This window comes from Pseudopipra pipra, chromosome 5 (genome assembly GCF_036250125.1).
Source record: "Pseudopipra pipra isolate bDixPip1 chromosome 5, bDixPip1.hap1, whole genome shotgun sequence".
NCBI classification, from domain to species: Eukaryota; Metazoa; Chordata; class Aves; order Passeriformes; family Pipridae; genus Pseudopipra; species Pseudopipra pipra.
Genome location: NC_087553.1, coordinates 59985028 through 60106923, shown reverse-complemented (window position 1 = coordinate 60106923; position 121896 = coordinate 59985028). Strand labels below are relative to the sequence as shown.

Genomic DNA, 121896 nt, shown 5'->3' with positions numbered 1-121896 from the left:
TGAGAAGCTGTTGGCCCAGCTTCATGCTGTTCCTGCCATGGCTCAGTGCGAGACAAACACAGCCAGGGGGCTTAGTGATTTCCTTGTGGTGCTAGCCCTACGCAGTAAGCAGGTGAAGCTCCTGAAGTCTAAGACTGTTCTCAAGCTCCTGCCCATACCCACATTCTCCAGACAGTAGAGAGACAACCTCTTCCAGGACAGGTGTGGGAATGGAAAAAAACTTCTGTTAGCAGCTGCAACTGATGCCAGGTGCCTGCAAAAGCTGTTTGCAAAACTTGCACACTCTATTTCTTCTTTTTTTCCCCCACAGATGGTTTTATCTTGATCTCTATTGGATTTTGAAACAAGTCCTGAGTTTTTCCTTTCAGTAGAAAGGCTTTCTGTGGGGAAGGCAAGGCAGCTGTGCCGGCTGAGTGGGTAAGAGCAGAGCCACAGGCATGATCTTCTCAAGAGGCTCTCCACTTGCCCAAGAGGGCATGACTCGAGTCCCTGACATCCTGTTTTCAGATAAATCCTGCTGAGAGGTGACTCAGGCAGAGTTTCTGCCTTAAAACATGCAAAGATCATAAATGGAAGCCTGGAAGGGCTGTAGCTCTGGAAGGGCTTTTGGCTGGGCTATGTCCCTGTGAGCGTCGGGTCTGTGGAAACAACATATCTGTGCAAGCTTCTAGCATGCTGAGCTGGATCAGATGCTGTTCAGCATCTCTCAGCCTGGCAGCTTACCATGGCAAACAGTTAATAGCCTACATATGACAGCTGGTGGGAGGGTCAGGAATGTGACATCCTGGGGGATGCACAGCCACCAGACACTGCTGGGTGGGCCCTTTGCGGATCTGTATTTCCCCTCTGCCACATCTTATCTACTATAGCCTTACCTAACTTCAGATATTGGTCTTCAAGGAAGGTTTTCAGGCCCCTTCCATTGTAAAATGAGGGAAGTGTTCACTCCCGGGGTATAGGTCACTTCATCCCAGTGCAGGTCAGCTGGCTTGCAGAAAGGAAATTGCTCTTAACTCCAGTGAGGAGAGATGCCAGCACATCAGATACCAGTCATCCAGGCAGAGCTGAGTAAAGCAAAATGATGTTACTTCATCTATGCTGGGTTTTTGGAACTGCCAGCATGTGTGGGGACTACAACTCCCCCCTCAACTCCACCATAAACGGTTACCTCCTCCATTGTGGTGGCACAATGATTTGAGGCCTTTTCACCTGTACTTTGTGATGGTGGAGCTTTGAGATGGACAAAAGTCTCATTTCTTCAACTTTAATCTTCTCTGGAGATAGGAGCTCAGAGAGAGAGGAAATGGTACCTCTTTGCCTGTTAGGGAAGAGCTAGCCAGAGCTACCTGCAGTGAGAAGCAGAAGAAAGAGGAAACATTTCAGAAAGGATTTTGAGCCTGACATAGACCCAAATGAGGCCAGTGCTTGTCTGTAGAAGCTGAAAAACTGTGGGATATAGGTAGGACCTAAGAAGATATTGGAACTGTTGTTTTATGCTGACTGAACAGACTGCAACAAGGAATGCCATGCCTGTGTCTGGAAGCAATTACAGACACAGATAGAACAAAATAGAGGCTGTCACCCAGGTCTTCTCTGGAAACTTCCATGGCATGCTGGGATTGTCAGTGTTAAATCAGAGAGGACTATCTGTAAAGGCTAAGCTAGACATGGCCAGGCTTAGACCCACAGTCCCTCTAGCTTTCTTGGTGAACAGAAACAGCCATCACCTCCTGCCTGCTGGGTCCTCCCTGAAGCCTGCTGCTGTGGCAGGCTGCAAAATATGGGAGTAGAAGTCTTGGACAACATCCTATAGGGCTAGTTTTGCCTAGAAAACTGCCATTTTCTATGCCAAGTAAACCAAAGCATTGGGCATAAATGTTCCACTATCCAAAGTCATCTACAAATGGCTGCACATGGTGGTGTCACAGCCTCTCACCATGAGCTCGGTGCACATGTCCAGTGGTGCACTGCTGGGACCTGCTGAAGACTGAGCAGATTGCAAAGTGTTGATGAGGGGCAGGGCAGGGCAGGGACAGGCCCTCGCCTGCTGCTGCCCTGGTGCCTGGCAGGGTCCCTTGGCGCTCCTCCTCACTGGTCCTTGCCATCCTGCCAGCCTGTCATGTGCCTGTGAGCAGTCTCCCTGGAAGAAAATCTGTTTTCTTTGCTGTCGAGACCTGCTGTCATTTGAATTATTTTAGCACTGCCGGAATAAAAATAAAATAATTGGGATGGAAGACTTAATCTTTTCAGTTATATTTCAGCCCTGACACAAGTTGGCTGAGTTTCAGTGAACTGATTTATACCAAATACTGCTCTGCCATATCCACAGTTTATCTACAAGAATGAAAATAACTGTCAGCAAGCAGGTTTAAGCTCATACAGGAGCTGCTGGAAGGAGCTCTGTGTGTGTTGCCCTTCAGGGTCAGGGTTTTGGACTGGATTGCAGGAGAGTGTGTTTGCTGTGTCCAAGGCCTCTCTTCCTGTGGTTGTCTCAGTGACTCAGCTTGTCAGTACGTCACAGGCGCTGTTTCAGCTCAGGGTTCAAAACCCAGATTATATCACATCCATTTCTGCAAGGACAAGGTGGTACCATCTTCAGTTGTGTGACTCAGCACCCTGGTGGAAGTACCTTATCTGGCTGACTTGAAGGAGAGAACTAAATCTCAAATGATGATGAAAAAAGACTTTCTCCACCTCGTTAAAAAGAATTTAAATTCTTAACAAACTCTCAGTTAATTATAACCTGAGAATCCAAGTAGCATCTCTCACTGGAGCTTACTGAGTACAGCAACTGAGCCTCTAGCAAGGCACATAGTATATAACACATACTATGGTTTAGACTGTGCATGTCCACATCTTAAATCTTGATTGTGAGGGCTCAGTGGCAGAGCCAGGGAGATGCCAGCACAGGAGAATGGCAGCCCTGCACAGTGAAACACAACCTGACATGTGCTGTGCCATGAAATCCCACAAATGATCAGAGATGTGAGCTCAGCCACGTCTTCCAATAAATCTTTTATAGTACTCAGTCAAACCTTATACCTGGCTGACTCTAGGGGACTGAGAAGACTGATATGGCTGCTACCTCTTCTGGGTCATCATCTGACAAGTGCAGGTAAGTGACATAACCAAGAAATGGAGACAACACTATTTTGAGGGCTTGAAACAGTTTCACTGCTGAACTGCCTTCAAGGACAGGCAAAAGACCTTCTATGAAGATTGATAACAACAACAACAGATGCTACTATTGCTAGTGCTTGGATTGTCAGACCCAGCTTAGAAGAGCTATTTTGAAACTAGAATGAGAAGCAGAGGTTGGATTTCCACCTATGTGCAGTCACTTAACTGTGTTAAAGAGATGTGTGAGAGATTTAAATAATAGTACTGCTGTGTCTAATTTCTGAGGAGTCCTCACCCTTGGCCCTGTCCTAAGCAGACCCCTTGTCCAAAAGTCCAGAAATATTAGAAAGTGAAAATGCACTTGATGTCCAGGTGAGCTTGGAGGATATGGCATTCACTGGGGAATGGATTCCTGCTCCAAGTTACATACACTTTTTCATTAATCATTTAGGTTATAAAAGCAAACACTTTCTAGGGTACTGATCTGTCATCCTTTGCTTCAGAAATGCTTGCTTCTTCCTTCATGTATTTTCCCTGATTTCTTTTTTCCTATAGCAGCCCAGCCTCAGCAGCAGGGGTAGGAAGGCATGCCCCAGGTTAGGAATAGGAGTAATGGCAGGGCGAGGGGTCATGTGCTAGGAAGTAGTTTGCTGCAGCCAGCATTTCCTCTGCTTCTCTGAACAGGTAAGTGTCTTGTTTAAAGTCTCCTTTCCCACTCATCCAAACAGATGGAGGAAAGAAATCAGGGTACTTTTTTTTATTTTTTTTTTTCCTGAGCTGTAGCATTAAGCCAGCAAGCAGCGGCTCCATGCTCTTGCATTTCCTAAGACAGCTTGATAGAGACAGACTGGAAAAATATCAGGGTTAAGTATCAGTACAAAGTTGTTAAGCCCTGTATAGGCACAGATTCTTTGGCATCTTTGTGCCCAGAAGCAAAGCTGTCAATATGTAGGTTGCCTTTACATTTTTCCAAGTCACTTTCAGAGCTGTTGCCTGCTTTTGCCTTGACAGGTGTGTAGCTGGGTGTCAAAGTTATCCACAGCCAGGTTAAGCCCTGAAGAAAACCTGAAGAATGCGATCCAAATGGTAAATTAGCAAAACAAAACAAATCAAACAAACAAAACCCACCACCACCAAAACCAAAACCAAACAAACAAAAAAAAAGAAGAAAAACTTCCAAAATTTGAGTATTCCTTTCTGAACACTCTGAACTGTTCATTCATGCGAATAGGGCACTTAGGGCATGATTTCTGTTCTACCTTCAATCTCAGGGAGGCTCCTTGCCTGGAGCAGCAGATATGGGCTGTTTCTGAGGATGCTGTAAGCCCCACAGCAGCTGGCAGGGCAGGGTAAGACTTCTTCCTGCTGTTCCTTTGTGTTTAGTATAACTTTCCTATAAGGCAGAGAGCTACTGTTGCTTGCAAACTTGCATCTATTTAGTCTTTTTTTATTAAAATTCTTCTTGACATCTATGTATTTCTAATCCCCTTAAAATATGGCTGACCTTTTGGTTGCTGTGATACCTACCCTTTGGCACGGAGGACCTCCTGCTCATCCTTCACGGCACACAGCTGTTTGCATCGGGCTCTCTGCTGCTGCTGCTCTGTGGTGTTCAGTGTCCTGCCCTAGTAATGCAGGGTATCACAAGTGGTGATTACCTGATTAGCTTATGCTGGGGAAGATGCTGGCTCTGAAGGGGAGATGGGTGAATGCAATGTCCCGTGATTCCTAAGAGCTCTATATTTTCCATTTAAAGATACTTAAATGCCAGAAAGAGCATTACAGGCATATGTTCAGGGAATTGACAGAATCAGGGGTTTGTAAAAACTTTGTCCCCTTGTATTTAAAACCTGAGAAGAGGCGTGATGAGAAGAGGCGCGAGATGCCTGCTGCTGAGCTATAAAGGCTTCTTTGTGCTGAATCATCTGGCCTAAAAAGAGCTCTGGCTCTCTCCTGCTAAGTGGCCAGTGGTGCTGGTGGACCCCACAGAAACAGCTTTTGTTAGCCAATATTAGCTGCAGGGAGAGGTGTCTCAGTCCTTTCGCTATAATAGGCTGCAAAAGGCACTAAGGAATGAATCTGAATTTTCTTCTTTTGCTCTACCACAGAGTTTTCCACTTAAAGCTGCAGTTGTTTGGCTCTAGACCTGGGACAGAGTGCAAGTCGGTATGGGAGCAGCATGGACTTAATGTGAGTACATGTGGATGTGGCATTGCAGGGTGTTGTGGAATAGAGGGGAGGATGCTGCATCTCTGAAGTCTATACTCAGATATAACTTTTTATTACCTTGATGACAGGATAAATTAGCTGTGGGATAAATGTTCATCCCAAAAAAGTAACCTCCCAACAAAAGCAGCCATCTTCCTCTCAACATGCTCAGGCAGTCCTTGCTGTCATAGGCTTCCCACTTTGCTAGAACTTAGTCATGCCTCAGAAAGCTTTATGCAAGGGCAGGGTTTTATTGGGATGGACCAGTTCAATAGCCTGTTTCTATCAGTGCCTGTAAGACCAGGCTTCCTGTGAGCCCCTGAATACTGCAGCACTCCAAAGAAACAAAAAGCCTAGGAAAAAAAGATGGTAAATTGCAGTACCCTCACATTTCCTTCACTTTAATGAAATTCAATGTGGTGCACTTACATTTGCTCCTTTGTTGTTTTTTCCAGGCAGTCTCAGGCAAAGATTGGAGACTGAGTGCTTATATCAACAGCACTCGTGGCTCTCCCATCTGAAGCTGTATTTTTCAGAGGCAGGCCTGGTATTCACCAGGATGTATCCTACCCTATAGGGCAGGTTAGGTCAGAAATATCTCCTAGTTTATTTAAAAAATTGTGCTGGACATTTTTCTGAGTCTTGGTAAATACGGATGTACTTTGTATAAAGAATGTTTTCCACACCTGCTCAGGAGGAGGTTCTATGGCCCTTAAATGGGAGCGGTGCCCAGAAGATGAGAGACTTCCTGCCCTAACACTGGATGTACCCGAAGGATTGATGAGCAGCCACAATGTAGCAAACTCAATGCAAGTCCCTCTAGGAGAGTGACTTTGTCCCCTCATAGGCAGGTGACTTCACTTTAAACCAGGACTGATTTGACTCAATCACGCTCATATTATCATACCTGCATACTCACGAGATGGATGTATCCAAGCTGCCTGACCGACACGCACCAAGATGTGTGTGTCCATCTTTGCAATGCCTCTGAGGATGAGGGACAGTGCCCTCATGCCCGCATCAAATTTCCTGTGTTTTTCTTAGATTGGTGACCTGTACTAGCACTGGATGTGCCGTTTGTACCCTTTAGCTTCTGGTAGAAGCTCAGGGGCCATGCCAAGCTCTGCTCCAGGGGTGGTCAGGACATGGAGCTATCTGCATGGATGCCTGTCACCAGAGCAGAAGGGTGCACAGCCGCATACTGTCCATCCTGCTCCATCTCTGGGAGTTACCAGGATTTACTCCCAGCCCTTCATTTCCTGTCTCCAGAGCATGCTCTGTGTGTGCTGGCATCTTGGTGAGCTTCTCATCGAGGTCCTATCAGCATCTGTCACTCCTGTAGCATCCACTTACAGTCTCCTGCCTTTGGTTCCTTCTGGTGCCTCACATGCAGCCATTGCCATTCCTTCCCCACTCCTACCAATCTTCCCATTGCTATTACTATTAGGATATTCTTCTGTCATTAGAAGACAGATAAATCTGTAAGAATCTTTTTTCTGAATGAATTGCTGTAACAGATTTTTTTTTTTTTGGTGGGGGAATTTGCATTATGGACATTAAAATGCAGAAAATTGTGTACTTTTTTTTTTAAATCAACTGCTTCAAGGGAGAAAATAAGAAATGTTTCCATTATATGAGAAAACAGAAGCTCCATTCCTCATTCTCACACCATCTCTGTTTATTAACCCTAACTATTTTAGAAATAAAACATTTCTATATCTTTCATGTAAGCCAGGCTAACAGCATCCACATAACCATCAATGCAAGTGCAGAAGCCACATAGAAAAGGGAGGTAAAAAGCTTTTTTTTATGCTTTATTCTAAGTTCCAGAGGCCTAAGAAAACTGCCTGAAACTCTTCACAGTTCATGCATAGCACAAGGTAGACTGCATTTGAGTGTATGCAGACAACCTGGACCAGCCCCTTGGTGCATCCAACCCAAAATCTTGTTTCCAGTAGTGGCCATGACAGAATAGGCAAGAAAGACTGTAGGAATAAGACAGACACATACAGTAACTTCCTCTTTGTATTCTCTCAGTCTATAATAATTTTCAGCGTAGATTATATGTGTTTAGCAAGTCTTAAAGGATTTTTCTCCCAGTAGCTTGTCCTTGAACCAAATTCTAGCATCTCCAACATCCATTGGCAAAAGCTCAATAGTGGACCTCTTGTTGCCCGAAGGGTTGCTCCTCTTATTTTAAACCTCATCCTCATAGTTTCTTCTGATGTTCCTGAGTTCTCCCAATATCCAGAAGAAGCATGACCATAGGTTATGCTCTACCTTTTGTAACCTGGTTTGGGTCTTCCTGAGACCCAGGAGTCAGTTCTGTTATGAAAGTGCATTGTGGGTGTCTGCAAAGGGATATCAAAATGAAAATCAGTATTAGAGGCAGCATAATTTATTTCTTTGGAAATAAATACTTCAGATGATTTAGTTACAAGGTTTTTTTTCTCCAAATACTGATTTTCCCAATTATGTTAAGCTTGTGAGTCTGTCTTTAGAAAGACTACAAATATTTTTAGCTCTAATTTCTATCATATGGCATATCTCAAGTCTTAGCTTGTTTCTCCAGCAAACAATGTCTAGCACAGCATATTCACTTCCCACTCCACTGAGTGCATTATGATGCTGATGTCCAGCAGGTGAGTGTTTCACTGGAACGTATTTAGCAATCATTCTTTAAAGGGAAGGTATTTTTCATCCTGGATTTTTCAGACACTACATCTTATTCCATGTTTGTTGCCTATAAACTTCTCATAGCCCAAGGAAAGATGTTTCTAGGGGAGCAAATGTTGATTCGGATGAACAGAAATTCTGAATGTGCATAAAACACTTCTCCAACCACAGTGTTCAGTCTGTGCAAGTCAAAACTGTTCTCACCCAGGGGTTAAGTGATGGGTGCCAGGGAGAGAACTCCCCAAGCACACAAGGAGTGTGGCAAGGACAGGTTGCAGGCTCAGCTCTGTCTGGGGCAAGCTCACTGGAAGGGCTTGAGAAAAAAAGATGTTTATGTTGCACCTGTGTTTGGGGTGAGTGATGCCCCATGAGGACTCACAGTGGCAGCCTGTGACATCCTTTCAGTGCAGGGCTCCTCTGGTTTTTCACTGGCCCTCTGCCAGGACCAGCTGGGCTCCATTTCTGTTGGAAGGGTGGTTGCTGTCACTCTGGGTCTGAAGGAAATACCATGGAGAAGGAGAAATGCAGGACCTGGGAGGACCTTGGTAATAAGGTAGCAAAGGTAATAAGGAAGCAAAGACACCCTGACAGCTGGGTCTCATTGATTTCCAACAGGTTGGCATTTATATTTTATTAATACATTTAACAGAAAACAGGTAATTAGCACTAAGATAGGTCATAAACCAGCAGCAATATAACATGGATCATACTTGATGTAACACTTACTGTCAGAAAAACTGTACATAAGCCCACAAGACACGATGCATGAAGTAAGCATGAAAGATTGCTCCCCAGGTACTGGTCCCAGGGAGCTCTCAAAACTCTGTCAGCAAATAATTTCTATGATTCAGTTCACATTCTTCCTTTCCCTGTAAACAATTTGATCTGGATGTAAACCGTCAGGAAATGCTATGATGGGACAAATGCTCAGGGCTGCTCAGAGGCCATGCCAAGCTCTGCTCCAGGGGTGGTCAGGACATGGAGCTATCTGCATGGATGCCTGTCACCAGAGCAGAAGGGTGCACAGCCACACAGCTCTGCTGGGCAGGGCTCTGTAGTGTCCCTCCCTAGGACACACAGTGGTGTCCAGGACAAGCACTTTCCTCCACACTTGTTTTTATGCTTGTTTTCACCATGCTTGAATAAAAACCTGTCTGTCCTGAGCAGGAGCAAACCTCCATGCAGGTGGCCACTCAATTCCTCTGTAGGTTGAGCTGTGCTGTGAAGGGCAGGTGGACTTTAAGCCCTTCTAGCAAAGCAGGGTGGAAAATCAGATGTAGATCTATAGCAGCTTGTTTTATTTCTTTTGTACACAAAAATAAATAACTCAGTGCTGTGATGTCCTTGGGGTTAATATGAGGTTAATAGCAAGGTTGTATTACATTTTTCATCTTCCTTTCCAACTTTCAATCTGTAGTTGATTTACTTTTTTAACTCACAAAACACAGGAGTGGCCTAGAGACACTCCTGGGACTGCAGTAGGAATCAGATAGGGACAGTGGGGCTTGGTATATTATCTCCAGTTTTAAACGATTTTATGAATTCCAGATCTGGAAATATGTATTATTTTAAAAGCATGGATTCTGGAGTGTAGAACCCCTCTTCTGCAGCCAATCTCCTTATCAGGGAACTGTGAAGTATGTCACACCTCAGATTACTTAGTGGACAATTGATCCTTGAACTTTTAGACCACCTTCTGTTGCCTCTAATATTAAGGCTCAGTCCAAGCTCATCACATTCAAAATAATTCCTGTTAAACTGCTGTGAGTGTGCTCCCGTACAGCAGCAGGCAGCTGTGGGAAGGGCAGGCTGCCTTGCAGGTTTGCCTGAACAAGGAGCCTCCAACTGCTACAGCTGGGTGGCTGCATGGGAGCAGAGTCCCCTTCCCAACCTGCTCCCTTTCACTTGTGAAACACTTGAGTCCTCTGGGATCTGCAGAAACGGGATGTACCTGATTTCCAGCATTGGGACTGCAAGAGAAACTGCTCGTGGGACACTGCAAGGGTAACACCCATAGTGGCATATTTAAAAGCCTCATCTTTGCTGCTAACTCAACCACTGCAGGAGACTCAGATTTCCTTTCTTCATTTTTCCTTGACACTAGGGCCATTAACTTCCCAACTGCTTTCTGTGTCAGTCCTAGTTTATACCAGCCTTGCCTTTCCTGGATAATCCCTTCCTTTCACTGGCACAAGTGTCTGTACAACACTGACAGAACAGAGCAGCCACCAGAACTGGGTTAAAACGAAGCTTTCAAGCTTTAACATGGATCAGTTCCTCAATCCTGTGCTTCACATTGTCAGGGGTGAGTAAAAAAAATACAAAGGGAGACTAAAGAGCAAATGATGTGTGCAAGGACAACCTAAACTATAAATGGATGGATGTGATCAGTCTCAGTCACTCAGCTTTAGACAATATAAAAATCCTCTTTAAGTCTTCAGGTATTTTTGTAGCCTTAAATCACTGTCTCTCTTCTCTCTGAAACAAGTTCCAAAAATGGAGAGTGGCAACAGTGGCAGAAGCAAATGGGACCAGTACTGTGAGTACGTATATGGGGTGAGCAGCTCTTGCCCAAAAGACCAGCCTCATTCCTGGCTCCCTGAGCCAGGGACCCTGGAGGACTGACATGTCATTTTATTTTCCTGATTTCTTGCAGCTTGTGGAGACTGAAGCAGGACTCTGCTCTGCTCAAAAGAGTGAGGGTTTAGAGGCTGTGCCAAGTAATCCTAGGAGATGTGTGTCCTGGCTCGCACACATTGCTTGGACTGGAGTAAGTTTATTCCACTTTGAATTTCTACCTTCAAGATGACTCCCCAGGGGGATAAATTCTGACCTGCAGCTCATAGGGACAGAAGAAGAAAGCTCCAGCAATGTCAACCAGCCCTTCACTCCCTATATTCCCCTTATGCATCATCCACCGTCTGGTTTTCTGATGGCCAAGGATGGTGGCTTTAGGCTCACTGCAGGTACATTTTAATCTTTGGCATCTGATTTTGACTCTTTGATTGGAAAATAAAAGTAAGTAGTAAGCTGTCACCTCCAAAGTGTCCTGGCCAAGTGGCCCAGGTTACCAATACTGCTAAGTACAGGTGCTGCTGCTGGGAGCAGCTCCTTGTGGGTCCTGGCAGCCAGCTAACCAGGTGCTGTTCTTTCTGAGAGGTATCACCAGACATTCCTGCTGGCATTAGGCTATGAAACACAGCTGTGTGTTATCACTGAGCAGAGTGCGGTAGGAAAGTCCCTTTCCAGGTGTGGGGTGTTCAAACCAGTGCAGGGGGCTGGGAGCAGCCCATAAACAACTTGACCTTCACTCCTGCACAGAGATCACACATCCAGGCTGCTCTTGGGTTTCTGAGGTGCTCCTGGTTGAGCAGGTCTATGCAGTCCTCTCCTCAGACCAATTGAAAAATGACTGCAATGTTATTATAAAACCAAGGAATAACTGAATCTTCTGGAGAGGCAGAGTCCTACAGCTCCAAAAGCAATCTAAATTTTTTAAAGGTTCCAATCACTCTCAAAGCATAAAGAAACATGATAGAGATAAATGCAGGGGAAAGTTAGAGATGTACTGCAAGGCTGTTATTTTGGAGTATGAATTTACTTTTCGATTAAAAACAAGGTCTTGGAGTTTAGGAAGAATCTGCACTTAGTTCTGGATCCTGTGCCTTTGCTGCTCCTTTTATTTACAGAATAAGTTGCAGAAAACTGTTGTTATTTTAGACATGCATATTTTTTATCTGAGCATTACTGCCTACCAGAGACTTTGATTTTTTTTTTAATGTTGGCTAATTTTGTGTTTTGAGTAGGAAGTTTCAACTTCACACCAGTGCTACACATGCTCTTCTGCTATCCAGCAGTCTGGGCAAGATAAACCTGTAACCAAGATATGCCTCCACTAATCTCTATGGCTTTTAACAAGATTCTATTATTGCTCACCTTACTGTGGATTTTGAGAAGATGTGGGGAGTAATCTTTAAAATATCTGGGATGCAGGAAAGTGTCCCTATACATCCACCCAGCCCCAGTTTTTGGTTTTGCTTTCTAACTGCTGAACAAAGCAGGGAAGGCAGAGCCAGGTGAGCTGCCTGCAGTGATCTATGCAGGGAGCCAGCCTCTTTCCCCCCCAAAATGCATTACCCACCTCTGCTCCCATACCAGATGCCTTCCCAAATCCTCAGTCCCCTCCCAACGCTTCTCTAATGTTTGTCCCGGACCAGCCTAGAGCTCACAGGAGAGGGGACACTCATGGGCCCCACCCCTTCTCACCCACACTTACGGTGGGAGTGCCCAGGCAGCGTCAAGGCAGGAAAAGTCTGTAAAAAGCAGCAGAATTAGCAAAGTCTTGCACATCAAAGCAAGTCCTAAAGCAGGCAAAGCAGCAGCCAGGAAAGGTGGTGACCCAGTCCCAACATCTCGCCTTGTCCATCTCTCCACCTTGGCACAAGCTGGAGGCAGTGCCAGCACCCTCAGCCTGCTCCATGGCTCATCCATCGGGAGCAATGAGGAGGATTAGCACTTGGTATCAACTTGGGCATCTGCCTGCCTGCCAGGTTTGCTCTTTAAAACAGGCTGTCAAGCACAGATAGCTGTTGAATCAATGTGTGCCTGGTAGCTGTCGCTTCTGCCAGCACAGGGTGGGCTGAGCCACTGCACATCAGGAGGGATCCAGGCTATGAGAGAGAGGATGCCAGTGCTGACTCCTCAGTGCCCATATCAGATGACTGTGAGAAAGCAGTCAAACAGGAAGACTTCAGGGATGGTGTCTGCCACTGCCAGTCTCCCCTGCCAGTGCCAAACATGCGTGTTTGCTAAGCACAGAGGAGACTGGATACAGTATGGTTGGTCAGTTCTTTGAATGAGATGTGAAAGCAAGAGCCTCCTCCATGAGCCTTGACAAATCCTTTCCACGTCCTGAACAGACTATGAAAACCAGCTGACATCCAGATCACTGTCTCCTCTTCCACTGGGCAGCTTTTCATGCCCATCCCAAGGCTGCAAATTGCTGTGGATAATAGCTGTGACATTTATCCAGACCATGGCTGCTTACCCGTGCTTGCATGGAGGGCCTGGTGTTTGATGGTCCCATTGCAGAGGTGATGTCTGGCTACTTGGAGCTCGTGTACTTGGTGACAGCCTTGGTGCCTTCAGAGACAGCATGCTTGGCCAGCTCTCCTGGGAGCAGCAGGCGCACGGCTGTCTGGATCTCCCGGGAGGTGATGGTAGAGCGCTTGTTGTAATGGGCCAGGCGGGAGGCTTCTCCAGCAATGCGCTCAAAGATGTCATTGACGAAGGAGTTCATGATGCCCATGGCCTTGGAGGAGATGCCAGTGTCAGGATGAACCTGCTTCAGCACTTTGTAGACATAGATGGAGTAGCTCTCTTTCCTGCTTTTGTGCCGCTTCTTATCGCCCTTCTTCTGGGTCTTTGTCACAGCTTTCTTGGAGCCCTTTTTGGGGGCTGAGGTTGACTTGGCTGGCTCTGGCATCCTGAGAAATCTTTCGCTGGGTGTCGGAGCTGCTTGGAGAAAACATGAAAAAAAATGGAATTCTTTTTTGATCTTCTACAGAATAATTGTATTGAAAGATGAGAGAGTCTGAGTCAGAGACAAGGAATAGCTCTGAATCTGAGACAAATACCCCATGATCCTGTGCAAGCACTTTTGAACTGCCAGCAAGAACTGCTCTGGTTTGTGTATGGCTTTCTGTTGTTCTCTGTTTAAATCCCTATAACACTGGCCTTGTCAATATTGCTGAACACAGGTCTAGTTGGTGTCTACTTAGTAAATATGAGATGGAGGGTGAACATCTTTCTGAGAAAAATATTGTAGTTCCAAAGAAAACACTGACTGCAGTATGGATTAAATTAAATCTTCCTGGAAGACTGTTCCAAGGTATCAGTGAAGCCACCTTTATATGAAACTGGTCAAAATAATTTTATGTGGTTATTACAATCTCTAATAAAACCTTTTCTCTTTGCATGTAGGTAGAAGTTTATTTTGAGGGTACTTGCATTTCTGTGGCTGTTGTTTGACACCATGTATTCCAGTGGAACACAAAATTAATACACTTTTAAGCTAGCTAGCTGAGCTATAGAAATCTCTCATTATTCATATTAGCTAGCAAAAAATATCAGAGAGTAGAAAAGCTTAGAGGTGGTGTCAGGAATCACCTGGAAAAAAACCAGAAATGTGGATAGTAGTCAAACATCAAAGTGATTTGGGGCTACATGTTGATAGAAAGAATTGTTTTCTGCTATTTGGTTCTTTCTGCTTTTGAGTGAGCAGGTCTTCACTGGACAATTAACACCAAACGTGCCTGATCCTCCCTCTGAGTTTTTCTTCATTAGGCCACAACCTGCAGAGCCATGATCTGCAGCTGACTGCTTTCATCCAGAAGTGCAGTAACAAAAAGGCAGTATGTAAACCATCAAAAAACTGTGTGCCTCCACTACACTGGCAAATTTACATGTGCTTTACTACGTGGGTCAAGGGAATAACCGTGTTCCAACCTGGTAAGCTTCCAGCATCACCCCAGGGCTTGGGTTTTACTGCTCTGTGTCCCCTTTGAAGATGACCTAGGAATTTTAGTCTGCTGGCCAAGAGAGACTAGTAGAGAAAAAAGAGTTTCAGAGCTGATGGCATACAGGAAAATGGATAGAAGCAAACAGGAGAGAGAAAGCTGGGATGTAACATATGGTCTGCATACTCAGGAGTATCAGAGAGGGACCTAAATGGTGCCTGTGCCAAAGCAACGGCTGCATGCTCAGCCCTGCCTCTCCTTCTTGGGAAGGAGTGAGACACCTGGTTTCTCCATTGTTGCCTGCATTTGCATTTAAAACTAGATGCAGCAGCACTGTTGCAACCAATCTATGCAAAGTTCCTGGTTGCTCCCTGTGGGAGCAGACATCTTTGATACCAAGGCTGGATTCATGTGCCCACATCTCAGTGGATACCAGCTCCTGCTTCCAAATCATGCAAGAAACTTCCGTGGCTCCAAATCAGTATGTGAGATGATGCCTCCTGCACTGCTGGCTGCTCCGTGCCAAGAGGCACCAGTGCTGGGCTCTGGCAGCCTCATGGTCTGGCAGGCACTGGGCAAGGGGCAATGCTGAGCACTTGAAGTGGGGGTACACTCAGCTGCAAGGGCAGATTGGCATTGCTCGGGATGCCAGGGAGCAGGGAGGCAAGGCCTTCACCACAGCCCTCCAAAACACCCTCCTGTCTAGAAGCCAAAGCTGGCATCAGTGTCCTTAGCGCAGAGTTTCTGCTCCAGCAAAGCAGTTTCTTCTCCAAAGACATGATTTTCATGGGCAAAGTGTTTCACCATGCCACCTCATCCCCTTTCTTAAATTCCCCATGCATTCTTCTCAGTGGTGGCATTTGGAAGGGCTAGTGCTGGACTGCCCCAAAAGTTCTGGACAGCCTTCAAAACTCTGACACCTGCCCCCTTAAACATCACATTTTCTTCCTCTGGCAACATCACAAATTTTCTTCCTTTTTTCCTCTATTTGGGAAGCCCTACTGAGAAAAGAAATCCCCTACTGCTCTGTTTGTAGACTTGAAAATATGTCTTTTCAACGGAAAGGCATTTTTCCAAGAGAAGGGATAACTGTGCACATGCTTCTTTTTCTTTTATGCTCATTTCCTGACAAAAACACCACAACTGAAAAATGCAAACAACTACTTCTTAGGCTTTTTAAAAAGTATGTCCTTCTAAAATATGCATTAATTCTTAAGTGCACTTGTACTGCAGCTTTTAAAAAATGAATATAGTGCCCAACAGTCACCAGAGTGATTTCATATGACTCCAGGAAAGGTCACACCTACAGGACATCTCTGTCCATTTGACTGGCTAACACCCACCCTTGGGCAGCACAGCCAGGATCTTACTCTTCTCCCATGTGCGGCCACAGTGATGCTGAAGTTCAGAAATTAGCACAAAAGCTCTGATTTCCTTGCTTCTCTCTCCCCATTTCTTTGCAGCTGACTGTTTAACAGGTAAATAACACCCGCTTTGAAAACAGATTGTATTCCTTTTGATTTATTTGGGCAGTGTCTACCACAAAGGGCCTGAGTGCACTTACCAGGTAATAAATAAATAATGTTACAAATGATCAATGGTGTCACCAACCCTTCCGTCAACAGTGTAACGCAACCCAGAGGCAGGTGCTGCTCTGGTATGAAGACAGAAGTAGTGGAATTATTCCCTAAGTGTCCATGTGGAGAGTTTGTTGAGGAAAACACTACGTGATCTTTAAAAAAAATGGTTTCTTTCTATGAAAATAGTTGCATCTCTTTCTTTTCCCTTAAAAAAAAAATAAAAAAATAAAAAAAAACAAAAAACAACAAAACCAAAGAAAGAGAGAGGGAGAGAGAAAGAATCTGGAGTTGTTAGGTTTTGTGTTAGGAAGTGCTGCCATCATGATTGACTTCTCTACTGTGAGGCTGACCAAGCACTGGCACAGGTTGCTCAGAGAGGTTGCAGGATATCAATCTTTGGAGATACTCAAAATCCAACTGGATGTGGCTCTGAGCAACTCACAGTCACTAACCCTGCTCTGAGCATGGACTGTACAAGATGTTTGCCTGAGGCACCCCTAACCTCATAATTTCTGTGACTTGGAGACTGAAGATGGGCAGAACACGTTTTATGGGCTGTGTTCTCTTGATGGGCATTTCTTATGGGATACTGCAGCCAGAGACTTCCATAAGGATGCCTAAGGAGGGGAGGCAATGCTCATTTCCAGGTCCAAGCCACTGAGGTCCCTGGGACACAGGGTATGGTCATGCAAGAGAAGGCACTCTGAAGCATCATGGTGACATTTGGAAGGTTTCAGGTTTTTGAGGAAAATCTTTGGGCACATTTTTACTTTATGGCTTTGTATGCTCTGAGTCAATCAGTTATCAGTGCTGGCATTTTTTTCTTTCCTCAGAAAACCAACAACAAAACCAGTGACAGCAATTTTTCCAGCCAGTTCCAAGCAGCAGCCTGACTGCTGCCAGAAACCAGAGCAGTATGGAGTGACACATACATCTTCCTTTGTGTTGACACCCCTTTCTTCAGCATCGTTAAAAGGAAAACGAACAGAAAAACACATTCAAAGATACAAATCACCACAGTCTCAGATCTGAAATGGAAAGGAGCCCTGCTGAGAAATCCCATGCTGTCTCTGTTTTCCTCAGGCCTGATATATAGTTGGAGAGAGACAGGCAGGGAAGCTCCTGCAGAATTTTTGTTCATTTTTTGCCTTGCTGCTGAGTCTGTAGGACCAATGCCAAGCTGGTGACAGAGGTGTGCATGGCTGACTATTAGCCTTCTGGACCTGTCCTCATGCAGGGGTAGAAAAAGTACTTGGATTTTCTTTCTTTCTTTGTCCTTTTGAAAGCTGTCCTTGCTGTGATGAGCTCTGGGGCATCCACTGTAAATTCCCATGCCCACCAGGCTGTTCCCTTACTGTAATTTCCTAATCAACCATAAAAGATACATTTCTAAAATGAACACTTTGTTATTTTGTTTTGGTGGAAAATTAAACATTTGTAGGAAAATCTCAAGCTCTCATCTTTTGGGCATCTGATGTTCTGGTTTTTGCTAATCTTCTGATGTTCTATTTTAATCTTTGCTAGAGTAAATGAGAGCCAGTGGGCACCTGTCCCTTCAGTAGAAATGTCCAGTTCATTCTGTTCAATTATTATCCCTTTCCTTAGTTTCTCCTATTGTATAAAAGAAAGAATACTTGGCTTTATTCCTACATGCCAAGAAATGTAGTGAAATTGGCTGATGCTTTTTTTTTTTAATTTCTCTGAAACACAAAGAAGGGCAACTAATTAGGAAATGTTTCCACCAAAAGGAAAAGGCTTTCCAACAGATTCATCTGCTCTGAAATGCTCATAAGATCTGGTAAATACAGTTTACAAATTACAAATGACTGTTATTGGAACAGCATATTTCTGCAAACTGCAAATCCCCTCCCTCATATAATGTGTAGCCATCTACCTGGAAGTTATTAAACAAGAATTTGCTCATCTGACAGGTATAATTATATAGTAATAGTTGAGAAAATAAGCAATATTTCGTGATTATTTGGTACCAAGCTCTGCCTTAGGTACTGAAGCAGATCAGAAGCGTGATGAGTCGCCATGAGAATTTGGGGATGATGCCTCATGTGCAAAAACTGATAGTCATATTTTGGACTGGAAAGAATTTTTCTCTTGCTATGTTGTCTAGCATGTGATCATGAGGTAATATTTGCTTTGAAGGAAAGAAGAGGAGAATTTCCTAGAATAAGGTAAACTGCTCTGAAATGCCCAATTCCAATGATGGAGGGGCACAGATGACAGTTTTGGGATCCTAGGTCTCCTTCCAGGTAATCCAGTACCAATAATAAGGCCCCATCCCCACTTCCACATGCTCTGCTACATTGTATATGATATGAATGATAAAGTTATCATTTAAATGGCTAACTTTTAACCTGGAATACACACATGCAGTGTTCTAGTGAAGCGATTCCTGCTTGCGTATAAGACCACGACAAGAGGTTAAAACTGAAGATGTCCCTTACTCCTTTACATAGAAAGAAATGCTACAAATTCAGTCCCTGACATAGACACACTATGTCCAAAGAAATCTTTAAATTTCTTTAGAACAAATACAAGCAGAAAAGAGCAGTGCCATACACTGGTGTCCTAACTCTTCGACTGATCCTTATCTTGCTTGCGTTAACCCATTGCCTGGGAGTTCAGTACAGGGTACTCCCTACAATAATATTTTCCCTTCTTTTCTATAATTCTCATTTATTATTTTTAGAAAACATATTTTTAAACACCAGAAAGAGCTGTCATTTCTTGTGCTACTTCTGCCCAAGTTGTAAGTACTTCTCAGGGCTTGGGGGTATCAATCAGAGATGCTTATGTACAAAGTAAGGAGCAGGACCCTAGATTTGAGCTCTCTGCAGAGAAGATACACTGAATTCTTAAGGAAAATAAAATCTTACCCATGAGTGAAGCAGAGCAACAGAGAGACAATGTTGCAAGAAGAATGACTGTCAGAAGGCTAAATATTCAGTCCTTAGGCTGATTAAAAGAGTGTCTGAAGTCAATGGGGATTTAACCTGGGTCTGAAACCACAAATACGATGTTTAGAGATGCTTAGCACCAACAGCCGACATTGATTTCCATTGGAATCTAGGAGGCTCAGTACTTTATAAAAATCAGACTTCATGTTTTATCAAGGTTTTGTTACTGTTAACAAGTACTTAAAAAAGCTTTATTATCTGCTCTTTATAAGAGCACTCATTATCTACCTGATTTGGGATATCTCTGATCTACACACTTGACCAACAGCATCTAATAAATGCAAAATTATATTTTCTTTAGATCAATACCTGTTAAATGTTTATGAGAGTTCACCCAGTTCATCTGCTACAATTACACTCCAGGCAACCTACACACAGAGTGCCAGGGTTTCAGAGAAACCTGTAGGAGCTGGACTTTGATGATCCTTGTGGGTCCCTTCCTACTCAGAATATTCTGTGATTCTGTATTATCACAAACATCCTCAGAAAGTCTTCAGCACTAATACAGTGCAACAGAGAACACAACCAGGCTCACTTCCTTCCTAGGGTTTTATCAGTAAGTCAGAACCTTATACAACATAAACTTCAGCACAAGCTTCCTCTTCAAGTTTCAGAGTCATCAGGATTTGCTGCTCCTGCCACAAATTCTTTTCTGAAGCAAAAGGCTTCTGTTCCATTCCTATCCCACTTCAACTCAGCTGGACCCACAGGGGATCAACCTGTCACAACTCTGTGTCTGGGCGTGGGGTTTAGCTCCTGTCCCTAGACTAACTCAGCAAAGTCACTCGGAAGGCAGGGAGAGGTCAGAGCCTGCTGACCATGTACAGGCAGCTGAGCTACAACCGATCTGGACCAATCCTGCTGGGCAGAAGCAGCAAGACATCACAGCAGCTCCACTACTCAGAAGCATCACAAGCTCTACGTAACTTCTTGGTGGTTTGCAAAGTAAAGACAATTGGAGATGGGTGGGAGAACAAAAATCATAGGTGACTAACAAAAGAAAGGTGCTTTACTTATTCCATTACACCCTATGCTATTGAAAATAAAAAGTGCAGATTTCAAATAAATTGCTCTGTGCCATATAAGAAATGAAAATCACTTGATCTTTAACCACATCATTTCAATTCCTCTGGAAAAGCAGAAGAGCACAAAATCACTTAGTCTGCTATATCTAAAGAACTCCTTCTAAAATGGAACCATGGTCTCTAAACTACTAATGATAATAAGCCTAAAGAACTGCTATGGCCTTTAAGCAAACTATTTTTATGCATTTTATGAAGTAATGGAGAATTATCAAAATTCTAGACCATCTTCATCAGTGCTGAAAAAGGCATCCACTAAAAATGTGCTAATTCAGCCATTCAGGCAAAAATATGAGAGAAGCTACAGCCCAGCACCTGCAGGCCGTAAGGGGAGAGTGGGTGGGAGAGGGAGAAGAAGCTGCCCCAGATGATAGCTGCTTCCAAGTTAAAGTAGGAGTTGTGTTGAAACCAATGCAGACATGTGTGGCACCTCTTCCTCCCACACACCTCATATCCAGGTTTTAATAGGTTTCTGTGACCTTTTCCAATGCCACAGATCATTTATGTAGCAAAAAGAAACAAAAGCTCAGATAGTACCCCAAAATCTGTACTCTGGCCAAACTATATTGACTGGGAATAATATGTTCAGATATAAACCCATGATGAAGTGGAAAGCTATGTGCCCAAATTGGACTGAAGATCAGACTAAGGGCATTAAGGCTTTTGAGTGATGTGATAGGTACATCACAATGTAGGTGTTACCATGTATTCTCAATGGCATGGGTGAAATAAACCCAGCAAAGCTTTTTAACAACCTTCATGGGATATACATGGGTCTAATGCATGTCTGCTCAACAGACAGGGGCAATATCACCAGATCTCCCCCTACATGGGGAGAAAGTGCCACTTGAGGACATGATGTGTGCAGTGGTAATCAATCATGACCAACATTCCCTCAAAAAGAGTCTCTCACTTCAATCATCACTTTCCAGTTACATTACTTACATTTCAGCAAGTCCAGAAAATTATGTAAGAAAAAATAGCAGAAATCACGCAATTACCAAAAAAGTCATGAATATGTGAAAACTGCTTTATCATGGCTATAAAGCCTGGGTGCCTAGGAACACAGAGTGTAAACACAGGAGGTGGGGGTACCACACAGGTACATTCAAAAGGACTGCATGCCATGCCACAAGCCAAAGGGCAGCAAGTGGCACAGCATCTGATTTCATTGCTACAGAATACTGAAAATATTGTAATGTATGTATTAATAATTAATTTGACATTGTAAAAGCAATTTTACTGTAAAACAGAGATGTGTGACCATTACTGGAGCCTGCAGAGAAACAAAGATAAATGTCCTTCCCCAGACCTATCATCATCCAAAGACTGGATTGGGAACATGATCCAGGACTGCTGACACCTTTTTCTGCTGCTGTCATGAGATCACATTACCACAGGCAGAGAGTGCTCTGAGTGTTAGAGGTCATCTTCTGTAGGAAGCAGGAAAATGGAGAGCCTGCCAGATGCAAGGAGAGGAGTGAAGTGTGGCTGGGACAGCACGGCAAAGCTTCCCTGGAAAGGCAAGCTGCCTTTTCTCCAGAAATAGACAGGAGTGAGCACTAAGGACACAAGAGTTATTGAAGGTAAAAGTAAACTCTGGAACAAGAACTGACAATAAGCCATTTTAAAATGTTCATGAATAAATTTACACTGGAGATGACAGGGAACATTATTTATATCCTTACTCGGAAGTGGGAAGATAAAGGCAAGGGAGGAGGGGAGAAAGATGAAGAAACCGATACCTTTCATGGTTAAAAGACAAAACTTAATTTAAAAATAAAAAAAAAGATTTCTATGAGATGGCTCTGGCATAGCAAATAACTGCTCTACATTAACCAGACAATGTATTTCCATTCTATGTTGCTGTGCTACTGAAGAATTGTTATCAAAATGCACAGATGTCCTTCACTTTCTACTTCTCTTTTCTTTATTCTTTTATTTATTGTTCCTTCCTTCATTTTCTCACACCCATTACAAGTGCCAGGAGGTTCAAAGCCCCAGCAGGTTTGCTACCACTTGGTCCCATCTCACATGTGTTATTTGTACAGAGACTAATGCATTACTTGGAACAGCCACAGGCTTGAAAAGCTGGCAGTTGTTCAGAAACAGAAAAAAAAAAATGGCTTTCAGGTCCGAATTAACCCAGGCCCAAATTCCACATTGTACAAATTGATTGTGAGTGGGGCTTTAATTTACCTCTAATTTGTGATAGCATCATTATCACATGGAGTTAGTGTGCTACTCACAAACGCCATCTCCCTTTCAGAGAAATCAAAACGTAATTGGGGATACATTGATATTTACATCAGGCAGGGTACAAAGAGCAATCTGCTGAAGACTTGGTTGCAACCATTAGACCTGCAGTGAAGAAAATGGGGGTTGCTGGACAAGATGACTGGCCCAAAATGCCAGCGGTCCTGGATGGTCAGTACCAATTAGAACAATTAAATGTAAGGTTTGCTTTTCAAAACTCAGAAGGGTTTTCAAAGGCAGCAGGTTTAAAATATCAGTGGAGTACCATACTGTTATTTTTAACCATCCATGGCTCCATCCTCCCACATTCACTTTCCTCCTGAGGCTTCCATGCCTTTAGTCTCCCCACTGCAATAATCCTAGAGTCTCCTATAGTCTCCTAAGTCTGTTTCTTTCTCACATAATGGGCTCTCTTTTTGCTCTTCTTTCTCCCTGCTGGTGCCTCTCCCAGCATGCTTCCTTCACAGAGCTCATTAGTGCCTCTGCTTTGAGAAGCACATCTTTGCAGATGACTGCTAAGTCCTCATCTTGAGTTGTGCCCCAGTCATGAAGCAGGTGCAATCGATAAGAAGGATGATTGGAGCTAGGCTGAGGACCCACAGTGCAGGAGAGGAGATAATATGAGGTTAATTCTGGCATGTGAGAAGGAGGAGGGGGTTACAGGAAGGTTGAGACAGCTTTAGCTTCCATATCTTCAAGGCAGAGGCGCTGTATCTGTGGTGCATTTTAAGACTGAAACACATCAAGAATGGAAATAACCTATATTTATATTATGTATGGTCAGACAGCTCATTCCTGACAGGATGCTCCCCGTCTCCTGTCTTGTAGCACACCCCTTGTTTCTCTGTCAATTTCCAGGTCCCACAGAGGACCTGGAAACTTTCTGCCAACACGGCAGCAGCTTCCTTTCTCTACCCTTCCTTCACTGACATCTGCCAATGGTTAACTTCTGTCCTTTTGGTTTTCCCCTTTCCTTCCTGTTCCTTGATTCTACCTGCCTTTGTGACAGAGAAATGAGGAGACTTACCAAATGATTTCCCTGGCTCTCCTTCACAGTAGGTGTTTTCCTTAAGTGCTGAGCTCCACAGCAGTTCCTTCCTCTCCCTCGTTTTGAGAATTCCTTCTGCAAAAAGTCACATGCTTTTCTGTCTAAGCTTTCTCACACTTTCCAGGAGGAAGGGTAACTCATGTTCTCTTGTAACGCCCAATAACCTTCCAGGAGGTGCACTTTCTGTTCCTCTTCTCCCTTCCTCCACTGCCTTCTACACACACTGCATCCATTGTATTGCCATTTCTGTGTTTTGTTCTCATTCCTACCTTCCAGTCTTCTTTCATGTAATTTTTTCTGCTTGACAAATATCAGTCTACTACATATGATCTCTCTGCCCACAAGAGACACAGGTTATACAAACAGGTTATAAAGAGAGATTTTATGTGCCCAAAGCATGTCTAGTTTTTCTGACAAATATAAGCAAAACTTTTCCCCCTTAAATCTCCAACCACCATGGCTAAAACCCCACAGTTTCCTCTTCAACACACACCATCTGCAATGGTGCAAATTCAGAAAAAAACCTCACCCTAAGTTTTAAGGCTGGTTTGAAAGGTAAAGAATCCCCACTTCAATAGGGTGAAATAATATGACAAGGGTGGTGATTAACTCTCACCACAAAGGAAAATGTTGCGTTGATGTAGGTGGATATAAAACCCCCCACTCTCTTTATGAGTCAGGTAAGCTGCCAGAAAGCAGAGGTGGAGTCCGTGGGATAGAGCTGTTTTCATTCCAGCCAGTCAGTAGTATGCTCTCTGAACGACAAAAAAAATTAGTTTAATTATTAAATGATTTTTTTAAAATGAAGATTCTTATTTAAATAACAAAATTTAACATTTGCCCTGGATCCTCGATGGTGCTTGTAGTCAGTGATAATCAAGGGGAATAATTATTAAACAACTCCACCCCCCACCTCTGAGGTTAATGTAGTATTTTTGGTTTATGTATCTATTCTTCCATCTCCCACCCAATGAATATGATCCTGCAGTCATAGCTCTCTCCTCTCCATTTGGCTCCAAAGAAAGTGGAAGCTGAAAAGCCAAGATTCCAGTCTCACCCCATACAGAGCCCTTTTCAGAGGCAGAGCTTAGAATTGATAAGGAAAAAGCATTTCTCTCCCAATAACTGCAGAAAAATGGCTTAATGAATGTATAAAACAAAACAATGGGGAAAAAAAAAAGAAAAGCATTTTGTGAGGTCTTATTTTGGGTCAGTCCAAGATCCAAGGGATAGTTCAAAGAGATGGTAGTGTCCCTTATCTAACATTATAATATTTTCATTAAAAAAAAACTGAAATTGAGAAATGTCATTAGATCCTTGAATTCAAGGGACTTACAGTCCTCCTCTGGTATTGCCAGTGGGAGCACAACAACTGTTCTGTTCACAGTGCAGCCTGAGCAAGATGCTTTCCTAAGTACACTTCTGAATTTAGGAACGTTTCCCACACACTTAATTCTTCAGTCTACCCAATATATGTGTTGGAGGATGGGTAGGAGCAGTGTATTTCAGGTGCTGAGAAAGGGATGCAATACAATCAGACTACCAGCATAAGTAATTTCTTTGTTTCAGCTGAAGAATGGAAGACATGGAGTAGAGTACAGGTACATATATACAAATATATATGTAGTATATTAGTATACATATTTATTACATTATTATTTTACATATATATGTAAATGCAAGGGATGAAAAGGACAATAACAAAAGGAACAGGGTGGAGAGAAAATGTCAAGAGGAAGGTAGAGTAAGACAGTGGATGGAAGTGGGATGTCAGAAAGGAGATAGCAGGAGAGGATATAAAAAGAAAGACAGAAAGAGAGGGGGAAAAAAAAAGTTGTAAGAAGAAGATATATGAAAGGGAAAAAAAACAAGAGAAAAGCCATGAGTGGACAAAAAGCAGAGAGAGGGGGAAGGTAAAGTAACTAGCGCAATGTTTGGCAAGGCAGAAATACTGAAGCATAAATAAGACACAGAGAGACTCAGAGGGTCATAAGAAGAAAAAAAGACTGCATAGCAGAGAAGATGTGAAATGAGTACTAGAAAGAAAAATCAGCTGCTGGTACAGCACTTCTGAGAGTCATGGGTGAGAAGTGCTGCTGTCCCAACAAGGGACAGAGCCAAACCCTAGGAAGTGACAGGCTAAACCCAAGGAGAACAAAGGATGAGGCTGGGAGAAGACAAATGATACCCTTGTACTAGGTTGCTGCCTTTTGTCTGAAACAGAAATCACAAAGGTCATTGAAATGGCTGCTTCAAATTTACATCTGATACTTTAAAAAGACTCTTATTTTTTCCTGATACAATCATTCTTCCTCTTTCTCTCTCAACATTGGATTAAATTAATTACTGTACACTCCACAGTTACACCTCCCAGCCAGAGAAGAAAACCCCAGACACCATTATGCTTAAAGCAGACTTGCTCTCTGGCTCCCTTTGCCTATAAAGGTAGAAATGTTTCAGTAGACAAAGCTAGATTTCCAGCAGCTCCAAAATCACCATGATGGAGTTGGCTATCATTAGCAAGATGAAGAAAGAAAGAGGAAGCAAACAGGGGGGCATGCTCAGGGAAAAAGCTTTTTTGTTTTCATAATTAGGAAATCTTACCGGTATAGAGGGAAACAAATTGCTGCTGGTATATAATCTGTCACTCCTTTGCACATCGAATAATAGGAACGACAGGGAGTGTGTGGGAAGTACATTCATATTATCAAATTCTTTCTGATATTAACATGTTCAATGTAATGAAAACATAATTGGGAAAATAATATACTGTAACACAAATACTATGGAGGCTATAAAGTAAAAATCCCACGAAAATCAGTGTTCCCAGGGCAGCTCCGGTCTGAGAAACCAGAGCTTTATTAGTAGTAACAGGAGCAACATTTGGAGATGAATGAATGAAACAATGTTTGTAAATGTGATATGCAATTGCACACTCTCACTTGGCTTTCCTTTTTCACAATCTGACTCAGCCTCCCCACTCCCCCATCTTTTGATTCATGAATTCTTGATCTCAAAAATTAAAGAGTTACAAAGCCAGCACATGAAGGGCACGAGATGACGTGAAATACGAGGATACTGGTGAGCACAAAATGTCACCACCCTGCAAATAGACAAATCTGCTAGAGGTAAGCAGCAGAGTCAGGGCCACCCTCTCCAGGGGCCCACTGGAGGATGCCATGCAGCAAACCACAGCTCATCTCCATTGCGCTAGAGACACACGCTGAGGTAGACAAATTTATTACAAAACTGTATATTGTATAATATTGCTTATGCTGCACAGCAGCCACTCTGTTAGGCAGCCCCTGCATCAATGGACCCAGAAGACTGGACGTGAGAGGAGTGAGAAATAAAAGGGTTTCTTATGGCACATACTCCCTGTATTTCTTAAGCTAAGAAAAAGAGATCAAGGGTTAACGACAAGCAGCACAAAACACAACAAACAGTGCATGAGCAATGGCGTACAGCCCTATACGCTTACTAAATAATTAACAAGCGCACGTAGTGTTGACACAGGGGGGTCTGTATATAGGATGATCCCTTCCTTCCCTGAAGGCCAGGGCTCCAGGTGCATTCAAGCTGCAGATGGCCAGCCCAGCCCGTGGGCACCACCGGCTCACTGTAACCGGTGCCAGAGCGTCCCAGGGCTGGTGCCCAGGCTGGGCTGTGCTGGGCTGCAGCCCCAGCGCTGCCACCGCCGTGCCTCGGCTCGGGCACGGGCTTCGCCTTCAGCCCCTGTTTCACCAGAGCGCAGCGAGCTCCGGCCAAACGATTCCTACGCTCGCAGCAAAGCACCGGCAAGGCTGAGACCGTGTGTCCGTGCACTCGCCAAGCGCGGAGCACGACGGAGCCCCTGACTCTGCGGTGCTCAGGGTCTGGCACACGGCGGGGCAGCGCTGCCCGCACACCGCATCGCGGCACAGCAGCTCGCATGCTCGGGCAGCACAGCCCCGCTGCGGGCACTGCGGTGCCCGCCGCTGCCGCACCGCAGACGGCCAGCGCAGTGGGGAGGGTCTTGCCTGCTGGGCGTCTGGACTCCTCCGCAGGCGAGCTCCGGGCAGGTGCGCACCGGGCGCGGCGCGGGGCTGCGGGACCTCTCGCTGCCGCTCCGCGCAGAGCCGGCGGGCGCCGCGCCGGGCGGGCCGCGGCACCGGGGACCCGCCTCCGCCGCCAGTCCCCACCAGGCTGCGACCGGCGAGGTGCCTCACTGCGTCGCCGCCGCCGCCGCCGCTGCGGGCCGGGCCGCACCGCCCACCGCCCGCCCGCGGCCCCGCCCGCCCCCGCCTCTGCGGGCTCCCGCCGCGAGGCCGCCGGGGGCGGGGCGGGCGCGCGGCGCGGCCCCGGCGAGCGGCTCGGGCGCTGCGGCGGCGGCGGCTGCGCGGGCGCTCGGAACGGCCGCGGCGGCGCGGACGGACGGGCACCTGCTGCCGCCTCGCCCGCAGCGGCGCCGCGCTTTGTCCGGGCGGAGCGGAGCGGGCGCGCCCGGCCCCGGTGGCGCGCGGCCCGGCCCGGCCCGGCTCAGCGACCGGCGGCTCTCGGGGCGTCGCCTGGCTCCGGCGGCCTGGGCACGGCGGGGAGCGTGAATGAGAGTTTGCTCCGATTTCCGAGCAGGGTGAGTGCCGCACCGGCCGCCTCGGGGGAATAATAATAATAATTATAGTAATAATAACGATAATAGTAATTTTCTTCCTGTTTGTTCGCTCCTTTCTGTATCAGCCGGGGCAGGTCCCCGGGCCGGGCAGCGGGACCTGCTTGCCCCGCGGGCTGGGGGGCGGACGCGCCCCCTCGCTCCGGAGCAGGGCTCCTGCGGGGCGCTGCCTCTGGCCGCCCCCGGACCGGGTCCCTCGGGAGGGGGTTGCTGTCCGTTGGTCCTTTGTATGCCTTTTGTTCGGCTCACCCGGGTCCGGCGGGGAGGGGGCGGACTGGGGCGCTGCGGGGGAGCCACTGGAGGTCTCGGCCGGTGGCCCAGCTCTCCGGGCCTTGCGGGAATCGGGAGACTGTCCTCGTGGACGCAGGGAGTGTCCGGCTGCCTCTCTCCCTGCTTCCCGGGCGGAGGAGCGGCCCTGCTCTCCTCCCCGCGCCCCTCCGGCACGGAGCAGCTGCCCTGGGCTGCGGGGACAGGCGGTGGCATCGCCGCCACCGGCTGTAGTTAACACAGCGCACGGGGCGGCGGAGAACCCGGTAAAGGCCACATCCCTGTGTGCACACGCAGCCCGTCCCAGGTGGGCTCCCCAGTTGTTGTCCTGGGGACCGTGTGGTGACTGCTGGTCCCTGTCCCCGCGGTGCCGCGCCACTCGCTCTGGGCACGGCGGTGTTTCCTACGGCTGCGTGCGGGGATCTCCCTTGGCGAGGGGGAAGCGGTGCGAGCTGCGTCGCCCCCTCCTTTACCTCCTGCCGCTGCCGGCCGGGTTTGCGCTGGGTGTCATCCTATTTGGCATCCCATTTGGCAGTAAGAGCTGGGAAGGCAGGTTATGTTGTGGGGTTTGTTTCATGAGCGGTAGCTGAGCCTAGCTGAGTTAGGGGCTAACCGCATGTTAAATAGCAGCCGGCAATGTACTGATCCCTCAGAGCATGCAGTATCTGGATGCCTCTTAATGTGGAGCAAATGAGGCACGGGACTGTTGGAGTAGGACCAGAGAAATGCTGCTGGAGAGCTTACTTTCAAGGAGACTGAGAGGATGGCAGAGCCGTGGTGAATGGCTGTTCGACAGTCAGGTCAATAGATGTGGACTTATTTTGTGGACCTCCTGCATGCTTCTGTGGGTTGTTGCTGAGCTTAAAAGCACGTATGGGGGGAATGGGAAATGACAGCTTTTTGTCGTGTTTTTGAGTTGTGCTTCATTGCTGGAGCGTTTCAGATTGAGTAGATGTGGTACTGTTAAGCTTGTGTGAATGTGGAATGAATGATGGATAAGTTTTTGGGTATCACATTTCCAGTGGCAGTTGAGATGTGGGTGGGGAGAGGAAATATTTAATAAAGACCTAGGGCTCCCAGGTCCCCGTGCTCTGACAGGATCCTGCCTTAGCTTTTAACATGTGATAAATAGTTTCATTCCTCAGAATTAGAAATTAAGCTTAACTTTTTATTTTTTTAATGTCATATTTAGTTATCAAATACCATATCTAGTTGTTCAGAAAGGGAGGGCTTTTTTTAGTCCTAGTCTGTGTTCTTCTGAAGCTGACATTTAAGATACTAGCTCTGAAATGGATAAAATAAAAAATTGGTGGTCTTAGGACACTAAATTGTGCAAAGTTCCATGAAAGCCCAAGTAATGTTTCACTGTTTCTCTTATGGTGGCCACAAGAATTTTTGGCTCATCCCTCTGCCCTAATAAAGGCAATTTTGGGCTGTGATGCCAGACTGAACTGAAGATGAACCATGTCGTGCTTCCTGCTCTGCAGGTAAGCACTTTGGAGCTGGTTTTGTCTGGTAGTAGGTGGGACTAACCTGAGCTAAAGTATCAGACTGATGGGTTTGGTTTATTTTTTTCTCGTTTAACTGTGGCACTGTTGAGACCTGATCTACTCAGCATGTCCTTGGTCAGGAGTTGATTGTCAAGCGGCATGGGGTAGCCTGCTGTTGTTTGGATGTGTATGTGCCACTCCTTGGCGTGGTATGGCTTCTGCTCTGAGTGAAGGCATCAGTCAGGCTTTGACCTCCTGCCTGATGCCTTGCGAACATCATCGCTGTGGCCTGGTGACCTGACGTCAGCGCCTGTAGGGGTGGGAGGAATTAAGGGCAGCAGCTGGGAAAAGCCTGTCCTGGCTCTGCTTTTCTGTGGGACGTGGTTTCAGAGAGATTCGTAGAAGGGAGTTCACAATTGAGAAGGCAAAATCAGGGGGCTGACTGGCAGCCCTGCTGTCTTCCTGGCTGGAAACTAATTTCTTGTGGTTTACAGAAGCAGAAGCTATTCCCTGGTCTTATGCCTTCTCTTCCCAGTATGTGATATTCAAAGCTTATAGGAACAGAAGTTTATTATTAGAGTGAATGGCTGAGGCAATATAGCATACCAAAGAGATTCAGTATTGTTTGAAACCTGGGAAAAAAACCCCAGCTGGATTATTTTATTTTGGTAGCGGAACCTTTGCAGTGTCTGAGAAGTGATCAGTGCTGCTGTTGAAGGTGGGGTACACATCTGGGGTATGAAACATTGTGAATACATGTGATACTACATAGTCTTCACCATAATTCTAATACTGGAGCATTCAATCCTTAAAAAGGCAACTTCAAATCTAGGGAGAAGCATTAACTTTTTAACTCCGAAAGCGATGACAGATCTGTTGGAAGAATAACAAAGACCCTGTTTCTCCTCATTTTGCCTGCTGAAAAGTTATGTTTTGTATTTTGGCTGCATTACCACCAAATCCATAGGGATTCTTGAAGATACGAGTCTGTGTTTTGTGTAACGTGTGGTCCCATTAAAAGTTTTACAGGGAATATTTTTTTTATTTAAAGTGTAATAGATCACATTTCCTGATGTTTTGTTTTTTATTCATAAGTGTGAATAATAAATACTGTTCAGGAATGCTTGAGTCAAGGGCTACATATACCTCACTGAATTTTTTGGGTTAAAACTATGTAGCTATTCAGTGGCTGGTCACGGTCTCTTCTTCCCTCTCGTTACCCCAGTATTTATCAGGCTTAGCAGTGATACCCTCTGATTTTGAAGTCTCCAAAGCGCTGGCTATTACCAAAATACTCCAGTATTATGTGCAGAGAATTCTGCCATCTCAAATTGAAGGCTCTCTTGTCCAAACCTGACTGTGTCAGGCCCAAATAAAGTACACAGTTTTCTGCCTTTATCCTGTACACTGTTTCTGTTTCTTTCCTACATAGATTTTTCTCAGCTAAATAATATCTGCATGGCAGCATCCGTGCTGGGAGGAGAGATCACTTTCTCTAATGGGTTATTTTTATGACAGAGAGTTTGATCAGAGGGAAAGCTTTTGACAGTAAGTGCTTAATCAGAGTCTTTCAAAACAGATTCTTTCTCTGCCCTCTGCCCTTAACCTGGCAGGTTAATCCATGAATTAATCTGTGCACAGAAATATAGACATCAAATGTAGTGGATCGGCCATAGTGTTGGGTGCTTTGTGGTTTTATGTGTTCTGGTCTTTCAAGTTTCTTAACAAATACAGGTTTTCTCTTCGCATCTTTTGGCCATTGTCATTGCTACAGGGAACACACACACAAAACAAGGAAGTTAGGCCTTTTCCTTGGAGCTCAGGATTTGCTAAAACAGTTTATTGGTGAACTCACCTTGAAATTTAATGAGTTAGTGCTGCTTTTTGTTATGACATAAGAAAATGAAGTAAGGAGTCTTTGAAGCTACTTCAGACTTCATAAATATTAACAGGCTCTGCAGTCTTCACAGAGAGTAAGTTCTGGATGTTTTTTCTTCACCTTAATAGTACGTTTTTGTTTGCACAGTAAATCTTCTAACCTTGACTAAACTGAAAGAGCAGTTATCAAATGCAAACCAGAAATACTGTATTTGTGGCTGGGAGTGCTCTTGATGGTTTTCCCCTTTTCTCTTTACCACCCAATCCTTTCTCCTGGTGAATGCACTGGTAGCAGTAAATTTAATTCCATGGCTTATAAGACCAGATTTTCAAAGATGCTTGAATGATTTAAAATGCAGGTTTTTTGCTTCTGAGAATCATGGAAGGTAAAGATTCCCAACTTGTTCAGTTGCATTTGAAAAATCCTTTCTATTTGCTTCTTGGGTCTCCATATGTGTTTAATATTTGCCTGTGTTAATGAGGAAAAAAACCTCACTGGTTTTTTCTAAACATGTCTTGAGAATACTTAAAATTGTCTCTAAGTTTAAAAGCTACATCTGCATCTTAATAGAAATTGAAATTCCATTTAGTTGCAAATCCCCTGTTAATGCAGAAAGTTTTTTGTGATAGCCCATGAAGAACACTTGATCTATTCTGGATACACGTTACAGGAAGTTTGATGCATTATTTTAGAACTTGTTCTAGATCTCTCATCAGTCGCTGAAGAGAACTAGTCTTCTTATTTCACAGAATCTCAGAATAGTTGAGATTGGAAGGTACCTCTGAAGGTACCTGGTCCAACCCCCTGCTCAAGCTGGGCCACCTAAAGCAGGTTGCCCAGGGACAAGTCCAGATGGCTTTTGAGTATCTCCAAGGATGGAGACTCCACAACCTCTGTCGGCAGCCTGTGCCAGTGCTCAGTCACCCTCACAGTGAAAAAGTGTTTCCTGATGCTCAGACGTAACTTCCTGTGTTTCAGTTTGTGCCTGTTACCTCTGCTCCTGTCACTGGGCACCACTGAAAAGAGCCTGGCTCTGTCCTTTCTGCACCCTCCCTTCAGGCGTTTATATACGGTTACAAGAGTCTCCCCTTGAGCCTTCTCTTCTCTGGGCTGAACTGTCCCAGCTCTCTCAGCCTCTCCTCACAGGAGACATGCTCTGATCTCTGTGTTAGACTGTCTCCAGTATGTCCATGTATGTCTTGTAGTGGGGGCCCCAGAACTGGGCACATTACTCCAGCTGTGGCATCACATTTCTCAGTATGCTTTAAAAATAAGAAACTTCTAAAGTAAATTGTGTTATGTTTTTTTAGGATGCAGGTCCAAGAGGTCACTTTGGTGCTGTAAATCACTGATGCGGCTTCTCTGAGTGCTTTTACTCTTCTGCAGGAGCTGATGTTCCTTGTTTAAAAGCCCCAAACGCTTCAGTGTTTTCCTGATCCCATCAGTGCAGGCTTTGACAACTCTTTAGACCTGTGATTAAGGGATTTGTGGCTAGGTTTGCTGGCGACACATGCCTAATAAGCGTAATCATTGGATGCTGAGTCACATGGAGTGTTTCTGCTGTGTGTTGATACAGACTGCTGTCTGAAACAGAGCTCCTTGCAGCTTACAATTTGTTGCTTACGTTTGTGAGGGCACATCCTTGCTGTGGGTTTGGTTCTCCAGCAGCCTTCCAGTGCACTCCGTTGGGGCCGACCAGCCTGCTCTGTGGGCACTTTATGCGTTACTGTTTTTCCCTTGTGACGTGCCTGAAGGTGAGCATCTGTCTATAGACTAAACCAAGTGACGTTTGGATGCTTCCTTGTTTTACCACATCTGTTTTGTATGCATATATGGGTAATACTGTAGTTGATGTTAAGTACAGAATTCGTAAACAGGGGTTTTAAATTTTAGGTCAACATTGTCACGTGCAGAATAAAGCTGTTAGTGTAATGCTGCTAACACTGGTCATGGACAGGAGGGAGAGAGGAGAACAAGAAAAAGGCATAAGGCACAAAATGTCATTTTATCCTTGGGTTTCGCATCAAACTCCACGGCAGAGGACGCTCTCATTTCTTGACCATTGAGTGTCCCCTCCTGCATATGTAGGTATGTGTAGTTGATTAAGACCTTTTTTGGAGGTTCTTAAAGAATATGGCAAAATTATGTGGAAAAAGCAGTTGGCAGTTGCTTGCCTTATCTATGTCCAAATACAATGGTTAATAGACGCTTTTCGAATTTTCGCAGTACCCCACAAGAGTAACCGTACAACATGAGAGGTCTATACTTACCTTAATTAGAAAGAACAAAACGGTACACTTCATGCTGGCCTGATGTATGCAATTAGTGACTGAGTGCAATTAATTTCCAGCTGCTAAAACTGTTTTATCAGACCTCTTGACAGGACTATCAGCAGTTTGTATTGGTATCTGGCATTACTAATGCTTGGCATTTTACCATGTTGTAAAAGCCACTTGTTCCTTCAATATTTATTTCAGGTATCAGGTTACTTATGTACAGAACACATCAAATTCACTGGTTTGGAAACCAACTAATTCTTAGAGACTGAAAATTAGTACCAGGTTTTTCAATGAAGGATACACAAGCATCTTTAGGTGCTCAAAGGGTTTAATTCATAACCTGAAGTTTATCGTTAGCTTAAATTTTGAAAAGTGGCTTCTTCAAGTTAGAAATGTATATGAAAAAGAGGACACCTGAAGGGAATTTAAGCTCTCGAGGTACCTTCAGAAAGAAGTCCTCCAGCTTCTCACCATGTATTTTACTACCTGAGGCTCCACATTCCTTCTACGTTTGGGAAGTGATTTGCCTGTTTTTCTTTCCTTCTCTCTGGATCTCTTCTTTGCGTTCCCAGGTGTGCACAGTAACTGTGCCCTAAAATAACTTGCTGCACTTCTCAAGGTTAACAGCATGTTGTAATTCCTGAGGAAGCGTAGCAGGGCTGCAGAGAGGTGTGTGGATTTTTAACCATCAGCAGTTTTAAAACAGTGTCACAGCCATAGGGATGGGGAAATGAGAAGCATCTGGAGAAGGATCTCTTAAAAAAAGTGGTTTGAAGGCCACGCATAGTCCATGCTGCTGCCTTATAAGCCTGATGAGGTTGAGATATCTTTTTTTCCATCTTGCTTTTGGTACAGCCAGGTGATGTCTGTAGTTGTACAGCTTCAGGGCCCTGCCTAGTTATGTTAGGACTGAAGAGGGTGTCTAAATCCTGTAATTTACTGTAATTTGCTCCAGATCAGAGCCCAGGGAGCTGTATAGTTGTGTGCTTTGGGTACACACTGTTTCCCTCGACACTTCTGTAGTAGCGGGTCCACTCCCAGTAGTAGATTTTGGACACTACCATTATAATTACCAGGTTTTGTTCCAGGAGTAACTGTTCCAGTTCCAGGACCTGGATGAGTTTATGCTTTCTAGGTTGTCTGGAGAGAGTGGCTTGTCCATTTCAAGTCTTAGGGATCTGAGCAGTAGAGAAGAGACCAGTCTGAAAATATCTATAACCCCATTCTGGGAGTGAAGGTAACAGTAGTCTGGGCTCTGAGCATTTTGTAAGATGCACAACTATTGCAACAAGGTACCACCACATTGCAACAGGAAAAAAAATAACACGTTAAGCACCCAAAGATGAAATGCTCTCTGAAGTTCCGTGCAGTTATATGGCCCTCAATGAATGTGGCTTTGGCTACCTGATTCAAATCAAGCTGCATGATCTGTAATCCATGACCCTATCTCTGAACTCATTTTTGTGTTAGGGGCTTACTTCATCTTTCCTCTTGATCACTTTTTCCCTTGTGAGACAGAGAGTAATGCTGAAGGAATTGCCTGAATATATCATCCTTGAAGATCCTGGTTGCTTCCTCTTGCTGCATGTAGCCAAGAGGTTTGATTCCCAGCAGCTGCCATCCTGTTTGTGTGGAGCAAAAGTAGCTGTGAAGCGTGGAACCTGAGAGCAGCAAAATGTCCAAAGCATCCTCATGGAACTAATATTAAGGTGACTTTGGACTGCAATCATCAGATAGTAGTAAAAACCATCTCTGTAGAATACTAAATTTTGCACTACCCTGCAAGGATCATGTCACTGGAAGGAGTAGGAAAACATAACATCTGTATAAATACACTCTTTACGTAGTCTGACTTTTCACAGCATTAAACCACTTGTAGATGTTATTCCAGTTAGATTAACTTTATACAGTTTTGTACTTCTTCAGTGCTTTTATTCAAGATTTTTACACTCCTTTTAAAGGCTACAAAGTGACCCAAAAGGTACCTCCAAGTGTCGAGATCACTTTTTGTATGAAAATGTGGTTTGATTTTGTGTAAAATCCTGCATGGTCTCAGCAGCTCTGTGAGATCACCTGCACTTGTGCAGTGAGGAATGTCCTTCCCAACAAGCCATAAAGAGTGTGGCTGGACATGTTGATCTTTAAGAGAACTAACTGCCAGCTGCTAGAGCATGCTGTGCTTGCAAGGTTTTCTTCAGATGTAAGAGCTTCCTGGAAACTTGCAGTAATTAAAACTAACGTCAAGAGTTTGGAAAACACTGCAGAAGTGAGGACTGTGGTCTGTTCCAGATTATCTGGAGCTAGCTCTGTGCTGTTAAAGAGAAATGTTCTGAATACAAAAACTTTTGATGCTTATGAAAGGGTCTTGGCCTACCCTTCCTGGAGGAGTTGCTTATGGGACTGCATTCAACAGCTCTTCTTTTTACTTTCACTAATGGGAATAACCAGCCAAAAGTGGGATAGTTCTGACTTCCCCAGAAAACTGGGGAAATATTTTTACAGGAAATACACTTTTTGTAAAGATACTTCTTCATCTTTCCTGTTTCTTCCAGTAGCAACTGTTCCCCAATTTGAGGGCTCTGCCAACAAAGATTTCCAGTAATGCTGGATCACTTATCCCTTTATGACAACACATTGAAATCAAATGAAGCACAAATACTGTTTCTTGGAATATTTTACAGGAGGAATGTGGAGCTCACTTTGCTTAGCAGTTTGAATTTGCCCAGTGAAGCTCTCTGGCCTTCACAGGCCTCTGTTAAAGCAGAGCAGGGACAGTAAATGCTTCTTGAACAAAAAACAACGTCCAGCAACTTTCAGTCCAGTTTTCCTGGTGGAATGCTAGCCTGGCTTGTGTCCAGTGTCTGCTTCTGATTTCACTTGGATGCATATGGCTATCCAGGTTTGAGACTATGGGATGTATTCAAAACTCATTTTGTGTTTTGTTATTAATACTTTGAAATTGCATAAGTATTCTTTTGTTGAGCAATAAGCTTTAAGTATTAAGCTGTTGCTTGTGACTCGTTAGTCTGCTGTTGGTGACAATTTATTGTCTTGTTAAATCATGGAAAATCTTTCCATGCAGTTTGCATTCCTTATTGTCTGAAGCAAAGTACATCTGTTTATTTTACCCTGAAGAAGGCTTTCCTCTCAGCTGGCTGAAAGTTCATCATATCTGAGAGCTAATATGAAAGTACAGCAGATCTCACTCATTGAACAAAAATGTTGTGTGTATTTAACTGTTGAACAATTGTGTTAGGTGAGTTTTGGGAAACTCGACATGGCTGGTGAAGGGACTGGAGCATAAGTCCTATGGGGAGAGGCTGAGGGAGCTGGGGTTGTTTAGCCTGGAGAAGAGGGGGCTCAGAGGTGACCTCATCACCGTCTATAACTACCTGAAGGGAAGTTCTAGCCAGGTGGGGGTTGGTCTCTTCTCTCAGGCACTCAGCAATAGGACAAGGGGGCACAGGCTTAAGCTGCGCCAGGGGAAATTTAGGTTGGATATCAGGAGAAAATTCTTTACAGAGAGAGTGATCAGGCATTGGAATGGGCTGCCCAGAGAGGTGGTGGATTCACCATCCCTGGAGATTTTTAAACGCAGATTGGACGTGGCACTGAGTGCCATGATCTAGTAAATGGACTGGATTTGGACCAAGGGTTGGACTTGATGATCTCGGAGGTCTTTTCCAACCCAATCGATTCTATGATTCTATGACTGACAGAAAAAAGAGTGTCTGTTTGCTTTGTTTACTTTTTCTTCTCTTTTCTAAGGCTCCAGGAGAACCAAATGTTGGTAGTTACATACACTGGGTGGTGTTTTCTAGGGTTTTTTTAATTCATTAATTAAATTGCTATGAAGCTATGAAGCTGCATTTTTGTAAAAGTCAGAAGAAAAGTCAGTTAAAGGCATATATACTTAGAGGAAACACTAGGAAGCGGTTGGACCTTGAAGATGGCTGTCTGACCACAGATTGCTCATTATCTGAAATGAGAGATGAGAAACTGTGTTTAGGAAGCAGATGCATGGCTGCTGTTTCTGAACTGTGAAGGAAGCACCAGACACCACTTTTGATGTAGATTAGCTACAAGCATGCAGATTTTCTTTCTTACAAGTTAATAATAATTTGAAATAACTTTTTTCTTTTTAAATAAAGACTAACTAGTAGATTCAAATCCTAAAGTAAAAGTTCTTTTGAAAAATGCAGTCATAACTAGCAATGTGAATACTGTCCAGTATGTACCCTTGTGGAAGAACACCAGTATGAAGTGGTCTGACCTTTTCTGTAGCCTTGTTAACTGTATACCAAATCCAAAGACTTTTTTTCCCCGTACATATGTGAGCTCATGGTCAATTTTCTTAGTGCTGGTTATACACAAATCAGACCCAGCTTTCTGATCCCACTGTCTGTTGTGATTCCTAGGCACTCAGAAATCTTCCCACTTACTGGAAAACAGTCTTCTAGTTCAGAAAAACATGTTTTCATGTCTCTAGGTTGTGTGGCTGCCTCTTCTGATGGAGAGGTTTTAGTAGGGAGTGGTTTTTATTCTGCTTGTTGCAGTACATCTGTTGAAAAGCCTGATGCCCTTGTTATGCTGTGGTGCATCAAGGCTGAGTGCAGCAATTAAAAGCCAGTACAGTCCTTGATTAACTGCTGTTTAGTTTCTGAAGCTTTTGTATTGTCCAATAAATAGAAGGGCTTGGCAAGAATATCATTAGGAGAGGAACTGTCCCTTCATTGTGTATTTACAGCTTTTCTTGTCACCCAAAAGACAGCCTGTCCCTGTTTCTTGTCAAGTCAACTTCCATGACTTAGGTCTTGCTAAGAACAGACTCCCATTTACAGCCATCCAAATCCCTGCTCAAGTTGAGTCAACCTGCCTAGATCTGCAGCTGGATGGAGGCTCCAGATGCCTACAACAAAGAAATCCAAAGATGTCCTCTTTCATTTTTTTTTTCCTTCGCCAAATTTGATGCTTTGCAGTTTGCTTTTGGGCACTTCTTGCTCTCGAAATCTCTGAAATATTCAAGAATAATGTGGTATAATTTTTTTCTTTTTTTTTTTTTTTTAGCTTCTATGCCAATTTTGTAAACAAATCAGAGGTTAGTGGGAGTTCAGTGCTAGCTGATGGTTCCATAATATTCTGCAGTCTTCAGTATGCTTCTGACATTAATGCAAAAAGTCTTGGAATTCCCAGTTTCTGTGACTTTGAGAGACTTTAGCTGTTAAAACATTTGTGTAGTGTAAACAAAAGGCTTGATATCCCAAACCGGAATTTGAGCCAGACTGGTAATTAACTTTTAGGATCCTTCTTGAAAAGTGAAATCTGTGGTTTAGGTTTTAAAATTCCAAGATTTAAATATGTGAATATTATTGAAGTAATTGGGAATAAATTAGAGCTGGAAGAAATCCTTGTTAGCAAACTGACAGAAGTGCCAAAAATGTCGCTCTCTGCCTTCGTTTATACTCCTTTCCCCAGATTCTTTAGGGAGTTTTCAAGAGGTGTGGTCTGTGAGTGATCTCTGGGCTTCAGCTGGTGATGTGGCCTCTCAGTTTCTCTGTGAGGCACCACTGCCTTCTCTCTGGCTTTGACTTGGAAAAACACACCATTTCTTAGGAGAGGTTGGATGACGAAAGGTGAGATCTCTCCAGAAATCTCCTTTGTGAACTTCAGAAGCTTTGAAATGGGCACAGCTGTGAAGTGGTTTTCTGGTGGCAAGTGGGTGTGCGCAAGGACTAATGCTCCCTTCTCCTTTCTTCCCCATCCCAACTGTAGCTGCTTGGAAAGATACACTGTGGTCTACATGGATCTCTGCCTTAAAGTACTTTGACCTTTGGACCTTTATCATTGCCAACTGAAGTGTCAGCATGGCATAAATAAATCAGCTCAAGTAGTGTAATTCTGGCCCTCATCCCAGCCTTAGAGGCAGATGTAAATGCCATCCTGTAGCTGGCTCTTGTTTGGTCTGATTGAAATGATGGCTGATAGAATCTTATTTCTTCTCTCTTGGTTTCTTCACTTTGTTACTAAACTCTCTTCTGATATCTTTGTGCTAATTAAATCTATTTTGAGTCCGAAGTCTCAGCCATGTACCAGGTTGCTCTTTGCTGTCATTGGGTTTGGATCATCTTAGCAGCCTGACAGGCTTCACAGTGTATTTGTGACATTTTGAGACAAGAAAATACTTTTTTTTGTTGTTATAGTGTAGGCAAAAAGTACGGTAAATCAGGGTGCTTGTAAAGTTTTGGTTAATAAAGCAAAGAGCTGATCCATGAAGTGCAAATACCGTTGGATTCATAGGTTACCCCATGTTTGGGGTCAAAAAAACCAAACTGGCAGAGTTGTGGGTTGTTTGTTTTTCCTTTTCCATGTGTCCAGTAAATTTCATGTTGAAACATGGTGGAAACCATACTAATATGGCTCTATCAAGAGAGGACTTGACTTTTCTTAGGAGAAATGCTACTTAGAACATGTCTGTACTCTGGTGATGATACCAACAGCAGGCTCCCCCTTGGCAGAGGACAGGAGCTGGGTTAGTTAATATGCCCTGCTTTATTTAAAGACTTACTCTAAGATAATCTTGTTGCAGTTGTTTCAAGCAGCTTCAGAAATGTAGTTGTTAACTCCTGTGTATAACTTTTTGTCATCTGCAGTTACGAAGCAACAGGACTATTGCTAACAAGCAATAGGACTAACAAGCACTATTAAAATGTTAATTTTTCACACATATGATCAAATTAGTAAGAACTGGGCAAGCTTATGGTGATAGCCTCAGCTGGCTTGTTTACTTGGTAGGAATAAGCTTTGTATCTTCCCTACAGATTTATGTAATGCTTAATTTCTGTGTTTTCTTAAAATGATGGAATTTTTTCTTTAGTTTTCCTCAACTCTATTCATTCCCTAAGGAAGCCTCAAAATTGCTCATAGAATGTGGATGCAAATCTCCATGTCTCCTTTCCATTCCTCTGTCAGCTATCTGTGCAGCCACATGTACTGAGCTGCTGAATGTGGAGAGCTGAGCTGCCCTGTATGTGTGTGATGAGTGGGTCACAATTCCTGGCCGGAGCTCATTTGCAGCAGTGTTCAGTATCTTGAGTCATGAGTTACTTCAGTTTTGTTTGCAAAATAAAATTGGTTTAGTAAACTCATAAAATGTGGGAGAAAATACAAGAATGCATGGGAAGCTTAACTAATTTTTTGTTTTAAATTTCCCTCCTGTATTTCCCTACAAGTGTCTGACTCACAGGCTCCATCATTCTTTCTGTGGTTGTTCTACTTCCTGACACTCAGTTGTTCCTGACTGTATCTGCTGGTGGGGTGAAGGGATGCACTCTGCTCAGCCTCACCTTCATACTTCTCCACTAGTTGCCTATTTTAGCTGTAACTGCTGCAGAGCACGTACAGCAGCCTTTTCCTGGGCTGAACTGGTGTCTGTCTTCAGTCTTCTACTTAGAGCAATCAGCAGTATCACCAAAACTGGCTTTTTTTACAGCAGTTGATGCTATGTACAGAGGTTATTGGGAAAGACTGTGGAGGAGATGCCCACACTACGTGTGCTTCTTGGAAGAATCAGATTTAATAGCAAAGATTTCCACTGAGTTTTGCTGTCCAAAGCATGTTAAAATCAATATGAGAGAGGAAAGATTTGCAGTTATAGCAGAATATCCAAGCAGTTTACTAAACAAAAGAGTTAATTTGCAGGATTGTGATTATATTCGCGAGGGCTCCTCCAGTTTCTCAGGATTGTACCCTCTGCTGCCTAGTGTCGCTATATCAGCTTGAGGTTTGTTTTTTTTTGTTTGTTTTGTTTTGTTGTTGTTGTTGTTTCTTTAATTTAGGTTACTACTGTAAGCACGGTGACAAAGAGCAGATATTCTGCCTACTGTGGGAATGATGCAGTTTGAAATGTGACAGTGTAGGGGTTTGCTCCTGTAAGGGAGATGACCTTGAACAGCAGGGCCTTTCAATCCAGAGCCTGCCATTTCACTGTGTTAATTATTCAAACAAGTAATTGCAGGTCAGATATCCAAACTGTCTTCCGGGTACAGTGATTTACTTCTTTTTATAGCAGATGTACCAACAAGTGCAGTTGAACTTATGCAAAGAGATGCACTCTCAAGAAATGGAGGAGGAGTCTGCAATACTTAGAGGCCAAGTTTGGTGCTTGCCTGTGTCACGCAACTTTCTTCTGCTATTTCCAAACTCTTCTACGTGGAGTAAATTATCTCTCTCATCTTTTGACAGGCTATGTGGGTGAGATGAAGGAGGCTTTTCCAGAGTGCTGCTTTCCAGCAGAGCTGCTGTTCATGTTTCTGTCAGTCTGGTGGGAACTTGACCTTGAGTTTTTTACTCTGTGATAAGATTTCAAGGAATAGTTTACATGGCTTTTACAAGTGGCTGTGTAGTACAGACAGTGCCAGAAATTAAGCTGATGCCTGAAGCCAGACTTACTGTATGGAACTTGCTGTTTCTCTGTTACTTTTTCATTTAACTTACTCATATAACTCCTTCCTTTGTGTATAGTGTCGTGTCCTTTTACGCATTATTTATGCAAGTTTTTACACAATATCTCATGCCCCGTCATATAGAAGTTGACATGATGAGTAATTATAACACTGCAAACTTGCATAATCTACAGAGTGGCTTTTTTTTTTTCCTGCTCTCTCTTCTGTGCCTGTAGCACCAACTTCAGAAGCATTTTCAGGTTTTTGTTGGGAGAAAGGGAGAAGGAACAGAATGAGCAGCAACTCTGCTTCTTGGATGGCAGTGTATGTGATTTGGGGATTACACACATTCTTTGTAAGCTCAAGGCCAGTATATAGGATTTATAATGGTGGTTGTAATTGGCATGGGCCAGCTGTAGCTTTGTAGTTCTTCATGGAACAGCAATGTTCAACTTATTTACCCATGAGGGGAGATTTTTTTGCAATATAGACATTTCAGAGGCTTAATGAATTCTCAGATCAGCAGTAGAATAGTTAAAACTTGCAGATGGGAGTTACAAAGTGTTGTACACAAAATCACTGCATCCTGGGAATCTTACTCTGAAAACTTGTATCCGCATGGTTTCATGTTAAGTGGATACTCACAAAGTTCTAATGCTGGCTTCTGCTAAATTTTCTGCCTAAATTGAGGGAAGCCCTTCAAAATAGACCATCTTGCTCTACTCTGGTTGTTAGTCTTGTTCTCAGTGAGGTGCCCTGATAGCTGAACAATTTGGAGAGCATGAACCCTGCCCTGTGGTTGCTTAGTGAACAAAAAGGTAAGGGAGTTATTTACGTTGTATATGTAGCACAGCAGTTGTAGGTCTGTGGTCTTTGCCTGATAGTGATTCCTGCTGTATGGTCTAGCCATAAGTGAAACTGTAATGCAGAGGGAGCTTGGCACTGTGGCACATGGAAAGTGTTACTCAAACGTGCAAGTTGCCTGTGTGAGGTCCAGATGTTGGTGAGGGCTCAGACAGGCTTCTCATCAGCACTGGGTTGTGTGCTCTCAGCTGTGCTCAGTGGAGGTGCACGCAGAGCAGAGATTTGTCAGGCTGCAGTCATTAACTGTGGCCTGCGTCCTGCTTCAAATGGGTACCTCTTTGTTTATAAACACAACAAAAAGGAATTCAAAGTCATTCTTCAAAACTGGGCAACGCAATATACCTTTATTCTGTTTTCAAAGATTGCTGAGTGAGGTACGATGAGACACCCTGAGCAGATGCCTGCTTCCTAGAGTCCTCTCATTGAAACAGCTGCTAGGTCCAAGCCATTCTTTGTAGACCTTGGAAGGTTGTTCTCAAATGACTTTTTCTAAGCCTGGATTACGGCTCATCTCCACAGTGTCACTTTTTCTTAGCAGTACCTCCATTCTCTGATTTATCTGTAGTTACTATCTGAAGATGATGAACATGCAGTTGAGGTAATGAAAAACTTAGCGTCAAACAGGTCTCAATAACTTGCCCTTTTTTTACTTGAAGGGATAGAATTAAAACTCTTCAGGGCTGGCAGGACTCACACTTTCTAAACAGTTAGTGATTACCTTCTGTAATAAACCTGTTAGTCTGAATAAGATGTTCTATGCCAGTATATGTTCTTCTGACTTTAAATATTTACCTTAAAGTAGGTTGTGAAAGGCCAATTTTATTCCGAGTGCTTTGTCAAGCTAGGCTTCCTACATTTTCCATTTGAACAGTGGAAGAGAGATAAATGCAGTGATAGCCTAATTTTCACAGAATCAACTAGGTTGGAAAAGACCTCTGCGATCATCTCACCCTCTGTTAGTTGTGTCCTGTCCTTCTCTCCCATCTGTCACCCCTTCGTCTTTGTTTTTATAGGCAGAATTGTGGTGCTTGCTTAGGGCAGCACTTCCTCTGTGCCCCAGCTTTTTACCTGTTTGAAGCCCATCCAAAGCTGAGCTGCCTGAGCCTCCTTGTATGCAGAGGCTCTTGCTGAGCTGGTGATGTTCATCTTCCTGTCTTCACCCTCAGCTCTACCCTTGACTAGTAGACAAAATTCAGAGCAAGGAAGCAGAAAAAAAGCTTTTGTCAATGCCAAGCTGTGACAAACTCTTCCCCTGTCTTTCAGAGTAGGGACTGAAGTTCTGGTCCAGTGTCTGAAATGTGCCTTATGCTAGCTTTGTGACCAATGTCTTTATGGTGAGACTTTGAAGTCGTTTCACCTCATTTAAGTGCAGGTGGTCGCTGTAAAGGGATGCTTTCTTCCTCTGCCCACCACCACAAATGTTTTCTGTGTGAGAGTCACGACAGCTCTAATAGCTTGTGCCACCCCAAGTGAGACTGCATCGTTGTCTGCTCTGATTAGACTGACCTTGCCAGAAAACAAACACAAAAATTAGTTGCATCAGCAGTGAGCTGATAAACTGCATGAATGGTCAAGTGACATAAAGGCTATGGCAGAAGTGAATGGGGTTACTCCCTTTGGTGTCAGCCTGTGATCGTCAGCTTCAGGGTTGGCTGGGCTCCTCTGGAATTGGGATGGGTACACAGCAGGGAGGATGAGGGCAGCAAAGGAGGACCCAGTGGGTGACTAGGAAGGGAGGGGTTCACCTCCACTGCGATAGGCTTTTATTACTATCATTACATGCTACCCCTTTCACAGAATATCTGTCATGACTTGAACTGGTGACTCCTCCCTCCTCTGCAGGCAGTCTTTTTCATGGACAGTTTTTGGTGTGGCTTTTATTTTCTCCCACACGCATGTCTTGAGAAAAAATTAGCTTTATCTTCCTTCTTTGGGAGTTAACATTTCCAATTTACAGACAAATTAATTTAACAAAGCTTGCTAATTTTAGGTTCATGATGACCGACAGATGAGAGACAGAGATGTGTAGGGTGGCTATGAGTTTGCGGAAGAGGTGGGGAGCTAAGTGCGAAGTACAACTCCCACAGCTATTCAGTGGAAACAGTTACTGCCCTTTGTTTCTGCCCTGCTGTGTGACCTGGATAGATATGTGTGTGTGGTTTGGGATTTTTTGTTGTAACCCCCTCCACCCACAATTTTCCAGTGGTGGTCAAGCCAAGGCCTCGGGTTTCGGCTGGCTTGGGTACTGAGCAGCAACTCCTCTTTCTTTCTCCATCCTTCTGTGTAGGGTCAACTGATGCCACTGCCTATATCTGACTGGAGGGCTGGTCTTTAGGTCCTTGAGGGGTTAAGGCTGATGCTTTGCACAGGTCTGCAACTTTGCGGGGATGGAACAGCGCATTTTGGGAACGTTTGCCTTAAAATGTTTGCCAAATATGTCTAAAGTGCCCTCTGTCTGAGGCAGGTATGGAAGAGAGCCCTACAGCCCCACACCACTGTGCTCTGTGTCTGCCCTCTTCCCCCAACCCTTTCTGTTTGCAGCAGTCAAGCTGAAGGTTTTGAAGACAAGTCACTTCTATTGTGCAACTCGGATTTGTCTCCCAGGCAGCATCATGTTGTGAGCTGAACGACACGTTAGTCTCTTTGGGGGAAAAAAATAGATTTTAGCGTAATGCATATTCATGAAGCTGCATTATGGTTGCTGTGACAACCTCACCAGTGGCAGTTGAGATCAGTATGTTGAACTTCTGTCTCCAGTCCCTGTGTTGTACCATAGCTCATGTTACATAGCTTTCCACTTTTTTCTTCCTCCTCTCCTCCCCCAGTCAGTGGACAATTTAAATTGTTTCAGAGTTGATGCTTAATTAATAGCTGCATCTAATTAAGCCTACAACACCAAAGCACAACTTCCTGCTGCTTCCCAACCCACATTAATCGAGTGTTGCTTCTGCCAGCAGAGGAATAAAGTAGAAGTGATTCTGGTGGGATTTTTTTTTCTTTTGTTCAACTCCCTTTAAGTTTAAAGGAAAAATAAACCTTAATTACTAAACATAATGTTTCTTCATAGGTAGCCTAACTAATAACTTCATCTCTCATGAGAAAAAACCCCAACAGAATCTATCCCCCTAACCTATCCCTATCTTGTCTAGCCTGTCTCTAGATTCCTAAGGACTCCTGACCCTGAAAGGAGCTTTTAGTAGGTGTTCCTCAAAACCAGCAAGCAGTCTGTTCTGGGTATATTATGGCCCTGAAGCCAAAAGTGATGTTACTGGAAGAAGACTTTACCAGACTGTGACTCTGAGGTAGTGACTAGTATTTCAGGATGAACCTGTTGTGTTGAGCGTGGGGAGAGCTCAGCTCTGAAGTTTTGTTTGCGTGTCTGTTGATGTCAGATATTGAGGGCACTTGTGCAATGCTTGTAACATTCACAAAGTGTTTGTAAGCTGCTCTTGGCCAATCCATCTGGATGTTTGACCCAACGTATTGCTGTACCTTGGTTTCCAATGAGAAATGATGACATCATTCTATATAGAGAATTTAAAATGTTGCATTGTCCTGGGTGATCTCATGTGGGTGCTGCTCATGAACGAGCTGCATTGAGCAAGGTTTGTGACCCTTCTGTGTGCTGAACGACTTGTTGAGTTGAGCTTAATGTAAAGTTTTCTTGAAAGGTGCCAACTTCACCTTTACGAAACCACTTCCTGTTGTTCAAGGAGAGATGCTGTGGTTAAGGTTTAGCTTTTTTCACAAATGTGAGCCTTCTGGAGAGCAATATGGGAGAAGTGTGTGCACAGGGAGAAGAAAAGTGTGCTTTTCTTCTTTTACCCTGTGCTCTAGGATAACCCTGCTTGAGTAGGGAGGTTGGCCCAGATGACCCGCTGTGATCCCTTCCAACCTGACCCATTATGTGATTCTCTGAAAAGCTGGCAGACAAGGAGCTCTCAAGTGCAGTCAATTGATCTTTCTCTGGTGAGTTTCTTAAATATTAATAAGTACAAAATGTTCAGACAGTGACTTGAAATGAGATTCTGTTCATTAAAATGAGAAATTGGGGGGAAAAAATCATGTAGCAAGAGGGAACTTTTTGCACAGAGCAGTATATAGAGCTGGACTGTGAATCTGTTGTAGACTTAGATGCACTCACTGCGGCTTGCAGTTTTAGTCTGACATCCAGAAAAAAACATGCCAAGCTTTGTTTTCAGTATCAGTTGGTATGTGGATGGATTGGGTGTGTCTTGTTGGGTTCCTGCTCTCCTGTCAGCTGGTAGGATAATATGCAGGAGTGTAGAAGTAATGAATACCTCATGTAGTCCTGATACCTTCCACTGCCTCAATTTGTGCACCATTCCCTCATGATAAGACCAAAACATCCCTGTGTTGACAACTATGTCTGTATTTGTTTGTCCACACACAGCATGGCTTTTCTTGGATACCAGGGCTCTTACCTTGGACTTCTGCAGAAACATATTTTCACATTGAAAGGAGAATACGAAGGAGATATGAGGGAAATGTTAGATTTGCAGCGTCATATTCAGCTTTCTGAAAAGCTGTTTTTCTAGCAAAAAGAACATGGGTGCTTTGAAGGTTACTATACTGTGTCATAGTCTTGTAGGGTCTTTTTGACCTGGGATGAAATTCATCCATGATGTTTTAGTGGGTTTTTTGTTGTTTTTTTTCCCGCAGGCTTCAGACTAACACTTGCTGGGGCAATGCTGTTTGACTTTGTGTAACAGGTTTGTGTTTTGTTAATAGCAGGTTTGTGTTTTAACAGCTAAGGAAAACTGAACCCCGTGTTGGGAAGCAGAGCCCTTTATCTAACAAAGTGCACATGAAAATTTAGCTGTTCAATCTCTGCCTGGTCTACCAGGCCACATGCTCTGATTCAGTGTATTCATGTGTGAAAACTAAATGCAACAACAGAAAACCAAAACCCACAAGCCATTAGGGTTTGAGAGTAGGAGATTGGGGTGAGATTTTAGACATAGTGGTACACTGGGTGCTGCCCTTCCCTGAGTTCCCTTTTCCCTTGTGCATCCCAACCTCTTTCACGTTCATGCAAGAGCAGAGCATGGGGGAGCAGTGACTTGAAGGGGTGGAGAGGTTGTCCATAGGAAAAAGCCTCATAACCAAGTGCCTCCAGACTGCACAGGTGGGATGACTCATTCCCTGGAAGCTTGTTGTCTCCTTACTAAAGCCTCTCTGTAAAATAGGCAGAAAAAGCTGTTGTAGATCTCCATATGATTTTTATGTGAAAGTTTGGGAAAACTTGATTTTTCTGTTCTTAGTATAAATTTGGAATGTGTGTATGTTGGTTTGGGTTTTTGGGTTTCATTTCATTTAAAATGAACATCTGACAGTTATTTGGGAGTTAATTGAGGGGTCACATATTAGGTCCAAATAGAGTCATTTCTTCCTTGGCCCTCTGTAAAAGGAATAAAACTTCAGGCTTGAAGGATTTGCTTTAGCAACTAGATATTAATGGCAAATAAAAAATATCTTTAAAGATTATTTTAGTTTGAGGTTTTTTTGAGTGTGGAAAATATAGACCTATAGGGCTAATCAAACCCTGTATACAGAAACTGTTTCCTAGGGTTTTTTTTTATGGTTTAGGACTTTGGGATCATTTTTACAGGCTGCTGCTTAATTTTGCTGGTTTGACATCTACTAGTAAAACAAGAGGAAAGCAAGCTGCTTTCTTAAAAATCTGGATGCCTGAATAGCCTGGTTTGTAAGCATGTTAATGTAAGATATCCTTACTGTATTATGATTGAGGACCTGCTACTATTATTAGATCTGGGTGAGTTGTAACAAAGTTGGCTGTAAATTACTCTTGCAGAGTCAGCGCCTGCCTTACTGTGCTCTGCAGCACTTTCTGTTGTAGCACTGAGTGTGGGGAATGTCTTTTGTTGCTTGCATTAATGGTAGGGTGTTTGTATGCAGAAATAAGCTTGATTGGGGAGCATGGATTGGATTTTATTTTGCTCAAGTTGATTTGCAAGCATGATACCAGTCTTAATTCTCACTTATAGCTTGTTTGCCGTATGGTAGTGAGAGCAATTATTGTCACATGTATGAAAGTGTTGGGAAATGACAATTGAAAACACATGGAGTTAAAATATTTGTATTTTTATTAGAATTTTGTAATATTTATCAGTAGTAAGTTTGAAAGCAGAGGGAGATGTGGGTCTGCCTTTGCACTCTGAGCTCCACATGTGCAAAACTACAGGGTGGTTTTGATGCTGTGGGTATGGGGAGTTACTAGAAACAACCTGAAACTTACAGCTGAACCAGCTGAGTCCAGAAGGGGTGTTTGGGTAGGGATGAGTCAGGATGGAGAGATGGGAGAAGGTGAGGGATGAATAGCTATGATGGTGAAGCAAGTGTTTTGATATTTAGTTACTATATTTTACAATAAATCTAATTCTAGATCAGATTCTCGTCTTTCATTTTATAAAAGCTTCCTCAAGCTTATCTAAATTTGACTCAAGTCACTTGGAATACAGAATCTCCAAGACTCATTTTACCTAGGGAGCCTGAAACTGCTGAAATGTCGCCATATTTATTGATCTTTATTTAAAAAAAAGTTGCTAGTTGCAAGAACAGGCTGCTGACAAAAAAGAGTCTGTTTTAGATCCAGCATTTGGCTTTAGGCCAGATAATGAGTTTCTATAGGAGCTTATTGGCAAGCTTACTTTTTTGCTTAGGTTCATGTAATGTAACTGTAAGTAATTTAGGAACCTGGTACATACAAAACAATTTTTAGACAAAATGATCTTATTATTTTTAAATTTTAACAGAGAAGATATTTTTATATAACAGCTTTGTTATATAAAGCGCTTTAAAAGTGCCTTGGAATGTGATTCTTTACTATTTCCTCTTTTAATGGTCAACCTACTGAATAATCCTTTAAAAATATTGACCCTCATGGCATCTCTGTTTTGCTAGCCTCAGAATTAAGCTGACTCCATTCAGTGGAGTGATTTAAAGAAAGGTTTGCATTTCTAAAAGGCTGTGTGGTAACACACATAAGGGTAAGTATCTCAGTTTTGTGAGTAAAAAATACCATAAATGTGTTCATGGGTAATCTGTTGGCCAGGTTATTCTGTGACCTAGGGCTGAAATGTATGAACTATCCTAGGATGAGACTGGAGTGTATGATTTTAATTTCCCAGATGGTGTCCATTCCAGGCAGTTATCTCGATGGGCTTTTTCACTGGCCTTGTGCGTTTTTCATTCTTGATTCAAAGCTTGATGGGAAGGATTGGAGATTGCTCTGTCTCAAGATGTTTCTGACATTTCTCATTTCTTTTGTATAATAAGTGAATGTGAATCTATGCTAAGGGGAAAGAAAACTGAATTTGGATCTTGAAACATCCATTGAAGTGCTGTAAGAAGATGTCGAGATCCAGCTCTTGGCTTTGAGGAGTGATAGATAAATGTGATTTTAACAGGAGAATGCCATGGACTCCTGATTCTATCCAGGACAGCAATGCTTATCTGCAGCCTTGAGTAATGGCTCCATCCTTAAGAGGGATGGAGAGGGCATGGGATGCATACTCGTCCTTCATGTTGGTATGGGCTGATGGGTGCCAACCAGAAAAGGAATAACACTGTACCATGCTTTATTATTTCTTCGTGTAGCTGTATTGTTAGCAGTGGCAGTGTGGATGATGAACAGACGGGGTTTGGTTTGCAGCTGCTTTGCTGTAGGTTTCTTACATGCTGTGTAAAACTGGTTGAATGTAGATGGAGATCATTGCAATGGGCAGGAGAGCAATACAGTTGTACCAGTGCTTATCAGAGGTTTGAACTTCCCTAATACGATTTGTTCCCTAGTTGCTATTAATAGAAGGGCCTAGAGATATTTCTGGATGTGATAGCTGAAATGTTTCTTCATCAAATAGTCAATGAATGAGCAAGAAGTGTTTCTATTTTAAACTTAGCTTTGACAAGCAAAAGAACTTCAAAGAAAAGCTGTTCATAGAAAATAACCTTGGTGTGAGTTACCACAAGTGATTCTCTCTAAGTGATAGATTAAACACAAGGCTGCAACTTTAAACATCTCTGATAAAGGAAGAATTTTATGGGGTTTTTTTTGTGAGCTATACTGTAGGGGATTTGTATTAGTTTAAAACTTCTGTATTTAATTGAAGGGTGCTAATAAACTTTGGCAGAGGTGCAAACTCAGGCAGATTTTGAAGTGAATGATCCAGTTTGAACTTGGTGTGAATAGTCACTGCCAAAGTGTTAGGGTAAGCAGAGAATTCATAAGGAAAGTTGAAGAGCTCTGTTGAAAAGAGGTTTGTGTAAGGAGGTGAGAATTGCCTCAGGTGCAAAGGCTGTGGTAGGGAAAGGCTCTTCTATTTTGCTCTTTATATTCCTGAACTGACGTGTGTCTGAATCTGCCTTTGCTTTTTCATCTCACACCAGTGCCTGGGATGATGTGCCATGAAGCAAAACATGACTTTTAATGAAGAGGATGGTAGTGTTGACCACAGAGGACAAAAGGGTAGTAACAGGAACAAATGCCTCAAAATTTTTAAAAATCCATTTATTAGAGCATTGAATCATTCTCCAAATGGAACTCTGTGAGCTGAGGAACAGTGTTTGTAGGAGAGAAGATTGTGGCTGATTTGTTATAAATGGCCAGAGTGTTAGATTGCTGAAGTGGCAGGAAAAAGGAACTAACTGTTGGGTTTTTTTTTTTCTTTTTAAAGGTGGAACTTGGGACCTTTAGTACTGAGTATGATTCATTGAATGGGACCAGTTTGGCAGGTCTGGTTTAAATCAGAAATTATACAGTGCAGTATCTTGGAAAGCTATCATTACAATGAGTTTACGTACATAAATTAAGCTTTCTTCTATTGTCTTTTAAAAAGCAAAATGCTTCCCCCAGTAGTATTTAAGATTTAGAATTTAAGAATTGCTCACGTCAAATACTGTCACTGGAAGTGAAATGTCCTGGGCATTTCTCATTCCTCTGGATGTTGTGGCACCTGCAAAAATACTGGCTATGGTGTTTCTCTTACAGTAAAATTTTAACCATCCTACTAGTCCTAAAAAATTGCGAAAATATCACTAATAAAGTGATTCTTGCTTGCATCTCAAAGAGAGTAATAAAAATCTAGCAAGGGATATACAAGATTTTCAGTTGTGGTAATTTGAAGGATTTTGGCAGTGCATTTGAATGTTCATAGTCTGTTTCAAAAGTCTCTAGCATTTGGTGGGATCTTCTGCATGGATCTGTCTAGTGGCTTTCTTTAGTAAACCCTTGCTACTTTGTTTTCTTAGCCTGAAGCAGTAGGGAGATATCATAGCATCTTTACTATTTTGCTCCAGTTTGTCTGGGAATTTAAAGATTGTTTGTGAAGCTGAGTGGATTTTCATGTCTTTGATTAGAAACATCCCAAGTTCAAGAATGTGGACTTACCAGCTAAACTATTTTTGTTTCATGTGACCTGTTAGGACTCCTAAACTTTGGAGTGCAGGTTGTTACCTTGTGCCTATTCTGGCTTGCTTTAAAAATAGCCAGGAGAAAGAGGCCATAATGGTCTGGGAAGAGGGTAAATCATCAGCTACTGAAAAACAAACCGTGCATTTGTTACACTGTGGAAAAAAATGCCTATTAAAAAGCTAAGCTGCACCACGTTTTTCATCCACTGGCAGGAAGGCCCTTGAAAGATGGTTGGGAGTAGTTAATGATGAGAATGTCTTTATTTAGGTTTATTGCAAGCTTTCTAAAATACTCTTGATGTCTTGATCTTGCAGAGACTCCAACCGTCATGTTAAGGTAAAGCAGAAAAGTGCAGTGCTGAACATGCTAAAGAAGTTGGACAAAATAAGGTTCAGAGGTCACAAGAGAGATGAGTTACTTGATTTAGCAGAGTCTCCAAATGCTTCAGACACTGAATGTGGAGATGAAATTCCGGTGAAAATACCTCGAACGTCAGCTCGAGACAATGAAGAGCTGAGAGACCCTGTAAGTACTTCATTTAAGTATTGAAATATTTTTATAGTTTTTATAGTTCTGAGGCAGAAAATAACAGAAATTAATAATTCTTTGTCCTTATATTTTGGATTTAACACTTGAGGATTTCTGGACTGGGAAGCAACCTTCCAGTAATAGTCTTCCATTTTGTGGAAGGATAAATTAATTTCTTAGTATTACGGTTCCCTGTACCTACTTTTTATTTTAGATATTGTGGGTTGACAGGTTTGTTAACCTTGGGTGTGCTTCTGAATGTTCTCTGGTTTTATTTGTTTTGCTGAATTATGAATGAACACATGAAAAGGAAAGGCAACTTTTCAGTCTTAGGAGCTCAGGTCTGAGTAAATGGCACTGTCCAGGACTGTACGGATAAGGCTTCTGTTGGCTTCACTGCAGGGTCACACCACATTGTTCTCCACTGCAGTGTTGTACCCAGTAATGCTTCCATGCTATTGAGTTGGTTTAAACTAAACTTTTTGGTGCTTGTAAGTGGGAGCACCCAAACAGACCTACCTTTTTAAAAGACACTGTTTCAGGAAGAGTTAAATATTGGTTAAAAAGTAAAATAAAATCCTGCTTTAACTGTTAAAAAATGGCTAAGGATCCTTGAGCTTGGAATGCTACAATCTAAATTCAGATTTGTCTATTTAACTGTATTCTAGAATGTGACTTTGAAGTCAGAATTTATATCACCCTATTTGGAAATGTACTGTGCAGTTTCTGTCCCCAAAATGTGATCAGACTGTTGTCTGAAGGCTCATTTCTAAGAGCACAGGGCTTGCTCACAGCAAATTCTAAACTAAAAGACTTCAAATCATATATGCTTAAGTATCTGCTTTGAGATTGGCAGCTTTTTCTGTATATATTAGCTTTTTTAAATTTAAATGGGCTTCTATGGTACCACATACAATTCTGGTTATAAAGAGCCTTTTTGCCAGAATGTTTTTCCTGTGGTCATGGAACAAACAGGTGGTAATGACAGAGCATGTTTTGGTCACAGAAAGTCTGTTGTATGCAAATTCTCAAGCATCTGAGACAAGTAAGTCTGTTAAATGCCATTTAGTCTACTGAAGACATCTGTTGTTCGTTAAGATGTAAGTATTGTGTATACTGGGAGTAATCTCTGCTACTGCCCTTCTAACATTTTATTTTCTGAGGTTTTTATAGGTAAATACTTTTTTCATTAAACTTAAGGCATTATGTTTATATGTGGGTATATATTAGATGCCCTTTGTGTCTGAACAGAAGTATCTGGATGGCAGAACTAGAGGCTACAGAAAGATTACTTAAACTCTAGATACTATCTTCTATATTTCTTCAGGGGAATAGTAGCTTCAGGATGGTAAAGAGGGAACAGCAAGTTAAAACCTACAGTTTTGAATAGTTATAAAAACCTTATGGCTACACATCTGCAGTGATGGTCTCTGATTTCTCAAAATGTTGAGCTCTGTGTGCTGAGAAGGGAATTTGAAGAGAAACACTTTGCTTTCTGGCTAATTTACATACTGTAGTAGGCTGTTGTGATCTAAGTCCTTGGGATACAGTTGAATACAGTTCTTTAAAAAACGGAGAAAGGGAGAGAGGAAAGCAGCAACAGCATCAAACTTGTTTTGCCCCACTCCTGATATTTGGGAACTCCAAATGGAGTGGAGTAACAACCTAAGAGCAGCAGCTGTGTTACAGATATGAGCGAAATAAGCAAATTGGTATGAGGAAAGAGGTCTGACGTTCAGGGATAAATTTCAGATGGGAAATTTGAGGGATTAGCAGTTGGCCTCACAGACATCTGGGAACTGTCCATCTGTAAAATGAAGGGAGAAGAAATAATCCCCTGTGCTGCAGAGGTGCCAAAAATAAAGAAAGTAATGCTTATGTATTTAAATCAGTATTAAAATACTGGTTGAGATCATGTGAACAGGGCAATTCTGAATTATGTCTCTCTTATTGAGATGATACGATTGAATTGTACCTGAATTGGTTTTAATTTTCAGTATCTAAAACTCAAATCTTAAATTGCATGTCTACAGATTTGTTTTCTTTTAAAGGTTCTGTTAGTATTATAGTTCTATTGCACTGATCATAAGAAGACCAAGTCTTATTGGTTTCTTCCTGTTTAATACCTTAGGGAAATGTTGAAAGCACACAAAAGCTAATGCAAAGCTGCGTAAATTGCAGTTAGACTGCATATCTTTTCAGATAAATGTGAGCTTCCACTTTTGTTGCTTCATTGTTTCTGTTGAAATCTGAGTACAGAACTTGTGATTTGGAAATTGGTGGCTTATAACTGAACATATGCATGCAAAATTTAAGTCCTGGTCCCCTTATCTGCATCTGTCAACCACTCCCTTGACAAAGGCTTCATCTCTGCCCCTCTACTTCCCTGCCCCTGTCTGGTGTATTAATCATTATGGAGTCATTAAAGAAAGATCTCTGTCTATTAGAACAGTACAGTGCAGTCATATGAATGAAGGGTCCTTCTTTGCCTCATGGGTTTGCAGTGCACTTAGAAATGTGCACATTAGGTGCCTCTTCTTTAGGTATGTATCTGAACTTGACAAGCATATGCAGGAACTCGACCCAGATGGATCTTTTAGAGTAAAAAACCCTGTCATAAAAGCTTGTGATTGCAGAGCCCTGATCGTCTGCCAAGAAGAGCATCATCCTCTGTTGTGCACCTCCTGCAAGTGAAGTCAATGTTCAGTCTCGCACTTAGTCCCAACATATCTTACTGAAGTTACACGTGCAAAATTTACACTGTGAAAAGACAGAAAAGATGGCCAGATGAGGTCATCTTGTATTCTTTATCTTAAAACTGTGAGCTTTACCTATTTAGTTTAATAATAAACATCCTAATCTGTGTTTGGGTAAAGCACACAGCTCCTGATAGGAGGGCCCTGGGTCTGGAAGGATTTATATTTTCCTTTCAATTCTTCTCAGTGATTTCTTCTGTTCAAAAAGTGTCTTACTCCAAATTTGAACTAGTTTGGACTCAGCTTACACGCTGGCTGCTAGCTTGTGTGGGTGCTTTCCCCCCTCTCATTTAAGTGCCCCAACTACCAGATAATGCCTTGGATAGCAGATACTTTCTTAGATCTCTGTGAGTATTTGGGCACTGTGATCAGATCATTGCCAAGATGATCAGCAATGCTGGTTAACAAATTTAACTCTTTGCTAAACATCTCTTTTAGTTCTTGAATGGCTTCCTGGATTTCTTCCTCCCTTCCCTCTTTACCATAGGTGATTGTTTGGTTTTTTAAAGCAGGAACATTCAACACTGTAGGTATGTAGAAACACCACAAGTGCAGAATAGGTAGAGGCAGTAACTTGGTCCGTTCTTACTTCCTAATCGTGAACATATTAGCATTTGACTTGTTGTGACATTGGAAATTGAGGTAATGTTGCTTTCTCAGTAATAAAGTCCCCTTCATTCAGTGCCACCGTGTCCCATTTTTACGAAAGCGGAGAAAAGATTCAGTTCTATGTACAGGTATATGAATGAACGTGGTGCAGAGGAGATACCATCCCATTTGCAGAGGAGTAAAAGAACAAATTGTGTCTAAACCTGTGGAGGGAGTGAGAATTACAAGTCAAATCTCTCTTGTACCTGGCATGTTGTACTGAAAGCAATCTAATCTACTTAACGCAAGTTCCCTGCCAGTATGCTAGGGTTAAATCTGAGTTATTGTGGTACAGAAAACATTAACTTAATTGCAGTACAGCTTGGCTTTTCCTGACATGTCAGTTAAAACTTAAATGCTGCTGCATTGGTCACCTCATTTACAGTGATTGTAAGGTATAAAGCATGATGCTTGGGAGGTATGAAGCATGATGCAAACATTACAGTTAAGATGTTCAAGTCTCTAAAACTGACTAGCACTAGTTTTTTTAAAATTTATGTAGAATATAGCTGTGTTTTAGGAGACTTCCAATATGGGCAGGCTTCCAAGAATAGCTACTAAGCATTAACTATTCATGCAGATGCCTTCACTCTTAAACAATGTTGTTGAGTTTTCCCTTTTCTTACAGCAGGTAAATGCAGCATTCATGGGGAACGCTTTCATAATTTGAAGTAAGAAAATGCACATGAAGTGTGAGTTGAGAAACTCAAGACAAGCTGTGAATGCAAGCTAAGATTCTGTATTTCAAACTACCTGTGTTGTGTTCCAGCCACTTTCTGGGCCCTGAGGAGTGACTTGGGTGGATGGTTATGCCCCTGGGGTTGCCATGCCTTGTCCTCATTGCTGCTTTTCCTCTGTGTTTGAGAACTGTTCCTCTCCAGGCTAATTACAAACTTGGAAATGAGACAACTGTTTTGTTATATCTTCCTAGAGAAAAGTCATCCACGTACATACGATGTTGTGGAAGAAAATTAGGAGAGAGTTGGCCATTTTTATTTCTGTATGATGCTGAAACTTGCTGTGCTGCGGATGGAGAGGACAGATCCACATCTGCTTGGTTAAGAAGTGACTTAGACCCTTTCTGTGGCTGTACAGTGGCAGTGGTGTCGGTGCTCAGCACACAGAACAAAATCCCAGGGCTCACAGGATAAAGGGAGTTTGGAGAGGGAAGGCAGAGAACTCTTGGGCTGGGAAGTGCTTTATGAGAAGCCTAAACTGCAGATGGTTTGAAAAACATTGGTGAGGAGATGTGATTTTAGACCCAGAGCTGGGTGTGGCTTGGAGCAGCAGACAGTCTGTCATCATCAGAAATGTTCCTTTAACCCCTCTGACTCCACGCTTACCTCAGGCATTTCTCTGGCTTCCTGGGCACTGCCAGGCCTTGTGCATGGTCTTGGCTAAGTAATAGCAATTGCCAGCATTTTAAGAGGGCTCCTGTGTCAAATACTGTCAAAGCTAGAGAGGAAGAAGAAAAAGCAGAAATCTGCAGAAGCCTTCAAGGCTTTTCCTGTGAATCAGAAAGTAGAAAGGACATCTGTACAGTGCAGTGTAGTTGTTTCAGCCTGAGTCCCAGTGCTGTCCTACAGAGGCAACAGATAGGAGAAACCTTTACCCGGATAAGGCTGGAATTAATACAAGGATTTTGTTAACTTGTGAATTGAGTCAGTTATGCAAACTTTAGACAGAAGGGCTTTTTGAATTCAGAGGTAGGCAGTAGACCTTCAGCAAATGTAGATACTTTATTTCTTGTCAACTTTGGTGTGTTGGTGTGGGGAAAAAACTTCTGAGACAAAAAGAAACATCTGCTTAAATATCTCTCATATCGCTGTCCTGGGTGTGCTTAGTTTTCTGAACACTTCTAAACAGTATTCATAAAATATTATGGTGATGCCAGTTTTGGAAATTGGTGCTTTATTTACTACCAAACTTGTGTTACTGTGTATCTTACTACTCTGGTTAAACTATATTATTGTTACATGGTAATTACATGATCTTGCTCCTAGTATTCTTAGCAAGCAGCCTTATGTTTTAATTTAGTGGATTTTTTTTCCTCTTTTTCTCTCTACGTTACAAGGTCATTCTAACCTTTTGTACTTAGTTTGAAGATCTGTACCTCCTGATTTTTAACCTATCAATGGATGTCAGGCTGCTTGAAAATCTAATGCTTAAGCAGATAAACACATTTGAAAACTTTCAGAATGGGTCATGTTAACTGATATCACTCTCCTGAGTGCTATTCACCTCTTGCTCTTTCCTTTCTTATAAGAGGCACAGTCAAGGTGTGCTGGGCTTTAATTAATGACTTAACATCTCTGAAGAAGGAAAAGCAGAGTTGGTTCTCCAGATGGATTTCTGAAATGTAGCACAACTTTGGGTGAAATATCTTGAGTATCTTCAATGAGGATGAAAATTTGGATATGCTGAGATATTTTTTAGCCTGTTTCTTCTTTCTCTCCTCCCTCGCTTTCCTTGTGCCTGCCTGTGGAGTGTGTTGTAAGGGTGCTGCTGTTCGACTTCAGCCACACCATCCTCTTTGGGGCTCTCCAAGTGTCTGGCAAGTGATAGCACTAAACCTTGCAGTGTAAATAAATACAACCCAGTTCTATAGATAAGAAATCAACACAGAGGTTAATTGACATGCTCATCTGAAAACAGGCTCTGTTACTCTTCAGCAGTGTCTGGAGCTGTTGCACCTCTCTGGCTAAAGGCAGAGGTGAATGGGAAATGTGGAGCATGGGGAGGAGGATGCTGTGCTGCAGCTTTCCGTGTGAGGATTGCTTGCGGTCTGTCTGCCTCTGCTATGACATGGTTCGTGCTGGCTCCAAAATGGGAAGCAGCCTGGGCTGCTGCTGAGCTAACAGCTTCTGCTCCTCATCGTGGCCAGCAGCGTTGACTGACTGCTGTGTGGGTGGGTGCTGCTTTTGGCACTGGAAATAGCATCTCTGCTTGGCACTGTATTGAGCATGCCCAAGTGGGGAGTTGATACCAGGTAAATGCTGGGCAGTAACTGCCTACAGAGTGCTAATTTGCCTGTATAGACAAATTCTGAGGCTTAAACTAAACATCTGTTCAGCTCAAGCAAGAAAACAGATGTTTAATAGATATTTCCACACTGATTTATCTTAGAAGTGCAAATCATTCCCAACAGTGAAAGTACTTTGTTGTCAGTAAGCTTTCTGCACATTTTTCCTAAAACATAGAAGATGTCTTTTAATTAACTCTCCTATAGATTACTTGAGTTTATATATATTTGTAATTTAGTTGGTGTGGTTAAATGTAAGCAAGCTGGTGTTTGAAAGCAGTACAGTTCCTATGTGTTTTCAGGGTTCAAACAAGGAGTGGGGGAGTGATTAGAATGGGTAAATAAATCCTTTTCTGTCTTTGTTCTGAGATGTAGCCTTCTGTAATCTATCACTTTGATTTTGAGTATTAGTGGTTGAAGAAGCTCCTGTAATTCTCATTGACAGACTTTTTGTACCTTGAGGGGACTGCACACAAGTGCTGAACAACCATTACCCAGGAGATGCCCTCACCCGCCCTTTTCCCTACTGTTTGGAAATGCCCACTTAATGAGAGAAAGATGGCATCACCTGCCTTCTGCTGTGTGAGCTTGGGGTTTTTCTGTGCTCACTTCATGGAGGTGGTGGTTGTCACTGCTCTTGCAAATTAATCAATTTGCTCTTTAATTCCTGCTTTCTGCAGTATTTCCAGTGCTGAGTTCACTTGAGGGGTGCTGGTAAATCTGTCAAGACACACAGTCTCCTGACTCCCCCCTCTCCTAGCCTGCCAGGATGAGCTCCTGGGCACCAGCAACATCCTTCTGCAGTAACGGGGCTGTGGGGGAGATGGAGGGAGTGGGGAACCCTTCCTTGCTGAGAGCCTGTGGTCTTCAGAATTACACATTCTATAAATGGATATTAAAATATAAAATATGTATTTTCTAATAGCTCAGCAGTTATCTAGGAAAGTATTACTTTTGATAGCTTCACAATTTTATAGGTAAAGTGTGTTGCATTGACTGTTCATTTAATGGGAAGAAGAGAGGGATAGTATAAATATGCCTTTTAAATCAGCAGAAGTAAGGCTTAAATGATGATGCAGCAGAACTTGTAAGGGTGGTGGTGGTGGTGGGAAATCTTAGTTTTCTGTAACTCCCTGAGGTCTGTAGAAATGTATTCTGTAAACTCACATGGGAGAGATACCATGCATTTGATTAGCTTTCATTCATTTGTTTTGGTAATTTAATGCTGAGAGAGGCATGCAGAGTTGTCGATAATTGCATGTTTCTCACATGGTTGTTTCTTTACTGCCCCAGAAATAAGTTGATGTATTTAAATGAAAAAAAAAAAAAAAAGTGCTTCTGAGCTGTGAATATGTTCTGGCTTTCTTATAGGCTGGTCCAGGGACCATCATCATGGCTTCAGGAGTCCCGGATTTTAACAGAACAGAGTCTGACAGACTGAGTGAGATCAAAGGTCACCTGGAAATAGCCTTACTGGAAAAACACTTTTTACGTAAGTATAAAATGCTCTGTGGAAGAGGAATGGCTTAAGCTTGCTGAAATAAGGTTTCTCTAAGCTGTAGAAGTTGGCATCAGAATTTTGAGGTGTGCTGATGTGCGGATAGCACGTGGGCTGATGTTTCCCTAGGAGGACCTTAAAAGCATTCTCAGGGTTTCTGGGTCACTTGGATATTTTTTCTTCATTGCATTTCTCACAGCATACCTCACTACATGATTAAAGCTGCTTAGTTGAAATCTTGATGTTGACATCTGCAGGTTATCTTAGAACTAAGTCAACCTTAATGTGCTTGGAATAGGTGGAGTTTTTTTTCTAGTAGTAATTCATAAGAAGAGATTTCTGAAGGGGCAACCAGTGCATTTCCTTGGCAGCTGTTTCAACAAATAATATGTCTTAAAACACATGTCTCTTAACAGTATAAGGATTACTAGTAAGTGATGTAAGAAATACAGGGAAGAGTGTCTGTAGATTTCAGGTGTTACTTGTTTGGGTTTACTTGTATATATACGTGTATTTGTATATATGAGAAAAAATGTATATGAGTCATTCATGGCTAGAGGCAGCCACAAGATTTTGGGGATTTCATCTCAGGAGGTCTGAACTGCTGATTTTTAAGACAGGATAGTTAAAAACGGAAAAATGGAAGACAAGCATTCCTGTGACTTAGTAGAAGTAGAGATCTCTGTAATAAATCAATGAGAATTCTTGGTCAGTTGCTTCCCAAAACGGTCATTTTAATGTTTTGGTTTTAACTTCAGAGTATGAGGGTTGTTTTTATGTGTTCAAAGCTTGCAGGCATTTTCTAAGGGGTAGGATAACAAGCCTATGGATTCTATTCAATTTCTATAATCCAGCAACAAGACCTTGTGTTTTATCTTCAGCGTGTTCTCAAGGATTTGCCATTAATTTCCCTAACTTGTTTCTCATTTGGCAATATTTCTTCAATATGTTCCCCCCCCCCAATGTATGTGAGGGAGGCCTGATAAAGGAAACTGGGAAAGAATTTATAACAAGCTACTATCAGCTTCCACAGATAGCTGGAAGAGGTATCACGGTTGGAATATCAGGCAAAAACTGAAAGATCTGTTTGACTTGCCTCATTAGTTTCAGTACTTTACTTGAATATTTAACTACAGAGTTACCATGTACTTCTTCCATCACAAAGATGATATATTGCTTATGCTCCTGTTATCCAGCTGTTTTTAAACTAGATGGAACATGTATGATTTCCTGATGTAATCTAGTGTGTAACAAAAACAGTAGGACCTACCAGAACTGATTTCTGGTTTGAACTGGGACATGCTTTTTGATATAAAATAGGGTTCCCAGGGCACCTCCATTGCTGGTGAATCCATTCTCCTTTCTTAGCATGTTCTTACAGTAACTGAATGTTATTTTTGTGAACGTTTGTAATCTTCAGGTTCTTGCTGTAATTTCAAAACCTTCTGATAAACTATGTTACCACTTCTGGCTGAATCCTTTTTCTTTTTCACAGACCTTTGTAGCAAACTCCAAGGTAAAGGGTAATGAAGATCACCCTTTCATGTTGAGCAGATGGTTGGAGGTTCAGGCTGATGGGATAGTTTAGCTGGGTGGATTGAGTCAGCTCTGGATGCCTCCAGCCCTTACTGCTAGGTCAAGAGCTCTTCACTAAAGCCTGAGGTTTGCTGTAGCTGAAATTATGGATTTCTCCTGGCAAGTTCATTGTAACTCTGTACTGAAAAACAAGAATAAGAATCATAAACTGGTGGGGAAATAAGTGAGGTAAAGCTTACTCTTTATTCCCCTACACTCCATTCAAGATTTTAGGCTGAAATAGGCCACTGTGTTTGTCAGTTGGAGTGAAGTAGCAGTTCTCTTTTTGGGTATGGCTCCTGCGTTCTCCTTTCTTTTTCCTTCTCTTTGAGTTTGTGTTTTGCACTTTTTTAATACTAGAAGTGCTTTATTATTGTTTTCTTCCCAAAAATGAACTAATGGTATGCAGAAAAATATTCTTGAAATGTGCAGTTTGTTTACTTCAATTTTCCATGGAAGAAAGCCTGATCATTATTTTTTTAAAATCCTATAGCTGCAGTCAGTGCTTTTTAAGAAAGCTAGTTTCTCTGCAGTAGGTGTTTTTTTAAGAAGGCTAGTTGCTCTGCACTGTTTCCATACTATTTTTATTTATGGAATTCTTTAAGGACGTCTGGCTATAATTGTGTTTTTGCATAAACCATTTACCACATCCACTTAACTCCATTTCCTCCAGCTAGATGTGCAAAAATCAAAGCAACTGGTAGTAAGTGAGGGAAATACTTAAAAGTTTCATGGATTTTCTTTTTAATATGTTGAGTTTCTAATTGTTATCAGTTTGATTCTGATATTATTTTTGCCTCTTCTGTACTTTTATTTGTATTATTGTGCCATTAGCCAGGAGGTTTAAGGAGATTTCCCCTCAGCTAAACATTATGCATAATGTACATTACACAGCTACAAGTCAGCGTGGGTCTGTAGTTGCAGGTGCCTGGCTAAAGAAGAGCAAAGCACTAGTCTTCTTTAAACTCTATTCAGCCATTAGTAGGCACAAGTAATAGGTGCAGTTTGGCTGAGTAGTATATTCAGTGAAACACATCCCAAACCTAACTGTAGCCTCTACAAGCTGCAGAGGAAATCTGGATCAAATAGGTACTGGAGACAAGCTGTTGTCTGTAAAGGGAAAATATCTTCATCTAAGATGCCAGATGAATCTTTTCTTTAGCAAAGAGATAATCTAAACATCCAAAGATATGAAGATGGAGAGGAATTGCTTAGCATGTGCATAGCTGTAAATGCAAATAAAATGTGACTGGAAATGCAAGGGGTTTAAGCTGCAAACTGAGAGGAGGATGAGGCAGGCAGAGGAGGGGATCTTGGATAATGTCTTAAGCAAGAGGGAGTGATCATCTGACTCTTCCAGCCAAGTTGCTTTTTCTGTCTGTGTGGGAATGGTCTTAATCTCTGTGATCTAATGGCTCCTTCTGAGCCTTATTACAGGAATCCTGAAAACTGTGTTGGGTCTGCAGTGTTGGGGATTCCTGCAGAAAAAGGCTTGAACACCAGCTGAATGAAAAGTGCAGAGAGCTTAGTCTGCTAGAGTTCTAAGTGCACGTGGATGGATAAAGCTTTTTCTTGGAGCTGTGACAATCAGAATCGTTCATTTCTAAAGGATTTTGTGTTGTTATAACCTAGTTTTAAATGCACATGAACACTGCCTTGGGCTAGTTGAGGATTCAGTTTGGGAAGGCAACTACTGACCCAGGACAGTTTTGCTAAGATCAGTAGTGGTTTTAGTGTTTCCATTTCAAAACCTAGTTGTATCTAAACAAGAAATAAAATCATGCTTGCTGCTCTTGCATTTGCAAGACAAAAATTATGCAAACCCACGATCTTTCTGGGTTTGCACCTCATAGAGGTAAACACTCTGCTTTTCTTCCTGTTGCTTCCTGTGCCTGCTTATAGAGGGCAGTTTTGGAGATAGCAGCACTCTGATCGTGGTGCCACAAGGTGCTTTGTAAGCACACATGCATCCTGTGGTTTACATGAAGTATTAGCTAATTCTTGGTCAAAGATGTTCAAGCCTTTTGCAGTGCTAAATTTAGCAGCTCAGAGAAGAGGAGTTGGTGGTAGCAGCAGCATATGAGAGTAAACAAACCAGGTGACTGTTAGAGAAGAGGGTTAGTCATGACTCAGTAAATCAAAGAAACACTACATGAGGGTGAAGAGCTCTAGGAGGAAATAAAGTCCTCTCCCACAAGGGTTTTGCATTCCACTTGGTACAGCAGAGTGTGGCAGGAGTCTTCAGGGGCTTACCAAACCACTGGTTTCAGTTATGATTTTTATACTAGCATTACAAAATAACTTGGGATTATGCTGCTTTCCCATTGAAATTCTGCTCCAGCACAGTCTTCATCCTCATGTGCCTTTTCGAACCCTTTATGTGACTAACTCCACAGTGTTTTCTCTGGCTTGTTCTTTCTGATATAAATGACCTGATGATTCTTTGAATGAAGAACAACCTAGCAAAATAGTGACAACATGGAAGTAGAGCTCTAGAAAAACATACATGATTCTCAGGCAGATCTGGGATGTTAGAAAGTATTAAATCTTGAAGGCAAAGTGTGTGGTGGTGGTTGTAACCAACAGAAGACCTACACTGAAAAGTCCAGTTCTGCAGAGCCCCAGTAATTGTATGCAACAAATTGACTATGAAGCTGAGTCAGAGTCCAATTACCAATTGTGTTAGAATACCTTTGGTGTAATTTCTCTTGACGTAAGGGTCAAACACCAGATGCAGTAGCAGAGAGAGAGAAGAGCAGAAGAACAGATTCACTGCATTGGTTTTGCTGTCTTCTTACTGACCTGGCAGCCTTTAATCTGAACCATAGGTTTAGAAATCTGGAAGCAGAATCTAGAGCTGAAGCAGAATCTAGGGCAGGTGAAGACCCTGGCGAGAGAGTAAGCAGCTGCTGTGTATATCTGAGATACCCAAATACCAGCTCTGGGCCATAGTAGCTGCTGCTAGATACATGGTCAACCCTGGCCAAGGGATCCTGATGCTGCAGCTTGGGCTCCAAGCTTGCTGATGCTGGTGAGCACTGAGGCTGCTGTAGCAGTGGAGCTTACCCTGGGTTTCTCACATCCTTTACTCCTTCCCCTAAGCTTCTTTCAGTTTAAAATCCTGGACTCTCAGGCAGTAAAAAGATGTCCCTAGGAGATCTGCATGTGCCCCTTGAGATTGTGGAGCTTCTCTGATGAGGACTGTGGTTTGTGTATGGTGACTGGTGGGGAATCTTCTTAAGTATTTTGCCTGGGCACCCAGAAAAGGCACAGTAGAAAGATGTGAGTTCAGGCTTTGCTATAGAGCTGCTCTCACTTGCTTTGTAGTAACAAATTTTAAAGTTTTTCTAGATCTGACTTCTGACTGGGAGACTTCTCAAAACCTACAGAAAGTTTCCTAAGAGGTGTAGAAAAGGTATTGCTTATACCTGGAGATGCTTACATGAAATACTGTGTATATTGAGTTCATTTCTAGCCTTCCTGGACAAAACCCACAAACCTCCAAAACTCTGGCTTCATTTTCCTGGAAACATTGGGAACGTTGGACAAGGCAGTCATGAGCAGGTTAGAGCACTTCTCTTGGGTTTAAGAAGCCTCAATATAGACTAAGGAACATTCAGACCTTCCTTTCTCATCTGCAAGGACTCTGTTCTGACTGGTGGAGGAGGTGGGTTGGGCTCTTGCTTGCTCTCGACTTGGCTTCCAAGAGCACGATATTTCTGAGAACAGAGGAGAGGGAAAGGATGCGACTCCAGCCCAGTGCAGCAGCAGGCTGGAGTCCTGGACTGGTCTTTGTTCTAGTCCTGACTTGTGCAATGTGTTCAAGTCATTGGACAAAGCACATACATGGACATGTACATGATGATGCTGTACATGAAGATGCCAGAAAGCTGGAGGATCTCATATTGTCACACCATCTTTGGGACTGATAAACCAAAATGCAGCATTGTGCTGAGAGAGATGTATTGTTTGAGCTCCTCCAGAGGCTTGAACAGATGCCACCTACTCACTGCCTTATGTAGGTGGGCTGTGCTCTTGATTCTGCCTTTTTTGCATGCCCAGCTCATGCCCTTCCTGAATTGCAGAGAGGGTGTGAAAACCCAGGCAGGGCAATGGTCAGCACTGTTGTTCCTCTGCCTGTTGTGTAACTGGGATGGAGAGTTTGGGAGCCCCATGTGGAACTTGCCTTTCCCTGCTCAGCTTAGTAACACAAAAGCCTTGGAAGAGCCTGCTGCTATTTCTAAGCCAGACATTATTTCAACATTTGTAGACTGTTTCACTTCTGCCAAAACCAGTGAGTGAAAACCATTCTTGCAATAATGACAATATTTTTGCAGCTCCCTTCATTTTAGATGGATTCTGCAACTCTTCTGGCACTTTTATTCCCTGAAATTTCTGGAAATTCATATAGCAGCAGTACTTTTCATGACTTTTAAGCTGACTTTATAAGTGTATCTAGCAATAGAAAACTTCCCACTTGGTGTTTTGAGAAGGGGATCTGTCTCACTACGCTATATTTTCAGGAAGCATAATTTAAAATCTTTCCATAATGAAGGGGAAATGATCCTGTCTGTGTCACTTATAACACAATAAAGCTCCACTGAAAGCACTGTATGTAAAGTTACTAATTGGTATTTAGCATAACTGTTTTGTACAAACCATAGCAATGACATCTTAGTTTTTTCTAACATCACCCACTCCAAGTAGGACATAATGAGAATGGTGAGAGAGACTAGAGCAGTTTGCACTGAGGAAGACTGTCAAATATGAGGTGCTTTGTAAATCAGTCTCCTTCATCTCACAAAAGAAAAGAACACTTCATATGAGACTCTGTTATTCAGGTGAGGAGAATAGTACCAGGGGATATTAATTGCACTGAGAGGTAGGTTGTTGGTTCACTCGGCCTTGCCTCCACTGCCTCTGGATCGGAGTTGGCTTATTTCCTATCTGCATAGCAAGAGCCCACGCTGCTCCCTGCCCTGTAGGCGTATGCAAAGAGACTCAAAAACTGGTCCTCAAAAGATATGCTTATTGTAAGTACTGGAGCAGGAGCTCTGCCTTTGAAAGACCAAAGAGAAGAACAAAAGAACGATGGAAACAAAACAAAGTAAAAAGAGATTGTTTAACTGCCAAACCCGTGTTGAAGTTTTTTAAGTCATTGGGCATGACAGATCACTTCTTTGTTTTGATATGTGCAGACTTAGCTGGAGAACAGTCATAGTGAAAATACAGGATTTATATTTGATTGTTTCACTTCTCCACTCTACCAAAATCCCTATAGAAAACACAGGAGAGAGGAGGGAAGGATATGAACTCAGTAAATATTCTTAATCTTTAATGATTCTCTCTGCTTTTTGGCTTTCTATGACACCAATATTCTTATTAGAAAATCTTTTTGCCTTGTTTTCTGGATGAAAGATTCATGCAAGATTCAAGCAAGAGGCCTGACCGCAAGGGAAAACCATTAAATTGACAAAGCAAGGTGTTCACAACCAAAACAAGGAAGAGTTCTTCCAGACTGCTTGTTGTCCACCTCTGGAAGAGCTCTGTAGAATAAGAATGCTGGTATCCATTTCAGAAGCAACCACCTAATCACAGAAGACAAAGGAGGGGGTTAGACAGTCAACCTGGAGTCTGGGGGGGTTTACAAGGCACATTTTTCGGTTCTTCTTAAAGCACCAAGACTAGTACTCCTAAGGAGGTGAGCTTTGTGCTTCCCAATTGAAGGACTGAAGTCCAAACATGAAAGAGGACATGAACTTAAGTGGTGACTTAAAGAAGACAGGGCAGCTAATAAAGTGGAGCTGTTAGGGCAATAGCTTAAACAAGTACTTTTCTTCCCCAAGCATCTGGCATGCAAAGAAGTAAAATATCTTTCAATGTCTGGGATCAAAGGCTAATGTTTTATTTGAAGCCTTTTGGGTAGACTTGTGATAATTTTTTGGCAGTCTCTGTGGTTCTCGAGTCGCTGGTGGAAAGACATATGCCCTAGAGAAGGACAGTCATGGATTAGAAGAACAGGTAACAAATAGTACAATTAAGCTGTATCCAGTTATAGCTGCAAATTGTGAACGTGTCTTCAGAGGAGTATATATAAATTGCAAAGTAACTGTAAGCAGGAAAAAAGCAGGCTAGGGAATTCTGTTGTGGGTCCTTCCTCCATCACTGCTTGTTGGTCAGACCTCATTCTCTGTATTTCTTCGCTTTATCTTAAATGGTGAAGTCATTTCATGTCTTTTACAGGACTGCCATTTCCTGCTGGTTTTTAAGGTGAAGACTAAAAGCTCTTCAGTATCTATGATGATGAAAATAGATATGTTGTTAAGACTCCTAACATCTTGTTAGTAATGTCATATAGTTGGTTTACTTGGAACAAGTAAATATTAGCTTTATGTAGGGATTAGGAGTCTGGTAGCAGTAGAAACTGCCTGCGCTGGAGACAATTCTGGCTTCATTAGTGTGGCTGATGAGATCCAGTTTGAAGATGTGTGATTGGAATTTATTTTTTTTCGTACCAATTAAATAATGTGCACTCTGGTAATGTTCAAAGGGTTGTAGAGAGATTTGCCGTGATTAACATAGACATAGAAGGGTTACTTTTGTCTTGTTAAGTACTGGTGTTTCCTCATGTAAGTATGATGGGGAGCATGTATGCTTTTTGGCATTTCTAGTTTTCAACTTGTTTTCCTTAGATTTAACACTAAACTGATTTGGTAGCTAGAAACAGCAGGTTGGCAGTCTGTAGTTGTGCTCTGAAAGAAATTTTTGATCACTTTGTCCCAGAGGAGGTTTTGCAGTGTACCTGCAGGCCTAGGAAGGAATGTTGTTATGTAAAACAGCTACGAGGAAACTCCCTAATCTACCTTCAATCCTGGGATTAAGGGAAGCATCCGCTTTGCTGCATATGCAGTATTGGAATTAGAAATCCAACCTTCTGCTACGCCTTCCCAGCCTCATGTATCATCCTTCTTATCTAAATACTACTCAGAGTCTGTTCGGTCTCACCACAACTAAATACTTTGGTGTTGAAGTGCTTTTTGTCAGAACATTTTTTACAAGTTTGTGTATTCTGAGGAGCAAACTGAAATTTTTCAGCTGCTCTAGTGGCTGATGCCAGACAACGGTGCAGCACAACACTTGGTAGCTCATCTTGTAGCAGTTCCATTGTATCAACTAACCTTTTTGGAATGTTAATCTTTGAATTTGAGTGGTCGAATACTTAAGCGTTCAGGTGTGACAGTTACATTAGACCTCACAGAGGATAAAATGCTGTAGAAAAAATGAAATAGATAAACTTTCTGGTAACCTGTGAGATGCATGGCTGATGACGTTCTTTACTATGGGCTCAGTTCTCCTAGGGTTTACAATGCAATAATACTTGGATTAATGTCATTGGAACACCAGTGTTGCCTTGTCTCACAGACATCTACAGCTCATTTTTAGAAGTGCAATAGCATCCAGATATTGTCCTGCTTTTCTACACAAGTTGACTTTTCTAGAGAGCTTTTAAAGCATTTTTTCAGGGTCACACCTGCTGTCACAGCCTAAAGGGTTACCCAATGTGTAGGTATATAGAGGTTATGACTGTAGGTTGGTAGGCTTCTGTAATACTCAAAGACACGGAGGCTTTTTACTTTAAATTTCTCTACTTAATTTTACAGATTGCCACAAATACCACAAAAATCACCCCTAGCAACTATACCTATGATTTATAAAGTGAATATGAATGAAATAAATATATATAGAGAGCAAGCTGTTATAAATTATTGGCAGCAATCAATAGTAGGTGTATAGCAATAGCAACCATGTAGGTGTATACTATTACAGGTTACTACAAAATGATCACTAATGAAGCAAACTTTTCAGTAATACAGCAGAAAATGTAATTATGATGGATTAATTTACATACACATATACATATGTTTACATTAATACCAGTATCAAGCTAATTGGCCCATATTTGGCCCCTTATATGGGCCAAACCATCCTAGGTATGGGATGACAAACCAAACCCTTCTTGGCAAAGGTCCAAGATCTCTTAGAAAGTTTGTGTGGAGAGTTCAGCCCCTTTAGGAAAGGGATAGTGCACACAGCATGGGAAGTTCTTGGAGAGAGAAGCTTCATTTTGAATAAAAATTAAGCCATATTTATATAACAGAGAAATAGAGACGTATTGGACACCATCACTTCAGCAGCCAATAGATGCTGATAATTTCTGCTTTTCACTCAGAATAGCCAATAGATGCTGATGTTTTCTGTTCTCTTGTGCCAATTTTTATTTTTCTAGACTTTTCTTGTTCTTGTAGATAGAACAGCTAATGGCATTTACGAAGTCTTACTTTCCCAGGATGTTTTCCCTTTTTTTTCAGACTATTTTTCACCTTTTCAGATGATAAGTTGCTATTATAGTTCCTTATTTTCATGCCTTTCAGTGGTATCTCTGGTTTCTAGGTACCCGGCTGTGCACTTCAGAGAGGCCAGCTGCACTTCTTGACAATGCTTCTAGTTCCCAGGCCTAGTTCCCAGCCTTGCCAGCATTTTCTCTGTCAGTATTTCAGCAGACACTTTCTTCTGCTAGTAATTTTCCACTTCTAACCAGGTCACCTTTATGGCTGCTTGCTTCACCTGCGTGTCCAGCTAAGACATACACTGAGACTCTTGCAGTATTTTAACATTTCTTGCCCAGCAGAAGATAGCGAGCTGTGATTGATATGCCTGGGAGGGAAATTATGGAAGCTGATTAATCTTGAAGCTGAAGCGTGACCTTTTATGTTTTACCCTTTTGTGCGTGTGCTGAGGGGGGAGGATGTTTGAATTTTGACTGTCTGAAGATGGAATCCAAGCAGCGCTCCTTTCTCGTCATCAAGAAGGATACTCATCTGTAAAGCTCAGTAGATAGATACCGTGGTGAAATGTTCTTAGGGATTCTTCTCAGGGGTCTGTGACCTCTGCTCTTTGTAGCCAACTTCACTCATTCTGCAAGAGGACCCCATAGGGATAGAGAAATATCCTTTGAAAGTGCAGCTCAGCTTGGCCAAATGGTAGATTATTTCAGGGGAGAGAGCAAGGAAGAACTTCGCCCCCTTCTCCTTCTGTTGCTTAGCAGAGTTAAGAGTATTTAACTAACCAAACACGGAAGTTTTACGGTGCCTGACCACACTGCTGCCAAAGTAGCAACAAATACTACTTTAAGGACATAAATGGGCTAGAGCAGTTGCAGTGGGGTGGATTTGAATTGCAGTCATGTATGGGAAAGTTAGGAAATGCTCTGAAATGTGAAGCTGTGACAAACCACAATGATGAGATGTTTCATTTTTTTTGTTTTGTTTTGTTTTATAGGAGTTCTGCCTCATTCATTGTGAACCCTTTAACTCTGCCTCTTTCCTTAAAGAATCTTGGGCACTGCTTATCTTCTTAGTGGTTGAATTTCTGGGGGTTTTGTTTTGGTTTTAGTAGTACAAGATGTAGAGCAATCGGAACAACTGGAATTAGGGAAGCGGGAAGATCTGAGTAAACTTTCAAGGACATTGAAGTTAATTTATACTGCTTGTGGTTTTCTTATATACACAAAATGCATAGTCACTACCTCTTAAAAAAATAAATGTGCTTAATGTAGAATTTTTTTCCTTTAATGGTCTTGAGAAGATAACATCCCTGTCAAACTTTGGAACGTTCTGTGATATCTTCATGATATTGCACAAGCTCCAGTGCATTTGAAGTGCAACAGATGTTTCCCCTCAGCTGTGTGCAGGCCCGTGTTCTGGAACAAGGCAAGCCCTTGAAAGTAGGGTAAACTAATTATAAACTTAGTTTTCTTGTTGGATTTAAAATTCCTCGTGGACACGTAATTAGGAACAGCTCCGTGTGTAAGTCTGCCCTTATGTCCATATCTTTCCATTTATTTACAGGAGGGACAATACCTGCTGCAACAGTGACATTTCCCTACCATACTCTTGGGAATTCTCAGTTTTAGTTACTTGGTTTTTGTGCTCCAGCTCTTCTTCCCAGGATCAGTAACCATCCGTCAGTGGGGAGATGAATGACAGCACTCCTTTCTTTTTGGTGGAGTTCAAGCTGTAGCTTCACAGTGGAAGCCATCATGTTGTCCTCTGGATTCATGTATCTTTTTCCTATTTCTCCTCATTCTGTGCTCTAAACCTCTTATTGCTGCAGGAGTGCAGATAATCTCCCACCAGCTAACTTGCACAGCGGATAAAGTGATTGGACATACTGCCCGAGGGCCTCCTGCAGAGGAGGGAGAGTGTGTAATTTCCTCTGTACATTTGCATTATGGCTTCAGACCTTCTCAAGATGCATGATGATTGGAGTCAGAGAGGCTCAGATATCAAAATTATCTGATTATCAAAGACTTACAAGGCAATATGTGAAAAGAAATAGAAGAGGTTGCTGGAGGTTATAACATAGTATACCAATTTTGTAAAATAACGTAAAGCCTGAACCCCTGTGTCTGCTGTGAAGTATTTTCTCTTCTGCTTTGTTGTAAGCTTGAAATACACCCACTGCTCTACTATTTATTGTTGAGATTGAGCTAAAAAAACAGCCCAGAGAACAAAATGTGGAGTAAATTTTTTGTTTAAAAAGACTTAAAAAAAAGAATCTCACTCTTCGGTTTTTCATGTTTCTTGTATACCTGTTTGGGAAAAGTTATCAATAATAGTGACCCCGGTTTAGCGCTAGAGTTAAATAAGGTCATGAACAAGGACTCTGCCAGTGACAAAAAAGCAAGGCTAATTAGACACAAAAAAGCCTTATACATAGCTGATGCTAACTTCTTGTGAAAGAAGTTGTGAGTGTGTATGTTTATATATATTATTATTACATTGAGGTTTATAGGGCACAGTGTAACCTCAGAAGAGGGTAAAAATTTAAACTTAGTTCTTTTTTTCATAACCCCTTCTTAAAACTGTAAGATGCTCAGGCCCATAATGGGACCATCTGACTTAGATAAAATTACAAGGGTGCCAGAAACTGACAGGCAGGGGTTCACAGAATCATAGAATCAGCTGGGTTGGAAAAGACCTCTGAGATCATCAAGTCCAACCCTTGATCCAACACCGCTGTGGTTACTAGACCATGGCACTAAGTGCCACATCCAGTCTCATCTTGAAAACCTCCAGGGACAGTGAATCTACCACCTCCCTGGGCAGCCCATTCCAATGTCTGATTACCCTCTCTGTAAAGAATTTCTTCCTAATATCCAACCTAAACCTCCCCTGGTGGAGCTTAAGACCGTGCCCTCTTGTCTTACTGAGAGCTGCCTGGGAGAAGAGACCAACCCCCACCTGGCTACGACCTCCTGTCAGGGAGTTGTAGAGAGTGATGAGGTCTCCCCTGAGCCTTCTCTTTTCCAGGCTAAACAACCCCAGCTCCCTCAGCCTCTCCTCACAGGACTTGTGTTCAGGTCCCTTCACCAGCCTTGTTGCCTTTCTCTGGGAAATTTTCACAACAGCAAAATAATTAGGTTGCTCTTTTTAGCACAAAAAGAAAGGGCTCAGCCCTGCAGATGCTTTTCAAGTGCCTAATTTTATAAATGCTGACGGTCATATTTGTATACAGAAAATAAAGCTTGTGACAACATGTGTGGACAGTCAGTCCAGTATGGCATCATATAACTTCATGTGAATTTATTGTGTTTTCCTACCCGAAGACATGAGGGAAAAAATCAGATACTTTTTTTTCTTGTTATGGCCACTGGATTTAGCAATAGACAGCCTTTCCTGCTGATTATTTCTTTGGGGAATGAAGAGTATGTCATGTTGTATTTAAATAAAGATAGCTTCTACCATGGGCTTATTTTGCATCTTGAAAAGAAAACTTCAGAGTTGTTTTTTCCCTTACTTAATAATTGTAACTAAATACTTTCTATATCATACAGCTGTGTGCTTTTTATGAAGTCTGTCTAGCCCTTGATTACTTGTTTTTTTCTGGTGAACATATTTGGTATAGCACAGATTAAAAAAATCCCCCACACTTAATCTGTCATAATTAGATTTTAAATTTCTTACAGAAATACTTCAGGGTAACTAAATCTTTATCTTCTCCTTTAATTAACAGAGGAGGAGCTCAGGAAGCTGAGAGAAGAAACAAGCGCTGAAACATTAAGGCAGGAACTAGAAAAGGAACGGCAGAGGAGAATAGAACTAGAACAAAAAATCAATGAAGCACCTAAAGTAAGGTAAGAGAAATATCTTCACTGTAAAGCTGAAAGCCACTTGAGATCTCTGACTGTCTATGAGAAGTTCTGGTAAAAGCATATGTTTCCAGCCTAGGTGCTCTTAAAACAACAGCTCACAGAGAGAGATGGTGCCTATGTTTTCCTGTACATCATTAACACCATGTACATATGAGTTACCATACATATTTCTGTAGCTACAGAAGTGCTGTGATACTTTTCTAGTTGAGATATTCTTCATTTCACCTTTTCTGATGCTCTCCTTCTGGGATCTTGCCCAGCTGGAACTACTAAAAGCCAGAGCTTTTGCCATGCCATTGCATGTGCTTTGACTTTTCAAAACCTGTGTCTTTTCCAGACTGCTCAGTCCTTGTTGCTCCTGTTCTAGCAGCAGCATGGAAATCCCAGTACCACAGCATTAAATGTGTGGGAGTGACTGGAGTTTGAGCCTTCCTTGCCACTGCAATGACAAGTGGAAACATGCCTCCCTATGCCTCTAGTCCCTTTCAGCCTTGAAGACATCCATCTTGATGATGCAAAGCAATGTGTTTGACGTCTCTCCTTAGTCTGCCTAGCTGCACAGACTTTGGATCTTAAGACCACAGCAGTTGCTTGGTGGTCTTGTTGCTCTAGACCACTTGCATACCTAGGTACCTGTGTTAACTTCCTCAGCAGTAGCCAAGATTACTTGGGTGAGCAGCAGGATCTGTGGTTCACTGCCAACTTCTATCATTGGGAGATAGTGTGGGCTGAGTTCATAATCACACGCTATAAGCCAGTTACGTAGAGGTGACAAGCAAGAGCAAAAAAGAAAAACTTTTGGCTTGGATATGAGGTTTCCCAATGCCATACAAACTCTTCCTGGTCTTCTGCTTCTTTCTGTACTCCATTCTGAGTAATGTAAAAATGCCTTTCTGCTCAGGCCAGCAGTTTGTGTCCAATGCCTTTCTGCTCAGGTCAGCAGTCTGTGTCCATTGGTATTCTGTAGCAATGGAAATCAGAGCCATTTATAGGAAACATGAGTCTAGTTGCTTTCTGTGGTCAATTTCTTCCTGCTCCTATAGAATCATTTAGTTTGGAAATGACCTTTAAGATCAAGTCCATCCATTAACCCAGCACTGCCAAGTCCACCTCTAAATTACGTCCCTAAGAGCCATATCTACACGTTTTAAAATATGATGGTGACTCAACCACTTCCCTGGGCAGCCTGTTCCTGTGCTTGACAGCTCTTCTGGTGAAGAAATTTTTCCTAATATCAAATCTAAAACTCCCTAGCGCAACTTGAAGCTGTTTCCTCTTGTCCTGTCACTTGTTACTTGGGAGAAGAGACTAACCCACACCTGGCTACAAACCCCCTTTCAGGTAGTTGTAGACAACAACAAGGTCTCCCCTGAGCCCCCTTTTCTGCAGGCTAAATGACCCAGGTGCCTCAGCTGCTCCTCGTAAACCTCCACAATCACTGTACTTAAGGGTATCAGAAGGTACATTGCTGCCTTTCGCTTCAGTCTCTGTTTGCAGGCCTGTTATCCGTGAATTTATTTAATAACATTGAAAGTGCTGGAGCTGTCTACCACTGGAAGCTATGGAGACAATACAAGTCCTCTTGACTCTAAAGACACAATTTTTTTTCTTTCCTTTTAAACAGATTTCTTATTGGTTTCAATAAGTGCCCCATGGTTACAGAATTGTGAGATTTGGTGAATAACTGTTCAGCGTCTGTTTATTTGCCACCCTTGATCAGTCCTTTCTTCACTTACGCTTCTGTCCAGACTGAAGAGTTCCAGCTTTTCCACTGTCTCCTTAAGAGTACTCCATCCCTTTCATCAATTCAGCTGCCATTCTTCAGCCGTTTTGTCCTAAGATGAAGAGTGGGATTTTTTTTAGGTCATGTTTCACATCAATGGTTTTCCAAAATCACTAGTTCCATGCAGGGTTGGTCTGTGTGTAGTTTTGACCTGTGCTGCCAAGTCATATGCTTAGAAGGGGCTCTGGAAGGTCCTTGTGGAGGAGTCTGGTTCCCAAGGCAGCACCATGACCATGAAGTGGGAAGGTGGTCCAGAGTGCTCTGACCTGGGCTTTTTTTAGTGACCTAGAGTTGCTCTTACATCTGGGATGTGAGAGTGCATTATTACCTATGCTGGTTGGTCTGGCTGTGTATGTAGGTTGATGTTGCCTGGTTGAGTGGACAGCATAAGAGGAGAAACTTGGACCTGTCCCCTTGCTGAGAGTATCTGCTAGCTCCCTAACATCAGTAGAAAGCAATGAGTTTTGTGGTACATTGAAATGGCAACTATGGATACTGCCTTGCTTGAGGTGCAAATTCCACAGGCTTGTCTTTAACGCTTGCATGGGCCTTTGGCTTTCTCCCCAGAACAGGTATGCCTGGGCTCTGTATCGTGCATAGAGAAGGGGGAGAGGGATCTCCTCATTGCTGGGAATCCTGGAGGAGGATGAGGAGCCATCTTCCTCTACATCATTCTGTCCTGTTTCAGAGTAATGAGGGCGGCTCAGAGTTTGATCTGGCCCACTGCAGCTTGTGAGTACACGTTTTACAGAGAAGAGAGATGGAAGGTCTTTGTTTATCAGAGTTAATGGCAACATCTGTGCTTTGTTGGATTGTGGACAATAGTAAATCTCTAGCAGGCGTGTCATTGCTAAATTAAGGTAGGATGACGCTACTTCCTGAGTGTTGTGTTCCCATTTAGATATCCTGAGGATTACACTAGTCCTGTTAGCTTGGGTATTGCACTTGCGGATTACATTCAGCCAATTATCCCTCTTACCTGAGTCTTTAACTAGTCTTACTAATATTTCAACCTTTTTGGGACAGGCAGGATATGTAAGGTACAACAAAATAAGACTTTGAAAATTTTTCAGTTCCTACTCAGGATGAGAAAAATTGGTTTGTCTATGATTTTTCATTAACTTGTGCTTCATTGTGTGAAATTCTTCTTCACTGCTTACTATCTTTTTACACTTTATTGTGGACATTTTACAATACTTTTATGAGGACTACAGGTGAAATGTTGACATAGTCAAATAAGTAATAGGCCAAATTTATGCCTTATGGAAACTTAATTTTATTAAGCAAAGTAATGGCAGAAAGTTCTCTCTGCTTATGTCAACAAAACCAAATTCACCCTGCTTCTCAGGTAATTCTTTACACAATTTTAAAATAGATATTCATATATCCCCTGGCAGGGAGAGTGAGAAGCTGTATGGTACTTAGTTGGAGACGGGGGTTAAACAACGATAGTATATAAACATATTTGCATGTGCTTTTCTTTCTGCTTACAGAAGTGAAATGAAAACAAAACCATGCTGTGATGTAAGAGGAAAGAAATAATTTTAAAAGTTGCAGTTTTAAAAGTATTTGTGGAGCAGATCAATACAAGTAGCAATATAAAACATGATGCGAAATGTTTGCAAAGAGAAAACAACAAGCTCACAATCTATTTTTTTTTTTTTTTGCTAGTGAAGAACATGGGCTTCTTTCATTGAGTTGTGCACAGAGAGGAGTGGAAGAAGAGGATTTTTAGTGGTTTTGTTTGTCATGGTGTTTATTGTCTGTGTGTGTCAGTATTCAGAAACGTGGTGGCCTCAGTTAAAGTTTTCCATAGATGCACTTCAGGACATCCCCCCATTGGGAATGGCAGCTGAAGTTTATGACATTTTGCTGGTAGAGAAGTGCATAAATAATCTGAAATGTGTGAGCTATTGCTGCTATATATTACAAATGGTGAGCTAGAATCACAGAGGAAGAAAAAATAACAAGTTTTGCAACAACACCTACCAGCAGGCTGTGACTCATGCAAACATTTTTATTAGTATCATTGTGAATTATTTTTACAAGGACTAAATAGACAATGCTTCTGCATAAGACACTGTTCCTTCATTGTGGATGAGAATGGCAAAGGCTTCTGAAGTGCTTGGTGTATTTAATGGGAAGGAGATGCAAACCATGAAAATTATTTAACTTGTTTTTTTAAGAGCTCTTCAGGTTAAGAAGCTGTGCATACCTGAATGATATATCTTTTAATTAGGCTGTGAAAATACCTAATTTATGCTTATTTTTGCATGTATGAGGTTGGAATGTGCTTTTGATGTACGTGCACACACATTCAGGTTGCTTTGAACAGTAGGAAATATATAACAGCCTTGACTGGCTTCCACAAGAGCTTTTGAAAGATCGATGGTTGGTTGCTTGTGAGCTTGGAGTTAGCCTGTAGCAAAATTGCTTTGAATATGTCTGAGAACATCCTGGCAGTGACTGGACCTGTTGTGTGCAGCAATTCTAGTCTTCACCCAGTTGTTGGAGGGAGTCTGTTGATTTGCATACATCTCAACTCGCGGCTGTGTTCAGGGCCTAATATGCACAAACCAAAAATGGTTTTTTAAGATAAATGGCCTTCAGTGTCAAGACTCCCTTAACTTTTGTGTCATACTTGCAGCTACAAAAATAATGCTTTGGTGATGTTCTCTGGGGCAGCAGTGAGTGGACACTGCATCAGTATGTGCTGGTTGTTTTTGAGTGGTACATGTGTACTGGTCATGAACAACTCTAATATTTATCAATATTCATGTTTCCCTGACTTCAGTATATTGAAGAAAAAAAAAAAGGGAAACAAAAAAAAGGTACATTTGTGTTTGCTTCCTCCGCAGACTGAGATTCCTCTTACCTCTTTTAATCAGCCTGTGCTTTAAATGGGTACAATCTCTGGTTGTCTAAACATGACCTCACTTCAGGTTGGGAATGTGTTGGTGTTACCAGTTAAACCCTTTCTCTGTGTGAAAAGTGTGCTCCAAGAGGAAGTAATGCAGCTTGTTTTCTTTGGTGCAGGCTGCAGTTAGGAAGCCCACATAGGAATATAGCATTGTTCTGGGGACTCTTTATGTTTTTCAGCCTTTTAACTGGTCTCTGGCCTGAAGAGTGGTGCAGAAACTAGCAAAGATGATTTCTCCCCTCTGTCAGTGGTCTTGATGAACCCATGGTTTGATGTGACCTGGTTTTGGGATTGAGCTTCCCAGTAGGTGTGCAAGCCTAAACAATGAATTCTGAGGTTCCTGGCCCAGATCTGTCTTAAGTGGCTAATTATAACTTGATTCACAGGTGCAGTAATGAGCTGTCATTAACCTGATGATTCGTAAAGGTCAGGTTCTTCATAGGGAAGGAGTAACAGGCAGATGGCAAGTAAGACATTGCCAAAAAAATGAAACATAAGCATCAAGAAGGGCCAAAGCCAACTGTCATGTGCTCCTGATGTAGCCCAGTAAGGCTGCTATCCAGAACTGCTTCTTGATGAGATTTTTTTGCCCAAGAAACATGGGGAGTAATGACACTGTGCTGCTTCTGAAAATACATCCCAGCATGTCAAAGGAACACCCAGTTTGAAGAGTCTGACAGCTGCCAGTGGTGGGATCCCGTCTTGGCTCTGTCACAGGAGTTGTTCAGGTGTGACACCACCCTGGTGCCTTCACATGACTGCAGTGGGTTGAGTTACTGGCTCCTGGTTGTGTGAACCTGCTTGTGAGTGACTGCCTCCTTTCCACCTAAATATGTCTTCAGCTTCAGTGAAACACAGTGACAGTGACAGATTGCAGATGAAAACACCCAGCTATATGGTGTAACCATCTAATGTGCTGATAGAGGAAAACAAGACAGTGCTCTATAATAGTTGGTGCAGATTTGATCATGTTTATTGCTGTCTATTTTTTGAGAGCTTGAAATGGAGGAGATGCAAGGGTATGGGAGAAGAAGCAGGGAGAGGAGGAGTTTTTAGGTGACGAACCCAAGGTTTGTATAGAAACTGAGGGGAAATGGCACAGAAACCAAAGTTAAAGTTGAGCTAGAAAAAATTGGTGGAATTTCAGGTGGCTTTTGAAGAGTTGCTGCAAATACTCTGGGGAGTATGCTGGGGAAAAGTCCTGAAGAGTCATGAAAACAAGTGTCTTTAAAAGCAGGAACCATTTGAATTCATCATCTAAGCAGTTAAAATGTCCTGTTATAATTCATAAATCAGTAAATTATTTCTAAGTGTTCTTTTTAGAAATGAACAAGGGTGTTGTAAGCTCATTAAATCTGAGGAATGGTTAAGAAGGAAGGGAGGTAATTAGTTCTGAGGTTTCTCCATCATACCCATTGATGTATGGTGATGTTGAGACAGCACATATTAGTAACGGCCTTTTCCATGTGCAGACAGAACAGTGAGATGTTTTCCTAATGTCCTTCAGCAGGAGAGAGAACTGTATGTCTATATTTCTGCAATCTGCCCAATGCAGTGGGATCTCTCTTCCCACTCTTTGGTTTTTTGACCATGTTTCACTTGATTCCCTTCCTGAGAAGCAAAAGATGAAGGGAACATTTGAAAGTACCTATATTATCTGATAAATGAGTGATAATGAAATTTCTGTTTCAAGCAGTAATGTTTTCAATCATACAACTCCCTGTCAAGTGAAGCTTGCTGTGGCTGGTGTTGTGTTGTCAAAGCTGCTGCTTCATTAGAAAAATCTTTCTGTAGGATGGCTGTACATGGATGGCTGAAGACTTTGGGACTGAAGCCTGAAGTAATCTCAAGACAGGTTGGCAGTTGGAGGCTCTGGATAGTGCAAATATAATTTGAAGCCTTGCACATGTGCAGAATGGCAAAAGCATTTGTGTTTTCAAAAATCTGTTCACTTTTAATGGATGAGAATATTATTCTTGACTCATTTTGAAAGGTGAGACCAATGATGCCTGCTACTTGACATATAGTTTTAGAACATTTTTGTCTCAGTTTTTCAAGCTGTTATTTCGATTTTGGAAATTTTTAAAGATATTGTTAAATCAGTTGGTATCTCTGCATTTTTAGAGCTTATAACATTTTAAATCATTCTTGATACCTATTCCTCTTGTGACGTTGAGTGGTGTTTGACTGTAGTAATGGCAGCAGAATTCAAGATTTATGCATTAAACTGTGGTTTTGCTCTACTGCTGTGGCTATCAACTTGTGATATGGAATCCCTTTTAATTTATTACTGTGAGAAAAATCGTGGCTCTGAAGTTTTCCTGGCAGGCATTGCAATGAATATACCATACAAACTAATGCAACGAATTTGATACTAGATGGTTTAGTAGTTGTAAGATGAAATTGAGCTGTTGGTGACATGAAATGGCTAAACCCCACCTCTCCTTCCAGTGGATGGTATTTCCCTGGGTCCTAAGTGCAATGAATGTTTTGAGCCTTGTGAAAGGGTGTATGTTTGTTTTTTTTCTTGTTGTGATTTTATAATCTCAGCTACGGAAACCATAGAGGTTCTAGTGCTTCCTTTACCTAAAAGGGAATAAATTCTTCTTCTTTAACATTTCACACTGTTTCTGTTTTTTCTTTGTAGGACGGAAGAGGTGCCTGCAGCTCAGCAACCTGCAAAGCCACCAGTGCAAACCAATGGAACAGGTAAGCTTGGTCAGAGCATTTGTGGACATCTGCACTGTCATCTGCATTCCTCAAGCTGATGCTTATTATGAAATCAATAATGTAGTGATTTCTGAAAGAACTAAGGCAACAGTTAGATTCTCAGTCTTTCAGTACCCTTAAGCTTTCCTCCCCACACTTCCTGATTGAGACTTAAGGCTTTTAAATCTGTGTACTAAATTTGAAATTGCTCCTCCTGTACTCCTGTAATGTCAATGCTTTCTGTTATGTGAACTACAGCCTGCTGTTTTTTAGTCTCGTACGCTCAAAATTTCTTTCTCAGTACTTTCTGAAGTATTAGCATGTGGAAAGATACTTCATATTTTTATTTTCCAATGGAAGTATTCCAATGAAATTATTATTCCAAATGGACAACAGCTGTAAACTGTCACAATATTCCTTGTTTTTCTAGATATCATTGTCATTCATTAATAAATAATTTGATTCTATTTTCTGAGCACCAGTTGCTTTTTCTCATGAACTTAAAAGCGTCATTTTGGCTGTCGTAGTTGACTGGTTAATCTTTCCTGCCTCTTAATTTTATGGAGTTCTGTACTGAATTTACCTGGAATAATTTATGTCCTTTTTGCAACTTTGTATTGACCTACATTTCCAAAGAATAGTCAGTCTGTTCCTTCTAGACAACAGTTTTGTGAGTTACAGGTGATTTTGTTCTCACTTGCTCTGTCCAAAGGTTTTTACCCTTATATTTTTTCCATATACCCATATATTATATTATATTTTTCCACTGAAACCAACATACAGAAAGTGTGCATTGCTTCATTATTTTGCTGTATGAGACTTTCCAGGTAGTATGGTGCATATATGTTCCATATATAGAAAGTAGGATATGCAGCATAATTTCTGAAGCCTGACTTTATAAAAAAGAAATTATTTTACTTGTATATAAATGTTTTATTTGTATAGATATATAGAGACACACACACACAATCTTTACAGACTATAAGTGGTTGGAAAGTGGTAGTAAAAATGCCTCTTGCAGAATCTTGCTTGAGCTTCCCTTACCTGTCAAATTCACGTGGCTGCAAGGTGGTTGTCCAGCTTTCTGCTCAGGGGTGCTTTGCTTTGGACTTGCTTTTCTCAAGGTCACCCCTCAGCACAACAGGAGCACTGAGATTTACATCAGTCTTTTGTTTACAGAAGCCTCTTAACTAGAAAATGTTTTTACGGTGTTTGCTAAAAATTATTGTTTCTTAGGATGTTTTACTCTCTGTACTTCTGGTAATAAGACTCTTCCATGTACTGTCCTGTGAGCAATACAGGAGTCACCTTTAGTGAAGGACAGAAAATCTGTACAAAGTCTGCTTCCCAGCGAAGCATCGTGTGTGGGAACAGGAGCAGGCATTGGATAAAGAGGCCTTCTAGCACTATCCTAATAACTTGCAACTTCTTTTTTATAGATAAGCAAAGTAACACGGTCTCTTCAAGACTCCAGAAGTGGCTCTGTGACAAATTTGGGGAGTATGTTGAGGACTTCAGATTTCAGCCAGAAGAGAGTACAGTGGAGACAGAAGAGCCACTCAGTGCTAGAAGGTAAATCCCCAACGTGATTTTGAGAAATTATTGGCTTCTTTGCAAATTGATTTTCTTCATCACTTAATTTTATTTTACAACTTCTTACACAGTTTGAGCAAGTGTTTGCATAACAAGTAATAAAACTGAAAGCACAGAACCATCTCAAAAATTTTGTGAATGCTTTGGACAATACATGAAATTAAGTTTTTCTGCTGTCTGAGGTGAAATAAGATTTATATTATTTACTAGGTTCCTTCATATGCCTCCCAAAAACTGTGCACCAAGTTGTAGGCTGGAGTGCTTTTACACTTCAGTTTTTGGTCTGATGCAAGATGGACTGTATTAGTTACTAGAAACACAATTTTTAACAGGCAAGAGTGAAGCTTTATGCACAAATTATTTATAACTGTAAGGAGTATTTCAGGGATCAAATGTACACAACTGTGCACTGGTTACCTATTTAACACATTGCTTTTATCTGTTATTTTTCAGGTTGACTGAAAATTTGAGAAGATTAAGTAAGTACTTAGCACTGTTTTATTGTCTAGAAATAACAGTAGTTCTTAGTAACCCTATTGGCAGGATTGCTGCTTTTTAAAATACAGCGTTTTGAAATGCTTCTGCTAGTTCTTAAGCAGAAAAGGTTCTGGAATCCTGAATTAGTGTTTGGAGTGCAAAGTAACTTAGAGGAGTAGGGATAGAAGCTGTGATTCTGTTTAATATTGAATTACATAGGGTATCTATCTCTGAACCAAACATATAATGTTAATTAAAATGTGTAAACATGCAATGAGTGAGAACAGGGTATTTGTTCACTGGCAGAAGTAAGAGTGTTCATTTGCTTATGTCTTAGCTGCTTGTAGTTTACTTGCTGGTTTATCAGCTTTTGCTTTCAAAGAAGTGGGTCTCGGACGGTGCATACCCTGAGTGTGTCTTGCATGTCTTTCTCTTGGATTGCTGATAAATTTTTTTTTGGAAGGTGGAGGATGCAAGATGGCAGGTTAAGCAAAGCAGTTAAGCCCTCCAAACGTTTTGTTTTTCAAAGAATTGCTAGCCTGAAAAAAAAAAATATGTTGATACATGTTCCAAATGGGTAAATTATTGTAGAGAGGAAGGTAGAGTTGAAATAAGGGTCTATAATCTCCATGTAAGGTCAGTTTTTTTTCTCCTTAATACTGGTATTGGTTGTAGTTTTATTTGGGAGAATACTTGTGACTTGTTCTCAGTGATATACGTGCATTGCCTTCAGAATACCTTTCAAAAACCTGTATTAAACTTAAGCTTTGAGTGGTTATTAACTTCCACTAGGTGAGCCATAAAATCTAGATCCCTGTTGTCCGAGGTGCCTGATGATCACTCAGAGCTCTCCAGAACCTTGTTGTCACCAGCAGTTTCCACTATAGGTTTTGTTTAGTGTGCTGGAGCAGAGCAGATGGAAGCAGTGCTTAAATCCATGACCTCCTTCAGTGTGAGTTCTACTGCAAATGAGGGTGAGGGCTTCTGGGGCTCCTTGTGCAAGAGGAGTTGTCACTCTGCTCAGCAGGGAAGGCAAAACTAGTGTATTCCAATAAAGAAAGCAAAGGTCGTCTTGCAGCAGCCCTCTTCTGTTTCCTTGTGTCCCTAGCTAGTTTGTCTAAGTGGTAAAAGACCTTAGAGGAGGAGAGTAAAGGACTAGTGGGTTTTAGGGAGCTGAGAAAGAGCCCCTCTTGCTGTTGCTGGCTGTGTGCATCTGTCTGTGGGCCTCTCACAGCACAGGTCAGTCTCCCATACAGTGACAGCAAGAGCAAAGGTCTGCAGAGGTGGGAGACAGACTTCTTCAGAAGCAGTGATGTGCTGTGTTGCTTGGCTTGGAAGGAGTAAGCAGCAAAGTGCTACTAATGGATAGAGTCCTGCAGAAACATAGCCAACACATATTTAGCCTGGCTTTAAGATAGCTGAAACAGCAGCAAGGGAGGGAAGGGCTGTGGATGTTGTTGTCATGGTTTGAGAGCTCCAAAACCCAATTCCCTAGTCCAAGTCCCCCTCCCACATCTCAACCGAGTGTGAGATGGTTTTCCAGACACCAGACGAGACTCAAAATGGGGGAAAGGGAATATATATTATAATGACTGTACAAAATAAATACTACAATACATTATATACAATCTTAGCTATCTCTACCATGACATAAAAGTATTTACAATGAATCAAATCTCTTCTTCCCTCCAAATAAAAGTCCAGGAGGGAAGTAGGAAAAGATCCCTTTCTACTCTCAGAGCAGCAATGTCTCTAAGGCAGCAGGCATCTATCCTCTTCTCATGCAGCAGCTGTAGCTGGATCTCTGCCAGTACACACGAGGGGGTATCCAAGCCCCTCGGCCACTCGTCTTCAAGCGAGGGTCTTATCTTCCGTGGGCTGCATTCACCCAGACAATGGTCGCATCACCACGTCATACCATGAAGCACAGGGGTCTTCGTGACGGTCTGTATCTTCAGGGGGTTCAAGTCCCCTTTGCAGAGCTCCGTGCTCTGTCTCAAGCAGCGAGGGGGCCAAGGTCACCCCCTCTGCATTCTTTCTCGGAGCTTTTCAGCTCTTTTCTGCAGTGCAGTAGCACTTCACCCCTCCCTTCTAGGAAGTGAGAGGTCTCCAAGGAGTTTGTGGTCTTTTGGTTCAGTTCTTACCCCAAAAACTCTGTCTGTAGAGCTTGGGTCTGCTCTCTCTGCTGCTGGCTCTCTTTCTCGGCTCTCTCAGACAACTCTGTGTCTGTCTTCCTTGGCTGCATGCTGTTTGCTGCTTCTTCAGTTCTTATCTGTTGGCTCTCTGCCATTGTCTCCGGCCAGAGTTGTTTTTGCCGCCGCTTCTCCTGCTCACGGTGGAGAAAAAAAACTTCTAGCTTCTCAGTCACAGACCTCAGTCCAGTTTAACACTGTTTCCGAGTTTCTATGACCCCAACCAGGGGCTGGGGGGCCGCGGCCCCCCAGAGGGGCTCTTGCCCCCTCAGCTCATGGCTTCAGAACATGGCTACTTCTTCAACAACAACTACCACTACCTTGTCTTCCATTCTGCTTGTGATATGTTTATATTTTGCAGAAGAGCTCATTGGGTAAAACCTCAAAACTTCAAGGGTCACCACCCCCTGGGGTTTTACCATTTTATAACTGCAGGGGGGAAACTGTTTCCCCCCACCACAGTTGTCTACCTAGACTGTAATAAAGCCTTTGACACCATTTCCCACAGAATTCTCCTGGAGGAACTGGCTGCTCATAGCTTGGACAGGTGTATGCTTTGCTGGGTTGAAACCTGGCTGGGTGGCTGAGCCCAGAGAGTGGTGATGAATGGTGCTGCATACAATTGGAGGCTGGTCAGTAGTGGTGTTCCCTAGGGCTTGGGATTGGGGCCAGTCCTGTTTAATATCTTTATCAATGACCTGGACAAGAGAATTGAGTGCTCCCTCAGTTTGCAGATGACACCAAGTTGAGTAGGAGCGTTGATCTGCTGGTGGGCAGGAAGGCTCTACAGATTGTTTAGGGACATGGCTTAGTGGTGGACTTGGCAGTGCTGGGTTAATGGTTGGATGCAATGATAATCTTAAAGGTCTTTTCCTACCTAAATGATTCTGTGATTTTAAGTTGTTCCTTGGTAGCTTGCAATGCAGTCAGGCTGATGTACATTGTTTTACAGTGGGATGAGCTGACCTGTGCAGAGGTCTTTGGGGTAGTATGGACAGGTCTCAGAACAGACTGCTTTTAGCATCCAGGGTACCCTTGTAAAGGATGTTGTGGGGTTTTTTTTTTTTCTTTGTCTATAGTATGTGTTAAGAGTTTAGACACAACCTTTGTCTTGGATAATACTTTAGTTTTTGGAAATGCATTCTTTAGCTAATTTCTCAGTTACATTGATGGATTTAATTTTTCTTTATTTGGATAAGCCTTTTGTCATTACATGTCTTGAATATTCTTAATGATTTTCTAATTTAGTTGTTTGTCATTTACAAGTGATTTAACTACTGCCAGCTAATTCTAACAGTTCTGTTTTTTTCTCTGCTTCTCTTTAGAGAGAGGTGCCAAACCTGTTACTAATTTTGTGAAGAATCTTTCTGCCTTATCAGACTGGTATTCTATCTACACTTCTGCTATTGCCTTTATTGTAAGTTATCCTATCCTTCTGGGAGTACTAAGTACTTTTAAAAATCTATTATTTGCTGAAATTCATTGAAATTGCCATATCTGAGTAGGGGTTGTGCTACAGTTCAAGTCAAATCAAATAGTGTAATTTCATTTAACACAAAATACCAGTAGTTGTCACTTTAGTTATATTTCAAAACCATTTAAATGGTGTATCCTGGGTTTCTTGTAGCATAGCTTTGTCACTATTAAAATAACTTAAAACGATCTGGGCATTGTTCTCTTGTTTTTTGTCTCCCAGTCCTAGTAATTTGATGGTAACTTCAGCCTCTGCAAAGTCTCTTGTTTCCTAGGGCTGAAATGCTGATAGTAGTTGTTTGATGAGAAGCTATCGTTCCTCATCAGTGCTCTTTGCCACTTGTTAGGATCATAGTGAGGAGAGGCAAAATGCCTTGATTTCAGTATCATTTCATGTGCAAATATCAGATCTGTGAGCTAAATTCAAGCATTCCCATGCTATCTAAGGGGGTTTGGATGTCTCAAAGAGACATAAGTATTTAGTGGAATTTTGATTTCTTTTCCTTCTGAATGTTAATTAAATGATCTAAATTCTTTTGGTCATAGTGTATATGAAATGTTGTTCTATCAAAGGAATTACTAATAGTCATAGCTGAATGAGCCTGTCTGGTGAAAATGTCACACACTTTTTCATTAAATGATCCCTTCCTGTAAGTTATAGAGCCTATGCTATTTTACATGGCACAACGGAAAGAATATTGAGGAGGAGACTTCCCTGTCCCAGTGCCCTGTGTCTGTACCTTCTCTTAATCTACTGATTTTCCTCTTGCCTCTCCTGGTAAACCCATTTTTCAGATAAAAGCCAAAAGAAGAAAGTTCAGCTGATTTTTTTTTTTTTTTTTGAAAGCTCTGGACCTGGGAGCCAGAGCAATGTTTCATTTTGGGGTTATCCATAAAAACCGTATCATCTCTCACAGAGACACTGTAGTCTCTATTTTCAGAAGCTGGGAAGGGAACAGAATACCTTTGTGTTTGTACTTGTTATGTAAAAAAAACCTGTTTTCCTCCAATCTTTTTTAGACTTGATAGATATCTGGAATTTATTTACTTGAAATACTAGAGCAAGAGTTTATCCTGTTGCCCAGTATGGGGCTAATCATTATAACTCTTCTTCTATACCATTAATGACCATATCATGGTCATGTAGCAGATTCACAGACTTTAAAGTTTACTTCTTTTTGTTTTCCTCCTACCCCTTCATGTAATTGTAGTGTTGGAAATACTCAATACTCTCTCTCAGGCAGCTGAAAACTGCCTGAGAGATTACACCTGAGTTAGGTGTAATCTCCGGAGATTTGGCTCATTTTCAGTTTTAACTTACATTGATAAGTGCAGGGCTGTTATCAGTCATGGGGGCTAAAATTTATTAATTTTTTTAAAATTAATTGCATGATTCTGAGCCCTTCAGCATAGTGGGAAACGGTATTTCATGCAACTCACTGTACCGCAGTTTGTAATCCACATCTGTCTTTGTTTCTTTTTCTTCTTAATCTGCAGATTTACATGAATGCTGTATGGCATGGCTGGGCCATTCCTATGTTCTTATTTTTAGCGATTTTGAGGTTATCCCTAAATTACCTCATAGCCAGGTATTTACTTAAATACTAGCTTATTCTCTTGTAATGCTTTGCTTGAAAGATATCTTATTGTTCTTGTATTGAGTTGTAAACTGTTACCTTTTCTAATGTTGTGGGTTATGTCTAACAAAGAGAAATTCAAACTCTAATATCCTTCGTGTCATTGCTCAGTTTCTAAAATCTTTTACTTTATAGGGAATTATCTTTGTATCCTGTGACTTGCATCGTCATAAATAATGTTGCATGCTCTCAAACAAAAAAATTTTAGTGTGCCCTCAGCACACTAAAATTCTAAAATAAAATTCTGCAGCATTTAGAGTACTTGGGGAACATCACCTTAAATATTGAAGTCAGCTGCTTTTCCCTGGAGAGAATTTTCACCTGAAATTGCAGTTTTGCCTTTTTCCGTAACTCTTTGGCATGCTTTGTCCAAAGTGTCTTCCATTTGTAAATTCAGTCTCTTTTAAAAATGAAGACTTTTTTGTAATGTATGTTTTCTATAATAAGAGAATCTTTTTAAAATGCTATTTTACAGTGATGGTGTTTTCCCCCTTAAAATGGTGCAGAGTACCTTAACGTGAATATGTTAAAATAAGTTTCTGACTTCTTAATTGATACTTACCATTTCCCTGAGAGTTGCTGGTAGGAACAAGGCTCCTGAATAAGTTGATGTAATTTTGTTCACATGAAAAAAAAAGAAAAAATATTCCTAATCGTTTATTCTGTGTCCACCATTAACTTTTGTTGTAAAACCCACAAGCAGTATTTCTGTGTAGTATCTACTTACCTAATATTTTTAAGGCTGGCTGTTGTTGGCCACTTGTGCTTTTGTCATGTTGTGGGTTCTTTCTTAATTTGGGGATTTTATATTAACTTTTAGGCTATAAGTCCTTGCTGCAGAAAACTACTTTTTAACCCTCTACAAATAATTCATGTTGGCAGGTGGAGAAGTTCTTGCTCTCTTTAACTGTTTCCATAATTTCTAGGGGTTGGAGAATACAGTGGAGCATTGTGCCTGAAGTTTCTGAACCCATGGTAGGTCTTTGATCAGCTTGGCCTGTACACCTATGAAAAAAATTGCACCTTTAAACCTTCCTCTGCATTTGCGTGGGGTATTTGTGAAAGGAAGAGTGAGGCGCAAGTAAAGACATTACTTTTTTTTTTCTTTTTGTAATTTAGAAATCTTTACTAACAGCACTCTTAGAATCAGGTGCTTCACCTTAAAATACTCAAAACCTGAAATACGTTTATGAAATGAATCTTAAGATATCAGTTTGGGACAAGTTAGGTCCTGTGGGATCTTCAAGAAGCCTTGCATTCTGTTTTCTTTAAGATCATCAAGTCCAACTGTTAACCTAACATTGCAAGGTCCATCAATGAGTTCTGGTCCATGTCCCTAAGTGACACATAAAATACCTTTAGGGTGGTGACTCCGCTTCCCTGAGCAGCCTATTTCAAGGCTGGACAACCCTTTTCGTGAACAAATTTCTCCAAATATCCAGTCTAAACCTCCCCTGGCACAAGTTAAGGCCGTTTCCTCTTGACCTGTCACTTGTTACCTGGGAGATGAGACTGACCCCCATGTTGCTACCACCTCCTTTCAGGTAGCTGTAGAGAGCAATAAGGTCTAAAGATAACTAGCAATGACAGACATAGAAAGTAGATCTGAAACAAGAGAGGATGTTGGTAAATTTAGAGACTATTTAAAGGGAGAGGACTGTTGCCAAGAATGTTGAGGGATCACCTTGTTTTGAGAAGTTTTGTAAAATACATTTCATCTGAGCCAAAAATTAATGGATTGTCTCTTTCTTGCCTAAGGAACATGCAAAAGAGGACCTGACTGTGTCTGAAAAGTTTCAGCTTGTTCTAGACGTGGCTCAGAAGGCGCAGGTACTGTGCTGCTCTCCAACCTCTCTGGCTGCTCCCTTAGAAACAAGGAGGTTCATAGTCCAAGTGGTCAAAGGATGTTGTTATGCATCATATGAAAACAAACACTCAAAAATACTTTTCTTGCATAGGGATCTTTTTTACCTATGAGCAATGGAGATCTTGTTAAGATTCCTGGAGCTTCTGAAGTGGCATGATGCTTCAGAGAACTGGTTGAGGTTCTCTGGTCACATCTCTGAGTGAGCTCTGGAGCTTTCACAGTTTTCTTCCTTATATATTCATATAAGCTTCTGATAAGGTAGATTGGATGGTGAATTTACCAATGTACTGGAGGGTGGGTCCTTATCCCAAATCTGCTAGTCACAAAACTGATGTAGGAGGCTCTATTCCTTCAAGATTTAGCTGAAGGCTACTGTCTGTTTAGGTGTTAATTCAACAGTTTGCACTGCATCTCTAAAATAGCATGTTTTTAAAAACTCCACCCCCTTCAAGCCCTGAAATCTGCTTGTGTGGGAGAGGCTGAAGGAAGGTTTTCTCCTGGCTTCATCAGTTTGATGAGGTAGCAGCTGAGTGACTGCACCACCCAGTAAACTGCAGCCTTGTGCCATGTCAGATGATGTGCTGCTGTTGAACAGGGTTTACCTTTCCCTTGCCAGCTGCGTATGCTGAGCTCCTGCCTTCTGCTGGTGGCAGTGCATATGTTTATGGAAATTTATTGGGAGGGGGAGATTTTCAAGTGCTCTGACAGCAAGGATCGGTCAGAGAAGGTGGCTCTTAGTCCTAAGCAGTGGTCAGTTTCCATCAATAGTTGTTGGAATTATATGGAATCAAGTAACTCCATGGGCTTATTATAAAAACCTGATAGTGGCTGGCTTCTAGGAAGCAAATAGTCCTTTTGATGAACTCAGTAACCACTTTCCCAAATTTCAGTGCTCAAAATGTGTGAAGAAATTTCCCATTTTGTTACCTAATAGCAGAAGCTCTGAGCTCTTAGATTGACAGCTGTATTTGCAGTAATGTAGATATGTTTCAGTTGTGACAGTGGGATCAAATAGTTTCTTCACTTCTAACTATCAATCACAAGGTCCAGAACAAGATGTTAAATTAGATAGAAGTCATTGAGTATTGCTATTCTGTTTTGTATTTCCTCAATTGTGAAGTATATAATGGCTAAAAATTAGTTAAAAAACCCCCACTTCTGGAAATTGCTTACCAACAGAGTAAGATAACTGTTGGTTTCCATTATGTGGACAAAACCACCCAAAACAATGCAGGACTTAGTTTTAATTCTCTTGCTTCTTATGCAGAACCTTTTTGGCAAGATGGCAGACATACTGGAAAAATTTAAAAAGTAAGTTATCTGACATGAGTATTTTTTCCCTTTAAAACAAGACTGGACCAGTATTTGGAACACTGGTAATAAAATTTTGTTTCTTTTTTTTGTGCAGCTTGTTTATGTGGGTCCAGCCAGAAATAACACAGAAGCTCTATGTTGCTCTGTGGGCAGCTTTTATTGCATCCTGCTTTTTGCCGTACAGGATTCTTGGCCTTGGACTGGGTAAACACAATAAATAATTGACCTGTTACAGTCTAGATTTAACACGTTAAAATTTACATGATCTTTAGAGGGAGAATTTTAGAGTTTAAGAAAGAAAACCTTCATTAATAAATAACGCAGTGTTTTAAAGTATCTTCGTTGTACTTGGCATCATTTGTCATGAGAGTTTCAAAAACCATCTCTGTATATAATAGAAAAGGACTGGTTAATGCTTTTGCTTCTTGAGGAGAAGTTTATGATGAGCTGTTAGCAGAGCTCTTCAGACTGTCAGATATAAGGCTTCTGGAAAGTCCTATATTTTGCTCATATATCTTTGTAAATATGTGGCAAGACACAGAAGGCATGAAGATGACAGGGTAAGTTGGAATGGAAAAGTTAATGGGAATACTTGTAAAACTTGGCGGATAGGCTGGACAAAACGAACTGTGGGTGAAGTGGCAGGTCTCAACTGGGAGTTGGGAAAGGAGGGTTCTCACTACAGCATGAGACCATCATTTTTCTAAGGTATGAAACCCTGTACTGTGAACCAAGAACCTCTCTCTTTTTTTTTAATTCATTTAAGTAATGATATAATAAAATGAGTATTACTTTTAGTGACACTGAACTTCAAATAGTGTTAGCTTGACCATAAATGTAGGTTTGCTTAATGTGGCAGTTGAATTACATGAGTGAGGAATTATTTTTTTACTCTGACTCTCGAGAGATCTGAATTGCACTCAGTAAAGTTTTGAGAGAGTATTTTAAGCCCTTTTTAATCTGGCAGAATGCAAGGAAATAACTTGGATAAGATAAGAGGAGGGACTGGAAGATAGACTTTTATGTAGTACGTGAGAGCCCTCTGTTGCCATTTAAATTCTTGCAGGAGCTGCAGAGTTGAATGCTTTGGTCTGTTTTCTGTTTTGGAAGTATATCGTGTTTTCAGACTGGTTCTAGAACATATGTTTGGATTATTTTAATGTTATTCTGCATAATAGCAGCTATATAAGTGCTTTAAAAGAACTGAGGATGGGGAGGAAGTAATCTGGGCAGGGAGGAAAAGAAAAATAATTTTCTGTCATTAGAAGAAGAATCAAAATATAAAACCAAGGGAATGGTTTAACACTGTGATTGAAGATGCAGAATTTGGTTTCATTCATTAACTTGTTAAAACATTATTAAAACAGTGATGTTCTTAATGCCCTTCCAACATGCATACTGAAGTGAATTTTTTTCAGGACTCTATGTTGGAACAAAGTTTTTCCTTGTTGATTTTATCTTCAAACGATGCCCCAGACTAAGAGCTAAGTATGATACTCCGTATATCATCTGGATAAGTCTCCTGACAGATCCTCAGCTCAAAGAAAGATCTAATGCTACAGTGTCGAGACGGGTAAGGGTAATAAATCTTTTTGTCCCTCTGTTCCCAACATCTGAAAATCAGATCCCTTTCTCCCTTTCCCTTTTCTCCAGTGACTAGAGCACATTAAAGATAAGCTTAATTAAATCCTAACAATCAACGTTAGTTCTATTTTTTTATTATTTTCAAGATTCACAGTTTTTCTATGAGTTCTGTTGTATGAAAAGAATCAATTATCAAAAATGTTTGTGCATATATATATATCTGTGTGTATATATATATACTGTGAATCATATGAAGGTAAACACAGAACTATAACATCTTCTGTGTTCATATCAATTTCTCTAACATACATTCTGTGTGATTTTATTATCAAAATCTAGTGTTTATGCATCCACCTCTATACTTAGACATTCCTTTTCAGTGGAAATTTAGATGCTTAGGTAAATTGAAGAACAGTTAGTTAAAAAAAATAAATAAAGGCTTGATTATAATATGTGCCTTACTAATGGGATAAGCATTAGCAGAGGTAGTAAAGTAGTTTACAGATTTAGGTGTTATGTCTTACAGTTATTTTTATTAGGTGACCTTTTAGCATAGTGGTGATAAAGGACTTCTCACCATGTTGGTACTCCAACAGTACATTTTCTTTTTGTTAAAATGTCATAGTTAAACCTCAAGTGTTGTATTTTGTGCATCTTGGTAAATTGTTTTGGAGCCTGACATGATAACTGAAAAGCTAGTCATGCATTTCCTTGTCCCTGAATTTGTCAATGTTTATTAGTTTAAAAATTAAAGTAGTTGTAATAAATCTTCAGTCTAATTCCCATTTTAGCATTTGCCTATTGCCTCTTAGCACAATATCTGATTGCATTCATGGAGTATCGGAGTATTGTCTGAAATGTGCAGCACTGATCAATAATTTAGGCTGGGTACACAACTGGAGAGCAAAAGGGATAAGCACATGAACCCTCAGTTGTTAAGTTGTGATGAAGAAGTCTTGGGTTCTGGGAGTGATGGAGCACTTGGTGGTAAAATAACTGGAGCATAATCTGAGTATTTCAGAAGGAAGTGGAAGAGAAGGACAGTGTGTGACAGAGAGTGAATCTTTTGCTCCTATTTTCCAAGGGATGAGAAGACAGAGAGTGAATCTTTTACTCCTGTTTCCAAGGGATGAGGAAAGTAAATGAACACTTAGATGGCCTTTATTTCTCTTGCTTGCAGAAGATGGCCTTAAAAGTTTCTGTGCTTCTTGAGCTTACAGGTTGTTTTTCACATACTGTGGTGGTTGCGACAGCTTCTTGCTGGGTCTCTCCAATCTGCCTTAGAGGGGGAAAGGTTCTGAATTGCTAAACTTGAATCCATAAGCTTAGAGAGTAATTATTCCTTCTGGGTTTTCTTCATGGCTTAAGTTTTGACAAGTAGACCAGGGATTTTGTACTGTCATGTCTGGCTTGGTGGCCTTGGCTTCTCTGCCTGGAAAGTATGTGCAGGAGTATAATGCGTGCATCCAAATATCTTTGAAAACATTAACTTGATCTCAGTAATTTTACACCTCTTGAGAGATTTCTACAAACCTCATAGTATGAAAAATAAATTTTTGTACAAAAAGGTAAAAATCAGATGGGCTTTTCATTTTTTTCATAGAACAGAGCCCAAACGCATGTAGTGCCAGCATGCGTGCATTGGCTTTGCTTCTTATCGTTAAACAGCATACAAGACACCGTAAACTTAAACACAATGCATTATTCATTGCCTGTACCACTACTCTGACCCCGTGTCCTTAGAGAACAGTCCTGACAACAATATCTGATCAGTAAAGGCTGTATGTCAAAAGCTGATGACAGATCAAGTGAAATGGAATACCTCCAGGTATTCCTACCTCCAGGTTGTTGGTGACATTTTTAGACAATCAGGACTCTTCAGGATTACAAATCCGATCACTTCCAGTTAGATTTAAGGCTTATCAAAGTTGGATGCAATGCTTTTCGCTTAGTAATTGACCATAGGTTGTCTCAAGCCTGAGTGGTTAGAGGAAACATTTGCATGTGTTAGGCAGGACTGGAAGTAAGGGCAGAACTTTCTCACATTTTCAGCCCCCAGATGGGATGTGGTGCTGAGGTTTAAACTCCTTTTTTTAATCTCTTTGTATAACAGGTAGGTATGAAGCAGTGTAGCAAAGAGCAGGAATAGCCCTTATTCCAGCGCAAAAAACATTAGACCTCTTGCCCTGATCTTTTTTTTGTTTTGGGCCATGGAGCTTCACCTGGCTATGTGCATGTGCAGCCAAATAACTTGTCTAAGAAGGATTTCAAAAAGTTCTTCTCATCTGTACTTATACACAGATTGTTGGAGAAGCTGTTATTTTCCTTGGTTCCAGGGACTTGATCACTGCTAAGAGCACCGCAGAAGAGCAATACCTGAGGCAGTATTGCAGTTACCATCAGCCATTTGCTTTCCATGTCAACTTTCTTTATTTTTTTCCCAAGGCATCATTGTACCCTAAAAGGTGGATGACAGAACCCCTCTGCTGTGCCTGTTTTGTCAGTCTGGTTTCTAGTTAGCAATTGCAGTACACATTTTTTCATTTGCTTCGGATTTCTTTTGTTAGCTCTAAATCCTGCAAAGTGTCAAGTGCTGCCAACTTAGTGCAAAAAAAAAAAAAAAGCAGCTGGAGGCTGGTTGGTCTTCAACAGCATTGGGCCTTCACAGAGCTTAGTCCTGAGCTTCCATGTTGCCAGTTTTCCAGTTGTTTATTGCATGTGTATGTTAGGGCTAAGAACAGAGCTGCTAATGCATCAATGACAAAAGCTAGCTTTTGGAAACATGTCGTGTCCCACCAAGATGAGAAAGCAAATGCAGGCAAGCTTTCCAAAAGAAACTGCCTGCTGTCCTTCCAGAAGCAAGGCTTGTTGCTAGCGCAGTCTCCAGTGCTTCAGGAGCTCTATTTAAAAGTAGATTTTACTCAAGTACTTTGGTTTTGGGAACTCAATGCTGCCTATTTTCCCCACAAGGATGCTGACAGCCATTCAGATTTTATTTCATATGTCAACACTCAAAATTCAGTGTAACTTCAAAGCAAGGGAAAGATCAATGGCTGTAATGCAACCTTGAATAAATTTAACTGGTGTGCTCTAACCACGGATAACTCTTTTTTTAATTGCATTCATTGTGTGTAGTCTCTTGGTTTGTGAGCAAGATCTTGCAGTGTCACTCAGTTCATGTTTTATTCTATGTATTATACTGTTAAATAGATTTTACTTTTTTTCTTTTGTCACTGTCACATTTGTGTTGTTTGTTTCTTTTCCTGCCAGCTGTCAGGGCATGAAAAGGTATGGATCATAGCGTGGAAAACTTCCTTTCAATTTCAGCATTTGTATTTATAATGAGCTTATGCAGTTTTGTGTGGCTTTTTCTTTGCTCTTTTTTCTTTCTGAACTTCTTTTGTGCAGTAATATTTTGTCTAACTCTTGAAGACAAGCCAGTAGTAGTCCTGCTAGTTACAATCGTTGGAGCTGTGTGCAGTGACTTAGCTGTATCTAATCAGATATAGCCTTTACTGTAGAAAAATGGTATTTTAAGGTAGGTGTGTTTAGCACCACGTACTTCACCCCTGCAAAGGGTGTCCATCAAAGGGCAGCACTTTGAAAGGTGCTGTATTAGAGATTGGTGTTATAGCAACAGTATAGTGCAGTAGTCCAAAGTTAACTTTATTGAAGTAATTAATGAAAATTGTTGCACTGTAGATTTTTTTTTTTTTAAAGAATAGTTAGCCAAATTATTTTTAAGAGTGTAGCTTAAATATTGATGCTCAGATTTTGGAATCGTGATTCTTTTTCTGCAGATTCAAACAACAGGATCCAGAATCTACGTGGGCTCAAGCGCCCCAACCGGAATAAGCAAAGATGAAGACACAAGTCGTTTGCATACCACCAAGAAGGGGAATTTCCATGAAGTTTTTAACCTGTCAGAGAATGAACGTCCTTTGACAGGTATGATGCCACAGGAAGGCCAATATTTTGTAAAAAGCCAAGGATAGTTTAAAGTTGAATTCCCTTTCTGTGCCTTGCATAGGTGTAAGCTTTTGATTAAAAAGTCTTGCTTTAAATTAGGATGAATGGAGACAGCTGCTTTCATTCCACATCCTTGCTCTTTGAAAAAGTGCACAGCATGATGTGCCTTTTGTGGTTATGCAAATCCAATAGTCAAGTTAAAGGGAATAATTGTGTGGGTGGTTTTTGTTTTGGGTTTTTAAAACCAGTGTTAGAACAGATGTTATGATGTCTAAAACACCTTATTTAGGCTTTTCTTTCTAAGCACTTTTAGTTTTAGGTATCTAAAGTTTAATATTCATTGTTTTCTGTTTTGTAAGGCAACTGTTGGGGGTAGTGCCTGTCTATATTTTTCTTAAACTAAGAATTCTTGTTATTTTTTCAGCGTCTGAAAATGGCTGGCGCTGTTGCTTGATTAACAGAGATAAGAAGATGCCTACAGACTACATCAGACATGGAATTCTTTATGTCACAGAAAAGTGAGTCATTGCACTCCACACATTTTTTAGGAGGGAAATGCAAGACATTAAAGAATTTGAATCTAAAAGTGATCCTTTAACAATGTTTTGAAACAAAAATGCCATTTCAAGGTGCTTTATAACCTCAAAAAAGCATCATAGGGAGAGCTGAATCTGGTATATGGCAAAGCTTAACAAAAGTGATTTTGCCTTGGGAAGGCCTGCATAGGAATGCAGAGTAGCTCTGTATAGATAGTTGTTAGTAGCTGGAGCTCTTAATGTGGATAACGTGCTAACTATATATATACTAGAAAACAAACCTAAAAGCTAAGTGTACTTTGAAAGTTGTGATCAACAGAAGATAGTCTTAGTTTTTGGATTTTAAAGCAAGCTGAATGTATAGCTTCCTTGAAATGACATGCAACAAAAAGAAAACTGAAAATCAAGCCTTGGTTTCAAATCCAGTACTTGATTTTTATGGGTGTTTTTTTGTGGCGAGTTTTTTTCTTTTTAGTTGGTTGGTTGGTTTGGGTTTTGTTTTCGTTTTTTGTTTCTGTTTTTTGAGTGAGGTTCTTTTTGTTTGCTTTTAGGGTTTTTTTTTAATCCTTACTACCTTCCAGCCTCTCAGGGCTGAATAACTATGGTCATTACTGTTTGGGTCTTGCGCTGAAATTCCTTTGGAGTGTAATGAAAGGAAGTAAAGCTCATCTGTATGCAATGTCACCTAGTGATGGAGACCACTCTCCAGCATTTATAAATCTGAGCTTTTGTCTGCATCACAATACCGTGAAACTAACACAGTGTTTTTCATTAATCTTATTTTAGGGTGATAAAAGATTTATAAGCTTTTGGAGATTTGGTATTTCAACTGTTTAAGGATATATGTCCCTCCTGTGTCTTTAAAAGGCATGTCAGGTTTAACCATTAAATGCAATAATATAAATACAAGAATTTTTGGGTGTGTGTATGCATACCATATGTTCTGGGCTTTCAGACAGATCAGTCAGTTGCTAGAATTTATAAATGTTTTCTCTAAATTACAAACTATAACTGAACTGCAAATTGTGTGCCTCTTTCTTCGGTTTTGAAGCTGATTTTAACCTGTGAGATTTCAAACTTCAGAAGAGACAAGAGGAATATTTGAGAAATTCATTTTAGAATACTGCAGCTTAATGAACATTTTCTTTTCTCTTTTTCAGTTACTTGTGTTTTGAAAGCTCAAAATCTGGCTCATCTAAAAAAAATAAGGTTATAAAGCTAACGGATATAACAGATATCCAGAAGGTATGTCTGGTTGGTGTTGCAAATAGGGGAGAAAAATGGTTTTCTGTTCAGCTAGTCATGTTTTGCATTTTTCCTTATTATTTTGAAAAAGTATGCCATTGATAATTTTTATAAATAAAATGTAATTCTTCCTGGAACTGCTTGTTTAGCCATTCAGACTCGCCACGAGCAAACTCACTATGAGCATGAAGACAAAGTAGTTTACTAAACCCTTACACTCCTGCATAAAAGATTACAGTTGTGTTGTTTATTAACTCCAGTGTTGATTAGAGCTGCTGCCTATGCTTTAATAAGATTTATTATTAGCAGGAATAGTGTAATACTAACTTTATTTTGGGTGTGGGTATCGGTAGATGCACCATCTTAAAAGTAGGTGCCTCAGAGGAAGGAAGGATTGTTGTCAGTGAAGAAAGGCAGATCATTAGAATAGCCAGACTGGTTTATCTAGTTGGGACCCGTCAGTAACACAGGCACAAAATGGATAGTTGGAAGCACGGCAAGTACAATGTCATCCTTCCTCACTTGTCTTCATCTTAAACACACCTGCTTTCTGCTACATCTTGTGGCCGTGAGTGCCACAGATTAAATCATGTTGAGCAAAGAAACAGAACCTGGTGTCTGCTACTGTGTTAAGTACCTCCAGATTTCCAAATTAATTCCTTCTATTTATATCACATGTCTATAAAGCAGACAACTTACACTCAAATCGAACATTCCTATTGGAATTAATAATCCATATTAATGGATTTCAGACATCATAGTTGAGGTAATGCTGGCTCGTTTGTTGGTTGGTCTGTATGGCCATAAAAGTCCTTTTGAGTCTGTTCAGGTTTCTGTCTCAGGTGAGACAGGGATTGTGCAGCCAAGCATAAACATGTGCTGTGGCTGCTTTTATTTGGAGGTGGGAAACAAAGGTCTGATTTGGGGATCTCTTCCTCTGTGTGAATATTGGGAAGACATATCAGTGATGAGCTATGTAACTTCCACAGCATCTTTTGCAATTGTTCAGTAAGTAAGGTATCTTTTGTGATTTTTTTCTTTTTAGTATAAAGTGCTCTCTGTTCTCCCAGGATCAGGGATGGGTATTGCTGTATCAACACCATCTACACAAAAAGTAAGTAGCTGGCTGTGTCAGTATTGCTGTGTTTGACTTCATACCCTTCTTTTCTTCCTTCTCTGGCTAGCACCAGCATAAAGGGGGTTTTGTCCACTTATAGCAGCGTTTGGCTTTTTCTGTTTGTTTGTTTTAAATTCACTTGTCTATTATTCATTATGTTTGTCTTCAGAACTTTAATGAATTAGACATTCAGCTTGTTCTACTGCATCTGGACTATCTTACTATAACACTTCAGAAAGATTTTCCCCAGCATCCTTCTTGAGGAGCATGGGGGCTGCTCTGCTGCACAGTCTGAAACAAAAAGGTTATGGCTTGATAGTATCTGTGGATGAGGAGGCTTTGGAATGGAAGGGCCTGACTCTCAGATAAAGGTTTCCTGTTTCAGTCTTTAGTACCATAAGATTTAAGATTCTGTAAGCCTCAAATACCTTTTGGGCAACTGAAGCATTTCTTAGCATCTGTCTGAACCATTTTAAATTAATCACTTACAAATAACTTTTTACCTAGTCACATGACTGTTGTACGAGTTTTTCAGCTTGTTGTTTGATATTGAGAAGTACTTCACAATTAGGAGGTTGAAAATGTTCATCTACCTAAATACATATTCTATGAGTGAAAATGAAGAGGCACTGATAAAGATTTTTAGAACTTTAATGAAGGCAGAGGTCGATCAGGAAAACATCATGCACCAAGGGGATGGAGACTAAAGTGCGTTACAATGTTCTCCATTCCTCATATTCAGTCCAGATGCATTTTATGCCATGGTTAGTTTAGGAAGAATGTAAAAAAGTGGAAAATATTAGAAACTCTGCCATATAACCAAGGATTTAGTAGAGAAAAGTAATCTTATGACTTTATCAATGCACTTCTAGTGCAATTAGTCTGTTCCTATTGACCTGGCCAAAACTATACCTGGAGAAACGGTTTTCTTTCTAGACTAACATGATGTGTTTTTTTTCTGTTGTTTAGCCTTTGATTTTTGGTGCCATGGTACACAGAGATGAAGCTTTTGAGACAATTCTCAGCCAATATGTGAAAATAACATCTGCAACATCCAGCAATGAGAGCTAGTATCTTATCTTAGAAGAACTAAAGGAAACTTTCCTATTTTACAACTTGGTAGTGGAAAAAAATGAACATCCTCATCTATTTTGCAATAATTTTTCTTGTCTGGTGGTTTATATTCTGTCTGTTACATAAATCAAGTGTATTTTATATATGCCTTCATGTTTGTTTTTAAGGTTTTTGTAAAAAAAAAAAAAACCAAAATGAAACAAAACAGTGAAAGTGCTATCATCACTATTAGCCTTGCACATTAAGCACTTTTAATGTTTATTTACTGACATTAAAAGCTGGGAAGATACTTGGAGATCTGACTACATAACGAAGTGAAACAGAATGATCCCTTTAACTCCACTGATATCACTAGTTTGTCCCTTTATCTTAGTTGTTTTTCCCTGTGATGTGAGAATAATGGATGCAGCAGCCTGAAGTCTCTCTTCAGCTCAGTTTTGAATTGGGTTCTTTATTAAAACTGATAGCAACACCAAGGAAGTATTGGCATTTCAGTATTTTCATATTTACAACTGCACTTAAAATAACTCCTCCTTGCTAATTTTTGTGTCACAGAAGGATATTTTACTGGTTTGGTTAGGTTCAATTTTTCCTGCATACAGGTGTTTCAATTACTTGTACAGTGAATTGGAGTAGAAAGTTTGTAACTACATCTTCCTTTCCTAATAAACTAAAGTAAGAGGAAGGAAGGCAGGCAGATACTTTTTATAAAAGAGGGCACGAAAATGTTGTTCCTAAAATGTTAGGCATCATATATTTGTATTTCTGTAGATACTTGTCATAGAAGGGCTCAGCTGTTGTACATGTTGTATGTACAAGGCATTTGTACGTTAATGCATTAAAGACTTGCAGGCTTTTTGCATTGGGGGAGGTGGGAATAATTAAACTAAACTGAGACATGACTTTTTTAAATTTGGCTTTTCTCTTGGGTTACCTTGTAATGAGAAAAACCACTATAATATAGCAACTGAAAGCACTAGTTCCTCTCAAAGCATAATTTGAGGAGCATTGATATGCTGCTGTCTTCCCCCTTGCAGAATTAAATTTTAGTAACAATTAAACCCAACTGCCAGGTAAAACAGGAAGGCTGTGCTCCTCTGAACTCTCTCAGGCCTATCTAGCAGCAAAGCACATATTGACCTTTGTCTTTAATATTAAAAAGCTTTTATACTCTATATAATGGCACCCATCTGAGAGGTTTAGAATTTTATTTGCATTTTCATGAAAGCACAGTAGGAGTTATGCCAGGCCTTCCAGTGTGTCTTTTCCTTTGCTATGTCTTTTCAATTGAGCAGTATGGATTCTCCAGACATTATATGAATGGCTTTAAACAAACGACAATGGAGATGCAAATTCTTGTGTAAAAATGGGACTTAATTTCATGGATTTTTTTTTTCTCTGTTTTTTTTTTTAAACAAGAATTTTCTTTATTTGTAGGGAAAGAGGTAAAATGAAGGGGGGAGAGAGGTAACAAACACCAAAGGGTGTTTAAGTCTTAGCACAGTTTTAAATGAAAGTGTGTCAACAAATGCAGCAGTAATGAAGAAGGTGGCAGTCAACATGTACAAACCTTTCTTTACTCTGGCCGTGAAGAGGTATGATATGAGAACTGAATATAAACTTAATATGAAGAAATATTGTTGAATACCATGATTTGATTGAGTATCGTAAAGTGAAACACTTATAGGGTAAAACTCTGTGCCCTGGGTGGAAATGTCAGCAAGAATGGCGGGGGGGAGGCCACTGTAATGGCTAAGATGTAATTTTTGAGTTCTCCCTTTAGAGTAGCACTTGAACATGTCTTTACATGACCTGAAAAAGGGGTGTGTTTCTAACACCACCTTAGGTATGCTGTAACTCAGGGCCTGGAAACTTAAAATGTAAGTGAAGCAGGTGGGAAATCCATTTTGCCACCATCTGAAGTGGATGTGGCTTGACAGTTTATGCTTTCATCACTTCACACATTCAGGCTATATGTTTAAGTAAATATTCTTCATCTTAAATTTTTCTCTTCAAACCTACTTTAAAATCAGTTAGTCTCTTTTTTGTAATTTCTGTGTATTATAATTTGGCTTTCCTTTCTGGAATCTTCCTTGAATAGTAAGTTTGGCTAACAAATAGGCATTAAAATGGCTTAATGTTATATAAATCTTAATCAGATCCATTCATTTTGTCTTAAGAAAAAAATCCCTTGGGTGTGTTTTAAGATTATCCTTTTTTTTTTTTTGAACAAACAGAAAACTATATTTTTTACAGAGAGCATGCTCTTTTTCTTATTTTTGTATCATTTTTCAAGTGTAATTTATACCTTCACTCTGATCACAACAGCAGTTTCAGTAGGAAATCAGTTGACTCGTACTTATTACCTCCTCCCCCTCCCACCCTCCTCCTCACTGGTTGACCCTTGTAAACAAGGTTGTCCTAGATTCTGGTTCCTGAAGGAGCTATAGGATCTATACTGATGGTGCCAGGACAATTAACCGTATCTAGGCTTCAGAGAAAAGATATCATTATCTTTTTCCCAGACTGAAATGCCTCATGTGTACAATATGCTCTTAAAATTTATTTTCTGATGTTTGAAATGAGTCCACACTTTTAACAGTGTGAACTTAAAAGTTAGTGATTCTTAAAGCAGTAAACCTAGTGCAAACTGCAATGCAACACTGATTCACTCTAATGTATAGGAAACAGACTGGATTTCTCTTTTTTTTTAATAGAGTTGTAATATAATTGACAAACATCTATGTACATATTTTGCAAATTTCACTTTACATCATCTGGGTTCCTGCTGCATAACTGTGGTGTATGTGACTTCAAAGATGCCAGAAGGTACCCTTAGTGTGTTTACTCATGCTTTTCCTGCTGCTACACCCTCCCAGGTTTGGAGGGCAGGAGAGGACGGGCAGCGAGTAAATATGTACTTGACTTGAACAATTACACTGAAGTCCTCACCTTAAATTCCAATCTTCCTGTCTAGTTTTGCAGTACAGCCTGGTGTTCTACAGTAACAGGCTGGGTTGGAACACTTAATGTAAAGTGCTTCTAAATAGCAGAAAGTGATGCTCTTGTCATTCTGTCTGTCTGATTGCTGTTTATATTTGCAGTTCTGTTGATGTCTGTAGATGTCTGGATCATTCACGTGTAATTGGATTTAACTTCTAAAGAAGTTCACTGGTTAGTTTGAGTCCCTTTTAAAGACAATAAAAAAAGGGAGATGAAAACTGACTGCTTTAATTATCAGTGACCACTTAAATTCAAAAGGCTGAACAAGCTGAAATATGAAATCATGCCTTTCTGTGCACTGTAGCTTTTGTGAGGCAAGATTGAATAAAACAAACTATTTATTAGTAGCAACATCACACAGGATGCCAGCAGCAAAACCCTACCCTTGTTCTGCAGACAAAGAGAAAAGGGATTTTACCCAACCATGAAGAGATGAAAGGATGTACCTTTTTTTTTGGCTACTTAAACCTGTTTAAAAACATTATTAGTTTTTATTGAACTCTGTACATTTTGGCAGATGTTTAATTTCTACTAATCATTGAAATATAATGGATGTTAAAATTTTTATGTCTGAGGTTTGAGTCTATATTTTGAAATTGTAAATAATTCATTATCAGTGTAACTTTTGTTTGACAAAAGACTTATACTGTATGGATAATTGAAATAATGAAATTATTTGCCCTGTACATTTTTTAAGAAAATCTTGTTTGTTTAAAAAGTCTTGTATAAATTATAATTTTTATTTAAATAAACCTAAAAATGCTTTGTGCTAATGCTTCTTGCAAACTCTCATTACTTATCTTTCAAAACTACACCTGATTTCTTGCAATGACGCGAGTTAGTGCTTTTTGGCAGATTCATAGCCACAGGTCCATCACTGGCGGGGGAAGCAGGTGGGTTTGGTTCCTCACTGCTTTTGAAGGAACAAGGAACAAGTGTTTTATTTTAAATAATCCTGTAATTGTATTGTAGAGTGTATGTATATTTTTGATTAGATCTTTTCTGTAAGTCTGTCACTTTGTAGTTATATGGTTAATTTTAAAAAAAGGAGGGGACCAGTGAGTTCTAAGATGCTGCCACTGCAGGAGGGCATGGATGACACGAGACTGTTCAGAGGAGTACAGACTGATATCTGCCAGAGCTCCACCATGAAACAGGTAACTGCACACTGTGCTACAGGTGGGCACTGGAGGTAAGGATAAGCCCTTTTCCACTCCAGAGGTTTCAGGTGTGCTCAGCAGAAGCATTCCATAACCACAAGTGGCTGTTCTGCAGCATCCACAGTCCCTTCAGCTCTCCAGTCACACCAGCCCACACTGCACTGCTGAGCCCATGGCTGTGCTTCTGTGTAATCTGTCACCCTGATCCATGGTGTGTGCCAGGGATGCTCCCTGCCCAGCACTGGCTTTCACTGTGTTCTCAGGCCTTTGTCTGCAGTTAGGAAGGTAACACCAGGAGTGAGTTGCCTGGTCATCTAATCCAGACCTGTTTGTTTGTCTCTTCAGTACTCCTGTGTTTTGCTGGGCTGAAATAGATCAGCCTGGGATGGATCCTCCAGTTGTGAGTCTGTGCTGCTCCATTTATTTCAATATTTAGTTTTCTCATGGTGGCAGCAATGCCACTGGTGATATAATGGTGCTTGTTGTGACAATACTTAACTCGTTCAGAGAATACTTAACTTCCCTCTTGTATTGCTTTAAAGCATTTTTCATTAAATATTTGTACAAGATGAGTTGCATCTGCAGCAGTATTCACAAAGATTGGATTCAATCCTGCCTGCCTAAAGGCTCGTGAAAGGAGCATGTGGAGCCTGGAAGTCTGGTTTTGGCTGTAGACTCCATGGCACTTGTGGGGGGGACACAGTCTACCTGAAAACAGTGCTTGCTTTTTCAAGGTCACTTTAGCAGCCCATGAAAATTACAGAATTGAGTTGAATGAGCCGTTTACCTGCTCTCTCTGGACTCTAATGACTACAAGCCTCTAATGCCTGGCAAGCTCCTTTCTGGTGGTTTGCAGTGCCACCCACACATGCTGGCTTAATGCACATGAGCAAGGCATGGCCTTATGTAGTAACTGCATTAATGGTAAAGAACAATTAAAGCGTTCAGTTTGGAGAAGCTGAGGGGGTTTTTTTGCTGTTACTTTCAAATAATTTTTGAGTTAAGTCTGAGTTCCTCTGCTGAATCCCTGGATTCCCTAAATTCCTCTCTTTAGACTGTTTTAATATAAGCCAAACATCTTATATATTAATTATTTGCTCATCTTAGACTTTTAAATGTTTTTATTTAAAAAGTAGTAAAAATGTGAGAAGTTAATTTTCTGCCTTAGAGAAGCTGGGACATTGCAAAGGGATCAGTCCCTTGCAGCAAGAATGTCCTCACTGAGCTGTGGATGCTCTAGAAGTCAGATGGGCTTCATGCAGTGCTTGAAGGATGTAGTTGTTGTGAACATGTGTTTGATATAATATTTAGCCTGAATGATGCTGTCAGGTTGGATTTGGTTGGGAGGTAGAGAGAGAGGAGGGGACAATAAATACCTTTTTCTGTGCCTTGTGAGCTTCACAGTCTAATTGAGATAAGCATTAGGCAAAATTGCTGCTTTTGCATCCTCTACTGAAGTTCCATCTTTGCTGATTTCCATGAAAAATAGTTGCATGTGGATAACAATCTCCTTCAGTCTTCCTTTTTCACTATGCTTTCCTATAAAACACCAAATTTGTTTATTCCATAGCTTCTGCCTTATGTTTCACTCTCTACTAGTTCTCTATATATGGGGTTTTTTTCTTCTTTGCTTCTTCTCATGTACATATAAAGACCTTCTTCAAAAACCACTTGGCCCATTTAACCTACTGCATCCCTTTTCTTATGCCCTGCCCTTTATTTCATCTCTGGATGGTCTCATGTGAATGGGTATACTAGCACATGCATGCCTAAACCAGAAATTTCTCTTCATCCTCACTTTGCTTAGTTATTTGTGGCTGGCTTTAACCTTGTAGTCTAACTGAAAGTTCAAGCTGAATTATGTCCAAAGGGAAAGTTGCTCCTTTTTTTTCATTCCCAAATTGCCCAAATTTCTGCTTTGCTATCTCTGACTACTGAAGTTTTGAATTGAGAACTTTTCCATGGTTTCCTCTTACCTGTGTTTTTCTGCTTCAGCATTGTTCCAGCTTTCTTCCTCTGACAAAAATAACCTCTTAGACTTTCAGTCCTGATTATTTAGAAATACTGACTGACCATGTCCTGATGAATGTGTCACAAGTTCACTAAAGCTGCCTCCACTTGTTATATCTTCCATTTTGTATAAATTGGAGCTAAAATGCTGCCTCTGCTGATTTGGATTACTCAGTGGCTTCCATTTTCTCTATTTAATTTGTCATGTCTTTGCTCCTGATGATCTGCATGACCGAGGGAGAAGATGCTTCTGTTGAGTGAACTCTTTAAAGCAGACAATTTCTTCTTGGCAAAGCCAGTTTTACTGGTGCAAGCCTTTGTAGAGCAAAATATGTATTTTCTGAGGAGTAAGTGTAGATGTGGCTGCCCGCTGCAAAATGGTGTTTGGGAAGCTGAGCTGGCATTTGCTCAGGCATCTCCATGCTAGTCTCTTTAGCACAGGGCGTGCAGTTTTAACCTCTCATGGCTAAGTCAGTAAGAACTTCTGAAAATCCTCTCCCTAGGTTTTTTAGGTCAGATAAATATTTGGGAAGGACTGCTCCTAGTATAAAGTCTGCAAACAAAGCAACTGTATTCAATGTTGGTTTTTGTTTGTGAAAAATTGTGTCCTCTGACCAGAAATGTCGTTAACCAGCCACACAACAGGGATGTGAGTCACAAGTTGTTTCTAAACCTAACAATCCTTACAAATATCACGCAGTTCTATACATTTGCAGAAACGGAATCTGTAGAAGTATTTGGAGCCAAAAGAAGCTCTTTGCAAAAAAACAGGTCAGAGAAAAAGATTAAATCTTCTAGATGTTATTTGGGAAAAACTGAGGTTGGGTCCTGGAGTGTGAGCTAACAGCAACCTCCATTAGACATTTCTTGTGGAGTGTGTGTGTATATATATAGATATATATATGTATGTGTGTATATATATATATGTATGTATATATATATAATGGTAGCATTTACTTTTCTTTACTCTCTTAATGCAGTGCTTTCCAGTGTTTCAGATGGGTTTTTCTTGCAATACCCTGTGCTTTGAATGCTTGCAGGAAGTGTATCAATGGTGTTGGTTAGTGGACATGCTCTAGGAAAGATGTGACACAGGATGTCATCATTACTCACAGCACTCACCTGACAGGGGACATGCCTTAGAAAGCCATCTTGCTGCTCATAGGTGGAGCTTCCCATTGTTCTCATGATGTGTTGACCCCTATGACTTACTAAAATAAGCACCTCTGACTGCATAGCTCATAGAGTAGTGGCAGCTGTGTCCGTGCTCAAATCCTACTGTAAGATGAATGGCACTGGGCACTGTCCAAGGAAAGCAAAGCACAGTGGAGGGGAGTTAAGCCCTGAACTTTATCTAGGTGGTGCAGGACTGAAATTGTGAAGGGAAGACAGATGGGATGTGGGAGACAGGCAGCTTTGAGTCCAAAACTGGACTTGTGAGAGCTGTGGGTGCTCCTTACACCATCTGTGGCTGAGCAGGGATTATAAGGGCTTTTGGAAAAGGAGGGGAGGTGCTGTCTTCAAAGATGTGTAAATACATCGAGACTCTGCTTTTAAATATGCCAAAAGGTGTATAAAGAATGTCTGTATGAAGAATGTGGATTTATTCTATTGCCCTAATACAGTCATTTTCAAATATGACCACTTTGGTCATCACGCAAGGTCACTGTGTGACAAATACCAGTTGTATTTGGTGACTTCTGGGGAAAATAGGAAAAGGTCATATATGACCTCGGCAAACAGCTTGGACTTGCTACTCTACTAACGCATGCTCGAGATTTATTTCTACTATTTGAGTAGTTTTATTTATATTCCTGACAAAGTGGATGGCTTAGTGAAGACTTTCTGTGCATCTCCTAACTTGGAGATGACAGGAGCCTGTTAGCACCTGCTTCTACAGGTGTGCTGTCTCCAGGTCCAACTGGATGAATGCCTTGAAAAACTTGAACTCTGGCCTCTGCTCAAGCAAACATTTTAAGGTGACTATGGTTTCATGCCAAACTAAGAGCTCCCTGCCTCCTGCCACCTACCTTATGTGGATGCTAGGGCTCACCACACCTTCCTAAAATGGCAGGAACTCAGCAGAGGACATGAGAGCAGTGAGAAGAGCAGTGCATGTCCCCCTTTGCAGAAAGCAGAGGAAGCTGTTACAGGCTGTCTTATCTGCCTTTGGATCTGCAGCCCAGGTATTGTTTTGGTGGCCATAAGGGAGCTGACATATACAGTTGCCTCTGTGTTCCCTTTTTCAGTTTTGCAATGTCTATCAGATTTCAGAGTTAACTTTTGAATATAACTTGGATAAACATTAAAAGCTGGTCCTGAGTATATAATGTTACAGAATAATCAAAAAAACCTGAGCTAAAATGAATGTCCATGTGTGCATGTTAACTCTGCACAAAACCTGATGGTGCAAATATTTAAAGAGTTGGAATGCTGCTGTTAGAGGTATGTTTAATCTTCTAAATCCACTTCCTTCAAGCACTGACTTTAGCCCAGCTCCTCCTCTCAAAATTTCAACCAGAGCTGGCAAAAAAATAAAAAGGGCGAGGGGGTGGAAATTGCTCATCAGATTTTGGGGCCATTGCAATCAGAGCAGGGATGGTTTGAGAGAAGGCAGGAAGCACAGCCAGGAGAGGTTGTGGGCTTTCTGTTTGAGCATGTTGTCTCGAGGGCTGTGCTGGATTGGACTTATCCCTCTTGGAAGCAGGAGTGAAGAGGGGATGGCTGTCTCAGCAGCCCTATGCAGAAGAAGCAGAAGACATGTTATCTGTGGTGTGGTATGTTCTTCTCCTAAAAATCATGAGTAAGGGTCTTGGATGATGCAAAATTTTAAAGAAAAGAAGGTTTTGTTTTGATTTGGGATTTTTTAACCCATGTTACCTCTTCAGTTTTACCTTCTTTCTGCATGCGTGCCTGTGGACATGTAGCTGTGTGCACTGACAAACAGGCCAAAAACTTACAGATACATTTGCAGGAAGGTTGACTCTCTTTTTCCAGGCCCTTAGCCCCTGTCCAGCCATTATGCTCTGCAGCTCTCCCATTTCAGCTCCCAAAGCTGCTCCCACAGGGGCCAAGGGCCACTGCATGGCTTGGTAGGTGGTGGCACTGCTCAGGTGGTATAAAATGCAAGTAGATACAGGATTGAGTTGTGAGCCCATGTGAAAAGGAAGGTGCTGGTGTCCTGAATCTTTGCAAAAGATCTTATCCTTGACTTGTAAGATGTGCCACAGGGTGTACCAGCAGCAGAAGCTGCCAGGAGAAAGCTCAGGCTTCCCAGCTCCCTGTCAACAAACACCCAAGTGAGAATTTTTTGCAGGTAGACACAATTTCTAACATTTGATGTTTTTAAAACCTAGATAAGGAGTAACTCACATTAGCTGTGGGGTATCCTGCTCCTGTTAGCCCCATATCCTTAGCCTGCAAAGAAAACACTGCCTCACACTTAAACACCCAGATCTGTGTCCTTGCACTGATGCCAGAGATCCCAGCATTTGCTGTATTTATCTCTGTCTTTATGATTTTTTTCCCTTGCTTTTTGAAAGCATCAGCTGTCTGAGTCATGGAGCCCAGGAGCACCAGACCAGAGTGGGGAATGTTAGGTTGGCTTGTCTCTCAGTGTTGCTGAGGTTGAGGGGGTCCTGTGACAGCTCTGGGAACCTGACCTGTAAACTCCACATAGAAACACATCACACTAGGTCCTTTATAAGCTATTTATGTTATTCTAGGACTGAGATACTTTATAACACTGTATTATAATCCTCCTTGCTGCTAACAGTTTTGATGGAGAATATATTATCAAGATATAGGTGCCAGGTTTCAGTTACTTCTAAGTCTTTGTTCTTGTTTTTAGGAATTAGGGTACTGGGTTTCTTTATTACTGTCAAGAAAGCCCTGATGAGAGACACTTTTCCCCTGCTTTCAGGAGTGTCATTTCGGCAGTTGTGCCAGGTTGCTCAGGGACAGGTTAGCTGATGAGAGAAGACCTGAGCATGTGGCAGGAGTTGCCTCACACTGTGACAGGGGGACACGGGGGTGACAAACTTACTCAGACTTCTGATTTCTGGCAAAGCTGGATCTCCAAGAGGTATTAAATCCCAAATATAGGCGCTCTAAAGCTCTTATGGTGGGTACCGAGCCCTGCAGTTGTCCAAATTGACAGATCTGCTGAAACATTTTGGCCAGGAGGAGCCTCACAGTGACCGTCAGCTTGATGCCCCCTCCAAGCCCAGTCTGTGCTGCTCTGCTGGCCTTGGCAGCTGCTCAGAAGTGCCTGCCCTGAGCTCCTGGCTACCACATAGCTGCAGGGGCAGGTGGAATGCAGCAGCTCCCATACTCTCCCAGCACAGAGAGCAATTGGAGCAAGGCACTGTCCCTCTGCAGCTCCTGGCTTGGTACAAGTCACCGCTCTGTTCTCTTGGCCAGGAGAGTCATCACCCCTCACCACAGAAATGCCTGGGCTTTGTGCCTCTGGCAGTGGATGTGTTGGCACTGATGGGTGGGCAGAGGCAGAAGAGGTCCTGCTCTCCTCTCCTGCATCTATAGCCAGAAATATTTCAGACAAAGCCTGAATTTTCTTTTAGCAAAACAGTGCTCTTGTTTAGGCTGTTATCCTCATTTCCACGCATTGTTCCACATTTTATGGTGTCCAATATGTTTTAATCATCAAGCTCTGTGTGGGAAGGACTGTACTGCTTGCACTGTGCCTTGTGTCAAGGTGATGAGAGCAGCCATAGTGAGGAGAAAGGGACACCATTACAGAGGAGGGTCTTGCCTGTCCCACATAATTTACCCTCTCTTATTAGGTTAACTTTCTGTCTGGTTTTATACTGTTTTGTGTAGTTCCTGAAGTACAGGAACTACCTAGTCTCTCCTTTTGAAACCTAAATTTGTAGATCAGAACCACCTCTGGCAGAGCCAGGGGACGCGTGCTATGCTGGGCCAGACACGGCTCAGGGACTCTTGGTCTCCATTTCCTCTTGTTTTTGATGTGCCTAAGGTGACCTAGAAGCCCTTTCCATTTGTTAATTCTTTTGCTGAAATACATTCTTTTGGTGAATGAGACTTCTAACCAACTTATAGGGAAGCCCTTGCAGGGGATGAAGTTGAAGTGTGTTTTTCAGATGTTGTTTCTGATGCTCTCTTTAGGAAAAGCAACACTGTAATCTGTTTATATGGTTTTAGTAAGCAGCAGGCACTATTGGCTGCTGCAGTGGGTAACATGGAGGAACCTGTTGAGCTGTGAGGGGGATGTGCTCTGTGCAAAGGATGGGTAAGAGCTGCTGATCCCCATGGGGTATAAGGAATGCTGTGCTCTGCTGAAGCTGGTGGTCTCCATCCCCCAGAGCATTGCTCAGCTGGGCACCTCTCAGATCTGTGGGGTGGTTTTTTTAATCAATGTGTTTTCCTCTGAGCTCTCTCCTGATGGGTCCTTCTGCATTCAGCTCACGGTTGAAGACAACCTGCATCCTACCTGAGCTTGGAGCATGGCTAGGGGAAGTCTGCAACTGGTTCCATCTGCTAGTATTTAATGATGAAGGGACTTGGAGTAAGTGTACTGCTCATCAGCAGTTTCTGCATGCTCATCAGCAATGAGGTGAAAATAGCATCTGGCTACAGACCAGTGTGCAGGTCTTGGAAAAGGTCCCCATACCCAGTGATGGCATTGAGATGCAAGTTTTTGGCATGAACCTAAGCCTTTTATAAAAAGAAAATTGTATTTGCACAATCCTAGAAGAGAAGAAATGTGGTTAATCCAAGTGCTCTGTAATATTGAAATGATTTTGTACAAGGTGAAGGCTAAAGGCCAAAGTAATGTACTTTCTCACACCTCCTGATGCAGCAGTCTGGCAGCCGTGGGCATGGTGGGGAGGGATGGAGAGGCCTTAGCTCCAGCAGGATGTGTATAGCTTCCTCAGGCTCCAACAAGGTAAAACAGACAGGAAATATCTGGGAAAAGGTCTTTGCCTTCAAGAGTGCAATGTCTGTTGTCTTTAATAGGTAATTTGATCAGCCCAGGGCGGGTCAGCATGTCTGGGGGTAACTGGTTACTGCTTCCCCAGCCGTCCTCCACCCACAGCTCACTCCTGGGCTCCAAACGCCATAGGGTACTCCTGCCTTGTGCTTTGGCTGTCAGGGCAAAAAAAAAAAAAAATTACATCTCTTCTCTAATATAATTAGCTGTGGCTGCCAGTATCTAAGGAACAACTGAAATAACCATGTTAGACTGTGCTGTATACCGTGACAAGTAATTTTAAGGGTCTGTGAGTGTTTAACAATGGAAGGTGGAGGCAGAAGCAGGAAAAATTATTATAAAAAAAATCCCTAAAGCCTGAGGTACAGCAAGACACTGTGGTCTTCTTGCAGACCTCAGTTATTTGCTTTCTCAGGTACAACATTGCCTTCTTTGCTACTGGAATGCATTTTTTACCCCAATGCATGCTTAAATGCTTCCCGATGAACTAATTCTTACTTGCTTCTCTATTCATGCCCCTTTAATTTTGCGTCAATAAATAAGAAGTGTAGATTTGGGGGTATTCAGTGCTTTTATGAGAATGTTCATATTTTCTTCCTGGTTATTTCAGGTCTCTTATCTGGTTCAAAGTCAGAAAAAAAAACAAGGTTTCATTGAAAAGATGTAAAAAACCCATATTCCCTTTTAAGACACCAAATTCTCTTGATAGTACTCCTGACTGCTGCTTTGTTGCTATGGTGATTGTTAGTCCATTTAAGCCACTTTAAAATGGTAATGATGAACAAGAAAACCAGATTCATAACAATGTCATTAGTATAGCTATTTTGGTGTGTTCCATGAGATTAGGAAATGACCAAAGTCTGGGGAATAGTAGCCTGATTTATTTTCAATTTTTATGGACTGCTACTGATTTAATGGCAAACAGAACTGATGCAAGCTGCTATCAAATGCATCAGCTCAAAGCTCTGTGATGATAATGCTACTGGGCTTTTGTGATCCCCTATGGTAGAATAAGCCAGCCTGAACTAATTAAAATACCTTCAGGGACACCCTCCATCACTGGTGCAACATGAGACTTGTGCTCTGTGAGGAATCTGGTACTTTTGCGGAGGTACCAGGGAAGGGAAACCTCTGAAGATGTTAACCTGGATCTCAAACTTTTTGGGCCCTCAAGTCCTCACAGCCATAAAGCTGGATGTTGAGATTCCATGAGCCACCACGGTCAGCACTTCAACTGCAGAACTGCAGAGGTGATGCTGTGCCTGGGGGCCAATAGCTTTGGATTAGGAAGTTATCTGGTGGCTCTGAAGAGGGCTGAAGGAGACCTCAATTGCCATGCTGAAGGGGAACAGGCAGGAATAAAACCCCAGCACCCACAACAGGGTACCTCTCTGCCTGTCAGGACACATGCTTTAGCTAGAGGACTTTAAATGGATGAAAGGTATCACTAAGGCTGGCATGCAAAGTGCCTGGTGAGCTCCACAGGGCCAGTGGCTATGGAGGAGGGCATGGAGAATGGCCCACTGGGCAGGTAGCTAGGGCAGAAGCAGGAAAGGAGCCTTCAAACAGCACCAGTGGGGGCAGTTGGAGCTGTCCAGGCACATTTACATTTCTTTTAGTCTTTTGGAGACTGTTTCAAAGTATGATTATGTATTTAACCCTTTGGTGAATAAAATAAATTTGTTTCTTATCCATAAGTATCATTGCGCAGGGAAGTTTTGGTTATAGATGCCAGCAGGAGTTGTGATGCCCTCCAGCATTTGGAAGGATACTCCCACCCTGCTGACAGGCCTTGTATGAGGACAAAGGATAACGGATGCCATACCAGAGAGACACAGTTGGCACGGGAAGGCGACGTCAGCCCTTGGGCAGTGGCAAGGTCAGATCCAGGGATGGGGGCACCCTGCGGTGCCATTTCCCTGCAAACTGGGTCCGTTAAAAATCCATCCTCAATAAGGTCATACAAGAATGATATGGCTCCAAAATATCTTGTTTAATGAAATATATATTACATAAAAGATATTTTAGTAACCAAAAATCTTAAAAGTATTGACCAACTGGAGGGAGGGAGAAGGGGAAAAATTAAGGTAAAAAAGTAAAATAGGTGAAGTGGGAGACTATGCTGCTGGTGCCACCGATGTTACTCTGGCTTGAGGAGTATGAGCGAGAGGAGTCCAAAATACCAGATATGACAGATAGGAATTAGTAAAGTGACTATGAGTATTTTTATGAGGCTCCTGGAAAATTAAAAGCTCCTCTAATTTCCCTGTTAGGAAAATAATAGAGTTAAAATTCAAAAATATCACCTGCTGTTCAAGGCCAAATTCTTTTTCACTTCTGAAAATATGGATCTTGTTATATCCTGAGTCACCTAACAAGTGAGGAAACTCTAGTTTCAGAGGCAAGAGGCTGCTGCTTACAGCAGCCTTTGCAGGGCAGGAGGCAAAACTGAAAATAATTTTGTCCTAGTACCTGGCTTTAGGGTCTGTCTGCCACTGATTCCAACTATAATAAATGGTAAAAATAAAATAAAAGAGGTAGATATTGATTTTATGATATTTTTGCCTGACCTTCTTCCTTTTACCTAGGGGTAAATGTGTTAGTTGTTCATGTACATGCAGTGCTGACAGCCTGGTTGGCAGCATGTGATGTGTAGTGAGAAGTCCCTCTCCAGAAAACTGGCTTCGAAAAGCTGGGAGTGGGCAGCATGTTCCTGAAAAACCCTCCTGGTGTAATCATGACCCAGCACTGCCTCGTTAATGTGAGACTTGCTCCTGGGTCCACCTTCTGTAGGAAAGATGCTTGAAGTGAATCCAAAATGTTAGTAAATCCAAAATTGAGACTGCCACCCTTTCCTTATGATGTCTCAGAATATACTTATGTGTGATAGACTTTGCCATATATTAAATGAATGGATCTTTTCAAAAAAACTACAATGGATTTTAGGTTTGCCTTCCACAACCCTAAGAGCATGAGTGTCCCCAAGTGTCTCAGAAGTTCATGTCTTTGCAAGCCTAGCAGACTGGTTTGAAGGGAAGTCAAGATACACTAAAAATGCTGAGCCTAATAAATCCTTATAATTTAATACCAATATCTGCCTACACCAGCAGAGTGCTGATGATCCTTATGAACTAGAGTGCTGTTTTCTGCACTGGGAGCCTAGAGACACACACTGGTGTTTTGGCTCCCACTTGTCAGTGTCATGGAGATGCCCATTGCTGTGGCTTGTGCAGCACAGAGGATCTGGAGCTGCCATTTGGAAATCACCATAACCAGGGACACAGTGGTAGGCTTGTGGGGAGGAGGTGTATTTGGATGAGAAGTTTGCTTTCTAGACAAGATATTCTAAAATCATCCCACCTGTTCCACTCTGAAATTGTTGCTGCTTTCACTGGCAAAGATATAAAATGACCAAGTAATTCCTCTTGGAAAAGTGGATGAAATGCAGGATCTTTTATGTGTTTTGCTACATGATGCAAGGACTTTATTTTAATTCAAAACCTGTGCAACGTGACATTTTCCTTTATCTCCTCCATCCATATGTGGCTTCTGTGTGAATAGAAATGTAAGAAAAACAACATCAAAATTAAAAAGAAAACCATAATATCTTTGGCCTGCAGAAATTTCATCAAACACTTCATCACAGGAGGGACTGAGTGAAGGCAGACTCAGATTGTCATTCTCGTTGCAGGCAAATATAAGGTAAAGGAAAGGTGAAAAATGAACCTGTTGGGTCACTATCCATAATAACACATCTAATTCTGTTGTTGTTCCGTCTCCAGGTTGATCTGGGGAATTTGTTGAACTGTGAATTTCTGTACGCATATAAGGTTCATGCTTCAGTGCACAGTGCTGATTGCTCATCAGAGGCCTGTGAGCAAAGGCAGCTACTGCAGAAATTCAGTTTTCCTTCTGTAATGAGCTTGTCCAAAAGAAAGAAGAAAAAGAATTAAAGTTGTTTATAAACTGTGTGCATTTTATTTTCCATTATGATGTTTCTTTGCTAACACCTTAGGTGTCCCCCATATGACTTCAGTACAAATGAACTATATATACATTTTTCTTAATTTAAACATAACACCAGATGAATTCTCTGTCATAGACATGGAATAGTGAGGAGAACAAACTGAATGGTTATTTATTGCCTGTGATGTTTCAGTGAGGAAAGCTTTCCTGTTACCAAATTAACCAGCTTCCCTCTTTGTTTATTTGACTAACAGATGAACAAGCCAGCAAGGCTGAAAGAATTTGCTATTGCATCTTCTCTCTAGTAATGAATCAGTGTGGAATGAACTTCATGGCAAGCCAGAATGTAGCAGCAAGGAGCTCTGTGCTTGCAGGGGGTCTCTAGCTGCAGCACTACTATTAATGCGAACTGTGGCTCTCTGTCTAGGATGGAGATTCAGCACAGCACAAATGGAGTTTTAAACAAATGGGCTATTTAGAAACCATTCACACAAGTGGGATGAGTGCTGGAATGTGTTTTAGAGCAGCAGAAAGGGTGAGAGTTTTGCAAGAACTGTTTTCTGTTCATCTGCTATCCTGTTCAAGGCTATTAATTACTTTTTCTTATTGGAATGTGTATTGAGGACAGCTGCATCCTATTCAGTGATGGCTTTCATTTCACTTGTGAGCCAGCCGTTTAGCAAGCAAGGGCCTTTCTTAGAAGGTTCACAATAAATGTTCCTTTAAAAAAAACCTAAACTTTGCAGGCTTTAGTGTAATTTCTTTAAAATCCTGCCTGTGTGACCTCTGCTGAGTGTTACTGTATTTCCCACAAGGTGTCCAGCTGCCTCACTGCACAGCAGCTCCCAGTCTGCACAGCAAGTGCTGGGGAACTGCCTCAGATCCCTTTGCCGTTCGACCAACGGTGGCAATAAATTTTGTTTCCATCTCAAAAGCACTTCTATTTCTGTTTTTCATGAGCTCTTAGTTGCAACCTGGTGGTAAAAACATACAGCTCTATAAAATGCATCTTGTTAAGGTAACTTTTTCTATCCTGTGCATCACATAAGTGCTTGTCTTAGTGTACCAAAGCCTGGCTGCTCTTCAGAATTGCTTTTCTCTTTACACTGCAAAGTCAAATAGCTTTGAGTTTTGGTTTTGGTTTTTTGTCTTTTTTTTTTTTTTTTTATTGCTGATAGAATCCATTAAAAAGTCGATGTTTGCCAGTTTTTACCACAGGTATAGTTGTCTTTTAATTAAGCCTCTAAGCTACTGCAGATTGTTTATTTTCTACAGCCAAGTAGAAATTAGGTTTTTCATCCTGGGGGAAAAATGAGTTCTTCAACATTTGTTGTTTAGTCCTGATGCAAGCTGGAATATTCACATGAATGCACATAAAAATCTGAACAAATTGTTCAAAACCACTATCTAATTTGGAAGCATCTAGATATTTTTGCTTCAAGCTGCACATACCTGTTCCCAAAGCTGTAGTCCATGGGGCTATGAGTTTAAGTTCCCTTTGCTCCCATTTCCCCCCTAGTCTTCAGGCTTTGCTAACTCATAGACAAAAATCTCAGAGAAGGAATGCCAATTTGACAGCAACCTACTTTGCTTTCTCTCAACCCAACCTCTTGCGGGTTCTTGTCAAGCCTCCTGGGAACACACGAAGGTCTGAGGGCCCAAGGATCCTCTCTTTGGTGGAATTACATCTCCCATCACACAGCAATGCTGAATCAAACCATTCTTTTCATGGAAAGCTCCTGATAGATTATAAATCTGTTTGGTAATGGCACCAAATTCCCACCTTAAAAAGGAGACTCATACAACCCACTACATTTCTGTGTAGTGAAAATACCTGTGCTATGTTACCTCCAGAAGCTGTGTTGACTCCTAGATTACTCTCTCATTAGACAGGGCCCAATTGATATCTTTAGGTTTGGTGGGATTTATGCCAAATCAGGCACTGTGAAATGACTAAAGAGATTTCTGGGTACAATCACAGAGGAAGCATGCAAATGGCTAAACTCAAAGCAAGTTTTCTTTCCCTTTCCTTCACTTGTTTTAATGCCCAGGTCTGCCAAGGCTGTGCAGCATCCATCACATGTTTACCTGCCAATGCTCATTTTAGATCCAGAAACAAAATTAAAAATGCAGGGAGAGGGATTGACATGATTCACAGAGTTTCTAAAAGCATAAGGAAAGCATGAACCAAAGAGAATTTAAAATCTGGGTAACATGATGAATTGCTCCTGAAGAAACTTCTAGTATCCATATAGCTTTCCTTTTGTCCTGTACTAGCCAGATCTGTGGTCTGGAATACAGATACCAGAGCAATGAATGTGTTAAAAGAGGTAAAGCTTATGTGTTCATTTAACACATGCTTAATCTAAATCTGAGTATTGATCACAGTAGGGTTATTCCCATATTTAGGCATCTACTTGAACATTTTAATATATTGGAAATAAAATTACGTGATATTCTTAAATGCTCTTATGAGTTGCTCTGTCATTAGAGATTCATTATCTCAACAGAAAGAGAAAAGCTTATGACCATAATTAAACTGTTCATGACTTTATTGTTGGTGTACAATATTTTCCTGTGCCTACATAACCTTTTGTTTCAGGACAAAGCTATATATTGTACCACACAACACAAATTGCTGAAGCTGGAAGCACCTCAGAAGACTGTCTAGTCCATCCCTTTCTCCAAGCAGGGTCAGTCACAGCATATTACTCAGGACCATGTCCAGTTAGCCAAGGGTGAAGACCCTACAACCTCTCTGGGCAGTCTTTCCAGTGTTTGATCTCCCACAAAGTAAAAATAATGGTTAATCCTACAAGTTCTGTCTTCCTTAAATAACCATACAAAGCAAAATAGAAATCACTATGAATACACAAACACATATTTCTCCTTAACTACATTTTTACCACAATATATTATATCATTGTAACAAGGAAAATGCCACTTGCTGGTACAAATAAAATATCTGGGTACATTTAGGTATCTCATACCCAACCAAAACAAGGAATGTGTACAGAGCTTCCAAAACATGATCTGAATGACTTGGCCAGGATCAGGGTTGAGCCTGACTCCCCAGCTCACTGCCCTAAACTTCTCATTTTACTTGGTCCATCTTCTCTCCATCTCCTCATGAGATCTGAAGTAATACTTTTGGTCTTTCCGAAGCCCTAGACAGTTTATTCCTTGCAATATTAAGACATTTTGTCTTATTAAAATGAGCACAATATTGAAATACAATTGATTTTTTTGCTACATGGACTGTTCATTATGAAC

General features: G+C 41.5%; 2 protein-coding genes across 6 annotated transcripts; one reads left to right on the top strand and one right to left on the bottom strand.

Annotated features, from left to right (window-relative positions):
* Positions 1-8600: 8600 nt before the first annotated feature.
* On the bottom strand, positions 8601-27665 carry LOC135414920 (histone H2B 5-like). Of its 4 annotated transcripts, none has more exons than XM_064656256.1 (3): positions 27480-27665; positions 25505-25674; positions 8601-13509 (listed from the first exon to the last, which is right to left on the bottom strand). In XM_064656256.1, exons 2-3 carry the CDS (start codon positions 25539-25541, stop codon positions 13109-13111), a joined length of 438 nt encoding a protein of 145 aa, XP_064512326.1. In that variant the 5' UTR covers positions 25542-25674; positions 27480-27665; the 3' UTR covers positions 8601-13108. The 4 variants fall into 4 exon arrangements, with proteins under 4 accessions (XP_064512326.1, XP_064512324.1, XP_064512327.1 ...); XM_064656254.1 differs by lacking the exons at positions 25505-25674; positions 27480-27665 and adding exons at positions 24077-24215; positions 24797-25479 and having other exon boundaries at positions 8601-13518; XM_064656257.1 differs by lacking the exon at positions 25505-25674 and having other exon boundaries at positions 8601-13518; positions 27480-27661.
* A 226-nt stretch (positions 27666-27891) lies between these two features.
* Positions 27892-106289, top strand: GRAMD4 (GRAM domain containing 4). Of its 2 annotated transcripts, XM_064656251.1 has the most exons (20): positions 27892-28072; positions 53097-53307; positions 61108-61228; positions 74885-75005; positions 82374-82435; positions 83875-84007; positions 84482-84507; positions 88023-88114; positions 89668-89759; positions 90734-90782; positions 91566-91637; positions 92942-92985; positions 93083-93192; positions 94407-94561; positions 97843-97860; positions 98373-98520; positions 98966-99059; positions 100238-100322; positions 101368-101436; positions 102409-106289. In XM_064656251.1, exons 1-20 carry the CDS (start codon positions 28044-28046, stop codon positions 102508-102510), a joined length of 1833 nt encoding a protein of 610 aa, XP_064512321.1. In that variant the 5' UTR covers positions 27892-28043; the 3' UTR covers positions 102511-106289. The 2 variants fall into 2 exon arrangements, with proteins under 2 accessions (XP_064512321.1, XP_064512322.1); XM_064656252.1 differs by lacking the exon at positions 97843-97860 and having other exon boundaries at positions 27896-28072.
* The last annotated feature ends 15607 nt before the right edge of the window (positions 106290-121896 follow it).

What these genes read in the sequence shown, in the direction of transcription:
- LOC135414920 (XM_064656253.1), bottom strand. Translation starts at nt 24,191, where the DNA reads ATGAAAACAGCTCTATCCCACGGACTCCACCTCTGCTTTCTGGCAGCT. An exon ending in ACGCAACATTTTCCTTTGTG is followed by an intron (nt 13,519 to 24,076) that starts GTGAGAGTTAAT and finishes TTCTCCAAGCAG; the next exon opens with CTCCGACACCCAGCGAAAGA.
- GRAMD4 (XM_064656251.1), top strand. Translation starts at nt 28,044, where the DNA reads ATGAGAGTTTGCTCCGATTTCCGAGCAGG. An exon ending in ACTGGAAAAACACTTTTTAC is followed by an intron (nt 61,229 to 74,884) that starts GTAAGTATAAAA and finishes TTTAATTAACAG; the next exon opens with AGGAGGAGCTCAGGAAGCTG. An exon ending in AATGAAGCACCTAAAGTAAG is followed by an intron (nt 75,006 to 82,373) that starts GTAAGAGAAATA and finishes TTTTCTTTGTAG; the next exon opens with GACGGAAGAGGTGCCTGCAG.